This window comes from Neodiprion fabricii, chromosome 4 (assembly GCF_021155785.1).
Source record: "Neodiprion fabricii isolate iyNeoFabr1 chromosome 4, iyNeoFabr1.1, whole genome shotgun sequence".
Classification (NCBI taxonomy): Eukaryota; Metazoa; Arthropoda; class Insecta; order Hymenoptera; family Diprionidae; genus Neodiprion; species Neodiprion fabricii.
This window is the reverse complement of record NC_060242.1, coordinates 21917774-22061952: the sequence shown is the minus strand read 5'-3', so window position 1 is coordinate 22061952 and position 144179 is coordinate 21917774. Positions and strand designations below refer to the sequence as shown.

The following is a 144179-nucleotide window of genomic DNA, read 5'->3' as shown; positions in this document are numbered from 1 at the left end:
AACAATTCTTCCAATTATCGTATAACATAATGAAAACGATCAAATACAGACGCATGTTTATCGAAACACGTGTCACATGTATGCATTAACTTTAAAATGAAAAACTCTTACATCTTGAATAATTAAGTATTTCGCTGATATATCACGTGATCAACGACTGATTGGCCGGTAATAATTATTTGTAGTACGCGCTAACGATAATTGTGAAACGTAGATTGCGAATAGAGGAATTCTCTGATTCATGTATGTACGTGCAATTGTATCCTTATAATATCGCGACTAAAATTGGAGCGGTGGGAGGTGGGGGAGGAAGTAAAAACAGGGAAAGCATGTTTATTTGAAATTGCGAAGAACAGGGCCGCGGAACGAAACTCTCTCTCGGGGAGTGTTGAATCGGGGAAAATGATTCCGAACGACGCTTTGGCGGATATTTTGAAAGAAAGCGGGTGTAGGGGGCGAGTAAGGAGCGAGCAAGGTGGCGGAGGGGAGCGAACCGCGTCGCAGAAAGAGGAAGGGCGGGCGCCATTGGCGGGCATCGAAGGGGCATCGACCGCCGCTTCGCCCCGGACTGGCAGTTCCCCTCACAGTCGCACCAATACAGGCTACAGCCGGGCTCTATATCGCCGACCATTGGTCCTCAATTTGCCGACCAATCATTGGGAAAGTGCCGACGAAAATATCCAATGTAAGTCCACAAATTATCAAACATCTACCGTGATCACTTTGGCTCATGGAGCCTCGATCAATTTCGTTATTTTCGTTATGTCAGACACGTTTCATCCGTCTCCACGCTCACATACGCTGCTAGAGAAACGGCTACGGCCATGTTTGATGCAAACGATATTTCGTGGCAATGGTAATGGCGATTTTAATAACCAACGATGCCTTGCTACCGTTTCGACGCCCCGCATCCTGACCTTCTAACAAACGATTTACCTGCACCGACGGATTTACCGATTAATGCGACCGTCTGCTCGCCTATTATCGACGCCTAGCACTCTCGTATTCGCCTTTTGCGATTACTTGTTGTTACTACTTTGTTTACACCCTGGGCACATCCACGATTCCCGCTACCCGATACTAGGTTATACGCAATATCGCGTTTGCGTCAGCAGCACGGACGCTCGTAATTTTTTCCCGTCGCGTCCCCATGCGTTGCAATTCTAACCTGAAATACTCGGTTTTAGCAACCAGTATGTTTTCGCTATTCTCTGTCCAATATTACTTTCGGTTATTTTACTTTTATCGGCGTGAAACTGATCGATTTTAACATCCTGGATTTTTGTTCTATTGACAGTGAGACGTCACCATGGAGCAACTTGGCGAAGGCCAGACGGTCATGGTTGGCAGCGGAGGAGCTGTTCAGGTTGTTCAGATGGGTCAGGGCGGCCAGACGATGATGCTGCCTCAGACTATTCAGGTCGCTGCACCTAATGGACAGATTCAAGTTGTACCCGTCTCCAGCCTAGCTGGGGCTGGGCAACAAATAGTCATCCAGCAGCCACAGACCCCTCAAATTATTCAAACTCCCGATGGACAAACCTATATTTATCAGCCAGTTCAACTCGAGGGACAAGTACAGCAGGCCCAGCCAACAGGTAGGTGATGAAAATATTTTCCATGTATTTCACTCTATTCCTTTCTTGTCATACAAAAGCTTTGAAATTTTGGTTGTTACCTTTTCATTGCAGTTATCAACATCAACGGAAACCTGATGCAAATTGCTGGCACTACATCACAGACGTCAACGCCTACAGCAAACACTGCTCCTGTACAACCGCTCTCTAGTCCTACCGCAACAGCTTCACAGGCAGGGAATATTGTCATGGTGATTACTATTAGGCAAAGCCTCTTTCACTCACATAGTCAGTGTATCGAATATTATACAGACTTGTAGTGATCATAGAGCAACATTAACACTACGGCTGGCGTTGGTCCAGTAATCTAAATTATTTGCTGATTTCTTTATTTTCATCTATATCTAATATTGAACTCATTTCATTTATCATCCGCGAGTTTTCTCTCACTATTCACTCTGCGACCTTTGTACAGTAGTGTTGCCGTTTTTTAATACAACTCATCGACGCTGTAGCATGGACAGATTTGGATGGTTTTAGTATATTGTTGACTCATTCAAACTGTTGTTATTATTATAAAAAGACTTGCTATTCCTGTTCGCATGCGGAGGTTATTTTTACACTTCTGGACACCTTGACATTTGATAGTAATCGAAATGTTTAACTGTGGTCAACAGATGGTGCCCGGAAACAGTGGTCAGGCTCAATTTCAGAGAGTAGCATTACCGAATGCAGAATTTCTTGAAGAAGAACCCTTGTACGTCAATGCTAAGCAGTATCGTCGTATTTTAAAACGCCGTCAAGCCCGCGCCAAGTTAGAAGCTGAAGGAAAAATACCCAAAGAAAGACCGGTAGGTTGATCCAGGAATAAATCTATCTGCTTGCGACTTGACCTGAGACAAAACAGAGAAAATCGTGAAACCCGTTTATGTTTTTTCCCTCTGTTTACAGAAATACCTACACGAGTCACGCCACAGGCATGCGATGAATAGGATTCGTGGGGAAGGAGGTCGTTTTCATTCTGGCCAGGTAAAAAAGAGAAGGTTCGTAAATGACCTTATTTAGATTTCCTACGTATTTCATTAGATGGATAGAAAGACCGGTTAACAAACTAGGTTTCAAATGTTTAGGAATGGAATAAACCATAATTAGCGCCGATCTGAACGCCGCAATTAAAACGAATTGTTTCCTCAGTAGGGCGAATACAAATACGATGATTACCCAGCATATAACAACCACGAGTAGTACAAACACTATTCGTACAATATCGCTACCAGCGACGAGTGCGGTAGGTCAACATCACAGTAACGACAACATGACACCTGCAATTATAATTGAGGTGAGTCGATAAGGGTATCACGGATGATAAATCGAATAGCGTCGTGAATGACTCATGGCCAACTCCAAATTGCGTTTTACGCATACTTGTATATTCGACCAGTGCCGCAACTACACCAGACATCTTTCTGCACGTATCTTTTTTGTTTTCGTTTACTCTAACAGCAGTCTCTTCAGATTGTATTTTCTTTTGTTCGAAAAAAGGGAAAGAGAAATAGAGAGCTCTTATTCTTAGAGACTGAAAGCTGAAAGGCTCGAGCGCACAAGACTATACGACTATCTTTACTAAAACTGTCTCTTCAATTAATTAAACAAAACATGTTATTATCTATTTTTATTTTTTTTAAGTATACGTATAATGAATGATTAGGAAGTGAAAAGTTGAGCTGTAAAAACAGGGTTAGGGTTTTATTGATGTCCAGAGAGAAGTAAAGAGTCGCCAAAAACTAATTACGAAAAATCTCTCGTATTGTGTTTAGAAAAAAGTTGGACAGGCATATTAAAGTTTCTTACAGTATATCAGCTTTCATGGATTCACTGAGAAAATCACACAGTGTTTTTGTCCCGTAAATATCACTGTGTAGTAATTGGATTAAATTTATTTAAGTTACTACAGAAGTACCTAAATTTATAAAAATACAGCCCTGTATTATTGGACGTATTTTCAAATAGTATCAAATGCAATTTTGTTTTGTAAAACTGTTTGAAAACGGAATGGGTATTTTTGTCCTTGGTTTTTACTTTTATTATTTAAATTACTATTTCACATTCGGAATGCATGAGACTGTAAACTGTATAACTTGAAGTGTGATCTTCACTGGGAATCTGTGTCGCTCATGAATAAGGGTAAATTTTATTTGGAGTCAAGTGCAATCAATCAGTTTCTAAAAATAAGGGACTGTTAAATGTAATTTAACCATCATACTCATCAATAACCATATAATAAAAATTGATGGGATCAAGGTTATCTTTAATTATAACAAGATACTGCACTGGAACTGTAGAATATTGAAAACAATCGTGTGTTAAAGTGAACTGATTTACATTAGTCAACTTGGCCAGATGATTCATAAGTCGAAGTTATAAGTCGACCAATATGTGCACGATTCGAAGTAAAACCCGTTTTCAATGAGTCGAATATTGTTTACATCGGATTTTATGTAACTGAAAGTCAATCACATACATTAATTTACGAATAGCACATCATTGGATGAATTATCTGATCAATAAATCATCGATTGTATGATGGATTACGATTCGTGAAGTGCAAACGTGATGAGAGCAAGTGGGTTTGCAAATTTCACGAAGCAAAGATGTACATAGTTACTAATACGCTAAAACGAATCTTTTATAAATGAATGATTGGGAGAATAAGATTGAGGATTAGTGTAAGTTGTTTGAAATGAATAAACTTGAGATATCGATAATGTTCTAAGAGAATTGAACGAATGTGTGGGTGTTTGATCTTTGCGGTTTTGTGACGTTTGGTGAGACTAATTAATAAATGATTACCGCCACCAATTGTATGATTAATTGCAAATTCTGTGTACCTTGCTTTGTCGTAACGCTAGATTAATAAAGCATGTTTATTTTGTAGTTATTAAAAAATTGAGGTTCTATCGAACATTATGAAAATTCACCGAATCTATTTTTCTCTAAGTTATCCCTCCTTAATGTATATTGATTATAAATAAAGTGCACTGAATAATATTACGAAGTTCACCAATGATTTACATATTTCACGAATTTTCCCTCGAGATGAATCTAGAAGCGACAATATTGCAAACATTGTTTTACACGGTTAGTGTAAAATAATCACATTTCATACAGGTTTCTAATACTGGACCGGAATCACAACTGTGACTGTAACTTAAGAAATTACGAATCAATTTACATATTCAGATGCTGTGTCGACGTAATTTTGCGGAAGGAATCGATTGCGCTTATTGTTAGTCTTACTTCATTACACGAACAGTGTTCACAAGTTACAGTCGAAAAAGGAAGGATTTCCTTGGTAATTTATTAGCTGTTGGTCCTACAATGTTTTGATTACTTTCACTGGATTCCTTGGGGTTTAATCTGTTAAGGAAGACATCTGAATCCATTCTATGACGAAAAGTTTTTGAAACATTGAAGAAAAGGGAAGGTTACCTTTTGTATATTTTCAGTCCATTCGAACGCTATATCGACGTAATTTTGCTATAGGAAACACTTGCGCGTAATCCAAACAAGATGTTTTAGATGTTCTCGAATTTTAGCCGGTCAATAAACTGATTGATAATTTTTTGGCTCCAGAAATCACTTTGAAGAATGGCTATTTTTCCCGGGTATTTTACTTATCACATCGACACATTTTGTTTTTACCTAAAATTTGTCTGACAATATCTTAGATATTCCGACTTATTTTTTTCAGTTTACATGTTCGTTGACAAAGATACTGTCAATTCATACCCAAAAGTATAAAGTTGAAGCGTCAAAGTATTCACATCGCAAGTATCTGTAATGTTACTTCTGTTACCGTTGTTAATGTCACTTCAGAACATACATTTATTCCTGCACGTACTGATCCGCTTGAATATGATCACTATAACTAAATAATTACGTAACTTTGACGGCCAGTTTTTGTACAACTCTTCAAGAGAACAAACTCAAAAAATTTCGTCGTTAATCTATCACTACCAATTCAATAGTTATCCAGAAGATGCTGCACTTGCATCGATCTCGGACGCGAGGAATGTTTCATCATTCATCTGGACGACGGCTGGCTTATACTCAACAGCAGAGCATATTCCTAAGCCTCGTTGAAGTCCTGCAGGTGCATTATACACCAACAGGAATGCCGAAACGAATTTATCTTGCAGCCTCTCTGGTGCACAAGAAAATCATCCGCTAATGTTCACCCGACATAGTTAGAACCCAGCGCTTTACCGCTGGACTTTAGTCTGCATACTGACGCAAGTCACGAGCATCGGTTAGGCTCCTGATTCTCGAAATTTTTTGCACCCAACGCGAGGTTGAATATGAAATATGAAAATGATTGAAAGGGTGTCAAACTGAAAGTAAAACCAGAATACGTAATTTCATATTCAGAAATCTCGTTCGTTTACACGGGAGATAATTCAGAATTAAAACATTTACACGCTTGTGCCAAGGCAACCCAAACCACCCACACCAAATCTATGGGGCGTAATTCAGGTTGCTTATCCACAGGCGGTTAATCGTATTGTTTTCACGTGATTAGCCAGAGCGAATAAATTGCCGAACGAATAATATGAAGAAGTTGCAATTACGCTGCAAGACGGACGGACAATGGTTTTGTGATTCGCGTGTTAGGACGTATAAATCGTAGGGATGATATCTGGCCGTGTTGTAGAGGAAACAGGGAATAGAAGTGCATATCTTAATTACAATATTCCCTCGAGCTGAACCCGGGGCTCGAGTTCGCTTCCGCGCTGGCTCTCTTACACTCGGTAGAAATTTAATTAATTTACCGGCACACCTACGCTTCTGTACGTACATGACACAAACATATTCGTATCCTCCCGATGCCGGAGATGCCTGGCTACTTGTTACTTGTTACTTGTTTACTGACTGAAGTATTGTCCCCCGCCCCTCGTTCTCTGACTACGTTGTCAACTCAACCGATTCTCCCTAAGACACTGATAATTTTGTTTGCAGATTTTCGCATAAAGAAATTTTTACATAGCTAATTCCCAGAATGACCAAGAAGATTGAGATTATTTATTAATCGTAATCGAAGAGCGAGCTTTATGCCCAGTGTAGCTGGATTTTGTGCTCGTGCGCTCGCTGCGCTCGCTTACTCGTTATCAGTGTTTTACCAGATGATACGAGATTAATGAGACACCTTACGCCCTCACTGCTCACTACACTGAGCAGGAACTACGGAGCACTCGTCCTGGAGGTCGAAATTCACCAGGTAGAGGACCTGGAAGTCGCTATTCATTAGGTAAATCACCGGCAGCGCAGCAACTATGAGGAACTTCAGAGCGCTGGTCCTAGAGAACGAAATTCACCAGGTGAAGGACCTGGAGCGCAGGAACCACTGAGCGCTTGTTCTGGAGGTCGAATTTCACCGGGTGGAGAACCTGGAGAACCAGAAATAGGGAAAATTTTGGAGAACCTGGACAGCCAGAACTACGAAAAATTAATCCTGAAGGTCAAATGTTACCGGGTAGCGTACCTGGAGCGCAGAAACTACGGAGCACTTGTCCCTGAAGTCGAGTTTCACCAGGTAGCGGACCTGGAGCGCAGGATCCAGGAGGTAGAGAACCTGGTACTCGAAATTCGCGGAGTGCGATTCTCATCCGTCCTCTCTACTGCGCGATTGTTTCCAGACTGAGGAATTCCGCTAGCTGATTTTCGTCGTCGACGATTACTGTAGATCGATGACGTCAAGAGAAAAAAATTGTTGGGTGACGTCACTTTCTGAAAATCCGAACATCCAAGATTTGGTTTCGAACTTTAATACTATGTATGATGTATGATATGATGATTGTACTCTGTCGTTTTGTCAATAAAAAATTAGAAGATAAAAATGATGATGTGTCATTCTTCCTCTACCAACGAACCAATTCCATCACAGAACTGCTATATCACGCTATTGTTAAGTAATCGTGAAAACTGAAATACACGGAGTCACGTTAGATTGTACATTCGGGGAAGGATCGCCGATAAATTGGGAAGAATCTGAGCAGTCCAAAGAGTTCAGCGGTACACCGATACACTGGGACTGTGAAGAGGTTGAGGGGTTGATCGAGGGTTGGGCTAAGGTTCAGCAGCGGCGAGAAGGGTTGGCCGTAGGTATTTTTCCAAAGAGGTTGAAAGAGGGTATAAATTTCTTTAGGGCTCTTTGCCGCCCGGCAGCTGGGGCTGCGCAGATCCGGATTCGAATTTCCGGCTTAACTTAAGAGCTAATAGCACGGGCGAGTGCAGCGCGAACGGCCCGAATTTTTTGCCAGTAAAACAGATATATGCGTTAATACTTTCCCGCTTAGCCACTCATTAACTTTTTTCATCCTCGTTTCCTCCGAAATATTTTATGCATAAAACGCGCTCGTTGGCAAGTCGAAATTTTTAGAGCTTGACGAATATGTCGTCACATCTCGACGTATCTAGGCGAGTGTAATGCACAGGTGAATATGTATATACGGGCGATCAATAAATAGACGCAATTTCTAGGACAACCTGCCGCTCGTTATCCCCCATATGTGTACACGAACTCACTCTCTCCGATGTCCGAGAGATTTTCTCTATTTGCTACTCTGCGCATTCTGCTTGCCCCGAAAATTTGCCATTGCATGCATCGGCGCTGATTTCCGCGGTATGAAATTAGATTACTGATTTTTTTTCACCATCCTTGACGATCCTAACGAATCAGGACTGCAGAATTCGACCTCTCGAATAAGGCGTTCATGATGCCAATATATGTGTGAAAGCTGTACGTGCACGGGCGAAAAAATGTCAGAAAACTGAGGCGCTTTTCCTTCTGTAAAACGAATAAACGGTTTCAAGGTATCGTTCAAGGTGGCTGGAAGGAAACCGGTCTCGTTGTATTGTGGGTAGCGCCTTTTGTGCCCGCGCAAATTAAATTAACCAACGGCGCAGGGGTTTCAGGGAATACGTATAATGTACACAGGGAATAAGGAACAATGGTTTTTTAAAAATTATATCAAAAGACGGTCACGAAACAGTTGACTTCTGTCAGATTCCAACTCCAACAATTTAAAGGAAAATTTCACATAAAGCGTTTTTGATTCTTGCCAAAACGGAGAGGAATTTTTCAACCCGGTATTGAAGAAGTGCGCAATATTAGGAATGGGATTCGGGTGCGCTGAAGGGGTTCGCCGCATTCGAACTACCCGCATAGGATTGGAGCTCATTTTGCGGCGTAACGCTATTTTATGGAGATCGATTGTTGACGAATAAAAGGTCGATCGGCGCAGCCGGCGGTGGCTTTCTAGCCGCGACAGCTATTCGTCCGTCCATTCTAGTATATTTTTCTATTCTCCATTATTATCTGTCCTCGTTCCGAAGGAAGTGGCGGAAAGAAAATCACTCCGCCTTAACTCCTCAACTGTATCTAAATATCAAACTTTCCGATGAATATAAATTACGCCTGGACTCAGCGTCTGATCCAAGCCTTCAACGATGCGTCTTCGAGCTTTTGGGTTGGTCTGAACAAGAAAACAGTTCAATTTCATTCATCATGGAAAAACAGATCGGGACGCTAAGACGTGCAAACATTTTTTTTTTCGATCAATGCTGCTTTGTGAAGACCGTGAACCATGGACGATGGAAAAGTGTAGAAAGGACTAGTGCATTTCGGATTTGAAATTTTGAGCTTTTAGGATACCGCTGCAAGTGGAACCATAACCAAACCGCTTCTGCCATCATTTCCTCCCGGCCAAAGTAGCGCTGGATAATCCGTAGGCGCTGGAAACAGTCTTAGAGTTGAAATAAAATTTCAAGTGAGACAACAGCGGTCATTTTAAATTGATCAGAGCTCAACTTGTTTTTCACGTGACAAGAAAATAGGTGGTGAAGATTTTTTAGTCATCTATATATCAACTTCGTGCCTACGAAGTTTCTCACAAAATACCGAGGTCTGAAATAAAGATGATTGATTAAATCCTGTGACGGTGGTTGTCGACTGAGATTAGAAAAACACTTTGGTTTGCCTTTGAGTTCTTTACAGTCGGTATAATTGTTTGACGCCTGTTCACCAGTTCGTAAAGAAGACAAAGCTGGAACTGGGGAGTGAGGAAAGGCGAGGAATTGGTATTGCGAGGGAGGATCGGTAATATAAGAGAACAGGAGACAATCTCGGATGTACTGAAGGTGGGTAGTGGAGAACGGCTGGAGTGCAGAGGTGAAGAGAGCGCGGCTGTGCTCTCCGTTCGTTTGGGCGGGCGTGAAAGCAGGCGAGATACTTTGTGGAACTAGAGAGAATAGAACTGTCTCATCGGAGAGCGGCGCCTTTGTCTCAACGGTTGACAGCGCCTGGTGCGAATCCAAACTGTAAATCACGGGAATAAATCTCGAAAGCGAAAAGATTAAAACGACGGTAAAGACGAGCGAGCTGGGAGAGAGGGGGGAATAGGAACAAGGGCAAACCAGGGCAGACAAAAATACCACCGTCGCCCTCCGAACCCGCAAAGTTGGAGCGGAAAGTCGAGAAATTAGGAACTAGACTAACAAAACTTGTAATTTCTCCCCGTTGTTCGCAGATAAATCATCCGAAGAGTTTCAAAAGTTATCAAGAATTACCGAAACACGAACGCGGTGAAAAACATGTAACTTAAAATTTTCTTGAAGTGTTCATCTATCCTGAATTCGATGAAATTGCATTCGGCATTTGTTTTGGTGACTGAGAGATGGCGCGGAACGCAACGGTGGAGTGACGTCAGAAGTGCAGCGACGAATCGGTGAAACGATACGCGTTGCGCGGCAGATTTGAGAGATTTCTTTTTTGAATTTCGGTAATTGTTTCGCGGGGATATCGCGCGATTCCTGCGAACACAAATGGCGGCCGCAGTGACGTAATTCGACACTAAACTGCCAAGTGGTTGATTAATTACCTCACGTACATTCTGAATAACCTTATTTACTCGGATTTACATGTACCTCACACCCCGTTTCCGTCACCCGTTGACGGCTCTGCGGTGCAGCGGTGACGGAGGGCGGCTCGTGCCACCGCGCTGCGAGACTTTTGGTCGTTTCTAAGCCGAGCGATATCCTGGAGGCTGAGTGTGTCGGCGTGGGGAATTACCAGGGGAAGCCATTAACCGGGAGAGCGGTAACCTTTGTGCTAACTTGATAATTCGCCACCTGCTAACCGCGGGTCTCAGATGTGTCGAGGGACTCTGATTCGTTCGTATAGAATATCGCACGGAATCATCGGGGGGTATCGAGTTCAGTAAATGTCGGTATCCAACTTCGGGGATGGAGAAAAAAGAACAATCTAATTCGCTGAAACGCCTATGAATTACATTTGCATACGTGGACCGCATTCGATCGGGTATAAAATGCTCATAGAACACAGGAACGGCGCAACGATTTAGCGTCTACAGGGTGGCCGAGCGCAAACCGATCGCCAACTTGCCCAGCAGCTTGCCCGAGAAATTTCGAAGCGAAACTTATTGAGCGTGAACTTCGAGCGACGCATGATTGCCGAGTTACGTGCGATTCAAGTTTGGCCAATCAGACGGCCGTCACGTGACGCTGAGGGGGTGAGGCCGCGTCGCTGATTGGCGAAACACGATGCTCCGCAACTCGGAAACCAGACGTCGCTCAAATTTCTGGTCAAATAAACATCGCCCTAAATTTTCGCGCAGACTTCGGTTCCGAATCGAGTCACCCTCTATACGCGAATGGTATTGTATAGAGTCCCGCCGGTTTCCCAGCTCTCGTGCCGCCGCTCGTTGTCGATTGAGACGTTCGCCTGTGTGTGTTCGTGCGCTGTTTGGGGAGGGCAGGAAGCTCACGCATACCTAGTCGAGCCGAATAAACCGGGCCGCCGAGCCGCGCGGTTCAATCGGAACTCCACAATGATATCAGCGCATAGCCAAACAAAACGAAATATATTTCGTGCCCGCTCGGGCATACAACTTGGCCTCACCGCCGACGATACATTACATTAAATCAACCAATCGCCCGAAGTGCAGTTGGTACTTTCCAGCCCAAAGTTACCCCGGAATAACGGCATAATCAACCCACCCGCAAATCCCCGAATCACACTTGTTTCCACGCGCGGCAATTCTCAGATTTGATTCTTGGTTCTTCGCACAGGTCCTCGTTCTTTGTCCGTTGGCACTCCGGAGTGCTAATTTACTTCAACCCTATTGGATTCGTGATACATCTCCTCTTTTCTCTTCTCCTTTTCTTTCGTTGAGAAAACATTAAAAGGTTCACGTCGAACTGGTCGGGAAAAAAAAAAAGATAAAATCATCGCACTTACAAGTGTTGCAGATTCGCACAAAGAAGAAGGAAAATAAATACAATTTTCGACGTATGATTGGAATATCAACTTGAACACGTGCGAGGGAAGGGGGAGAAGGAGGTTGATTTTGTTGGTCAAAAGGAAAGCTGGCTAGGAGGTACCAACATCCGCTGGTTATGCTCGAAAGTTTGAATCATGGTACAGACGCCATTAACGAAATTAGAATCCCCTCGCCCCCCGGGCCTCACGAGTTTTGAGCGTAAATTTTCTTATTATCCACCGCGGGTATTCTCGATTTGAGCGTGTATTACATCCCTGTTTACACCGCATCTGGTATACATATATGTGTATGTACAATGTGTAGCCTCGTCTTACAGCTGCCTTTCCGTTCGTGAAAGGAAAGGGCCCTGCGGCACGTTTCAGGCTAATTGACACGCGGATTTCTGACGTGCATATACTTTGTGAAACTCACCCTGACTTGCAGAAAATATACCGACTTAAAAGTATATAATACAACTTTGTGGATGTATAATGTGAATTTTGTATTTATTTATATAGGTACGTAGGCGTATAACGTTATAGGAACGTCTCAATATTGGTGAAAAATAAATTAGCATTCGGAAACTTTTTACCGCCGACGACTTACCTCTGAATGCACACAGGCACATACATTTACATATGTGTATATATATATATATATATATATATATATATATATATATATATATATATATATATATAAAATACACACACACACACACATATATATATATACATACGTAGAGGTGTATAGAGACTACTCGGAGATATCTGAGTTACATTTCTCAATTTATTCCTTCTCGAGAAGAAAATTAAGAGTGTACAAGAAATTATCGGAGTTATACTTTTATCTGATATTTCTCTCTTCAACTTTTCGCCGCTCTGTATTCAGAGAAGTTGAAGAAGAAGGGAAGTTATTAAACTTGACAGCGCAGTTCTGAAATTAAGACACGATACATTTGTAACTAATGCTTCTGGTTAATTTTTTAATAACTAGTTTCCGCACCGAGAGTCGACGAGAGCCGGTTGTTTCTCCCTTCTAGGTGCCGACCCTCGTCTAAAGCTTCCTTCCTTTTCCCCCCTAAAGCGAAGCATTAAAAACCGCGTACCAGGGGTGGATTAAACAGTATTTCGTCACACTCTCTGGCGAGTTATTGTGGACTTAGTCCGAATCCTTTCCGTCGCGGAGGGGGTGAGGTAACAAGCAGCCTGGCCCTTCAATGAGCTGGGGGAGGGATGAGAGGCGGGGGAGGGTCGTTAGCGAGGAGCTCGTCAAGTGCCCGGCGTCAGAGTCGCGAGGTATTTAGCAAATCTGGGCTGCAGATCTCCTCTCGTCTCCATCTGCCGCCTCTTCGTCTTCTTCATCCCCATCTACTTCTTCTTCTTCGGCTTCTTCCTGGTATAACCTCGTGAGGAATTCAGCTCTGACCCCGAGAAGCTTGCAGTTCGAATTCCGGGCGCCGGGGGTGGCTCATCCAGTTTTTATACTCGAGTCGACATCTCTCCAGAGGGAAAGTGGGAGGGTAGGAAGAGGGAGGCGACGACGTTCCCCGGTATTATGCCAGGAGACGTCGTTCTTCTCCCCAGCTCTGCGAAGCAGCCGCGGCGCTTCAGCCTACTGCCAGGGACTTAGTAGCTCTCGGCGTGCATTAACCTTAACGACCTTTTAGCCAGTTTTTTTCCACCGATTTTTTTCCCCACGGTTTCCTGAGATTGCCGTGTCGCAAGCTCAGCGCCTCTTAATGTTCGTTTTCGCCCCCTTCCGTCGCTTTTCACGTGTGGCGGAGAGCCAGTCGTCGCCCCAACAGTTTTCGGTGCATCGGGCCCCGTTCGATTCCCTCCCTCAATTCCCGATTTTATGTATTTCTTTTCATTTTTTATCGCCCAATTCTCTGAGAACGGGAATGGCGGCAAATAAGACAGGAAGCCCGAGAATCGTTGGCTGAAACGCGTCGCTTTAAAAATCCACCCCAAACCCTCCGCCGCGTGGCAAGAAGAAGAGAGGATGAAGCGGAGGTGAAGGAAAGAAGAAAACTTTACCGTAGTTGGATTAGTTGGCTCAGTTCGCTGGGCTCATTTTCTCGGTTAAAACCTGGGCGAAAGAATTCGCGATTTTCAAAATACGAACGTCATGTTTTTCCGAAAGTTAAAAGAAAAAAAAACAGAAATATTACATTCAAGCCTGAAACGCATCTTACCTTATGAACGAAGAGCAATATGAATAAAAGTGTGGGAAGGGTAGATTCAGATTTCGCAATTAGCAAGTCTCTTGCAGCGGAAATATGCAGAGAAGTGTGAAGAGACGAAGCTGACGGTGTCTTTTATTTCACCGCAGCCGTTCTCCAGCGACGTTTTGAATGCAGATTAGGGCTCTGCGCGTCTTCTTGGATGGGTGAAAATTTAAAAAAGTATGGCCGATTTCTACGCATGTGAACTTTCCTTATACATACGAACCGCAGGTTGGTACGTGCCCAACGGCTGTTTCCCCGTCCCTCCCTCAGCTGCAAAGTTTAATAACATTTCTTCGAGTTCCTCGTCTCGTTTCATTCCGCTCTCTTTCTATTCCTCGACCTCTCGCTCCGCGATTTCTCACCTCTTGTTATGCATGGTATAGAATCCTGCAGGAAGAAAAAGGTAAAAAGAGTAAAATAAAATCGAGAATTTCGCTTATCGCACTTGTGCGAAAATATTGCGCAACGATCAATGCCGCTGTATCTTATGGCTGATTTCTCTGTCGTTGTTTCGCGGGGAAAAAAAAGTGAAAAATGAAAATTCACGATCACCGATCGAGTTTGGCGCGTGCGGATTTACCGTCTCGAGGCGATAAGACACCGAGCAATGAGTAATGGGCTACTTTTTCCCGTGGAATAAGTTCTCATTCTTGGCGAGAAGAAGCAGAAGAAGAAGAAGAAGGAGATGGAGAAGAGTCGAAGGGTGGGTCGAGAGGAGATAATGCGATTAATTTACTTCCAAGAATCGTAAAATTACGATGAAACTTTAAATTGGATATTTTATCCGGCCGAGATCTTTCGGATTATGCAGTAGTGTGTGTGTTTAACGGACAGGCGACCGTGCACAGAGATCATTGATCAAAACTTGAAGATAGGGTTCGATTCCGAGTTGAAATTAACACCGGGAAACGAGTTACGGTAATGCTCAATTTCCTGAAATCGAGAAATGCGGACGATTTGCGATTATTCGACGATTCGTTGAAATTTTCGAATCACCTTCCAACAGCGTTTTCGTGCAACGTAAACAATTTAATAACACGTTGGCCTACGTAGAAAAACAAATAAACAAATAAATAATTGAAAAGAAAGAAGGAAGCGATAATGACGGGGAAATCCCATCACTTGCAGCGCGAACATATCGCGGGATAGGTTAATTAATCCACGTCTCCTCGGCGGAACCGCGAAAGGGTGGCGCCAAGGCGGCAATAAGGGTGTCAAAGGCGTAAGCTATGGGAGCCTCGAATCCGAGGACGCGGTCAGTGAAGAGGTCCGAGGGTCGAGTGCCAGCCACTTCCGTTTGTAACCGGATCGGCTTCCGCCCCGGCCGATCCCGATCCTGCAGGATCGAGTGTTTCTGCTGCTCGAGGTCCTCGAAATGCCTTTGGCGAAAAGATTCTCTTCGGAACCGCGTTTAATTAGGTATTAATACCTTTCGATTACCCCGTTCGACTTTGTCGATCGCATATATACGTATTGCAAGTGCAGAATTTGCGGATTGCGAAAGTTTTCAATTGATGGATCTCGATTTTTTTGTATTTATTTGATGCGGGGAAGAGACGGGCTTAGGGTTGAATTTAGGAAGAGAAAAAGACGGTTCAACGAATATTCAGCTGCGTTATTGGCGTCAATTGTGGTGGACGTTAATGAAACAACATTCGTGGGATCTGATAGAAACGAGTCTGAGGAAATTTGAACGACGAAAGCTGTATAAGATGTCAACAATTTGAAAAAGGTTTCGTAGTTTAAACGTTGAAAATGATTCGACTCTGGTATTTTTTATCCGACTTCAATGTTTAGAAACTTATTTTACTCACTGACGAGTGCTTCGCAAAGTGTTTTTTAAAAAAATTGGAAAAAACAGGGTTTTAGTTTAATCACAGCGTACAAATGTAATTACTAACGAATATATTCTGTCGTACGGTACTAGTAAGAGTCTATTGTTGAAACAGATAACAAAGAGATAACATTGCTGGATATTTTTCAAAACGATTCTTCATTTCCTTTCAAATTTTGATTCATACGAATTATTCGTGTAGTGAAATTTAGAACAATGAGCAACCAGCTGAGTTTCGCAATATTTATTACATTTCGACTGTATTTCTTATTCATCGGACCATTTTTTCCGTTGTACTGTTATAAACGAACCTCCGTGATTGAGTGATTTTAAAATTTGGAAAAACGAGTCGCCCAGCGTTCAGGGAGAAACGAGGTATACTGCTGTGGGTAGAAACGCATGGATGGATTTGAAACTAGGTTGATCCGTGGTCTCTTTTGCGGGTTCGGGTCGTTTGCGTCGTGTCGTACCGTCGTCGACGGCTTTTGTTAGCGCGGCACTTTTTTCGCACGAAGTGGCGAAAGCGGGGCCATCATCATCCCCGCAAAGCGGTGGCGAACCGTCGGAGAAAAAGTGGACCCGTCTCTGTCTCTCTCACTCTTTCTCTCTTTCTCTCTTTCTCTCCTTCTCCCTCTCTAGCGGCGATAATGTGCAGCAGTCAGCCAGGCTCTCCTCTCTTCCCCTCTCACCCCCAACGATGAATATTATTATAAATTTTACATCTCGTTGAACTCGCGAAACCGTCGCCTGTATATCGCCGGGAATAAATGTATATTCTGTAAGCATCGCGAAAATCGACCGTTATATGCTGAATACAGTATATAATGTATACATGTATATTATAATAGCGCAGACTGCAGCGGTAGGTATAATAATTTTGAATCGGTTCAAAGAGGGAGCGACTCGGGGAAGGGGAGAAGCGAAATTGGCACGGGTCATCGCTTCCGAACCGTTAATAATACAATTATTGTTATTCGATAAGAAATTTTAATTAAAATTCGATTCAAATGAAGGACCCATTATATATCCTATAACGTGGGTCCGGACATATATAAAATAATGTAATTATATATCTGTAATCCGTTTTATTGAATAAATTTTTCGAATAGTAAAAAGAATAATAAGTGTACAATAATTCATATCATGTACCACGTATATTAAAAGTAGCTACATACGTACAATCATGTAGCAATTATTGCTCAGCCATTATTACACGATCCATTAAAATCTGCTGTGGAGAAATTTTGATCCTTGAAAAATTGCGATATCATATGACGTAATTGCTTTATTTGCATTTGTGTACATCTACAGATAAATTTTGCAGCGTAATTCAAAATTTCAAACACTCTCCAACGTAAAACATTGGTTACGGTATTTTTACCATTGTCATTGTCATGAAAATAAAAATAATAATAATAATTATTATTGTTGTTGTTGTTGTTCTTTTTCAACGGAAATGTACTTCGGATGAAAAGAAAAATTTTACTCAGATTCCGCAACTTTTCTAGACTGTAAACTTGAAGATTATAACAAGAACAAAGTTGAGCATCTCGTTTTGATTTTCATCTTCCTTTGATTATTCTAGTTAACTGTTAATTTAAAAAATTCGAACACCGTCATGGAATTAAATGGGATCGGAATTATTTTTAGCGGTCGAGGTCCTTTGGAATTTCGTTAGACCTCCGAGATGCCAGTAGAATTACTTTCAGATAACCGCAAGAAAATGCGGGTCCTCCACGAATGGCAATCTCTCTCTCTCTCTCTCTCTCTCTCTCTCTCTCTCTCTCTCTCTCTCTCTCTCTCTCTCTCGCTCGATAGTTTGGTTTCGGGGGATAATTACACCTGGGTATTTGCCCGCTGCATATGGTTATTAGTCAGACCTATTACCTCGGGCTGTGCAAAGTCGAGTCGAGTAGAACAGATGCGGAATCCGAAACCCTCGATCCGAAATCAGAATCGCACGTCCCGTACACCCCGATTCGCGAGCCGATATAACTGCCGCCTGCGGCTGAGTGGAAGAAAAAGATGAAGATAATAGGCGAATCATGACAAACATCGTATCCAAGAATTAATCAATATTCCATAACCCCCTTATTTGCGAAAACAAGAATTTTCGACGAGACGATTTCCGTTTGCGCAAAAAGCCCGTGATGGTTGAACCGATATTTTTGAAAAGCTGATCAGTTTTAATCAACTCGACTCTAGCAAATTTCATCTAAATCAGTTCATGCGTTTTCGAATTACCTACGACCAGAGAAAAAAATTCACATTATTGAGAACTTCTCGAAGGAGAAGAAGCCTCAATCGATTTCGCTCAAAATCCGATCCGTTTTGAGTCAGGCAGATAGAGACAAGGATTGTAAAAATCGGTTGCGGAGATCGTATCATCAGTGGTAAAAAATAAAAAGATGCGATTTCGGAATTTATTTTCGATAACCAAAGACGTCGAGATGAAACGAAAACTATACAAACGTTCAGTTTTCCGGGATATTGTGAAACAACTTTCTTTCTGTCCGAAAATGCAGAGAAACGCGGGAGGTGAGAAAGGGAGTAATAGAGAGAGAAAGAGAAAGAGAGAGAGGGAAGGGAGAAAAACGAAACTGACTGCAGGCCGCGCTGTAATATTCAGTTATTTCGCTCTCTAAATTCCCTCTGGGAATTTGCGCGACCCTTGAGTCGGGCGACCCGGACTACTAGCAACTCCACCTTTGGACTCTCCGATCTTTTGGTGTTGCTGTTGCTGTTGCTACACTCTCTGTGCGGCAAGGCTCCGGACGAGATTAGATTAGAGATTAGAGATCAGGCTAGATTAGAGTAGATTAGGTCAGGTCTGGCCGAGTTATCCCGGGCCATTCGCCTCCCTCTTTTTCTTGCGCGGTTTCCTCTTATTGAAAGCGTCGAAAAAAATCCTCCACACCTCGGCATTGATTAGTCGACAATGCGTCTTCTGCTCTTTTAATCTTATTTCATCGCCGTACTTGCTTATCGCAATTACACCTCGATTCTTCACTGAAATTTCGCTTCGAGCCTTCCGCTTACACTTCTTCAACCTTGTGGGATAGAAAAATGTGTTTGGGGGAAATCGCTTATAGAGTATGCAAGCGTAATTCCAGGGACTTATAGCCCTCTTCAGGGGTTGCGCGAATTATGTATGGCGGTAGTACATCCGTGTCTGTGTGTGTAATACATATGTGCATCGTTTTAGGGATAAATCTAAAAACCTTACCCTCCATCACGTGTGAATTCGCATGCAGAGGTGTACATAAAATATGGCGAACCACTGCAGGTGTGTCTGTGTGTAAGCCTGAGCAAACGTCAAACCCTGCACGACCTGGGGGGTGGGGGATTTGATGCGGGTATCGCGGGTAATCGGTTAAAAGTTTTTTTTCCCGTAGGTCACGGCAATTCGAGCAACGCGAGAGTAAACGATACGAAGTAGAAGATACGATAGTGCCAAAAAGACTGGAAAATTTCGCGCGTGCTTACGTGATTGAAAATTTTTATTTCGATAGACGCTGTTCCCGCATTTCATTGTCACGTAACAGAAATTGCCGATATTTTGCAAGCGGGAAATTATTTAGCAGTTTTTGCCGATGAAAGAAAACGTCCTCTTTTTTTAAATCGGCTTTTAAAAACAGAAGCTCGAGACGAGAAAGAAAGAGGGCGAAATAAATAGGGGGAAAAAAAAACTAAGAACGGCTGGAAGCTCGCACGAGTTGCCGAAAAATAAATAAGGGAAATAGAAAAGCGTCGAGTCGAGTCGAGTCGAGAGCTAAGGAAAGAAGAGGCGACCCGCCGGAATAAGAATGAGAAAACGGATAAAAATTACAAATCTCGGCCATTTATTTTACCTCGAGTTTGTCTGCCCCTGACTTCTAGCTACCACTCTCGTTATAAGTAGCCACATACGTCACACAGCCCCCGACCGCCTCTCTGCAACCCTACCCAAAATCCCTCGCAGTGTTATACCATCACCGGAAACCTCGACGCGACCCCGATACGCCAATGACTCGACAGTATTTTCGTCTTCTTTGTTTTTACAACTTGTCCCGGCCCTTTTTTCCTCCTTCTCCTTCCTTTTTTTCGAGCGCACGCGAGTGTTTAATTAATATTCCAGACATCGTTCGCAGTGACGATCAAAAATCGTCGATTCATCGAGAAAATACAAAAAAAAAATTAAATTAAACTCCGCAAGCCTTCACGCTTCGAAAAATATTCCTATGTAATGGCTCTTGCTTTTTCTTTTCGTCGGTCTATGTTATAAACATATTATGCTAATGGAAAAAATGGGGGAAAATTCTTCATTTCAGTATACCAGATAAAAATGTAATACTTAATTTGGAATTATAATTTCATGTTTCCATGTCGACAAGTTGTGTTAATTAATACTAAAGATATCCACACAATGAGTATTATCCCTGAAAATGATGTATTCAAAAGCTGTGATGATTTTTATTTATTTGTTTTATAAATGCACGAGAACAAAAAAACAAGTAATGAAATTACAAGCAAAAGCCAAAGAGGGGCGAGGAAGGGCGAATTGGCGCTGTGTACGGGGGTGAATTTTTCATAAGGGTAAACGCCGAGAAGAGGGAAAAAATCTCTTCCTGCACCCGAAGGCCGGTTAAGTCTGAGACTTATTCCAGGGGTAAAGGATACTATCTCCTGAAGGACTCGAGAATCCGTTCGCGAATTACTGAATGGTTTGGTTCTAGTCCCGTCTCGATTACCTGATTGCAGACGCGCCTCTCGCGTAGAAGTTTATGCGGATTCCTAGGGACCCGGTGGCCTCAGTTTAGCGCCTAAAAACCAGCCCCTAAATATCTAACGAGGGTTGATTTAACCCCGAAGGCAAGGCTCCCCGTTATCTCCAGCGACCTGCAATCCCCTCCCTTGTTTTTCCCGCACACTCGAGAGCCTCGGCTACATCTTTCATGGATCCAGAGATTTTATAACAGATCGACGATGTATCGGGATTAGCTTGATTTTTATATTTCAAGCGTTTATTCAATCAGGAGAATAAGACGTTTTCCAAGATTTCTTTATTTTCTTTTTCATCTATTTTCTATATCTCACGTTTGTTCGGAACACAAACACGCGAATATGCGATACAAAACAGCCGTCCCTCGGTTGCGAATCAGACACGAGATATTCCGGCGCTGGAGGAGTCTGGATGGCGCCTGCAGGACCCCGACGTCCCAGTCTGGATGGCGCCGGGTGAAACAGGATGCAGACATCACGACGCCCAGACTCGTAACCGTGGCGCCAGAAACTCTCTCGCCTCCCTCGCCATCAGTATACAGTCTTCACCGCATCCCCTTAGCCTCGCCGACGAGGGTCGAACAGATATTTAGAGAGAGAGAGAGAGAGGGAGAGAAGGAGCGAAGGATCTCAATCCAACCTCGAGTCACGTCGTGCAATTCGCAATAATTTTTTTTATCGGTCATCTTTTTCCGATTTCTTTTTCCCATTGTTATTTAATCTCGTACCACTCGCATTGATTTACGTGCTGGTAGTTTGGCGTCGAACCGGGTAATCGGCTGATCGTTTCAGGCGATTTATGCTAATATCAAAGCACGGTAAAGTTCGCGCAAGCTAGCAGGTTTTCATTACATAATGTTAAGTCGATATCGAATAGAATACACGATGAAGAACCACTTTTATAATCAAATGCGATTCACTTTGATATAGGCGAAACATTTGTCGACAGATTCCATCTTGGTTCATCGATGAGATTAAGGTGGCGGTGCAGTGAGCGGAAAATTCGTAAAAGTCGATACCTAGTCTCCACTACTTTTCTTTTTCTCTCGCGAATAAATAGGCTGTAGTTTTAATTTCGTATCGAAATTGCGCCCGTTAGTGTCTTAAATCGTGGGTGGAACGTGGCTGTTACTGTTGTACCGTCCGATTCGAGAGCAATGTCTTAAATTTCGGGCCCACTTTCCCCGTCTTATCAAGGGCCGAGGCATGAGAGGCGCGGAAGGCATTCCGAATTACGTTGCAGGAATGGAGCCAATATAGCATCGTTAAAGCTTTCTTTCTTTTTTTCTTTGTTCGTTTGTTTCTTATATGCCGCGAGGACGGGGCTGAGGAGAGGAAGAAGGACAAGCTCGCTGAGTAGTCAACCGTGAGATAAAATAAGATACAAAAGAAGAAAAAGAAAAAAAAAAACGGAGAAAACGAAACACGGGAATAAGAAAGAGATTCCTTTCAGTTCTTATTGCGCTGCATGGTAATGTGATCGGAAGATTGACGTGAAATTCTTTTAAACGGTCGTAAAAGTGTTTCAACGTCGGAGAAAGCACTGAAAGGATATTACGAAAAAACTCGCGGAAAATTTCCCGAATCCAGTACCGTGAAAAATAAACGAAAAGCTCGACGAAAATGAGTTAACTCGATTACACTCAACGGTGGTGAAATTAATCGCCGCGGGATTTTTAACATTTTAGCAACTTCATCAGCAGCTGAGAGGAGCGAAGCGTCGGCTGCATCGAGGCGATTTCCGGTTGAAGCTACTTTATTACACTTGACGCGAATCGCTCAAGAGGGGTCGGGGACGTCGCGAGCGTCACGACGCCGCCCGGCCGGAGCTTAACAAGTTCCGTGCCTCTTAGCCACACCACTTTGGGACAAACTGAGCATTTAATTACTGCCTGTACGAGGTGCTTAAGCTCGATCGGTAAAATGGCTCGTGCGCCACCCTCGCGGACTCGAACCGTAATAATTTTTGACGGAGCGAGAACAGGGGAGGAAAAAACTGACTCAGCTGGTCCGCGCAGCACCCGCGAAATTCATCATCGGGAATGTGTAACATCCCCCGCATGTGCGTCGGGTTTCTCTACAAATTTATGCTCCTTTTTCTTTTACCCAGAGTCGAATCAGCTCTTCGGCGTTGAAAGGAATGAAAAAATAAAACGTACAAACCAGCACTTCATTTACCTTATACAGCACCTGAGCACCCTTCTGTCTCTTCTCCCTTATTTTCGGCAACGGCGAAACGAGGCAGAAGTTTCTTTAGCACACGTGGGGTATGAAGATTGACAAGATTGACAGGGACGAAGCGGCATTTGTCTTGTTCCTCAAGGGCCGCGCCCGCCGGCCTCGCCTCGCTTCGCCTGTCGCGGTTCGGCGCTCGTTCAATGATCGGTTTTCTTCCTTCTTTATTTATCCTTTATTTGACGCGTGACGCCCGCTCAAGTAATAGAATAAGGGATTTTGGACCGGAGAGATACGGTCCCGAGTTTCACCGCCCCTCTTCGCACCTCACTGACACACATTCACATTTATATCGCCATTATTATTATACGTGAGCGCGCATCCGCAGCCGAGCTTTAACCCTTCGAGTACACACCTATTTTTTCGAACATCTCTTACACTCTCGCTCGATCAGACCCTGTTCACTTTTTGATCGCCCATAACTCTACAACTACCGAACCCTTTTACTTACTAAAATTCAGAGGTATACTTTCAAAATCACTCTCAGTAGTCACTCCCAATTACGAACATTTTTCAACCGCTACCCGAAGTGAAAAAATATTGGAGTTATGAATTCGACGTTATTCCGATTGTTGCGAGACGGTAGAACCGGAATCACTGTTCTTGGACCATTGCGAAATGTCCCCCGTCACCGTTCGCGTTTCCGCGGCCATCGAGACGAACACAACGAACTTTGTCCGGTCAACATTGATTGAACGGTTCGTGAGATACAGCGATTTGAAGTATCGCAAGACGCGTGCGACTTGCTACTCGCACGGTTAGCATAGAACTGACTAGCGCCGTTAGCGCACCGCTAGCTTATACCGCTCGCGCGCTATCTGTCGAATTAAAACTGCGATATCTCAAGTTCGGCTGATCCGACATGGGCAAAACTGGGCTCGTTGGAACCGTCTGAGAACAGGCTTGACTTCCGTGCGAAAAGAAGGTTGAATTTCGTAAAAATGTGATCTTCTCGTAATGTTAATATCTGGCAAGAAAGGCGATTGAATCTGTTTTCGCAATCCCGGATCTATCGAGGCGGGCGGAAGGTATCGAGGCGCGAGTAACGGAACGACCTGCCCACCCCTGAAAAAATCTGAATCTCAAGACCGCGGGGGATGAGCGGAAGCGGGACTGGCCACGCGGCGTTTTAATTGCAGGTGGTTATAGCTGGCGTTGTTGAGCGACTGTACGGGGTGTAAAATCCGCTTTGATACCGGCGGGCGGTGTGTCTCGCCCGCGAGTGTAACCGCGAGTTAACAAATCTAATTTCCCAACTTCCTCTCTTATAATTCCGAGGCGAGGTGAGTCGGCGAACGAATACACCTACCTATACAAAACTGGCGCCTATTAACCGAGTGCAAAATTTCCGAGCATTACGTTGGCATTATAAAGAAGCTGGCGATACGCGGGCGAGGTGGAGGCCGTTTGAGGGCGCAAAGACGGCTTCGGGAATAGAAGAAGAAGCGGGCGAAAGAGAGGATTCTAATGATGCGAAAGCCCCCCGGGCGAGTATTCCCGATAACAGGAAAGCTAGACAGTCCTGTTCAGGGGCGGCGGATCGGGGCGCGGGATGCGGTTTCCGCGCCGAACCCGAAGCGGAGAGTCTGAAAAGAATGAAACAGCTACATAATACGGCTTCTACCGTCATTATTATTTCTTTCACGGCTTCGCCACCGCCGCTTCGCCCACACAGACACTCTTATTTCTCATTTCTTCTTGGAATTCTTGTTTGCTTCCGCCTTTTCTCGTCTTACTTTTATTCTTAAACATCGCCGCGCGAGCTTAAAGCCTTTATATCGGACCGCCGGTGCACGCCGGTGGTGCTCATAGAACTGCACATCGGGAATCAGAGAGCGGATTATCGATTCGCTTGACTAATTTATTATCATCCGATGAGAGGTAAAAGATTCTGCCACCGGATGCACAGTCGTTATTATTTTTCGACGCCCTTCCGCCGTCTGATCATCCCGCAATTCAGATCAGCTTATTCCTTTTCTTCTTTACCCAGACAGCGCGGAAAGCTCAGCGATGAACTCATTCAGGCTTAGAAACTTTTTATAATTCATCAACTGTCTGGTGTAATGTAATGCCAATCGAGCGAGGAGTCGTCCTCGGGAATAAATTCACCGTGACAAGGTTATCTCCATTTTATAATTAACCCGTGACGGAGAAGCAGACGTGCCTCCAGACAGATCTTGACGTAACCTAATACCCCACCTCGAGTCCGACACTGATAGTACATTGTTATTGTTATAATATGATTGCCGAGATCGATTTTACGATTTTGCGCCGGTATCTCTTTCCTTTTACGCTGGATTAAACCCGCACGGGTGATTTGAGGCGTTCACTCCTGGCAAATAGCACCGCGGTACTTCCAAAACGTAGCACAACGGAGGGAAAGAAGGAAGGAAAGAAAGAAATAAAGAGGCTCGCCTAAATTGTAACGTGTGCAACGAACCTGTTCCTGCACTAGCTTCAACCGATGGCAAAACGAGCGGGAGCGACGCGGCCATGAGGGGAATATTCAGTTCGTGAAGTGGATGGATATTTCAGGTTCGAGTGTAGCCGAGTGAGTCTGCTTTTCCGGCGTATTGGTAAGCCTCTGATGTATTACTGGCTGAGCTTGCGGAGTCAGCGGCAACCCAACAAACCGGACAATCCGATTTTTTCCTACCAACCAGCAATGGAGAAGGGAAAAAGAGATACACTCTTCCGCTGGGTATGGCGGGAAGCGCGTGCTATGCACGGAATGTGAATAGGACTTCTAGAAACTGAAATTGTAATCCCTCGACTGGAATTGGATTCGAACAAAATTTTTGCGAATATAAAACGTTGCGCGCTCTGATCCACACACATGCTTTTATCCCTCCGTTCAAGCTATCCTTGCCTCCGCGAAATTCGATGAGTCTGCACTTCGCTTTCAGGGACACGTATAAAGGAAAAATCTACGCAAAATCAGTTCTTTCCAATCCGTTCATCGTAAATCCGATTTAGAAACGTTTTTCATCGTTTAAAATTACGCAATTCAATTCAACAGATTTAGCTACTAACGACTGACACTCCGTTTCGCAATTTCTCATCCAAATTTTGGCACTCTTTTGACTCGACCGTTGCACCCGACGTATCCTTAAGCTGTTCTCTTGTTAACGCTATCGAGCCGCTTCTCTTTTGGTTCAAAGTCCACGCGCGCCAAGAGGGCCTGAAAAAACCCTTCTCAGCTCTCAAAGTTTCTTGCGCTTGGTCCAAAAGCTTCAGTCCCATCTGGGATTGAACAAGGGAAGTAGGTGGAGACTTGCTCGGCGGTGGCTAGACGCTGTGGACACAGAGGTCAGAAGCTCGCAAGTAGCAGGACTCATTATGCAGTCAGACCGGAGTCGCCTCAAAGGGCGAATTGCACGTCTGTTCGACTCACTCTTGTTCACAGAGGAAGGAAGAGAGAAACAGAGAGGGAGAGAGAGCGAGAGAAGGGGGGAGGAGGAGGAGGAGAGGGGTGAACCGGAAACCAGGCTTGTCCGTCTCTCCGGTTATTGTCGGAGGTTCACAGATGAGTTGGCCGCTAGTCTGCTTTCGCGGTATTCTCTCGTGTGTTCGGTGGATCCTCGTGTCCAGTTCACGGAGGAAATTTGCTGAGTGCTGCATCTATGGACGGGAGTTGATCAAACACTGAAGAGGCTCCATATTCTCCAGTATCCGAATTCCGTTCGCCGCCATTCGTTCATTCGCATCTTCTGATAATAATCGTTCACACGACCAGACGGCCAGAGGTCTTCGAGATACACCGAGTCTCACTTTTCCACACGAGCAGAAATTTCTCCTTGCCTGGCCGACTGCTGGCGGGTCCGAATATTTCAAGAAAGGCGACGGAGCGTGTAGAGTTGCCCAGTCGAGCTTTCTCATCCTTGTCGAAATCTGATTCTTCTCCTTGAGCTTCTCGAGCTTCTTTGTGCCGCGAGTCCTTTGCTATATATTTATCAACGTACTTCCCCAGTTTGTCGAAGGAAAATATTATTCCTATGTATAATGCCTGGCCGTTAAGCGACGGGGGGCGGAAGATGAAAGGCGCTCGGCGATTTCGGCTAATTTAACCATCCTCCAACATTCAGCATAGTGTTACACGCATGCGGTGTGAGTAAGCACACGGTGGCGGGTGCTTAAAAAATGCATAAATTTCCGGCCCCGAGCTTTTCCCGTGCGTTAGCATCATCATGTTGCAGGGTCGGGTGAGCGCGGGGGATTTCCGGCTCTACGGCTAAAATTTTTGAATTATGAACACGCACACGCGTTCCGGGACCAACACAAGCGGCTTCAGCACGCCGATTTGAATTATGAACGAAGAACGCGGCTCGGACCTTGTCTCTGCCGCGGGATCTCTCTCGGATTAGGTGCCCATAGACTACTCGCAGTTCTGTTACCCTTCCCACACTCAGCGCTTTTGTGGATACAGAGAGAGAGAGAGAGAGGGGGAGGACGAGAGAGGGCTGATCCTGCCTTGAATTACAGGCTTTTTACCTCTCCCGACGCACCCAGGCAAAGACCAAGATTACCAAATTACCCGGACTGTCCGTGGGCAGCGTGACAGTGGAAAAAGTAGCTCGGTTCCTCATCAAAATCGACTACCAAGCACCGGAAGAGAGTCGAGAGTTCGGGACTGCGTCCTCTTTTCTCGCGAATGAAGAGGCCACGGTTTGAATAGAAAAAGGCACCGAGGGCTTGTCGATTCGCGGCGAGGATGGCAAGAGTTACCTGCCTACACGAGTAACGATAAGTGAGAGAAATAAGAGTGCAGGGTGAAGTTAGGTGAGAGCTGTGCTACGCGGGGCTGCGTAGAGGACGTGGTTGTAATAACGACCTATCGATTTTCACTTAGAGAAGTCGGGCTGTTTGCTTTTATATTTTATTCAAGTTATCTTAGTGTCGGGTCTTAGTTTCGGAGGAGCTCCTCCTTCTCCTCCGCCGAGTCCTGGAATCGGCCGCGAAACCGTTGGTCGTTTCCATTTCTCCGCGGTATACACAGCTAGTCTACTATCACCCAGGTCTTATCATCGGGTTATTTACGACTGACAGCCAAACGGCATTAAATTTCCATTACTTAAATATCGGCGTTTAATCGCCAGTGCGTTATTTATCACCATCACCCTTCCCAACCCCCGGCGATAATGACCCCGAGGAGAATCGAATGCGGAGTATTTATACTACAACAAAATATTTACACCTAACAGGGCGCAAAGAGTCTTGACTCCTCCTCCTATTATCAACCGAATCGGAGAGTAAGAGAAAGAAGAATAGAGTCTCATTGTGTTTGTCAATCCAGCCTAAGCTAGCCGACCGACTCTGAAAGCGACTGGAGCTCACTCAGGGTGAAAAGTTACGCTTTGTTGGCTCGGAACATTGGGACGAGTGATAAGCTCCCTGAGATTTCATGGCACGTAACCGCGAAGTCTCAACAAAAATCTCGGCGGCGGAGGGGGGGAGGGAAAGAAAAGTAGTCAGGAAGAGTGTCGGTTACACGATATTATCGATTTCATTCGTATCGCTCGATATGAAAACTGTGCAAAATAGACACTCCGTGCCTTGGCCGTTGCGCTAATAGACGCTCATTTCCATATTCAAGCGTACAATAAAAATAATTTGCATTCGCGAATGCGCGCGTTTGCATTCATTTCATACATCTGCTTATAAGGTAGATGAGATTCTGTTCGGCAGAGAGGCACGGCATAACGTGTGTGCTGTACGGTATGAACTTTTAATGTGCTTACCGTGCGGGGTGATGCGGTGAAGTGGATCGACGAGGTGGATGAGAGCTCATTGTAGGGAGGCGAGAGCGCGAATGTAACGGCTGGAAGAAGCTGGAATATAACTTTTTGATATTCGAGCTTGGGAAAATATTGCCATTCGAAATCGTTTTCATTCATCGTCTACTGGTATACGCAGGGTGCAAACGTGGGAGAGCTGGGGATCGTAATAGCGGTGAATCGGCTCAACGCTCGCACAATACGAAAGAAGCGGCGCCTTTCCAGAACCCCCCGAATCTCCAAACCCTCCACTTCTTCTTTCTCAATTCAAATGAAAATTCAAACGTTTTTATTCACCGGTCAAACTCCGCGGTCAGGTTGGCTTATGGCCTCGGAAAGGTCGTGCGAAGAGTCGAGTTTTCTGCGTTATACGGTAAGTTTAAAATTTTATTTTTTTTTCCACAATGCCGTGTTGCGTCCGTTATGGAGTACCGATGTTGTTTGGGTTCTTTTCCGCTCAAAGTCATATTTTACCATTCTATTGAGAGTAGTGATTGAATGATACGTTCGTCGTTTGTACAAGGATATCGAATGATTTATTCTCAATTATAAACGAGAGTGAACAAAGGACGAGGACCGTGTCATGAGCGGTTTAATCGATGGAAGTAGGAATCCAAGTGCGTTACAGACAAAGCGTACGAGTGCACGAAAGGTGCGAGAATTCAGAATACGGAGGAATGGAATTGGCAGAGTAATAGCGATGGAGATAAGAGGACAGGATAGAGTCTACAACGTCACTACAAGAAATGTAGGAGAGTTAGAAAGTATTGTCTTTCGGAAGAATATATTAATAAACGAGGTAAAGTCATTCCAGTTTCTTATTTTTCTCCTCCTCTTTGTTGTTTATCTCTACAGACAGAGTCGATGTAACTTCCATATTGCCGATGGGATAAGGTTGGAATTTGGGGAGGAAGTGGGCGGAGGCTTTGATGGTCATGGGAGCATCCTGAAAATAAGGGGAATCGTCCTTAAAAGTACTTTGACGAAATGTCTCCACTTCACGCATGTCGCGCGTGTATGGCTTGCGGGTTTCGAGTGCCTGCTGAAGGGCTTCCATCAATTCACCGTTTCGAAATTTTAAAGCAATTTTATTTCTCCTCTAGGTGTGCAGAAAGTTCTTCGACAATGTTGAGACCAGTCAATGTCTTCAAATATCAAGGGTTGATAGTTTGAGGCTAGTTTTTAGCCCCTGCACAGTGCATCGTCAGGGAACGAACGTCGGGTATAAATACTCCTCCATTTATATACCACCTATGTACGTACATAGATATGTACATACCTATGCGTTACAGTGTTCGACACGAATTCGCCGCCGGTGGCTGTTCGCCGTTAGACAATTTGCATAACTGTGTTAAGGAGAGCATATTCCGTTTCAACAAAAACAAAATAACAACCCTGCAGCCAGGCAGGAAGCCAAAACTGCCGTGCAGGGCCGTGGACACCCTCCGCCCTCATCTAAATAACCAGAAATATTCTAATTCTATTGAATCTAGCCATCCCGAAGTTCGCTCCTAAGGGACCACGTCTCGATTCTGGGAACCCACCCGCTTCCACCCTAGACTTGTGCTCATCATCCTTCGATTCCACCCCTCAAGACGTCACGCACATAGTAAAAACCCCGTTTTTCCAAAACTTTCACCTACTATTTGTCTCATGTGACACTCCAACTGTCAGTTATGCGGACGCGAGGGACGTACAGTCGAGTCAAAGACGCTTTCCAACAGAGGTTTAAAAAGTCGCATCGAAGCTATAGGACTCTCGTCATAACATCTAACCTAAAAAGTCTTCGTGATAGGGGAAACAGATCTTTGATACATCGAATCTTCAAACGACTTCGAAATCCTTCCAATTCATGACAGTGTTTACCCTCCCTGATATCCAGCTCGTATATATCTTCCTGGCGGTTCCATCGCGCGTATTACGTACGCAGATCGATTTTCACGGAAGGGAATGAGGTTGCAATTTTTTCGGAGTACCTACCTCTGTCAACCACGTACTTACACGGATACACGCAGACAACGGTAAACGTATCCGATCGTGGCTTCCCGATGCCACCCGAGGGATGGGCGCCATTATAAGCGAGAGATTATAAAGGACCTCGTAATATTTTTATTACCAATCATTCTATCCGATTTCTCTCCCCCCTCCGTCTTCTCCTTCTCATTCTCCTTTGCCTCATCGTCTTCGTCAGCACCGCGTATCTTTTCATAACCTCGTTATACAACCTCGTCCGTTGCATTTGTTGTAATCGGACGAACCGAACCAAACGACGCAGAAGAATCGCCGAGATATTTCACCGACTCCGGGTTACGCGCCAAGTAAACGACGCCATTTCGTGGCTCTCGTATTTAATTTTAAAAGTACTTTTTTCCCGTATTTTTTATTCGCCGTCAGATCTAGCCGACCGTAGAAAAGTCTGGTTGCTTGCACGGCATTCTCCGTCACCCGATAATCGCACAGCTTAACCGAAACGATCAGCTGATTGCTTTTTCGCCGCCATGTTGCTCGAGAGTGAGCGTAATTATATGAATATGCATAAAAATGCATCGAGTCCCGAGTAATTATGCGAGTGCTCGGTTAGACGTACAGCTTAAGTAAACATACGTATATCAAAATTTTTTATCGAGGGATACGAAAGGGTTGTACCGGAATCGAGGAACTCGAGGCTAATTAGCGGGTGGATGGAGGAATTTTTTCGTTCCCACTCGGGTTAGACTCTCCACGGACCGATCAATTTTATTTTTTCCACCTCAAAGTTTTTCCTCGCCTTTTTTTTTCTCTTTCTTCTTCTTCTTCTTCTTCGCCCCGCCATTTTCGGAACTGAGGATCGGCGAGCTTCTGATTCCTGTAATCAATCTTCATCCGACTACTCGAGTGGTCGTCCTCGCCTCTGACGAACAGTATTCGCTGCCGTCGAGAGTCGCTAGTTAAAACCCCGATGTAGCTAACAGCGTTCCGAGTTTCTGATGACATAAGTTTTTGATTGGTTTCGCCGGTATTTCGAAATTTATTGATACGCTATCGATAAACTTATCAGCTCCGCCATACCGGCTGTTGCGTGGTATTAAATCAGCCTGACGATATTTTTACCCCCATAAAAAATCGTCCCGAATCGTTTCTAGTCGCAAGTTTAATAGATACATCTTCAACTTGTGAATATCTTTTGCATGCAAAAACCTATCTTTATAAATTAATCAGAAATTATCCTTATATAAATAAACTTCCGAAATCTTTCTTCCGCCATATTCTATGCAGTATTTTGAATTCAGGCACCGGAAGGGGGAGGATTTCAATGATCGTCGATGAGGAGGTTTTCCGAGCTTGCAACATGGCGAAAGGAATAAAAAAAAAAATAATGAATAAAGAAAAGAAGAACATGATAAGAAGACCAGCGTCTCCATCAGAGTTTTGTATACGTCTGGGGGTGGAAATCGAGTCCTTGAATTTCCATAGTGAAGTGAAGTAGGAAGCAAAGGAGAGAAGTAGAGGGATGATGAGGGGAGGCAACGCGGCGCGTCGCCGTCTCGTCTGCGAGCTTTGAGCTTCGTAAGCACATATTCCGCCCCCCCCCCCCCCCCCCCCCCACTCCCCATTCCTTCTTTCCTAGCATCCCAGAACTCGCCCGCATTTTATCGCCGTACCGTTATAGCCATTACCCGGTCCTGTAATTTTTTTTCTCCTCTCCCACCCTCTTCCGCTTCTCTTTTTCCTTATTCCATCCTGTTTTTCACCCTCCCGTCAAGTTTTCATTACGAATATATTTTCACGGATACACGCGATGTTTATTAAAATTACTCGCGCTTATTACCGGCGGTCGGCGGTTATTATTATAACAAAAAGTCACACATTCTCGGAGACATGCAGCAGCTATGCATGGCCTGGTAGACTTTCCAAAAATTGTTACCCTCGCTCACTTTCATCGCGCATACTTTTTACCCCCGTCTTGTTTCACATTTACTTACTCCTGTTTTGCCGTATTACGGTCGAGTGCTCAGGCATGTGGATGTGCTCATAATGGATTCTTGATGGAAATTTAAACGCCAGGTACCCCGACCCTCCTCCTCTTCTTATTCCTCCACCCCCGCCCACTTCAAGTCTTGTAACCGGCACTACGGGTCAATACTTGCAAATTAATTACCATACTCGTCTCGTGCGTCGTTGAATAAACTTGAGCACCCGATGATGCAGCCGCGGAACATGAAGACTCGATATTTCCAACCCCCTAGAGGCACCATCGTCGGATTTTTCGCATCAATCAGAAAGAGGATCAGGTTTACAATTGAGTTGAATTTAACCACGTAAGAAAGTGAATAAGTTAATATTACAAAAGCCTTATTTATACCGTACAGTTTTTTAATTCAAAGATAAAATTAGACTCTTCATCTATTTATTTTTTTTTCTCCGAGATCAGGGCTCATTCCGTTTTCAAAAATAATAATGGGTTTAGGGATTGAATAAGTTGAATAAAACGCGCCGCGCACTGGCGAAGTTGGTTACAATATAACATTACGTTTATTATCATCATCGTAATTGTTGTTCGTTAAATCTTATTCGTTCACAATTGTTTTTTCTTCGTTATTATCGATGGTTTCGCGTAGTCCACCTTGTCTTTTTGTTTTCCTCTTTCCGCTTCTCCTTCTACTTCGGCATTTTTCGCACCCTCACGGAAAAAACTTGCCACTTGGTGGTAAATTCGTACCCCCCCAACTTATAGATAACGCTAAATTCCCATAAGAAAAAAGTTTAGGGTCCGAATTGACACCCGAGTCGAGGATCTTTTCCGCGAAGGCATCCCTCTTCCCAATTCCATATCAGAGTTTCATTTTATACAATTTTCTCTATACAAATCTTCCGTTACGCCACATACCCGCGTGGGCAATATACAAGTGTACTAAACCCATACATATATCATGCATACACCCAAGCGCGTACGTATTTACAAAAGCATTTTAATCCTCGACGCTTATAATATTATATGGCATGCATACAGTGTAACTATGCCGGAGCCCCCGTTTCACCCGAGCTTCCTCCGCATTATCACTATATTATTACATCGTTGATGATAAATTTCTCCCGCATTCTTCGATACACAGCTTTAGTTTGCTGATCCGAATCTCTATCTTCGTTTTTATAATTATACCTATATGCTTAGATAGAATTATACATGCGTTCTCCTCGCGAGGCGTCGATATACATATTTTCCTTTTTTACGCACATTACGTAAATTGTTAATTTTTCAATTTTTTCCCCCGCATTTTCGCTAGTCCAATATTTTTATTTTTTTGTTTTCCTTTTTTTTTTGGCTACAAAAGTAATTGACAGAAAACACGTCATTGGTAATCATACTTTATGTATATAATATAATATATTTGCATATGTTTATTTATATACCCTATATTTATACGCGTGTCTGTGTGTGTGTGTCTGTATCATCATCATCATCATTATCGAATTTATTACAATATGTATTGTTGTCGTATGTTTTACGTATAACTATTATACACGACACGATCGAAGAACGATGCGAAATTGACGAAGAAAAAAAGAACCGAAAGTATCAATCGACGGTCTAAGAAATGAGGAAGCGAAATAAAGTCGCGCAAATAAGAACATTAGTTTACGGCTGCACGTAATTACGCATAAGTCACTTGTTTGGAAAAAATTCGACATGAAAATAGATCAACGAAATATCCTGCGCAAATTACGAGAATAATGCTAACATGTTTTTCATCATTCATTCGCTCTCCCATCGCCGAACATGTAAAGCTCTCTCTCGATTGTTAGTTAATTTATCGTTATTACTATTATTACTATTATTAATATTATTATTATCATTATTATTATTATTGTTATTATTACTAGGTATTATTGTGTGTCGAAAAAATTTGTCATTTATGTACCATTCCCCCTACGCCCACTTTTCATCCCTCTTTCATACTATATACCAGTATAATATGTGTACAATGTATAAGTATATATTATGTATATCTACATATTACAGTATAAACAATAAATTATACTTTTGTATATAGTAATCAGTTTTAACTTGCAGTGTACGCGAAGGCCCGATTATCTTATCGTGTCTCTCCGTTTGTTGTCTCTGTCGTTCACGTTTTTCTTTTCTTTTTCCATCTCTCGCGACCTTCCTTTTTCCCTAAAGACAGTTTTGTACCATCGTCACGATCCGTGAGAAATAGAAGTTTTTCACAGAAAGAAATGCGAAGGAAAGAAAGGAAATTAATTAAATTAAGGTAAGAATAAAGAAATCATGTAATAAGAGAGAAAAAAAAGAAATAGCGCGACATTTGCATATAACGTACAGTGTACACGCATCGCGCGTCACAAATTGCAGTCAACACCATCATTATCGGATTATCGGATAATCGTTATTATAATCATCGTTACGATATCGTAGTATATCTATACGTATATAAAATTACTGTCGTTACACGACGTTGTGCGATAAGGATCCATCGTCCTGCCACTTGTTAGCTGGAAAGAAAAATTCGTCTTATTTTAAAACACTCATAAAAATTACCCGCCCCGATTTCACTTGTGGGTTTCTACGGGGTTCTTTAACGGAGCCCACGGTATCGTTACCTGTGTAATGCATGTCCTTGGCCATCGACGGGCATTTTGCGTCCGGGCGCTGCTGTGCAGAGAAAGTGAGAAAAGAGAGACGGATAAAACGGTCGTCGGTATTAAATTGCGAAAAGTGATTACCGGTATATCGGCGAATTATTATTATACCGTTAGAAACCGAGCTCACCCTGCGAAAGTCGATGTTCGTCCTGATGGTGCGATGGTGGAGTCCCTGCAAAGGCCTCGCGTTGTTCCCCAGGGGAGCTTTCGGGGTGCCGTCGGGTCCCTGCATGAGCTTCCTCAGCACGTAGAGCTTTCAGAGTTGAGAAAGATGCAAGGAATAACGAATCAGGTCATTATTTATTCAAATGTTTGACGGAGGGAGCGGGAACCGAATATCCTGCCGCTACTGATAAAAGGAGTCGGACGGACCCGGTAGGGGAAGACAAAACGAAATCATCAAAAATAAAGAGGATGCACCCCGGAAAATCGCTCCTTTCGTTCTTACTTATTCACATGTAATCTTTTCCTTAGTTTCCTTTTTTTATTTCATCCTCAATTTTATTATTCTCTGCAAAAAAAATGAATGCGGAGAAATAATAAACGAATAAACGAAAACGTGATTTTGAAACGAAAGAGAGAAAGAGAGAGAGATTGAGAGAAACGTATGACGGGTTGAAAAAGAGTAATGCAATTGCGCCCGTTTTTCGGTTTATTCCGCTGTTCTCTCACCTCCTGCGCCGTTATGTATATCGGCTTGTTGAGAATTAGCCAGACCGTGGTTTCCCAACATCCGGGATGCGTTGTGCTTCCTTCGTACGTCATATAGCCGTTCGTTTTCGGCAGCAATTCCTTCACCGACAAGTGCCTGACCTGCGCCTTGTCGCCTAAAAATTAACGAGACGAGGACTTTGAGAAGAACCGGTAATTATGATTTAACAATAACAATCGATTCAAGACTGAAGAGACGCAAGTATGAAAGAAACTGATCGAGTACCAATTTTTCCACCCCCCAAGTCCGGCGACTTTACAAGCATTTACTTTTCATTTTATTTTTCTATGTTCGATTCTATGGATTTTATCACAGATACAATTTTTCGTGAAATTTATGTGATGAATTGTTTTTTCGTCGGACTGAGGTTTGCTTGAGACAACAGGATCTTATGATCATTTCTCGATCATCCAAGGATACATTGCATTCCCACAAATAATTTTCATCATTTACTACCGCGATTTCAAATGACCTGTGAAATATTTGGTTCCATGATATTACGATACGTAAGTAAAACGAAATAACTAAGTCGATTTTGAACTGTGCTTGATTGATTTTAGTGTTAAAAAATAATCTACCAGTGAAATATGGTGTGCACCATTCATGAAATGCTAAGAAATCGTTAGATTTCATTGCAATTCTTCGAAATATTTGAATTTTTATTAAACATTTTGAGATACCGCTAAATCGTCTAGAGTCAACGAAATATTTGAAAATTCTGTAATTACATTAAATCCCACAAAATGACGAATGCAATTTCGTAAAATCGAACAAAGTCATTTAGATTCTTCAAAATCTTGAAACTTCGATAAATCATTTCGAAATTTAATAATCGAGTCTTCGAATCAAGAGCGAACAAAAAAAGCTGCCAAGTGCTGACCACCCGGTTGAAATTGGTGAGTTTTTGAATCCTTTCGTAAACCTTGGGGAGCATCTTGGTGGTGAAGACAATGAGGGGGGTGTGAAGAGGGACGGGAGTCGGTGTGCCGCGTGTGTTTCAATCAATAGGTTGTTAACACGGCAGCGGGCAGCGAACATAAATCAAAAGACAATGCAGGGTGCTCCGTTCCTCCGAAGGGCGGGGGGACGGAATGACATCAGGAATCTAAGTGTCCCATTGTCATCGTTGCCCGGAGAGATGCGAATTAATGTAATAGCTCTTCTCGGCGTGTATTCAAACCCGTCCTCCTCCCCCTCCTCGTTCTTCTCCCTCCTCCGCCCCTTTGCGCCGATGGCATCTCAAAGTTCTCGAAGCCCTGCCGAGCCCCTGGCGCCAGCTTCCACGAGATTATGTATCGCGGCGATACGAGCTTAGCTAGTTGCCATGCTTCTCGTATATATACACAGACAACAATGTTAACGTAATTTATTAGCTCGCCCCGCTGCAGATCTTTCGGGGGATGATGGAGAACGGATATCGTGGGATTCTCGTCGACCTGCGAAGGGATTTCCCTTCAACAACCTTACTCGCAACGATGATTCTCGAATTCAACGTGCCGCTATTAATCCGAATGATTCACACTTGATGATTTCAGTGTAACTGTAATACCTACGAAATTAGTCATTTTTCATCTGTTCTTCCAAAGTCAAGTTCCGTCGTCAGGTTTTCCTCGAGACGTTCGGATTTCTTACAAGCTTCATTTTTATATGGTCACCAGTTTTAGTTCCTTAACGTTGTTATGAACTCTACTTTGATCTGTGTTTTGTTCTTTTTCAAAGATTGTAAAAGCTTTGTTTTCACCCATGGTCTCGATATAAACCGAAGCTTTCTGATTAAACTTTTTGTTACATATTTTTTAAGGCTTCTTTTACATTTTATCCATAATCGGTATCGTTGCAGGTTGAAAATTAAAATCCCAAAACGAGAAATAGTAAATGATGGAATCTAATCTGCTCTTTAATTCATTCTCAACGTTATTAACACCGCGAACGTGAAAAACAGTACAAAACCTAATAGTATGGGAGAAATGTGTTTTTGTTTGCTTCGAAAATTTTTTTTTCACCCTCTTCTTCCGCGCCATGGGTTCTGAGAAGAAGAAGAAGAAGAAGAAGAAGAAGAAAAAAAAAGAAAACAACACACGCGGAACGAATAAAAAAAGAAGCAGGTAGAGAATTCGAAAAAGGAAATAGGCAAGGCGCGCGTAACGCGCCGGCGAATGAAAAAACCATTATTCAAGTTCTCCTCTCCTTGGCAAGTCCTGCCACCGAAAAAGAGGGAGAAAGAGAGAGAGAGGATGTGGAGTGAAGAAGAGCAATTTTTCACAACTTGTTTTCGGTACCACTTAGGCAGCGAGCGGCATCAGAGGACGACTAAGGCTTTGCTCTCGAATTTTCTCTCTCTCTCTCTCTCTTTCTCAGCTGAGATATCTCTCTCCCCATACACACAAGCTAGCCGTGGAATGCGTAGTGTGTTCCTCGTAGCATCCTTTCCTCGTCGCTGCTTTTTTCGCGCATTATATCTCGTCCACGATGCCACGATGCACAGGGTATACATCACCGCGGCGTTTCTTTTATTATTGAGACTGGTTGACATTGTAAAGAAGGAGAATGTCGGCCCGTCATCCGTTGGAGCTGGCTGCGCGAAGAGGAAGAAGATGAACAAGAAGAGAAGCTCGTGCTTCTGTCGCAAGGTATGAAGAACGAAGAGGACGAAGAAACGTCAAAGAAGAGGGTGGTTTTCCCATCCAGGTCGGGTAAGAGCTGCAGAAAGCACCGGGAGTCCGTTGCATAATGGGGTTAAAGCGGTTTCCTCCCATTTTCTGCCTCTGCCTCCCCCCCGCCCTTCCCTCCTTTCCTCATCCTTCGCTTCTAATTTCGGGCGGACGAGAAGGTAACGTGAAATGAAAAAAAAATACACAATCTCCGATGCTCTTATATATCGACACGTGGGTTGTACCGATTTCCCCTTGCAAGCTTCGTGCACACACACACACACACACACATATATATATATATATGTATACGATATATGTAATATGTAACGGCGGACATTTCCGGAGACGCCGGTCCGTGAAATGACAAATAATAACGCGGAGGAGGCGAGACAGAAAAATATCAACCGACCTTTCGCCGCCTTGTGTACGATATACAAACAGACACACACCCACAGACGCACACGCGCGAGCGAGCATAAAGGGCGAAAAGAAAATCCGGGGATGCTGAGGCGCGCCCAGGATATGGGTAAAAGACGGTGAAAAAATACGGGCGAATGCACGTCGAGGGGTGATTAATGAACCCGCAAACGCAACCCCCGTTTTACTTATAATAATATCTCAAAGTGTCTCGTCGTGGCGTGTTTGAATTTAAGAGAGAAAACGAAAGGAAAGAAAAAAACAAAAAAAATAAAAACTATCTTGTCTCGTGGATAAAGAGAAGAATAACGGAAGGAGCGGGGGGGGGGGGGGGGGGGGAAGAAAAAGAGAATAGGAAACTTTTGCTTAGCATGCAAAAAATAATACTTGTTCTCAAGGTTAATGACGAATCGTACGATTGTTTGCCGTGACAATCGTCTCGCGGATTCTCAAAAACTTTTTCAAAGTATTTTTTGCGAATAGGGGGGGGAAGACTAAAAGGTATACATTGTAAAACAGAGAGGGAGAAAAAAAAAAAAAAAAAAAACAAGAAGAAGAAGAATTCGCGCAACTATAATTCGTAATTAAAAAATTTCTTATCCGTATTCAAGCGATATGCTTGAAAAAGACGAAGAAGACGAAGCGCGATGATATTAAAAAAAAAAACACAGATGCGAAGAAAATCTCAGCAGATAGTGTTGGGCAGGTATATTCATTTCTCTTTTTCTCAACTCGGTGAGTGTGTTTCGGTCTTCTTTCATCCCCGAGTTCACGGTCCTATTATCCCTGCATCAGGTGTTCCTTAGGTAGGTTATCCCGAAGGCTCGAGACGCCGAGTCACGGTTAGATAACGGCCCGGAGGCGGGGTTATGTCGCGTGTGAGAGTGGCATTCATCGTCTTGCGTAATCCCCCGGTTTTGATGCCCGCTAATTGCACCCCATGCTTTCATACCCCTTTCGCCCCGGTTGCAGCGAACCGAGATACACGCCTCCCTTCCTCCTCCACCTCCACGCCTTCTCCTCCTCCTCCTGGCCACTCGGCTCTTATTTCTCTTCTCTTGCTCCGCTCGAGAATTTAACCCGAAGAAGTTCGTCCGGTGCCGGTTTTGCCAATTGAAACTCTTCCTGGCGCCTTTCATCTCACCATTCCTTACTTTGTTACTTATTTCTTTTTTTTCTTTCTTTTTTTGTTAGACACTTACTTATTTATTCTTTCTCCTTCTCCTCGAGCTTTCTCTCCGCATAAAGCTTGCATGCTTCAGTTTCTCACTCACCTTTGTACAGAACCTTGTTGAATGTGCTGGTCAGGATCCTTAATTCTGGATTCGGAGTGTCGCCCAACTGCAACAGATTAAACGAGAATCGTGGGATTAATCAAAGATTTTTTTAAAAAATGATCCCTCACGAGATGTGCGGTGTAAATGGATAGTTTTTTTTCATCTTTCCTATTTTTTTTCTTTTTTTTTTTTTCTTATTGAATAATCCGGAAGAAGGCGTGCAACTTTGATTGGCAACTGTTCTTGGATTAAAAGAATCTCCTGGTAATTTCTAAAGTGTTCTAAAGCATTGACGTCACAAGTATGAAACTAAAACTAAAACAACTTTTGTATTTTTGAGTGTTCGATGAGGAGATATGAAGAAAAAAAAATCGCTATGAAAGTTGCATATTTTATCTGTAATGGGGCATTCCATACCAATCCGATCTGGATCTGACCCTCGACCTCTTAGATTTATGTTTATTTGTATCATTCTTTTGACTCTAAATAGCGATTAGGATTAATTTCAAATTTATTAGGTTGAATCTGAGCACGTAATAAATTTTCGAATTTTTTTTTTTACACCTCGATGGCCGTGATGGAACAATCTGAAAAAATTCTCAAAAATTCTGTATTAGATACAGGGAATGTTGAACTCGATTTCATATTGTCTGCGCTTTTGCTTCAGCCTGTTCTTTTAATTTTTTTTTTTCAAAGAAAAATTTTCAAAAGTAGAAGCGGTTATCAACACACCGTGGACTGCTGCTTGATATTTCTAACGATAGAAGAGAATTTTTGAAACTTTTTTCAGATTTCAGACTTTCAGACATTATGAATTTTGGTTAAAAAAATTGTATTTCCAACACAGAATTTTTTCTAATTTTTTCTAAATTTTCCGATCACGATCGTAGATGTGTTACAAAAAGAAAAAAAAAAACTTAAGAATTCATGACGCGCTGAAATGTAATTAAAAAAATCTGAAAAAATTTTTAACCGCTATTTCGAGACAGAAGAATCATTCAAAAAAATCGCGGATCAGATCTAAGAGGTGGAGGATCAGGCCCAGGTCGAATTGGTATGGAATCCCCCCGTAGGCATTAATTTTGATGGCAAAGCATGGAATGCAGAGAAATATTTTGTGCTCGGTTAAACTCAATGATTCGGTAACTTCAGGAGTACGAGAGGAATGTTCGTTACCGACTGGGCATGTTGAAATTTCGTTTTTTTTTTCTTTTTTTTTTTTTTCTTTTTCTGCGAGCCACGCGGTGCGGGTAATTCAGACAGATTATGGGCCGCAAGGGAGGCGAAGGTGGTTGCCGTCGTCGTGCCGCGCAAAGTGACAGAGCGATGAGAGAGCGTCTCTCTCTCTCTCTCTCCCCCCGATTCCCAACCCCTGAAACCCTCGCTGTTAATATAACCGAGCTTTGGGATTCTCCCAAAACACTTAAACACGCCCCCCCCTCCCCCCCTCTCCACCCCGCCCTTCTGCAACTTTCCAGCCGTCACTCCGACCGCACCTGAAAACGCGTTCGCGGCCCTCACGCAAGGAGCTTTTCGGCGACGCAACCCCTGCTCCGAAAGCCCGTCGAGTTCGTCTTATGAATATTAAGGACTCCTACTCCACACCCCTCCACACCCCCCCGCCCCGCTTTTCCGCCGACATCCACCCCTCAAGAAACCGACTCTTGGGAACGACTGTGCGGATTAGCAGTCGCTTACCACCTTGACAGTCACCGTCGCCGCCTGTGAGAAACCGATAATTTTTTCGCCCCGTTCTCGATTTTTTTTTTTTTGCTTTTTTTTTGTTTTTTTTTTTTTTTTGGGGGGAAGTTTTTTTCGTTGTAAATCTTATCATTCGTTTCATTTCTTTCCCCCGACTGAGAAAAACGTCGACAGTCGAGGGGTTGGAAAGAATCGAACGGTCTGAATCAGAATCGCGTCTGTGACAATGAAAATTTCAGAATATTGAATCTGGCAGATAAAATAATTACGCCTGTGTAAACGATTTTGCCGAATTGTTTGTATGAATCCTGAATTATTCGTCGTTTTTTTTCAATTTTTTACCGCTCGAGTTTTTTTTTTTTTCGACAACCTTGAACATGAAATTATCTCTGTCGTGAAATCTTGAAATCTTTCATCCCCTTCCAGGAATTGAAGCGCCAATTACTGGTTTGAATTACCAGATTTAAAAATGCCCAGTGTTCCTTAGTTGAAATATTGGTAAAGAAACCTTTTCTAAATTTTGAAAAAATATGAAAAATTTTCGGGGTTGTACATTTTGCCTGCCCCTTCCCCATACATACCTGAATATATAAAATGTTGTATTATACACGATGTAATGATATTAAAAATGTTTAAGATTTCGCATTCGTTCGCGGTTCGCAGTCGGCACATTTTCTCCTGTACTTTTCCTTTTATTTTCGGCGTGAAAATCGCACGACGTAATAACTCAAACAATAAACGCATTATTCATAAGACTTGAAAAAATGACGCACTCCTGGGTCGAAGGTTTTAAACACACGACGATAGCGTTGTATCAGCGTATTACAAATATTATTCAAATATATAATCTCTCTTCCTTAATTTAATCCCCGTGGCACGGCGGGGACAGCGATATAATAAACGGGGATGAAGGTGATCTGTCATCAAACTTAAATCCTCCAGCGATTCTCGAGCCTCCGCCGAGGCTCCGGGGCTTGATTACGCCAACTTGTAAGTCTCGTTCTTCTCTTCCACCCCCTGCAGGTATGTAAAGGCTACATGCCACCGTGATCTTCATTATATCCTAGCCAATAACCTCGCGCAGGCCGCGCCGTCTCCAAGATTAGGTAAGACTAACAAATCCGATATAAATTTTCCACGTTTTTTCTCCCGCCCAGCTTGGCATATTTTCAAAGTTATAATTAAGTGATAATTTTTTTTTTTCTCCCGTGAAGGGTGGGGGGGGGGGGGGGGGAGGATTGTCGGAGAAAGTCGAAGAATCGCTAAAAGTCCGGAGCGAAGAAGAAATTTTTTTTGTTTATAATAAAAATTAGATCAAAAAGAAAAGTTTGATAAGCTCGTTTTTTAATAATTTTCTTTCCTTTCGCTTGTCAACCACGCGATATGTGTGGAGGGATTTCGACAGCGTAGAGAAGGGTGGCTTAAGATGATGCAAAGCAAGAGCGAAGAGAGCCGGCTCGGCGTTAACTGCTGACGTAATTGTCAATTTAGACGTGCCTAGGAGCTGATTAAACCCTGAGGAGGACGGCGTCCCGCAGCTTTCGCGGTTCCCGAGGGTTGTTGGTATTTTGCAGCCCCCAGATTCCCGGGAGACAAGTGCAGAACGACCGCCCAAAAGTGTTAAACTGGTTCAACTAACCGGTTCCGGCGATGCGTCACGTTTGCAAAAAAATAAATAAAATAAAAAAGCGAAAGGGATGGTGAGAGAAGAAGACCCGGGGGGTGGTGGATTATTTTTTTTTTTCTCAACTTTATCGAATCATTCACGCCGCTCGCTGGCTCGTTCAGCGCGTATAAGGTAATCTCGTGGCAAATTGCGTTAAAATCTGCTGGCTTTGTCTGGCTGACTTCCTACCGCTTCAAAATCAAATAAATCCAGATCCCCCCTCCATATCCACTCCGCTGTGGGAGAATGACGTGGATATGAAATTAGGACTGCTTGACCTTATCCTATAACCCCTCGAATTCGTTTCCGATTTCACATTTCTTTATTTTTCACGGTTTTTGTAAAGCAAATTGGATCGTATTATGGAAGCGGAAATTGGAGAATCACGTCAACGGAACTTGTCACTCGCAAATGTAGTGCAAGTAAGTTGTTTAGATGATTTGAGGTTGTTACCTGGACCATCAGAGAAACCGCAACCAGTCCCTGGCTTTTGTGCTGCGCCTCGCTCATGTTGTGATAAAGCTCAGCGTTGAAGCCGTAGATTTGGATCTGAAAACATACGAGAAGAAGACAAGTTTAGTGTCGATCTTTCTCCGAAAATTGTTACCGTTTACATCGAGAGAGATGTGATGTTACATCGTTTGAAGTCACTTCAAGTCCAACCAAATTCGAATACCTCAGGTACTCGAAGTTCGTTGAACTCGTCTGAAGTAATCAGAAATAAAAACTCTCGAACAAACTTGTTCAAACGAACTTTAGAAGCCGGTAAAAATTCGGTGAACAGTTCAAAGTCCTTTTGGGGTAATCTAAGAATCGTTCAAAGTTGTTTCAGCCTGTTCAAAGTATATATATGAGAAAAATACACAGAGACGATTTTTTAATCACTCAAAGTCTGCGTCGGTTGAAGAAAGGAAAGAAAAATTATCTTCAACGTGACAAAGTTAAAGTTCAATGAAATCATACAGAGTAGAATTATGTTCGCGAAATTGCAATTCATGAATTCAGCCCGATCCCAAGCCGACAGGTGTAAATCAAGGTGATTTTTGTGTGATCTGTGGAAAGGAATAGGCGATTCCGGAATTGGTTCGAGCTTCCGTAAACCGTCCGACGGCTCAGGATAATCTGAGACGGCTTTAATTGCGGGGTAAGTAGGATCGATAGAGTGCGGTTAACCCGTTTCAATGCGGGGTGAGGCGTGCGTGATGCAGTCCGTTTCGAATTGCAGAAATTGACAGAGCTCCGGCGCACGTAGCGGTGTAAATAATTAATCCATTCGCTGCATCGTTAGAGCCGCGTGAGTCTGGTTGGGAGATAGAATTGGGGAAGGAATACTTCCGGTTCCGTTGGGCGACATCTGCAGGCCTCGGAAAACCGAGGGTAACGACTTACTCTCGAGAGGTTTTCATCCCCCTCTGGATGCGGCTCTCGCACACATACTAAGAGAGGGGGAGAGAGAGAGAACAAGGCGCAAAGCGTTTTGGCGATTATGCAATACCGGAATTATTTAGGTGGAACAATTACATTCCCAGTCGCGAGTCGCGCTCTAATTGCGATGTCCATGCCTCGAGTGCCTCCGGGTTTTCATTACCGACCATTAGCGGAAACCGCCCACCACCTACCTCTCGAAATCCTTTCTCCCGACGATTTCCCATTCCTCCGTTTCCACGCAGTTCGATAATGATCTGCACGGGCCTATCGGGCTGATACGGTATCAGCAAAAAGTGTCGAAACAGGGGGAACGTATAACGAAACAAAGCTTCCTGAGAAGCTCCGAGTCGAGCCGATTTCTCCCACAATCAAATCCAACTTAATATACTTGGATGGTTTCACTTTTCAAGACCTGATGTAACCTTTATCTCGATTTGGTTAGAGAAAACGCGATAGCAGACAGGTTTCAAAGGTTTCACTGCCAGGACAATTTATACGGTATACATACACTTCGAATTTGACTGGTTATCTCTGTTTGTTCAGAGAGATAATTGCTCGCGTGACGTGAGATTACTGATTTGTATGTATATTCAAGAGAATTGATGAAACGTGAGAGTAACGATGCTTCTGTATAAGTTATTTAGAAAAGACCGATACATCAGCTATGGACCGAGAGATTAGTTCCAATTGATATTCATAATGTTAATAGACGAAAATGATTTTTTTTCTAGCAGATAATTTAAAAACAATGACAAACTGATTAAAAACTATTCCAAACTGTTGCAAACTTATTTCGAATGAATTTAAATTGGTTTTTACCAGTTCTTAACGAGTTATAAATGGTTTCCAACCGGTTCCAAGATATTTCCAAGTGGTGAAAAAAATGTCCAAGCGGTTCCAAGCGATATCTAATCAATGTGAATCAAAAGTGGTCTGCGATTTTTACGAGTCGATATAATCTCTCATCGTTTTCATCAGATTCGACTCGATCGGCTTCAGTATCGCACTCTCAACTCAAGTCTCTGTTTTTCACATTTCTGACCGGACTGTACGTTCCGCAGACTTTAAATCGAGGGAAAAGGCGGCCGTGCATGCGTGCCGGATGTTTCCGGGGGTGTTTTTCGCCTCCGTGGGGCGGGAACAGTTGAATGTCGATACACCTCGCGTCGAGGGAGCGTAATCCTATTACCCACCCCCGGCACTTGACCCCCTCGTCCACACTGTCGGACGGAGAAAGAGCGGCCGAGGAGAGACGGACTGTTTTGAGCGAGGCTTGGAAAGTGGAAGCAGGTGAGAAGGCGCCGCCTTCACGCCGGAGGAATAAAATAGAAGAAGGCTTCGAGTTCGAACTCGCTTTAAACGACCGTCCCGCGCTTTGAGACTTATTCCTGATGATCCGCTGACGCGGCGCGCGATTATGCAGTACGACTGAAGAGCCTTCCTCGAGGATCGTTCAACTATAAACGACCACTACAATTATCACTCCGTTGAACCAGACGCTGCGAAGGACGAGGGGGGCTGCAGCGTCGCTGATAATTAAGCAAATTTGCATTGCTTCTCGGGAGATCAAGAGATAGATAGATAGAGAGAGAGAGAGAGGGAATGGGGGGCTCAATATTTTCCCCGAGCTTTTTCCACCCCATTTTTCGCACGAACATAGACGACGACTAGAAACCAATCTTCGTACAGCTTATTTATTCCAATGCTAATTTATCCCGAGTTCATTGTAGTTCGTCAAAGACGTTAACTCTGAGCACGGAACCCAGGATTACGGTACATATTCGGAACTAGCAGAATCGATCTATGAATCCGAAGTTAAATCGCTGCCTTGATAGGTTCGTATAACGCTTTACACACGGACACAGAAACGCACAGAGGTAGTTACATCGAAGTCGAGTCAAGCACGCATGGAACTCGTGTTGCGTGTCATTCCCGGGAGTTTAAAATAGCCGGCTTGTCGAACGGAACGTGAAATGATTGATTGGCCAATTAGCTTTTAGAGGGAAAAAAGAGAAGGTTAACCGTAAAAGGATAAAAGGATATACTAATTTACGAACACATTTTCCAATAATCGTTGATGTCACACAAGCACAATGTATTTTCAATATCGAGGCATAAATTTAAAGTGAGATCACGACCGGTATGGAATTCTTATTAATTCATGAGACTCTTCGGCGATGCGCTGACGTGTCGAGTGCACGGTGAACAGAAATTGAGCATCTCCAGTTCCCGGTCACAGAGGATCCTGCAGCCCACGTATGCAACCGACGCGTTACCAATACGGCTGCGAATCTGCACTCGGCATACTCAAGACCCGGGACAATACTCCATTCTCGTCTTCGAGTGATAGATAGACGGACGGGCAAGTCGGATATATATCTATGCAGAGTCTCTATGACACAAGCGGAATCTAATACGAGGCACCTTCTTCCGGTTATTCGATTCGCCGTGTCCTCCTTTGCCATTTCCACGATACGCTGAGCTACTCGATGCTCAATTAACTTGGGAAGTGGAGAAGAACATAGACTCTGCAAAGCTAAATTCAGCTGCGAAGAAAATACCATCGGCACTGAAAAAGGGATCGGGAATTGCGAGCTTAGCGTGGATCTCAACGTCACAACGTGGCTCGGATTTTTTGATCGTATAAATTCTCGCTCGGAGCATAAGATCGGTAAATCGTCAAATAGTAAGCGGGAATCGGTCGGTCCGGCGTATCGCTTTGGGACGGATATCTCTTCTCTTTGATCAGAAATTCTGACGAACGAACAGAGAGAGAGAGAGGGGGGGGGGGGGAGAGGGGGGGAGAGAGAGAGAGAGAAGAGAGAGAGAGAGAGAGAGAGAGAGAGAGAACAATTGTTTGACTCTGGAGCGATACTCCCTAAGGGCCACAGGCAAATTACAGAGCATACATGTATATCATAAAATAATCATATAAATGTAAACTATAAATATAAAATGTTAGTATAAAATGTGTCTGTAAGCTATATGCACGATTAAAATAATAAAAAATAACATAAATAAAAATAGTTAAAATTGGATTAAACTTCAAACTAAGGTTAAAATTGGGATTAAAAGTAGATTACAGACTGGTAAGTCACCCGGACATCCCAGCCTCACGCTCCTCCTCGGACAGCAGATACTTAATACGAACGAGATGGCGAAAAGTTGAAAGTGTGGAAGCAGAAGTGATTTCTGGCGGCAAGGAGTTCCAGAATTGGATTCCAGCAACCAGAAAAGATCTCTGGAAAGTGGGGACATAAAGCGTGGCGGTCCGGGTCAAGTCACGGCGTCTCACCAGGTCAGACCTAAGTCGAAGCTGGTCACCGAGGAGTCCCGGCTCACCCAGACACAGCGTTCTAAAAAATATACATAGAGAGAGAGAGACAGAGAGAGGTGGTGATGCAGTGATGAGGCCCGCATTTCGATCACACTGCACATCGTCTGAAAATTTAACAAGTCGCTCGGCTGGTTTTGATCAGAGCTTTTTCAACCGTCGTGCGATATAGGTAATACCCGGATTCACGATTGTCACGAAGGTATTTTTACCACCTTGTCTGTTTCAGCCCCCATAAAACTGAGCTGTTTGCCAGCTCGTTTGCTTGTCCACACATCGTTGATCGATATAGATTGTCCACATCGGCGATAAGGAGCTTCTCCGTTTACCTCAACGCGACGGTTCCTCCGAACGACAGGATTCCTCAGTTTTTCATTGTTAAACGAATTGACGAGAGGTGAATACGGACGGCGGACAGATTTCCGCAATCTCAAGGACACCGTCAAGGTTTATTCTTGCAACATTTCGAGATTCGGATATATAAATACGGACGGTGCATCGGACCATTTCCGTAAAAAGCCGTCAAACACCTACGTCACCGGGCTACTTTCGATACCCAGAGAGAATCACGTAATCCGTCTAGCCTTGAGGTGAACCGGACCGGGTACATAATACGACGGTAAAAAAGAGCGGTTAAAGCGATCTCGAAAAACATTCCTTAAAAATTAAATACCGCGAGGATGATAAAAACAGTCGGTGACGAGAGTGTTTAACACATTGTATAACGAAGATTGCCGAGGTCAACAGGTTGCCGAATATGAAGAAATCTAAAAGCCAATCTCCCGGAGCCGACGAGTCGTTCCAACTTTTTCTCCGTCTCCGTTACGCGGAAGCGACTGGTCGATCGGACACTGATGATAACCGTGTTTGACCATTAGTAGCGCGCATATCTGCATGGCCTAGGAATCGGCTCCCGTTTGAGAGGCGGTACTAGCAGGCAGAGCCGAGGTCCTCCGGCGTGATTCGGGCCATTACCAGATCGCGTTTGAGCGACAGTTTCCCCGGTTTGCAAGCCCCTCCATCCACCATGAACCAGCACCAGCACCGCCCGACCCTCGTCCGCACTTATCGACCACGTGATCGAGTGCTGTCCCTCAGTACCCTCACCTAGCCAGCCAAAGCCTCCACTACATCACTCGGCCTCTCTCCGAGCGTCGGGAGCAGTCCCGAACCTCCGGGAACCTGGTCCCTACTGATCCGAAAGCCGGAAGCGTCTGCTGCCAGCTCGTTATCGTAAACACTTCCGGAATTTTAAACCATATTGTTAAGGGAGGATCTGTCCATGCGAGAATTAACATTTGGTCTTCGATAAAGTTTGGCGATTCGGTAGATTTGTGTGATTCAATCACCGGATTAAAATTTATAAACATATATTGGATAGTTGCGGAGGAATCGACGAGAATTGAAGACATCGATTAAATTTGCGATGAAGTGACGTTGAAATTTCGTGGAAATTATTTTTGGCAGTAGAAGCAAGTCTAATAATAATTGATAAAGATATTTTGCAATTATTCACCACTTCCGTCATAGTGGACAAAATTATTTGAAATAATGTATATATGTCTGCGGTTGTATCCAGCTGAGCAGGCCGTAACACGCAGTAACGTGGCAACGGCGCATCGCATGCGTAAAACATGAAATTGCTGTATCAGAGTTACTTTTCGGTTATAAATAAAAATATAAATTTTATGCACGACGGATCTTGGAATCTTGGATCTTATATAAAGTGAATGAACAAAGCTTTGCCAATAACATGACGCGACGTTGCCAAACTCTGAAAAACCCAATACGCTAGTCTAAGCTAAAACTTGCTCAAGCTATTTTTGATCAGAACACGACAGTGCTGTTAGAAGAATTTTGGCGTAGACACTTCTACAGACCATAATCCAGCGTCCGTTTAACTCTGTCCGATGTTAAATTTCCGTATTGACCGTGATAATTGACCCACAGCATTCCACACCGGCAAACTTATCAACGCTTGCCAGTATCTTCGCCCAAACATTTGCTCATAATTGACACTGATCCGGGTCATTGACTACGCGATTTTTCATGACGGTCAACCGATCTTCTCGCGTGTTTGAATAACAATAATAATATTAACAATGATAATAACCATCCCGAATACCCGTCATACCCGATTTCGAATATCTGAGTGAGCAGTTTGACTTGTACGGGGCAATGGAGGGGATCAATTACTGCCCATCATTATGCGTCTGCGATCGTTTTAATGTGTGTTCAATAAAAACACCAGCATTGGCGCACGGGATAAGGAAAACTTCGTAAAGCTTGCCCAGGTGTAACCTCGTAAGAGCGAGTCTAAGCCTCAGCTTGCCGATTTGGCATCCAAACGACGCGATCCGTCTTACCATTTTTGCGAGTGTCGCTCAGGTCCTTGTCCCCCATCGACGTGCTAAGTTAATTTGAACCCAAGTCCTCCTGTTCCAGAGTTTTAGGTCGCAGCTACGGTCAGTTAATAAACGGTGCCAGTTTATCCGCGAAAACTTGGTCGAAACTGAAACGAGTTTAACGTGAATTCCAATTCGAACGGCATGTGGTTTTTTTTTCCCCCTACTTCATACCGAAGAGTGACGTTCACGTTTGTTTTTTTTTTTCTATTCCTTTTTGTTTTTATTTTTCTTTCGCAGCGAATACCGTCCGTCTTGCTGCAACGTGATACCCACCGGTTTTCACACAGCCGATCAAGTAATGCAAATTCTTCAAAACGTCGCGACGGAGAAATAACGCATGTATTGCAGAAATTCAATATCAACTAATTCTAGGACACGGAGTAAGAGGTAAGAAGTTGAATGTTCGGAGGAAGAGACGGCGCGAGCTGCACGGATATCGCGATTCCAGGGAACCGGAAAGGGGTTCTGCTGAGAAAGCGATCCTACGAAGGTTGATGGAGGACCCTGGAGAAGGAAGGTACAGAGAGGCTTTGATGCGGCTGAGGCTGGTCCGAAACGTTCCTTGGGGGATGAATCCGGGAAAAGGAGAGGGTGCGATTCATCTCCTATCAGGGTACTTCGGAAATTATTGGTTAAATTCATTGGGGTCATCCTCGAATTCGGTGCTCAAAGCTCAAGGCCTTGTACGGTAGTTACGGGTTTGAAAAAAATTCAATTACAATATGGATAAATGCATAGGTTGAAAAATAAGCCCAAATAGCAAAATAAGTTGAATAAACCGAACCGCGGCTTGTTTCTTCAGCGATTGACTTTGATATTAATACACGTGTGCAGAGGATTTCGGTATTGAAAATCGAGAAAAGATATGGTTGAAAAAAAGCAAATGAAACTGAATAAATTTCAAATCCTCGCTTTAAAACATGCAGAATAAAATTTATAGACACGTGAAGCAAGATTGTGTACGAATACTTAGTAAACGTGTTTCTTCGATATTCTATGTATTGCTAAAAAATCGCTTACCTCCGTCTTACTTACGTCACACGGTATTATACGTTAATCGCTACTTAAGCTGGATTTTTTCTAATTTAATCACCGACTATTAAGCGAATATGAACAATTTGTATTCAATGTAAAAGATTGAATAACGAAAAGAGGGAAAAAAGAAGAATCGAAAGGAAAAAAATTGTTATTACGATCGGAGACAAAGGTAATAATTACGCATCGTTAAAAAAAAGTGTTTCGCTATTAAGATTCGTTCGTTCGACACGGTCAAGTTGGTTTTTATTTTTCACCTTTTTCTACGTTTCTTCTTCTCGTTGCTGATCACTGATTAATCGTCCGACTACTTTGTACATTTATTATCTTATGAATTTTTTTTTTTTATTTGATTTTTCAACGAATTGACTTATCGATATAACAATATTAACGATAGCAATCATACGCATCATTCTCACGTTCTGTTGGAATAACAGCTTAACGCCCTTCACATTCCTGTATTTCTTACACGTAAGACGACCACGCGTTGTTAAAAAAACGTCATTCAACAGTACCCAAACTTCTCACCAAATTTAAAAAAAAAAAAAAAAAAAAGAAACATCCATCATCCATGCAATATGTTCACAAATTATAGGTGAATAAAAATGAAGAAAATAAAGAATAAAAATAAATTTGCCGACACTCATGTACACCAAGGTCAACGATCTTACAACTCAGTCACAAAGTTTTTTTTTTTTTTACTACATTCTCCGCTTCTCAAACTGCGAAAATATGGTTGGATCACAAATATTCGTAATAGGTATAGAAAATAAATTATACAATAGCACCACTACGCGCACTGGTAAATGACAGTTTTCAACAGGGTTGTGAGAGTCTCCTCTTAAGAGCAAAGCATGACAAAATACGAATAACGAAAAAGTTTACAAGGAGAACACCGACGTTTGTCCAATATCGAGAATCGTCCATGCACAATTCGCTCATGATCTTTCTCGGGTAACTAAGGTGACAGTAATCGACACCGGCGGGACAAGGCAGCTTCTCGCGTCCGAAACCGTAAACGGCCACTGTCATACCTTCGAGGGAGTATCGAAGGAAGCTGAGGTAGCTGATGTTGTACATGAAGGCCGACATGTGTTGGAACAGCGGTACGATCCCGGCGAGTGATATCATCACGGCGAGGGTTGCTGCTCCAAAGAAGGTCCCGTTAACGGGGTTGAACAGGGTCCCGAAAAGCAGACCGATCGACTCGGCCGTGAGCGCGGTACAAACGCCGATGAGGTAGAACATCAGGAACCTCATCAGCTCCATGGGCTGACCCGTAAGCACGAAGCTTATACCGCAGTAGATTAGGGAGAGGCCAACCTGGTAGGGTATGCCGACGAAGTTGACCGCGGCAAAGTAGGTCCTAAGGTGATACCAGTTGTTGAAGTGCTCCTTCTGAAGAACCTGCAGCTCGAGCGGGAACCGCAAGACGGCCGGCATGAGCGTCGTGTAGCTGAGAACGACGCAGGAGCATATCATGAACCTGATATTGTCGAAGCTCTTCGAGGCGTTATTACCGGAGTCGCGAAACATGACGCCCAGTACAATCCCGAGTAGAATGCTCACCCCAATTTTCATCTGAACGTCGCTCCATTGTCTGATAAGCTGAAGAACACACCGTTTCAAGAGTACGATGAACTTGTGAAACTCGAATACGAACAATCTGGTGCGTTCTGCAGCGGCCGGCCGCCGTTCGACCCACGCCGAATCGACCTTGTCGACCGACTCCTCGACGAATTCGGGCTCCTCGATGAACTCGAGCTTGTTGCTTATGACCTCGGTGACGTAGTCGGCGGGGTTGTGGTAGAGTGGACAGCATAGTCCGAGTTCCCTGAAGTAGGAAACGGTCTCTCCCGGCGGACCTTGATAGACGCACTTTCCGTCGGCGAGGAAATACACCTTGTCGAAGGCCTCGAAGATGGCAGCGCTTGGCTGATGGATGACGCAGACAACGGTTCGCTGGTCGGCCGCTAGGGTCTTCAGGGTGGCGATACACTCGGTGGACAGCAACGAGTCGAGTCCCGTGGTGGGCTCGTCGAGGAAAACGACCCCCGGATTGTCGACGAGTTCCACGGCGATGCAGAGCCGCTTCTGCTGCCCCCCGCTGAGCAGGTCACAACGCACATCCCGCACCCTGGTCATGTTGAAGGTCTTCAGCGTGTCCTCGATTATCCTGCATTTGTCGGCTGCCGAAACGTGTACCCCGAGCTTGAGCTCGGCAGCTATGCGCATCGCCTCGATTACCGTGAAGCTTGGATAGAGTTTGTCCTCCTGCTGGATGTAACGCAGGGCCTTTCGGTACTCCTCGAAGTCGACGGACCCGTCGGTCCCCAGGTACCGCACCTCTCCGGTGACGTTGGCGCGGTGAAATCCCGTGAGGATGTGAAAAAGCGAGGTCTTCCCGGCCCCCGAAGGTCCAAGGATCGCGGTGAGCTCACCGGATCGAAAGCGGCCCGAAACTCCCTTCAGGATCTGCTTCATGCCCTGCTTCCGTGACCTGTGAGGCGTCGCGTACGTCAGCTTGACGAACTCGATGTCGATGGGTCGCGGTTTCGCCCAGTTTACGGACATTGCGATTGGGTATCGTACCGAGGAGCCTACCTCTCTTCGTCACGACGTTCGGCGCGACACTGATCACACTGGATCGGTTCTTTCCACTCGGACGGTAAAAACCGTTCTCCAAAAGTCCTCCGCCACAATAACGCGCCGCGATCAAGGTGAGACGATTTTTGTCGATCTTGCGTTACTGCCAGAGGAAAGGGGACAGGGAGTTTGGCCGGATTTGACGAGGCAGTTCACCATTGACTCCACCGTCACTTCACGTATCATACCTATCCCTGTTCTTTCCGTAGTGTGATCGGTCATTTGACCGGACCTGTTTGTACGACTAGCGTTAACGACTCTTATCTGTTCGAAGATCGGATCTACTGTTTCCGCGACTCATCGATGCCGACAATGAGTCCCCTCTCTTGATCCGGCCACGTGCCTGTGCGGACTGAATGCACGTAGCTGATTCGAGGTTCGACTAATAATACAGCGACTCGACTTACCTCGGCAGGAAAAGCGTAGTTGTTGACGCGATGCTCGGAGCCGTGGTTATTGTCGAGTGCGTAGTGAATATAAATCTCCTCGAATTGATAATGATACGCCAGCGGTCCCCCCGTTATGTTAACTCGGACCTTCGCCTCACGGTCGGCTCTGAACACCAGCGACTGACCCGTGTTGTGCAGGTGACCGGAAACCTGCGAACAGAAACAATGCGACAAGTCGTTTAACAGTGTTATTAATCCCAACACGTCGTCATCGGTGGCTATTATTTTCCTCACTGTGGAACGACAGTCAGGAATTTATTTGGCAAGGAAGGAGAAACTTTTCCTTACTTTACAGATCTAGATGAGAGTCATCGTTCGAAGATGGTGAATGTAGATCGGATCTTCTGTACCTAGTGGATTTTTTAATATTTACCTTCTTTTCATCCAAGGTTAGAATTCTTCCACAGACTTATTGTGTGAATACGTTAATTTTCTAAACGTTTAATGTGCGACAGCGTTTGGTAATCAAGCTAACAAAAAGTATTAATTACCAATTCACCAAGCTTCTGAAATCTGACCAGTATAATAATACGTGATCAGTGTTCTTTCTCTCTCCCCCCCCCCCCCCCCCCCCTATTACCGGTACTTTATGACTCCAACAAAAATGATAAAACCCTCATTTTTCGGACAACATTCTGCAAATCACACGTCACTACTACAACGTATCAACACCTCGAAATGAGCCAAAAATTACAAAAATAAAAAAATCACGACGATGTAATAACTTAAGATTCGATTAATGCCTTTTTACTATCTGCAAAAAGAAAAAACCGTTTACAGAAGAAGAGTGTGGATAAAAATGGCTAGAGAGAAAAAAAAAGAAAAAAAAGAAAAAAATGGTGTGTCTATCCGGAGTGACGAGGAAGAAGGAAACAAAGAGCGAGAGATAAAAAAAAAAGAAAATGCCGGTCTTCCAAGATCCGTGTTGTAATAATTCAGCTGTGATAACGAGACGTCGCTAATTTGTCTTACATGACGGGAATTAGGTGACAGCGACGTTGACGTATTCGGAACAATCATCAGGCCCCGATTTACAGAGATGGCGGCAGATGTAAGGTGAGGGGGATTAATTGGTCTGCAAGTGTGACTTGCTTACAGTTAATGACTGTTCACCGTCCAGATGAAATAACGAGTGATGATCGGTTCCCGGTCGCGCAGATAGAGTGAGAACATTTATATGCTATTCATTTCTACCGGTGAGGCGTGTTAGCTAGTTGGCTTTATTACCGTACCGTAAAAAGATGCAGATGCCAATGATAGACTTCGGATGCCAGAGGTCAGACCATACACGTTTTCATTGAAACTATAATTCGATTCTTTTATTGCAGTTCCGAATCACTTTTCTTTCACTCATGCAATCCTTTTACCATATTTTTATTTGCGTATTATTTTCGTTACACATATTACAGCGCAGCGGCTGAATTCCGTTCCGGTAAAATCATGCCGATCGTAAAACTGCACTTTTTTATTACCTTCGCGTTTTCGAACATTGGAATTATTCTGACGGTATTTATTTTTTGTGCAATTCAAGATTTTTTTCCTCTTCTTTATGTTTGTCGTGAAAACTGTGTTCCCTGATTGCTTGTTTACTCCACGAATTAACTTTTTTTTTTTTTTTTTTTTTTACCAATATGCACATCGACAAATGGCTTGCAACGAAGGATGAATAAAAACAATAAAATACGAAAGTCTGAAGAGTCAAGATGGAAATATTATCATATACGTATACGTTATACGATTAAGAGTTTCAACTTAACGATGAATTGAAAATCAATAAATAGCAAATGTCAGCAATATATTATGTATATCCGTATGCACGTATAAAAATTATTAGAATTGACTATGACGGTTTGACAGTTATTATCGAATTCAATATTCAAATGGCAAGGCAATGAAATAAAATACGATGTGGTAAGAAAAAAATATATAAATTATACGTATAATATAAACAAACGTCATCCGTTCTCTGGTGATTAAAAATATCGAATGATTATATTGAACTTCGCTTCAAGTACGTACGATTTATACTGTTTTATATCGGCACAAACTGCAAATCATATCGAGAGTTGGTTTTTACGTCATATTTTTCTCTGTGTCTGTACTTTTTACACAATACGAATCTGTTATTATTTTTAATCCTTTTTTATTATAACTTATCATACATGTATATTGTATATCTACCTATGTTGTAAATTACTATTGAACACGGATGTGGACATAACCGTTAAAAAAAATTATGAAAATATTGGTATCTTATGTGAAATATTCTCACCTATCCGAATATGTTATTCATTTCTGGATAACTGTTCGCAATCAATCTTAAAAACACGTTTTTCGGCAGAAAAAGAAACCGGTGTTTTCAGGGGCCACTAAAATTTATCTTACTTTGGATTTTCTCAGCGAGGAACTCAAATTTTCAGAGTGGAATGGCCGTAGAATTTCACGTGAGCTACGTTCAACTGATAAAGGTCTGTAAATAATACATAGTCTCTTTTTGGAATTCGTTTTTTTTTTACTTCTTTGAATTCTGGACCATTAGATGCATTTACCGGCAGTTCACGAGTCGACTGCATATATTCGGAACTACGCGAACATATTCGGAAAGGTGAGAATTTTTTACACAAGATACCAATTTTTTCCTCATTTTTTTTTTATCCCGATAACGATACGAAAACAATTCGAGTTTAAACCACAATTAGGTAGAAACGATAGTTTGACACGGCATTTCTCGCGAACGGTAAGACCTAGAAGGTTCGAACTTGGTCAACTTTTCAATCTCAGTACAAATTACAGAGGTAAAAATTTCAGACAAATCGATTTTTTCACGTCTCGTTCACGTGTTGATAATTGGTGGACTTCCCACATGCAGTTATCATTCAAGTATTCTCTTTTTCTACGATGAATAAGAATCGTAACTTCAGATATTTTCATAATTATATGTATGACATAATGAAATGCTAATCGAGTCGCGATTTCTTCGCCTTGTCTTATCTTATTATTATTATTATTATTATTGTTGTTGTTATTATTATTACTACATTTTTCTTTAAATGGCTCGTGAGTATAGTCTTAAAATTCTTCCCACTTCTGACATTTATATAATTAGAGGTTACATAGTCGACTTCAAGGTGCGCGGTTTAATGATATTATACTCATTAGATATACGGCTAGTCATTCGTATAGATTATACATTATAGATACATGCAAACGTATATAGATTTTTATTATACACTCTCTCCGGAATCCCGAAGAATGCAAAGAAAAAAATAAATAAATAAGAAAAAAAAAAACAATCAAAATATAACAACTATTCGTAGGACCGATGCCGCGACGCCACAATTAACATAAATGAATAAACATGCGACGTTTTTTCTTGGCTGTTTTAATTTTTTTTTTTTTTCACCTGTGTCTGTTCACCGACAGAAGGCTAAACTGTCGACGCCTTTAACGGTCATTAGAGACGGTCGTATGAATCAAAATATCAATTACAATTAATAGTGTTCGTTGTGACGGAAAAAAGACAAAGAGACTATCGAATGAAAAAAGATCGTGATTATCTTTACGAGCGGCATTTGTCCAGTTCATTTATCAAAACAGTGTTGCAATACTTTTTTTTTTGCGTTTGCGTTTGTAACAACTTCTGGTTTTTTTTCTTGTTAACTACTCATTTTTTGCTTCAATGGCTTTGTAATTGTTGCGTAAATCGTAAAGCCGCGCGGATCTTGCATAAATTTAACAGAAAAAAATCTCAGTCATATGATTAATTAATTAGGCATACAAGACGCGCGTTGTAGGTATAATAATTTCCAATATGCATCATCGACATGAGAAAACGCGGCGAGCGCAAAAGTTCTTATCTTGTTCGATGTAAACTTCGTACATTTTTTACAGTTTTTTGGCTCAGACTTCTTTACCCGGGACAAAGAACAAGATGAAGATTGAAAAAAAAAAAAAAACTTTCTAGTTTACATGCTTCGCGTATGGGGAAAAAAAAGTGCAGAAGAAGAAGAAGGGAAAGAATTGAGAAAAAGAGAGCGACAGAGCGAGAGAGAGAGAGAGGGATTAAATTTGTTATGGGTGGCTATGTATACACGGAAATGGCAAAAGTTCTGAAACTACATTGAAGGTAAAAGAAAAAGTGGGGAAAAAAATATGAAAAAAAAAAAAAAATAGCGTGAATATAAAGAGACGAAATAAAAAATTAAATAATGTGCGTATAGACGGAAATGGAACGAAGAAAATCTGCACACGGCTTATGTACAGAGAGTTTGGCACGGATTGCGATGGCTTTATCCCTCCTCCTCTTCCTCCTCTTCCTCCTCTTCCTTCTCCTCCTTCTACTCCAGCCCCAGCTGACATTATAACAGCGTGACATTTTTTCATTCCCGGAACGGGGCTGAATATTATCAGGCGTGGTGCCGCACACGCGACTCCAATTTACGGGCGACAAACGCTATTCGGATACTCTGGTGTATACATTCCATACATACGATACAGGTATATACATATATTACACTGTACATTATTGTCAAGTAATCCGTGGTGCGAAAAACATTCAATTTTCATCGATTCTCACTTTACACAAGCGCTGCTGTTCGGCATTATATTATTCGAATCGAAAAAGGTTATAAAGATTGACGATTAATTTTTAAATTTTCTCAAAATCAGGATTCAATTTTTTAAGAACTGTAATACAGGCAAAGGTTAGATTTTAAATAATTCTTCGAGGAAATCAATCCCGTTTACGAATGTTAGACTTTTGATTTACGTAAATTTTCGGATCACTCTGGACTTGTGATCGAATTTTTTAAAACTTTTCTAAAGATCGAAAATTGATTTTTCAAATAATCCAGCTCAAAATATACAATCTTCTCAGTTTCTTCCCACGTCATATGTACGTGAAATAAATTTCAAACAATCTGTGCTCTGTTTAATAATTTTCACACTGCAATTGGCTCAAAATTAATCTTCACGGCAGATAAATCAAATCTTCTTAATCCCCCATTCGCCCGACAAATTTCGAGTTTTCGTATATATATTTCCCTCTAAATTCCTATTCTTTGTCTTTTTCGAAATGTACTCCTCCGCAGGGAGTGAAGAGAACCGGCGGTATATAGAAGGTCGAACAGGAACACGGTTAAAGGGAAAAGGGAAAAGGGAAAAGGGGGCGAGCAGCTCGAGGGGCGAAAGACATACGTTCGACTCGTTCTATTGTTTAATTTAAGTGCCAAAGTTTTCAACCGGGTTAAATGGCGTATAAATTCGCAAAATGATCGGGGGATAAAGCCGAAGGTACTGTATATCCAGAGGGTGGCGTGATGACGTCAGCCTAGACCTCAGAGAGTCCACTCGTAATAACAACCCACCCCCGAAGAAAAAACCAAAAGGAAGCTGAAGAAGAAACGTTTTTTCCTCGCCTTGAAACCAATGATATCACACAAATATTCACACCGGAAATTTCCTTCGAAACTCGCCGTCCGACGCATTTTTAATCGCTGTACGTATTCAGAACGCATCTTCGTTTGCCTGTCTTTTGGCGATGTGTGATGAGTTTCACAGAAAACTCCCGGTATTTAATATCATTACGTACGTTCGATTGGTTAATAGAGGTATGCAACGATTTTAGAAATCAATTGTGTTCGCGTGTGTGTGTCTGTTAAAATTTTCATCCTCTGTATGTATAAGTTTTACATGTATACGTATAAGTTGTATTATTATATTACAATCTTAAAAATCTGTTGCACCCAAGCGGCTTCGACGCGAAGCGGAGCGGCGGAAAGTTCGCTAATTCGATAACGAAGTTATTAATTATGAGACCGCCTATTTAGCGTCTAATGTACATATATACCGTATATATGTACGTCTATATACGCATATATATGTATAATCTATATATACATATACAACTATATATGGGTATATATGTATATATACACACACTCTTCGCTGAACACTAATTTTCCATTATGGAAACATTTATTCATCACCTTAAACCGCGTGGCGGGCTGGCTTGCAGCTGACTTCAACCACTTCTTCTTCTTCTTCTTCTTCTTCTTCTTCTTCTTAGCGAAACGTGTATATATAACTTATAAACGGTACAGTTTATATACCTGTATATAAAGTTAAAAACGTGTCCATCTTGAGTGAAGAATTTCCCAGACTGAGAGATCAGAGTTATTTCAACCTGAATTCGATTTTTCGTAATTGTTTCTATTTGTTTTTATTATGTCAATCCTATTTTCTAGATCACAGGGGCAGTTTCGTAAACTAGGCAAGAAAAAAAGAATAAAAGAAGTCGAAGAAACGAGGCTGATGGTGTAATCGACGAATGTATCAGAAATTCCATGTCAAATATACCATGCTAAGATCAATGTGTGTACCTATGCATATGCGCGTAATGATGTATTTTGTATATTGTTACGTACATGATATGCGTTTGTAGGGAGGAAGGGGGAAAACTTTCTGTTAGGGCAGAGCAAGTTGTAGGTGAATTCGAGAGACCGAAAAGCCTCGTTGAAATTCTATTGTCAACGGTTTATCACCCTGCAACCCCCTGCCGCGAGTTAACAGGGATCCATCCACTCCGCTTCCCCTTCTTCTTCCCATACTCCACCACCAACGACTCTGCATCTTCCCCCATTCAACGTTTACACGTTTAACGTGTTATAATATTATACCTATACGCATTGTTCGTTATCGCCGAAGCAGCAGCAACAACAACATCAATTCCCATCCCAGAAACTCAGGGGAAACTCATCACGTAAAAGTTTTCATAGCTTGTGCTGCAGTGTTTTTTACACGCGAATCACGTATTATCGATCAATGTAAATTTTTACGGTGAGAGTCGTTTTTTTTTTTTTTTTGTCTTTCTCCTCATATTTTCCGTAATTCGGAAAATCATCGAGATTACGGGATAAAAATTACGAATGCAGTATGTTGGGTTGCCTACCACTGAAGGGAACAAATATCGGTAATACAGAGCTACCGAGTTATCGATAGGTTCTTGCGAGTGAGCTGGAACTGCCCATGCTTCTAAGTTGTGTGGATTTGGCCAAGCTGTTGCTACGTTGTTTATAACACGTGCTGAAGAGTTCAGTGATCGCGTCCCAGAGTCACGTTAAAGCGATAAAATGACCTGACTTGACTATGTCTCAGTAGATCTGTTTTACCGATATTTGTTCCCCTTAGGGGTGGGCAATCCAAAATTAGAGCGTTGTATACTTGGAAACAATCGATATACGGGCGTAATTTATTGTTTCTTCCGTTTTAATTTTTTTTTTTTTTAATCAAAATCCGTATAAGTGTCGTTGTATGATAGTGTGTGCACGCGCGCGCGTGCGCGTGTGTGTGTGTGTGTATTTTTACCCGTACTAGTATACGAAAATCGGCAAAAATTTCGTAGGTGAAATGATTGCGAGAAAAAAAAAACATCATTGTGTACACATGATAACTCCGGTGAACATTTCGATAACATTCGTATACATTTTTTTGTCCTTTTCTTCCAATGCGTAAGTCATCGATCGAGAAAAAATAACAAAAAAAAAAAAACGAAAGAGATGTTGTAATTTTCTTTTTTTCGATTGTGTTATGAAAATTCGAATAATGACCTTCGAAATTATGCATTTTTGTCGAAATTCATCTTTTTTTGTTACAATGGATGTTGGGTTTTCTACAGAACCGAACCGAGAGTAAATGTTCGCAACCATTCGGCGAAAAAAAGAGCCAAAAAACTACAAAAAGGGAAAAAACACTAAACCAAATACCGATCCAATTTAAAATTGGCAGGAGGAAGAGGAAGAAGAAGAAGAAAAAAAAAGGTAAATTTTCAGCGCGCGCCTCCACTCTTAAAAATGAGAAAGAACGACGAGAGTAGAGAAGAAAAGAAAAAGAGATAGAGAAGAGAAAACGAAGAAATTGACTTGGAAACAAGATGGAAGCAAAACGGCGATGGAAAAGAAGTATAAAAGCGAAGAAGTAACGACGATCGGGGGAAAGATAACAGGGGTTGGGGGGGGGGGGGGGTAGGGGTGGAGGTATAAGGCAGCCGCGAATCTTTCACCCCGAAAGGAGCCTAGGGGTGTATTCGGTCAGGGTTCGAACTGGCTTATATAGCGGCGATCGATTCGCTTTATTTAATCAGGTCCAAAGGGAGGAAGGAAGGAAGAACGGACGGCGGGCAGAAAGGCGGGGGTCGGATTCCGGTGTGGGCTTGCAGATCGATCTAGGAGCGACGTGTCGCGCCGCGAGGACGAAGAGAAGGAGGAGGAGGAGGAGGAGAAGGGAGAAGAGGGAGTCGGTCAGGCCAGGACGAAGGATAAATGAAAGGTAGAGCTATAATTTCCGGGCTCACCTTGTGCTTGTCAACGTGCAACGGACGCAGGTGAGGGTCGAACAGCAATTTGTCCGGCTCCACGTTTATCGGGCTCTGCCTTCGCCCTTTGCTGCACAGCGACCATTGCGGGTTTATCAGGCCCCAGAACGACGGACCTGAAACAGTCAAGTGCACCCTTAGCTCAAAGCAGCCCTTTTTACCGGTGGCCGTATACATTTGCGGGGAAAACCGAAAAGTTTGCTTTCAAATCGACAGAATTTATCAACGTACGCTTTTTTTTTTTTTTTTTAAGAACAATACTGTACAGTATAGAATCAAATTCTTATTCATCTTAAGAAACGTAATATCTTGTTTACACTCTTATTCATAATTTAACATAAATAAATCGGTTTTACCTTTCAATGTTATACATAATATTTACGCCTTATCAACCGTTACATTTTGTATTTTAAAATTAAATGTTGATTGTTTTGGAGGACAATCTATATGCACGATAGATATCTTCATTAAATCTTGAATATGGTTTTTTTTTTGTTTTATTATTCTGATGACATCTGTGATGAAAATGCTTTTATCAAACGAAAGGAACAGGCTGTTTTTCCTGCGTCGAAAACATTTTCGCTTCAGATTGAACAAAGGGATTCGAAAAAGGTGCATATTACTATTGTAATAAATAAGACATAGTTTTTTCTTGTGAGTGGAAGTTCTTATTTTTGGGGAACAACGTGTCGAGTGACAATATCGAATTCCGTACTCAAAACATCCTCTCAAATCATCTACTTGTTCAAGTGGTATTTGACAATTTTGAAATTCAAGAAAATAGAAAAGTCGAAGTAACAAAATGCTATGTAATTATTCTTACGATTCTACACAACGACTTTCGGAATTTTCAAAATCTACAAACTGTATTTTATTGTTTTCGAAAATTCGTCAAAGATGTGTAATAATTCTACTCTTTCACCGCATTTTTTAATTTCTTTTTCCAAAGATACACAATTCACGTTAAGAGGGGAAAAAAAAGAAGAATCGATCGATTGCATTACTGATGCGTAATTTTTTCAATTTCGAAACTTTTCTTACCTCCCGCTTTCTTTACCATCAAATTGAGAAAATATTCTCTCAATAAAGTTCGGTTAGATCAACCTAACTATTATCTTTGCACATTATCAACTCAGCGGTTTCATCTTACCAACTTTGCAATCAATTATATTATCTTCTCTCAATACGCACTTTAACATACTTCATACAAGAACTGGGGCCTGAATATAGAATGCAGAAAATAAAGAAATTGAGGAAAAAAAGTTATGATAATAATCTTTCTGTCGCTCCCCCGATTCTCGGTTCCCGCGGTTTGATTCCCTAAGGAACCGAGCATACACGGGTATGAATAACGGTGGAGAAACTTTTCGAAATCCACATACATACATACATATTATATACATGTATACATATGTGTGCGTATGTATATGTTCGGGATTTGTACAAGGGTATACATCAAATATCAGTTTTGCCCGGCGAAACCGCGGCTGGAATGTGAAATTTTTATAATCCAGCACGCGAGTCGAACTCTCGAAACTCTGGCAAAAATATAAAGGAACCTTGTGGAAAAAAGGAAAGAAGAAAAGAAAGAAATAAGGGAAGAAAAAATACACTTTTCACTTTTCGCGAAGGCTAATTCCCTCCTCGGACACACCTGGGGGACCTGGTTCCCTTTCTTCGGCGTCTAGTTCCCGCTGCCACGGTCTCGTAATGTTTTAATCAGATTTCGGGGGAAGAAAAACATCGAAAGGGCGAGCGGTTGATTCTTCAGTTCAGCCCAGGAAAAGTTCTCTGCATTCACTTCGTTCGCCGAGCAACGCGCGGCATATAAGAACGAGGCTATGGATTATTGCCGAGGCAATCTTCCCGGATCCTTATTCTATAGTATACATATACCCACGGTTATACCCGGTCCGTTCATTTATTCACTCGTTCACTTATTGATAAATATTATACTTTACACTCGGGAATCGAACCGAATTATGAGAGTGCGGGAAAAAAAAAAATAGAACCAAATATAAGAAACAAGGTATATACATACAGAGCGAATTGCTAACGACAGAATGGTCAGTCATCTGCTACACTTTAATGCGCATGCGCTATAATCCGAGAGCAGTTGTTTGCCAGGGTGACCAACCGTCATAAATTTAGACGACAGTTCGCCGCGATATCTGTAACCTAAAAAATATTGACAGCTGTCTGTGTTGAGCGCAACTGCCAGCGACAATTGTCAAAAGTTTCGAGGTTACGTTCATGACGGTTGGTCACCCTGACAAAACAACTGCTCTTGGATTGTAGCGCGCGTGCGCATTTAACTGTAAAGGAAGAGGATCCCCGTTCTATCGTTAGCAATTCATTCTGTATATAATGAGTATGCGCGAAAAATTGGCACGATTTTATACGTCGCCGAGATTTGAAAAGGCTGACATTAATTTGTAGAATATTATATATGACGGAAAAGGGATGCGAAAAGATTGCGCAAGATGGATGTCAGGGGTTAATTTCATTGGAGCTGAGAAGCGAGTTTTCAGACGAGAGTGGGATTTGATTATTTTGCACTACGGGTGGCAGAGAAGGGGGAAAATCTCTTTCCGACTTTTTTCTATTATTTCCCCATCATTTGTCGCTATCAATCGATTAGCCATCCCGAGGCGAATAAGAATCTCGACGTTTTCACCCGGCTCGGCGTCATCAATATCCTCATTCATTATTGTCTTGACAGGGCGGCGAGGGTCCGTCACTCCCGTTTTCACTCTACTCTCTTCTTCTTCTTCTTCTTCTTCTTCTTACTTTTTTTTATTCTTCTTCTACTCTCGGCGTCCCGTTATAAATTTCTCCCTATCGTTGTAAAGATTCACAGGAATTTTCTATAACATATCCGATAAAATGCGTTTTTTTTTTTTACCTTCATGTATACATCCTCGAACATTTGTATGGACACAAAATATCCAAAGAGGAAATGACGATATTCCGGAATTGGGACGCGGAATTTTGTAATGCGTATCGAGCAGAGAAATCAAAAGCGATTGTATGATATCCTTTCTTCTGTTGAATTAAAATTAAAATATTAGACACAAATACGACAGGCTTAAAACTACAACAACGTGACCTGATACGTACTTATACATTACAAAACCTTTAAAATTCAATTCCTCGTAACATTTGCATATATCTTTTGTGGATGATACATAAAAAATGTTAACTAATTATTTTGCGTTTCTTTATGTTAGACACATATTAAACAAAAATTCTAAATGGACAGACCGAATTTTGACAGCGTGACGATATGAACGAATCATGTAATTCTTAAAGGAGGTTGGTTACCGAATATGGCTACTATGTTTTATCGATTTTATTACAATATGTGACGTCCCATTAATTTGAGCACTTATCAAATAATATAAAATAACAGATCCGTAAATCGAGACCTCATGTCAAATCACTTGAAAATTATCAAAAAAGTCTAGAATATAATTCGTCCGATTTCACTCAAAGATGGCTAATTCGATGTTTCCATTTGCCGATGATAACCAATTCGTTTCAATATTACGAAATTAAATAACCACTGATACCAAGACAATGGAAAAAAGTGTTCACGTAAGTTTGTAGAAAACAATAACCTGACCAAAACGTATCATCGCAGAGTGAAATCGACGAATCAACTTTACTAAATTTCTAAAACAATTTCAAAGCGTTTCGAACGAGAAGCTTTCGTTTATAATTCTAGTATTTTATACTTCCATATTTTCAAATAGATCCTCGCAGTCTACGAATGAAACAAATTAATAAACGGCAAGAAGCAATCTTTTCAAATAAAATCACACTGCAAATGTGCTCGCAAATTTCTTCAACACAGTAAAGAGAGAAACACTTGTTCTGCAGAGCTTTCACTCCCATCTTTCGCACCCTCGACTTTCGACTCTCGACTCGAGTCTTCAGTTTACTTCATCTCTGATCCGTGATTAGAATCAGTGCCAACATCACCGTCGTCGTCGTCGTCGTCGTCGACTTTTCTTGCGGTGTTGACGAGACTCGACGAGACTTTGGGGTCGCGATGGGGGCGAGAGAGCCGAACAAGGGAGGAAAGAGGAACTCTCGTGGCTTTTACCGCGTCCCAACCAGTTGAGCTAAGTGGCGAAAAGCACCCCCGACGTTTTATCCACCCCGCGACACGCGCCTCTGCTTTTGCTATTGCTTTCGCTTTCGCTTCTCTTCGTCTCCCGGCAAATTACAGTTCCGCATACGGACGGACAGGCAAAAATATATATCCGTAACTGGATATCATGTACACTCAAAATTTTCGTGTCTCCACCTGTACAATGTCGGAGGTTTTACTTTTACGTTCGCAGTCGATAATTTCACCGTTTTTGGTTTTTGTTTCTCATTAATTGTAGAAAAAAAGATACATCGAAAGGTGTCGCTGATGCTGATTTAACGTTGAACTTAATTAAAAAAGTCTCTGCGCATACTGGAAATTTTTTTAAATACACAGAACTCAAACCCTGAATGACAAATTTCAACGAATTAACAATATCAGAGAAATCACATTATCCCAGATTTTTTTTTTTTTTTTTAATTAAAATATCTTCATTACTTGACCAATTATGATAAACAATGGCTTGTTTAATTTGTAAAGAAATTCCCCGCAAATGATCTAGGTTAGATTTAGTTAAACAATAACAACAGCGATGTTATCTTTTAGAATCGTCAGCTTGTTAGAAATTGTAAATTATTACAACGATTTCAAACACTCGGATCCGATTTTTATTTAAAAATATGACAAGCTAAAAATAAAAAAATGTATCTGAGAGAAGATTAGTAGGAAATTTATTCGCGTTCGGAACAAGCAGTTTTTCACTAAAATCTTAAGAATGTTAGGAATTTTTCGGTAAAAAAAAAAAAAAAAAAATAGTAAAACGTGTTCAAGTACGGTTGAAAAGTAGCATTTTAAAATTGTTTTCCTGTAACACGAATATTTTTTTGATTCGATACCTTAATCCGATTAGTTTCAGCTCCGTTTATCGAACTTATAAATTGTCTAATATTTACGCTGGCCTAGTTTCGCGAAAATCATCTTTCGGTCATTTTAGTTTTCTCGGTAATAATAATTTGTCTTTCACCCTGAGACTTACTAATCCAGAAAGTTGGTTCAGACATATCATTTATTTTTTCTACGCCTGATAATTAATTATTGGTTGCGGAAATGTCTCGTAAACTTTGGTAGAAAAATGTGACACGCGTTATCTTGACTTCACAGAGACACGCTGGCCGGAAATTTTCCACCCCTAGGCGTGTAGCCATCCTATGCACGTGCCCGCAAAATGTATTAATGTATGCATATGAATTCCGAACGGCGAACGCGACGAAAGAAAGAAGGTATACATAAATATAGAGGGGATGCTTTTAAACTGGAGAAAACCCGGCGCACGAACCTCGGTGAAAAACATCTTAATTGGACTGAGCGCCCTGCGGTTCTCCCTCAGAGTGAACGAAGCTCGCCACCCTTGAGCATTCGTCATTAGAACCGAGTCTATTCGCATCGAATGGCGCCTCGGTCGCCAAAAAATGTTCCACGTGATGCAGATGCAAGTGCAGATAATGCTTCAGGGCGAACAACGGATTGCAACAATTATCAACAAAAAACACAGCGAGTATCTCTTTTTCACTTTTGCTTGCCCGTATGCGAGGGGTGAATTTCCCAGCTTCCGTATGCACGAATGCTCCGCGCGACTCGTGTAATCGAGATAGAAGTATGAAGAGTGGGGGATTTTCATTACGAATCGGAAACTGCACAATAGGGATCAGATTCTCATTTCAGGTGGGTATAGAATTTTCCAAGTTCGAAACACTCGATTCGGTTCGAATAAACGGAAGGACTACGTATAACTATGTGCACAAATTTCTCCAGGCTAATTAGTAAATTGTCGGTAAGTATTTGAGACATGTCGAAGATTAATGAGAGATACACAGAGAGAGAGAGAGAGAGAGAGAGAGAGAGAGAGAGAGACGAGGCGGAGAAACAGGGATAAGTTGGGATCTGGAGGTGTGAAATAGGTAATAATCAGACCGTCTTCGGTCGTACGGAGGATATGTAGAACAGAGAGATCGCGATGATGGTTGGCGGAGTAATTGAAGCAGGTGTCGAATGAACTTTGCAGCGAGGAAGGAACGGGCGGAGAGGGAGGAAAGGTAGAAAAGGGGAGGGTAAGGTTTGGCGAGGAGCTTGTTAGCCTTAGCCTCCCGCCGCACTTAATCACTTTTGCTAATTGCAGAATGATTGCTCGCGGGGCTTGAAGTTTCAATAATAGGGTTGTTTCCTTCCTTCCACCGCACCGACAACTTGCCGGGGGTTTGGCCTCCGCCTCCCGCCTCCAGCTGCAAGCTCGGGCACGTGATAAATGTGATAATGGTCTTCCTCTCCCTGCCGTGATAAGAAAGTAATCACTACTCCTCCGCGTGGTATCCAATTCCCAACCCCTCGACACTCCCGATAACCTCGCCTCGCTCCTTCAAACTCACATCGCGGGGTCGCCGTCCAAGTATTAATCCGATTTTTTCATTATAATACAGAAAAGTCAAAAAGTGGTCGGACTTTAACTTTTTTCTGACGTAGGTACTTTTGGTCTTGCGAGATTTGGGAAAAATCAATGTTTATGTCGATGGTTTGGGCTTCCTAACCTAACCTAACCCAACCTAACCTACCCATAGTAAGTATCGTGACCTGAGTTCGTTCAACCTGAGTCATCCTGACCCAAGTTCGTCTGACTCATGTTCGTCTAACCTAAGTTATCTTAATCCACCAGTAGGTTTTTGATCAGTTCAGAGTCATCCAACACGTCTAAATAACTTGTCTCTGGAGATCCGATTTTTAGGAAAAATTCACTGGATTACGAAAAAAACATCTACATGTGAGCGTAAAAAATCCTCATTACGAACAATTCCAGTTGAGTTTTGACGATCGAGAGATATTTTCTCGCGGATAATGCTTTCGGCACGATATACCTTTAATAAAAAGCTCGTCTTTCATACAACGTTCGCATGACCGACTGACTGACCCTAATTACACCCGCAAACACCGGCAGGCACTCTCCAAAGTTTGACAAAATATCACGGCACACACCCGGAACGGCAGTGGTTCGAATAATCGTTAGCCCCGTCAGAATGGAATTTAGATTCCTCTGTGTTTTACCCTTCTGACTTTCCTGCCCCCATTTTAGGGCCACAATTATTTGGGAGTCAACGTATCCGGGTCTAAAAATCGTGGACTAATATCCACGTTATACACTTTTTTGATCTTCTTTTTCAAAAATTTTCATTAATACAAATCAGCATTATATTTTCTCATATTCGAAATCAGTTTTGATTTGACCGTGAAAAAAAAAGCCATCCAAGTAAAATTATTTGTTTATTAAAATCCAGGTATTATTTTAATATAGTTCTGTCGCAGTTCGGCAAACTTTTACGAACGGAACGAAAGGATTGTAAAAAAAAAAAACAGAAAATAATTTATGCTGAAAAATGGTAGACGGGGTGAAATTAATACCACATATGCAGAAATAGTAATCTGGAGAACACGAGACGACGGTTTTTGCCTAGCTCATGCTGAGGGTGAAATTTGCACCCCTGTTAAGTTCATTTATCTCGGTCCGCCGCAGCTATATGTTATACACAATATATATATATATATATATATATATATATATATATATATATATTGTATAGATGTACAACGCGAGTAGGTGTAGATGCTCGTTCTATTCGCGAACCACCCCTGCGTGTTGACCGTACGAATTGAAATAAATGAGATTATTTAAATGGCGTAATTTACGGTGCAGAGGATGACTGTGCATCGCATATATACATATATATATATTACATGTATATGACCGGATAGAAGATATGTACAGAAGAAAAGGAAATGTATAAAAGAATAAAGATACGCCAAAAATTGATGTACGATTTATTTTAAAAGAGAAGAAGAAAAGAAAAGTGTCATACCCTCGATGCTTGATGTCCCTGAATATTAGACTTATTTTGCATCATCTGCTACATTTCATGGATTGATATATCGTTTAGCGACTCTTTTTATGTACGTATAAATATTTAACAAAGTTTATAATTCCATTTCAATTCGTTCTTATATTTCACTCCAAATATTTTATTATCTCTTACCCGTTTTTGGGAAACGCTCATTCTTGTTTGCGTCAACCCTATAATTGAATAATATCAAGGGAAGACTTAACCCAAACAGGTTTACGTGCACGTGCCTACCAGAAGGACCACACCATAGAACGAGTGGTACACGGAGAGACAAATTGTTTCCAAAAAGTCCTATAATTGCTGACATCTTAGGGACATATCGACATTTCTCGTAATATTTCTTACGGTATAAAGAAAAGTCGTTATTTGAATACTACGTTTTATTAGTTCACCAGAGCAAAAAGTAATAAATGCTCATCGCTGGTTATAATCCGCAAGTAGTAAAAATGAAAGTAGTGAAGGCTACTAAAGAAATAGGAATAACGAACTAGCGAATTAATATTTCTTCCATCAAAATACTGATGTAAGTTCCCTATAACGAACAGGAGTGTAGAGTGGATGTGATACATCTTGGGCTAACTGTATCGAAATACAACACAAGTCGAGAAATTGTATTACAAAGATTCCCACCGGGAATAGTAAATTCATCGACGAAAATTTTCGACTAAATTCGATACTCACCGAGCTTCGTAGTTTAAATTCCATGCTGACCATTGATTTTTCACGAGATTTGAGTTTGGCAGGGTTAACTTCGCCTGCGCTCATTATTATATATGGCTGCACACAGATACGTAGATTCTCGCTAGCGCTGCAAATTATCATCATGTAGTGCATAACGAACCGCGTTTATAACATGAATATGTAACTGGAATTCGTCCGGACTACCGAGCGTATAGCTAAGAGTAACAAGCAAGGTATTCCAGGTCGATATTTCCGATTTGATTTCTTTTGTAATATGTTACAGTAGACTGAAAACCAAGTGACACGAATTTTTTTTTTATCTGCCATTAAACACTTTAAGGGGGTAAAACTACCCTCGGAAGTGAGTCATGTCAAGGGGCGATTTAGCGGTTTCACCCGCAAGAACATAATATTTTTCAACCGATCCAACTGGAAAAGTTTTCTCATAACGAGAAATGAAAAATGTAATTTTCTCAATAAGAATAAAAAAAAATAAAAAATAAAAAAACCCGCCAAATCGCTCCTTGACATGCTTACCTTACTTTCGAGGGTTGTTTCACCCCTTTAAAGTGTTTAATGGTAGGTAAAAAATACCTGTCGCTCAGTTTTTGGTCTACTATAACATATTGTTACAAAAGAAATGAATTCGGAGATATCGACCTGGGACAATTTCCTTGTAAGATAGGTTAGATCGAAGCTAAGTTAAGGTTAAGCTTAGATAGACGAAGAAGTGAATACGTAATACTAATTGTCACATTCAATGTAAATATAATATCTGCCGTCCATTCCCCATATGTATACCATACATACGGTTAGTAAAAAATGGATTCAGTAAATTGATGCGACTAGCAGACGCTGTAAAATCTCTTCGAATTAATGCTGTACAATTCTTCCAAGATTTACTGGTAAAACTTGCAAAAATAACGTCACATTTTCCAAGGCACGATGACAAATCGCTTGGCGCTGCGATTTTCCCATAGCAACTTGGAGTCACCACTGCTAATTGTCACATGTTTTACCATCGTTTTTATTGTTCTTAACTTCTCACAAGAAGTTTGTACCGTTGTCTACGACTGAATAGTTATAAAGGGGTTTCTGATTTCAACATGCTTGCCTAGGCAGCTCGTACACACTCTGGAAGTATGTCCAGATTTAATATAAATGTATACAAGGCAAGTACCGAAATTCTTACCTGCATCCGTGGGAAAGGTGGATGCAACGAACCTGACACGCTAGTCCCAGAGGACAGGGGTAGTTCAGGGTGAATAAGAAGGCCCAGAATATTATCTCTACATATGTGAGAATCTTCCGTATTGGTTCAACTTCCATAAAAATGGAAGGAACCAATTAGGAAGCACGTTAGAAAACAACACGCTGACGAACGAATTTCTTAAAAGCGTTCCGTTGATTAGAATCAGGGCAGTTCGAAAGCGTCATCTGATTATAGCGGTTCTTCGAAAACCTTCGATCAGAGCGGTTCGTAAAATATCCTAAATCAAGGCAAGTCCTCTAAAATAAGCCTGATGAAATTTCGTACTTGTCTCCTTATCGAATAATACCATTTTCACAATAATATTCAATAATTGTGACTTTGATTCAGTTGGATTTGAATAAACCTCGTCATTGTGTTTAATTTACATTGTGAATTAACCTAATTAATTACCTTCAACGTGAATAAACCAGACTTGCAAACCTATTAAACTGTCTCCGTACCAATTTTTTATTATATCCACTGGCGCCCTATTTGGCATTGGTGAATTATACTTTTTTCTTTTGAAACCTCTCCATAAATCCACACTGTAAATAACAGGTTGAAAGTGTGGAAATAAACACAATTATTAGAAGAAATTTCATTCATTTAGCCAGAGACAATAATTCAGCTATCGCAGCCAGAGCAATCGTGCGTAAATTTTGTCAGACAATCTATTTAAACTCCGTACTTTTAGAAAAAGTACGAACAACGTAGCAGTTTATACCATATCCAGTCACCGCCGGACACGCAGAGCCGCCCGCATCGCGAATTATCAAGATCAACGAAACGTAAATGGCACCTTTTTCATCCAGCAGCTGATTCCCTCTCAACACGAGAGCATCACCAAGAGAGAAAAACTCATCGTTCATTTCAGGCGAATCGTATTTAAAAACCTTGTCTTAAAACGAGTGTTAAATTATTGTGGCGATTTGATTCTTCCGTGAACAAACAATAATCAAACTCAACCGGTCACAAAAGAAACCTGTGAGACGGAAGAAAAAAAAATTCTGTCAAACGGAAATTCTTCAAAATGCATTTATATTATGAGACGGACAATGTTTTAAGATTCTGCGATACGTCCATTTTGTATCCTTCCTCCGTTTCCAATCAATTTTAATAGTTTTCCGAAAAGACAAATTCGTATTAATACAAATCTAAACGGAAAAAAAAGTCTAGATAGCGAAATTTCTTTCCATCATACAGTGATTGGGTACGTATAATAATGCTTCGAAAAATTTATTCGCTCGTGGCTATTTCAAAATTATTATAATGTTTGGAGGTGAGAAAGATAGAAAGAAAACCGAACCATCGTTTATATTCCGTATCAGCCTTCGCTCGACGCCATGTATACATCTGTCTGTGTGTCTATACGTACACCTACGTATGCATGTAACGTAGTTACGCGACAGGGTGGATGGCAGGTGTTGAACGGTGGTCACCGTCTCTCCTTCTACCTCCTCCTCGTTTTGGTATGCATGTATGCATGGAATATGTTCTCTCTCTCTCTCTCTCTCTCTCTCTGTCTTTCTCTCTTTCCCCCTCTCTTCGTCTTTTCATCCCCCTCTACATGTATATCCAGGGATGCGAACGAATCTCCCCCTTCCGTTCCCCGGAATCCGCCCCGCAAACACGTTGGACGGGAATTCCCGTCCGCAAGTTTAGGGGTACACCACATCGGCATCGATATGCTGCGAATTTCCTTCCCCTTCCTCGCCGTTCTTACCACCAAAATCGACACCTGGACATCCCCGCGTGCCGATCGTATACTGCAGTGACCACCGGACAAATCCGCCTACTGCACCACCGGCTGAAGCTCCGATTCCACGTACCCTTTAACACCCCCAAATTCGACCGCGAATATCGCATTGCCCGAATTCGACCCCTGGCGAATTATGGCGTGGCGGGGAGGGAGGGTGAAAGCAGAAGTCACGATATATCGCGACGGGGTATAAGCGCGTCTGAACATAAAAATCGGGCTCGTCGTTATTTTGGAATTCGTCGGAATTCGACCGGGACATTCTCCAGATTGGTTCCAAATAAACGAAAGAAATCTCTCCAAAAGAGAGCTGCGGTGGCTAAGTAGGACCAAGCAGTTACAACGGGACTAATAACCAAATAAAACCAAACATTAACGAGACAAGATCACGCGCTGGTGACGATGGCCAGAAAACTACCATTCGCGATGCAAACATTCCCTAGCTGCGATCGCAAAACCCACTAAAAACAATACACTTAACAACAACGCAAGCAGAAGATGAGAGACAAGGCGAGAAATATTCAACGAGCCAGTTCAACAACAACAATGTTGCGAACACCGCAGCACCGCCTACACAGTGGAATAACAACAGTGAGTCCCAAAAGGTGACTAACACCAAGAAGCGACTCGAAAGCCCAAAGGATGACAACGGAAAATTCGAACAACCAAGGGTGAACGCGACTACTATGGCTGAGTAATACTACTGTGGAAACAAATAATAGCTTACTTTCAAAATCCACCCCATATAGACGACATAGAAACCGATTGGCAGAACGAAAACGAGCCAAAACCATCCCCGATTAATGTAACGGGTGTAACAGAACTACTAGATCAAATAGCTAAAGACGACTGCACGCTAAAAGCCATGAACGGGGAACAGGTCAAGATCCAAGCAAAGGTAAAAAAAAAAAAAAAATTACCTATGATCTGCATGGATCTAGAACCCCGAGAAAACAACAAAGAAATTTATAACATCAAACTACTTATGCACACCGTGGTAGTGATCGAATTACCCCGAGTCAAGAGGAAAATCCCACAATGCACAAAACGTCAAAGGTATGGGCTTACCAAAAATTACTGTAACCAGACACCAAAATGCATCGAGTGTGCGAGAAGCCAACGTACCGAAAAATGCTTCCTTTCGACATTTTTATAATGATACCGAAAGTCGATATTTTTGTTTTTAAATTTTGTATGTATTTAAAATAGTCTGAGAGTTTTGGATTATAAAAAATAATTTGTTTCTTTTTTTTTTTTTAAATAGTCAAGAAGAAAGATGTGCTATCGACTTGAATTTCAATGTCATGTCATTTTCAATTCTTGTTTACTGAAATCCTTCGATATCTGTATTACAGTGCAGTGAAAAAGTAATATTTTGAAAGAAATAATGTATAGTTCTTTGCTTCGTATTCTTCTATCTTTCTGTATATTAAACTAGTTGTGAAAATGTATATTATATTATTATCATTATAATACCGATTAGGTACGTGCACCTTGAATTAATTTTTTATTCATCAACCTTTGAATAAGATGTTGCGAATAATTCATTTCCTCGGCTTCACACCCAATGTTTATAATAGCATACAGATAAGCATTATAAGCAACTAGAAATAAAGACGAATAAATAAAAGCTGGGTATCATAATGTATAGTAAAATACGGGAAATATAAGTGTCACGTTATCGAATTTGCGTGCATGCGAAACATTTGCTTTACAGACTTTTTGGAATGCAGAAAATTGAGACGTTACAGAAAAGAGTTCTGCTATACTCTTATTCATTAAATTCCGACGAATATTTCAGCTTTCAGCTTTTCCATTTCTAAATTTTCTGCACATAAAAATACACCTATAAATTTTTAACAATTTCGGGTTCTTTCAAAATTCCATATTCCCACTCTTGCATTTTCTGAACTTTCGATATTTTTACCACCACCCTTATTTAAAAAAAAGAGTCAAACAAAATTTACCGAAATGTAGACGAGCTTCGTTAATCCTTTGATCGGACTCGAAGTCAGTTCGTAACCGTTGCTGCTGCTAAAACCGGCAAACCTTTCTCTCAGCCCGTCGAGTCGCGTCGCGTCGGTTGTAACAGCGTGTTTATACTGTCCGGGATTGGGTGTATTACGAGCAACACGAGCAATTATCTTAGTTAATTAACAAATTTACAACCATGAAGTTGTTGTAGGTACCCGCGCAACGGTTGCCGCAGCCTCCCTCCACTCCGTTTTCTCCTAACTGGGGCTAGTTCGCACCGCAATTTTCTAAAAGTACCGCAACTACGGTCTGACGGTTCAATTATTCTCTATTTCGTCTATTTCATTTATTTTACCATCCTTTTTTCTTTCTATCCCCCTTTACTTCTATACAAAGTGAATTCCTAACGACTGCGCGGTCCGTCGTCTGCTAAAATTTAATGCGCACGCTCTACAATCCGAGAACGGCTGTTTACCAGGGCAACCAACCGTCGTCAAAGTAACCTCAAAAATTTTGACAGTTCTCGCTGGGAGTTTTGCTCGACACGATCGACTGTAAAAATTTTTCAGCTCAAATTCATGACGGTTAGTCATTGGTCATCCTGGCAAGCAGCCAGGATTGGGAATGGTCATAGTGGTGGAGCTGGAAAAGCATGGCTGAATATTACGTGCACCGAAATGTTCATCAGTTTATTTACAATCAGTGCTCACTTGTTTAACTTCCATGGTATTGAGAAGAAATTTTATCTGCCTTTCCATTTTATCTAAATGACTTTTGTGCTTTAATAATTTATTTCAATTCTAACTAAAACTGGTTACTTTTTCGGCCACCAGATGTCACAACCAAAGTGATCAGTTGGCAATTATGTATGTGCATATAGGTATGTATGTACGCATGTGTTTGATTAATTTTTTTGTCCGACGATATCTTGAGAGGGAGTTTTCGATTTTCAATAATTTCAGCCTCAGCCGTCGCGAATTTTTTAAACTTGGAACTGATTGGATTTTGGCTTTGACCTGTTCAATACTATTCAAATTATTTACATAACAAAATTCCAAAAAATAAAAGAAAAATAATAAATTCTAGAGAACAGATGAATGAATTCGGATAAAAATTGGTACAGTTAAATTTTTTGGGTCGCTAATCACGAATCTAAAGTTAGATTTGAGAAATTTAAATTCGACGTATTCAATATACTGAAAAAGCTAAAAACATTTGAATTTTGATGAAAAATTCTTACTCGAAAGTTTGATAAACGGCCGATCACGAATCTAAGATCAGATTTGCGAAATTCAATATGGTGGAAAATAAATCTGAAATTATTCGAATTTTGGCATAAATTAGTATGTGGAGGTTTTTTGGGTCACCGATGGCAATTCCAAGGTCAGACTTGCAAAATTTGTAAAGATGGATCCGTAATAGTAATTGAATACAGAAAAAATCATCATATTTTCATGTAATATGGTACGTGAGGACTTTTAAATCGTTAATCACGAATCTAAATTTGTAGTTCGAAATTCGAATTTGATATTCAGGTTTTTTTTCTTCGAACTCGGAGGTCACGGCCAGCCTAAAGCCGCTGGTTTCTTATATTTCTCGCAAACCGGGCATATAATATTTTCAAATCTATTTATTAGAAAATATTGGAAACTCATTTCTTTCGTTTCTCTTAATATTCGTTTGCCCACCCTCTGAAAATCTCGAAAGTCTGTTTTCCGACGGATTAAATTCAGCCAATCCCCGCATGAACTAACAACAATAGTTATATTATCATAGTTGTAGCGACGATGCGTGCGCCTCGTTCATGGCACGTATAATAATTCGCGAGACTTCGTGATTCGAGGAAAGTCAAGAAGTCAAGTGGCTCTGTACGGTAAGGCTTAATATGTACCTACGTAAGGTAATATAAAGGCAGCCGACGAGGCCAGGCCGAATATAAACATGCAAATGCGTCGAACCGTGCAGCCCTCGGTTTCTCTAACTGTGCACTTTTATGCCATGAAAGTTAGAGGCGGTGTAACCTCTGATCTCCAGCCTAGAGGGCATCCGACACTGCAAGCAACGTCAAACGAGAAACAGCAAAAATACTAACAACGAAAAAATCACATTACCGTTACTGCTGTTCAATTAACAAAGAAAAGAAAATTGAACCAAAAAGTCTTCGTCGTTCCAGTTTCAACGAGGAAGTGAAAAATCAAAGATCAAAAATGGTTAGCGATTAATTACGATAAATAAATATTCCCAAAGTCAAATTTTTGTTTCAATTTTTTCTTTTATCAAGGATTGTTTTCGTACGTTTGCTTCATTTCGCAAAAAAATCCCGTATCACGGCAATTTTCTTACGATTATACGAATGTATGCGTGTAAAAAAAGTTTTAAAAAATAGCAAAAAAAAAAAAAAACTCGTCCGTACGACGCGTGACGACGAATCACTTTCAGCTCACGCGCGACCCCGTTGCATAAGGCAACGCGAATATATCAATCTGCTTCCTGGCTCTGCAGACCTTTGAGTAACTCGCAATGAATACGATTATCTACATATAACTTTGCGCGTGTGCGTGAATATGTAGACATATGTTACATATTTCAAGATATATCCGGTTCGATTCTACGGAAATCAGTTCCACAAAGCAAATGTTCTAGAGGATAATATTTTCTGTATAATAGACTCGTTTCTACAGAAAATTTTTTTGCACAAAGGAATTCGAGATTCGCATCAGAATAATTCTGCATGATTTATTATACACGAGAATTGTTCTGCGGGAAGATTCTTCTACAAAATATTTTTCTACAGAATATTTTTCTATATAAATTTTTCTAAACAATATTTTCCTACAGGTTGTGTATAACAACGCACATGAAGAGCAATCATCGAATTGTCAAAATCATAAAATCTAAAGCTCGCTCGGGATCGGATGCCCAGTGTAGCTGGATTTTGTGCTCGTGCGCTCGCTTACTCGTTATCAGTGTTTTACCAGATGATACGAGATTAATGAGACACCCTTACGCCCTCGCTGCTCACAAAAAAAAGAAAAAAAAAAATTAAAATTCGAAGAAGAAAAGAATGCGCAAACCGGGATTTATATACCCAGTGAATTTTGTTTGCCCTCGCTTCTGACACACACTATACATGTAGGTACATGCATTAATTATTTCTTCAACACACAATTCTTCGCCATATTTTCCCCTCCTCCTAAATACCTGTAACATGATGATACTTGTACAATAATACAATTGCTTTATACATATGTGTCTTATGGAAAAAAAATAATTAAAAAAAAAAAAAACTGAGGGGCCAATCAGTTGCAATGGCGAGGTAAAACTTTGTGGCATATAAAACTACAACGGCAGTGAGAAAGTAGAAGGAAATAATCAATGACACGTGAGATTGTAACGTGTTTTGGACCATAAGAAGAATCGAGTAGCATAATAACGTTGCACAAACATACGAACATGTACGCGTACGCACGTATACATGTGTATTGCACTTGCTTGAGTATACGGGGCATTTCACGCGAAATCGACCAGGATCTGACCCTCGACCTTTTGGATTTGTTACCCAATTTTTTGTATCGTTGTTCCAGCTCAAAAGAGTACGAAAATATTTTTCCAACTTTTTCAAGTAACTTTGTTTTACCGAAAACCAACACGTCTTTGGACGTAATTCAAAAATATGAAAAAAAATTCTGAAAAATCTTGTGGCAGTTATCAAAATTTTAAACCTGTACCCATAATCAGCTAGCATTCGCTTCTACTTTTTTTGAGCTTTTGAATGTAGAAAAAAATGAAATAAAAAAATTAGATTAATTAGGTTGCCGTTCAAACATATTCATACTTAGCCCAAGGTTTGAAGTCATTTCTATTAGCGTGTTGTTTTCAATTGTTTTTCCTTAAAAAGCTGAAAAAAAAGACTTGAAGCGAACGCCGGCCCACTCTGGGTCTAAGCTTAATAATTTCGATAACTGAAACAAGATTTTTGATTTCCTTATCGATTTCCAAATCACGTCCAAAGACACTTTGACGTTTCTAAAATCCCAAGTGAAACAAGAAATAAACTCAAGAAAATTTTGGAAAAAAAAAAATCCAGTACTTTTTAGAGTTGCGATAAAAATATAAAAAATCACTGTCAAAATCCACGAGGTCGAGGATCAGACGCTGGTCGATTCGTCGTGGAATGCCCCGTACGAATACAAGCAGGAAAGACATAACGTTGAACGCATAATAAGTTACGACCGATCCGCGGCGATCGGGCTCGGGGTGAAAAAGGCGGGAGAGCGGCGGTAGTTTTCCGCAACCTTCCGTGTAGGTATTTTTTACGACGTAGTCAGGAGGGCGGAGGGTGGCAGGGCAGGGAGTTTGGCCTGGGTGAACCGAAACTGACTGCGGAGCTGATATATATATGTATATATATATTTATATATACATATGTATATATGTATACACAGCGACCAGCCGGCCGACACAACTTCTGCTTTTTAAGGTTACGAGGTACGTATAGTAGGTACGTAGGTAGGTAGGTACGTGCATGTATATTGCACATACACGCCGCATATCATGTATAATCCGCGCCGGCGGAAGAGAACGAGTGCAGGCGGCGCCAGCCGTTACACCCCCTAACTCAAAATTCACCCCCGACGATCCGCTGCCTACTTCTTCCCGAAGGAACGCGTTTCGCGCCTGACGAGGCAGGGTTCCACACCCCACCCTCCTCCCAGTTTTAATAAACCAAGGGAGGAAAATGAGGGAGCCGCGGAGAGGAGGGGACGATCGGGTAAGATGGTCAAAATATATCTATACGTACATGCGAATGTGTATATACATATAGGTATGCATGTATACGGAAGGAAGGAAGAAGCAGAAAGAAGAAGAAGAAGAAGAAGAAGAAGAAGAAGAAGAAGGTAGAAACAAAAGAGAAGAAAACACCGAGAGAGAGAAAGGAACATTTGTACATGACGGAGATTAAAAAATTCTCCGGTACATGTGTATGTATATGTATATGTATACATTATATATGTACAATATACGAGTAGGACGATGTGGGGGAGGATCGTAAGTTTAAATTAAGAAAATTAAGAAATTTTCGACGGAAAAATGTTGCCCCTCTCCTCCCCCTTTCTATTCTTTTCACTTTTTCCTCATTCGGCAATGTAATAAACGCGCGTGGTAATGTAATAGTACTTTGTGTGTATGTATCATGTATACATTTATACACGTGTATACATATACAGCCACCCTTTGCAGGGTTGAAAAATTCTTTCTTTCAATTTCAGTTGTTGCTTTTTGTTTGGGTTGCTCGCATTTTTTTTTTTTTTTCTTTTTAATGATATTGTTCGCGTTTCCGTTCCGGTTTTTTTTTTTTTATTGTTCTACCATGACATACCTGATATTCCGTCGTAGGTCCACCATTCTTCCCAGCTGGCTTGGGACTCTGAAATCAGATAAATATGTGATTCTCATTAATGAATGTCGCGTGAAATTGTAAAAATCTCATAAATGTAGTTAGAAAATTTGTTCTTTATATTCATGTATATACCATTGCTTTATATTTCGAACAATAGTAGATATTACGGTTTGCTGCGGTTAAAATAATTTATTTAACACTATACGGGTCACTCAAAACTAATCAAAGTATCGTGACATTTTTTTTCTTTTCAATTCACGATGTGAAATTTTTACTTTTTTTACATACTGCACAACTGACGATATACCGAAGGAATTGAAAGACAAAAAAATTTCGTTTGAATATGAATCTAAATTACTTGGCTTAAGCAAGAAAATTTTCTTTCAATCCGATAAATTTTTGTTTCGAGCTGGGAAAACATTCCAACACGTTCATATATTGAAATTATAAAAGACATTTTTTTCTGGTTGTATTAGCGTGATTTTTTGCACACCGTTTTAATAGTTGAGAAGAAGAAAAAAGAAAATCTGCAATCGATATGAGGGTATAAAACGAAAAGCGAAAATGGTGCGGCGAAAAAAGTGGATGGGAATAAGATTGGCAGTTTGAACCGATAGGAGCGTGTACCTATGAAGCACCATGGGCGCATAACTTAAGTTTTCATCTTGGCTCAAGAAGAGCAGCAGCAGCCGGAGCTGCAGGAAAAACATGCGATTTAAGCTGAATTATCAATTTCTTTTTCACCCTATACCTAGATATAAAACCGGCCGTCTCGCTGGCTGCGCGATAATACAATTTTACAAGAATACAGCTGAGGGAAAAATGGTTGAAACGATAAAGAAGAAGAGGCGAAATACCTCCGGAGCTATGGGAATGAGGAGGAAAACAGGGCGAGGAAAAGGAGGGGAGGGATAGCATAATGAGAGTTAAGGCGATAAATAAACAGCTTTTAATAATTCAACTGCGATACATAATTCAGCCAGCCCTATCGTCGAGGGGGATGGTTGGAGGAAAAAAGAGGGGCTGAAAGAGAAAGAGAGAAAGAGAGAGAGGGAGAGAAAGCAGGCTGCTCTCGGTCTCGCTGGAAAATTACAATATTTTTATGGCCTTCAATCTGTTACGACCACTGGCTGCCGAGAAGACGAGGAGGAGAAAACCTGCGGTAAGAAAATGAGAATGGGAACGAGAACGAGGAATAAGAAGCCGGCTGAACAGGGCCGCATTATGCGAACGCATAGAGCGGAGAAAGGGGCGGGTGGAAGATCGAGAGGGAGAGGGAGGGGGGGGGGGGGGAGAAAGAGAGAGAGAGAGAGAGAGAAATAGGAAAAAATTGATATATTGATATATGATGATATATTTCATTTTGTGAGTGGGGGTAAATATATAGAAGCATCAGTTGGTTAGTAAAAGAGTCACAGTGTCGAATTTTCAAAGACGCGAAAATATATGCAACAGAATTTTTTCAATGTCGAAAAGTCCAAGTGTAGAAAACTCAATATGCAGAAAGATGAATTATATAAAACCAGAATATAAAATGGTTGAAATTCGGATATATTCTTACATTCATTCTGACAATTTTGTATTTTGGTCTTTCTACGTCCTGACTTTTCGATTTTGCGGCCTTTCCATACTTGAAAAATTGTATAAAATATAATTTCACATTTCTAAAAATCGATATTGTGAAAATATTTTTTCTCATTTCTCGGTATCTCCACCAAAATCTTTTTTTTTTTGCTATCCTGTGAAAAAGCTCTCGACAAGTTTCAAGCCTGGCTAAAGAACAATAACACCGCCGCAGGGTTTTTGATGAGATAACGTAAGTAATAAAAAAATTGTTTTTTCTTTCGTTCTGTTTTCTCCTTCGTTAATGAGGAGGAGAAATTTGAGGTGGAAAAAATAAAACGTTTTATAAAGGAAGCGGAGGTTGCGGTGCGGCCCGTCCCTGCGGCATGCGGATAGCGGAAAGCTCTGCCCTCGTTCGCTGAATAAATTTACGTACGTTTTATGAAAATTACCGCCGTTGTACAACCGCGCAATACCTGACGTATTGAGAGAGACGAAAAAACGAGAACGCGGGGAGAGAGAGAGAGAAAGAGATACGTATACGGTTACCAATCACGCCACACGAGGTGAAAATTTCTGGCTCAGTGCCGTAGTTGGCGCGCTTTTTTTTTTTTTTATTTTTGTTTCAAGATTTCGTAAATTTTGATATTTTCTCGAATATTTTTCAAATCTTCAAAAACCGGTAATTACACGTGTATATTTAATTTAACAAGTTATACATAACTCGATTAATTGATTTCCATGTATAATACATATATTTACAGAAATCAATTGATCACATTCGATATGAGTTTATTTCAAGTATGAAAAATTAAATCCATTATACAATTTCTAATCGATTTTTAAGCGAATGAAACGAAAAAATAAAATAGTACTACACTAAAAACACATTATTTAAAAAAAGTAGACTTTTCTTACTCTGTTGTAGCAAGAAAACGGATTATCTTATCGCGCGCAATTTATAAAGTCCATACATAATTTTCAGAATTCAACAATGTTCACCTCTGCCGAAAACCTGAATTTATATTTTGAATTATTCTAACGGTTCGGAAAGTTAGAAAATCGTGAAAAACTTGATAGAGGAGAAGACAGTTTTTTTTTTTCTTTCTAAACACATCATGTCAGTTTATTCAAGTTGTGAAATTTTTTTGAACTTATATAACATGATCACCGACTTGAAAAATGGTGAAAATGAATTTTTTAAAGTGTTTTAATTTTTTTTTTATACATCACACAATTGTTTTAATCAGAATAAATAATTATCTATATCAGTAAAAAATGGTGACAATAGTTTTTTGACAGCGCTTCAATTGTTCTAGACCCGTTTTTCTCATAGTCAGTAATCGTTCGTCTTAATTAAGGTGAAAAAAAAAAACATAAAATAAAAAAACACAACAACAATTGGTTAAAATTGCTTTTTTCACAGCGTTTCGATTGTTTCCAAATTTTGTTTCCCATTTTCATAGTTGCGTTAATCATTGATCCGAAGAAATCTCATGTCATCGTCAACTTGAGAAAGAGAGAGACAGATAGAGTGAGAGAAATCTCCGGAGGAAATGATTACACATGGTAAATAATACCGTGCATGGAAATGTGAGTATAACTATATCATGTGTGATTGGAGGGTGCAGTGGATATGGATATATTCGTTTGGAGCAGGGTTCGCGGGTAAATGGGCGAGGTGAAAGGAAACGGTTTTCCGCCCCACTCGACGCCCGCGTATAACGCGACCTTACCCTCGACCCTCGAGTGCGGCCTACCTGCCCTAAGCACGCGTAACACGTGTGTTACACGCGTGCAACGCGGACACGGCTACGCAAGCTTAAGTGGCCGAGTGTCGTCAAGTGCTGCACAACGAGTTCCTAGCACCCTCGAAACTCTCTGTTTACACTACATTGGAATATATTATACGCTGATATACGCGGATAAACATGCGTGAAAATAAAAAGAAAAATCGAAAAAACTTTAGGCCACAACCGATACTTCCAAAAACAAAAAATCAAAAATCATCGGGGATGAAAGCTCGATCAAGTTGATTAATCGTCAGTTTCTTTGAACGGAAGCTAAACTTTCCCGTGAGACTTGCTCGAGCGGACATTCGAATTTTTATTTTTGGAGTAATGGCGTGTTAAAGTTGGAAGAAAAAAAAAATAAAAAAAAAAAAAATAAAGGTAAAACGTTAAGGGGTTACACCACCCTGAAACTTTCTGGAAATCGATTTTTTTTTTTACATTTTTTTTATCAAAGTTTCAACCCTGAGGACAATTTTCTGCTGAATGCGAAGTCTGTGCGTATGAGAATATTAACGAAGATGTTAATTTTTTTTCTACCGCACTGTGCGGCGCTCGCTCGCTGCAGGTGTTAAATACTGTAATTATGTGGGTGACGGGTTGTTTAAAACCTTCAGGGCAGTAATAGACTTCAAACCGTGTGGTAACGATTTGGAACTAAAAAAAAAAAAGGGGGAAAAGACTCCGCAAGGTGAAAAAAGATGATAATAAACTAAATAGGCGGTAGAGGTAAACTTACAGGAAAGTTAATAGACGAATTGAGCGTTTACTGTAGATTTTCGATAAGAAGCAATTGTAATTCCGTAGAAGATATGAGAAACGCGATCTGGTCGACGTTTTATCCTAAATCTTCGACCAACGAACAACCTGAACGCGAATTTTGTCTGCCCGGTGAAACGAGTTGGCGTACTTGGCGAAAAGCGGAAGTACAAGCAAACTTTCACTAATATCAGCATAAATCTGCGCTTCGTAAAGATGTACAAAAAGCAATTCGCCCTGTTTACGAATCTCTCACTGACACAGAGCATCTGCTCGAACGGTGTTTAGGACAATATAATAAAAACTGTAACGAAAGCATATAAACGCTGCGATATGAAAAATCGTACGGAAAATAAATGTCATGTACGAAAGTAGTTGAAATAGCTGCTTACATCGCTACTTGTATTTACAAGTGTTGCTATAGTAATATTTTATTAATATTATACGTATTAAACACAACCATTGGAGCTAATTGTTATGATTGTAATGCTATGCATTTAACCTAAGTTAACAAAATATTTTCATTCTTTTATGTTTCGAGCGAACCGTGAGGCCGTTAAGAATTCCGTAGATTGGCGATGGAAAAAAAATTGATGCGCACGGAGGTGTGTATAAATATTTTTAAATTAAAAAAAATACATTTAAAAAGCTGAAAACCTCTACTAAAAATGTGTAAAGATGGAAATAAAAAATATGCATTAGTTAAGCTACAAAATATTCATGAATACCGAATCTCATTTCAGCCTCTCAGGATGATGCAACCCCTTAAGTGATTGCAATTGTTAGACCAGAATTTTCATTTTCGTTAAATGTTGAATCGACGAAACGACGATAATCAGTGTCTACGACAGGGTGAAATTTTTTTTTTAGCAACAAAGTGATAAATTTCAATTTTAAAAATGTACCGCACGATGTTATTATACACCTGAGTCAGAGCGACGAGGGTTGCAGGTTTAAATACACTTTTCGCGTGTTTTTCATTTCATCCGAATATATGTAAGAGGGAGAGAAGAGGAGGAGTTTCGACCCCTCGCGTGCGTTCCCGTAATCAGTTAATTCTTCATTGGATCGTTATAATTTAAATTTATTCCCTCGAACCATTACCAAGAAAAAATATCCTCCTTCTCTTCGTCTTCTTCTTATCCTTCTTATTTTCTGCAATATTCCAATGACGCTGCTGGAGCTCAGAAAACAAAAATTCGTAACAATATTTTCAACTTCTTCCCTCAGTTCGTAATAATTCCTAACCCACTCTTGAAAATTCAAATGGATGAAACAATCGTGTTGCGTAGGATAGTTGTACTATATTTGACCATCAATTGATCCAATTTGTGGCCACACTCATTGCATGTATAAATAAAGGCCTGATCACGAATCTCATAAGAGTATTTGATCGGCTTTGACCGTCGTAAAAAAGAATTATGAAAAGAATTTATTGGTCTAAAGTTGCACCGATATTTACTTGAAAGATGGCTTCAGTGAATAAATCAACAATCGAATGGGTTTCCAGTACCAGAAACAACGGAACCGTCTTTTATGTCTGACCAAAAATGGCTGCCTGGTCTGCACAATGTACAAACGTCGTTTCTAGCCTCAAGATAATTTACACCTGCAGAGGGTGTAAGAAAGGTTCGATTTACTCCCGAATATATTGCATGTTCCGTCATATTGGTCCGTTTCTTTTCATTCGCTTCCCTCGGAGCAATTCGCAGCAGAGATTTGACGAAAGAAGGGTGGAAGGGATTAAGAACTACCCCTGACCACTGCGCAGTTATAGACAGAGTGGGATTTTCTCTGGATGAGAAACGTGGAGAAGAGGGAGGCGGAATCCTGCAACGACGTCGAGGTGAATAAGGGAAAATTAGAGAAGAGAGAGAGAGAGAGAGAGAAAGAGAACGAGGAAGAAGAAGAAGAAGAAGAAGAAGAAGAAGAAGAAGAAGAAGAAGAAGTGGTTCACCGAAGTCAAATAAGACGGCGACTCTACATGCGGGCGGAATTGTAAACCGACCGTGGAAACTTTTCCGAGGTGGTTGGCAGCCCTGGTGGGGATGGAATGGGAGAATAAAGTAGTAGAAAAGAAAAAGCGAGAGCCCGCCGGTTCTTCTTTAAATTACATTTGGCCACTCGTTGGCGACCCTGCCACGTCAGAGTGACAACTCGTTTACCCAAGCCGGTGACCCTATTTTCGGTCCCACGTTAATTTTAAACGCACGTTCCTCAACGTATCCACGCCGCCGCTCCGATCTTTTCGTCCCACCGCTGTCACCTTTTTTTCTCTTACGGCTGATGCAAGCCGGTTCGGTGCCTCAAAATTCGCTTCCAAACAGCCAAAACCTGTGCTTTGATTGTCGCGTTTTTTGACATTTGAGAGACGATTGATCACGAAACAAACTGACGAATGAAAAAAAAAAAATTAGTAAATAAACAAACTGTCCGTAAATTTAACGACGTATGTAAATCAACGAACGATTAATTTCAATCGATTTCGTAATTTTTCTCTTCATCTTCTTTATCCCTATTAAATTCACTGTAAAGAAAGTGACAAATAAAAAATGGGTTAGTCGTTTGAATTTTTAGAAATCAAAGTTTTCGTTGGTTCTTTCCTTTCAAGCTTCGTGATGTCATTTTTTTTTTTTTTTGTTTTTTTTAAGCACATTTTCACAATTGTATCCGCGGAACAGACAGAAGAGGATCAAGATCCTGCTTTGGGAGGAAGTTTTTGATTCCCCGCAAAATTGTCGTGGAGTCAAATTTCTGAGAGAAACCTTTTTGTCGATATATTATAAGAGAGCACGTTTTTTCTCCTGTTCTTCTTTACCTTCTTATTCCACGTTTCGCGTCTCTTTCTCTTTCAATCTCTAACTCTCTCTGTCTCTCTCTCTCAACGTGTTCGTCTTTTTCTCCCTCTCGAGGTCTCAATCATCCCCTAATTCTCTCTCCTGCAGGCTACCGAGGGGTGAAAAACGAGGTATTGCAGCGGCGGGGATTCCCGGGCGTCGAGCGAACCCTCAAGTAAACAAGGGGAATAGGGTAAATAAAAAGCAACCACACGGGGCTCGCGAGGAGAAAGGGGTCGAAGGGGGATGAAGGGGGGGTGACGGTATGGGGGTTTGCTCGCCTCCCGAGGCAGTAATCCGAGCCACCGGCTTTATAGTTTTGTTTATTTCAAACTACTCGCTCAAGTTCCTTCCTTCGCGGCTAATTCACCCCCGAATGAAGAATCCCTTTTTGATCCCTTATCGCGTTGTTCTTTCTCTTTGTGTCTGGAGATTTTATAATTTTCCATTGTTCTCGTAAGAATCAAAAATAACCAGGAAATGTGAAGGGAAGCAGAATTGATATTATGCAGAATTGTATCATTTGTCTTCACTATCACAGGCGTAAAAAAAGTTGCACACTTACTTTTTCCATCTTCTTTTCACAACTTTTGATTCGTGCCGATTCATCCTCAACCGCATCAAGATGTAAAAATTATTATGAATATCTTTTTATTCTCATCTGTTTCAACAATATAATTCCCTTGCTTTATCCCCCTCCCTTTCATTTCCTTCCGTGAATTTGAACAAAAACGGGCAATTAATTTGTCAGGTCAAGGTTAATCACCCCTCTCGGAGCAATTCATCAGCAGCGGCAAGAACAACGACACAACAACAACAACAACAACAACAACGGCAACACCCAATGACGAGGTGGTTAGATAAAATCGGCACGGTGGTCGGGCTTTTTTTTTTTATTTCTTTTTTTGTTCCTTTTATATTCTCACTCGGAGAGTGTAAAGAAGGTAGACAAGAAGGTAGGGAATGAATTTTTGAGTCGGCTCTCCAAGGCTCGAAGCCTGGGATTCAGGATTCGCCGGACTCCGCAGGACTTTTAATTGGATCGCAATCTCATTTTGGCCGAGCAGACCTTTTTATCTCTCCACGGCGCGGATGCATCCTTCCATCCGTCGTAAGTCCTTAAGTCCTTTCCTTCTTTATTTCCTACCGCCTCCAAAGTCTTGGGAAGGGATTTTCTGCACGCGCCTGATCAACGAGCTAATCAAGACTCGGACTGATTACTCATTATCAACACGAGAAATACGATTTTCCGGATCAGTAAAGAAGAAGAAGAAGAAGAAGAAGAAAGTTGAGAAAGAATAATTCATTTCATGCCGATAAAATTTAATCGCAGATCATCCCAACTTGTAACTCAAACTTCTTTGAACAGAATAACAATCAATCCTTCGATCACGTAATAATCGTTGCGACAAAACTCGGTTGAGTAGATCAAGAAAAAAAAAAAAAAAAAACAGAGAGAAAGCAGAAATTTACCGCACTGTTGATTAAAATTTCCCATTTCGATTGGTATAACGTTTCGTAATTTGCAAAAGCAGGAATTACATCCGAAAACGGTTCAATGGAAGAAAAAGAGAAAAAAAAAAAGAAAAAGAAAAACCTTCGATATAATTTCCTGCGTCATAAAGGCAGTTGTAAACTCTGCGGACGCTTGAATAAATTATTTTACATTCGCGTATATTCAGGAGTGAAAATAAAAAGAAAACTGCTGGGTGGAAAAAAAATTGCAGTAAAAATCGGAATTCCTTAAATACCGGATATCCCCCTTCGTTGAAACATTATATACAAAGTTACATGCCTAGTTTATGGTAACGTGCATATACGTATGCGTGTAAACGGTGTATTATATCCCGCATCCGACCAAACGTGGAGTGTAAAAACGGAGTTGAGGTCAGGCTAGGAATCTTTGGAATACGCGGTTTAAAATGCAAAACCGTGAAGCAGCAGCACCGGTGCGGAGTGGCGAGTTATTATACAGGCTACAGCGGATAAAACCGCGGTTATTTCACAACGTCGCATTTTTTTTTTCTTTTTTCTTTTTTTTCTTTTTTAATTTCTATAAATTTGCCGTAGAACGAACGTTTGGTGCACGCGTATAACCATTCGCAGTGGATACAAAACGAAAGGTGGAAGAGAAACGCGAAACAAAAACGAAATCGGAAAAAAAAACGGAAATCTGTTTTCCGCAATTTTTGTTTTAGTTAAACCCGCCCCCACATTTTTTTATTTCATGTCAAAAAAATGTTGCCTCTGTTTACTATACTCGCCCTTTTTTCCCCTCCTCTCCGGCGTATTTCATGTCCGTACGTGTTGTAACAACGCAACGCTGCGCGTATAACATACTGGAAAAGGAAATACGATGCATGATGTGGTTTTAACACGCTCGCACGAATCTTCTCTCTACCTTTTTCGATGGAGTTTTGTGCATATATTATGTGTAATAATTACACGTATTACAATATACATATATTATATATATATATTAGGAAGGTTCAGAAATGAATTTTTATTTAGATTTCCCTCTCCGCCGAGATTCTGGCAATCTTTCACTAAAAAAAAACTCACGCGAAAGGGTTGAGCGGAAAAAAAATTTTTTTCCTCTGCTCAAAAACTTTGAAATTTCGAAAAAAGAGTGTTTTCGGGAATTTTCAAATCCTTTGGTGGGTATATTTTGTACCACGAAGCAAAAGTTTTTGTCAAATTTTCGAGGTGTGCGATTTTTTTTTTAGTACGGAAAAATCTATGTTGAAATTCATGAAACTAAGTTTTTCAACTTTCGAATATTAACATTTGAATAAGTTGAACAATATTAGATTAAAAAAATTTATGTTGAAATCCGTAATAGTGATTTTTTGAACTTTTAAATATTAATATTTGTCGAAACGACTCGCTCGCCACTTATTGTAAAATGGTTGTACTAATTCAGCAAGCTTCGCGGGTATGCGCACAACAATTCACCAACGTTTCGTCGCGATCGGACGATTTGTACATAGAAAGGCGTATGGAACGAACAAACGAACAAACAAAGAAACATTCAGATTTCAATATTATACATACACCTATTGTAACGCGATTTTAACAGTCTGTTCTGCCGTTGGGTGGCTACGATGCCAGGGGAAAATACAGGCCGAAAATTGTTGGCAAAACTATTTTGGAATGTTTAGGAAACTATGTCACACGTAACGACGCGACGACAAGGAGAATTTAAGGAGGACGAGAAGGAGGAGGAGGAGAAACAGGGCTGCTTCGTAACCTCGGGGAGAAATAGGGGATGGTTGGGTAAGCGTACGGCTACAGGGTGCGGAAGGTGCTCTCTCTCTCTCTCTCTCTCTCTCTCTTTCTATTCCCCTCCCTCCTTCTCCCGCTACTCGATCCGTAATGAGCGGCTAATTATCAGAACCACCTGAAAACTAATTTCAACCATGCCGCACATGCAACATCTAGAGGGATAAATTTCCTCGATAGAATAATTATAATATAACCGCTGCATGAGTCACGTTTGAATACATAATTTTCGGTGTATTCTTTTTTCTATACTCACTCTATCAATCTTCTATTCTCGATATTATTTTTGATCATATATGTATTTAATAAAAATTCAAAAGAACTTGGAATATAGAAGGTTTGCGGTAGAGAAATTTCAAAATTGCGAATTTACGATTTCTAGAATTATATGATGTATGTATACTGTGGATAGTTGGTATGTTAAAATATACAGAACATTTGGAAGATTCCGTATTTTCATTTCATTCTAGATCTCGGAATTCTGTATGTAAAATAAATTTTCGCGTATTCGAAAATTCGACACCGTTACATCCTTTTATTTTTTAATCATCCCACGTTTTTGCTTTGACGATGTATGAAATAAGAATATACGTACAAAGAATTTCATTCGGAATAATTCTTTTCTCTCTGAAATAAAATTAAAATCTTTCGATTCGACAATTTCTTTATAACATTGCGCAACTTTATCCACATTTTCACGAATGTATAAAACACCAACTTCCGAATTTGTTCGTATAACAAAAGAATACGATTATTTTTCAACAACGACTTCGAATCAAACGATAAAACTCTGTTTGATCCGATGAAAATTAATTCCAATCCGATAAATTTTCATTTCATGCCATAAAATTGGAACTAAAAAAAAAAAAAAAAATCCGCGTCTGAAAAAATCTTTTTTCTGAGCGAAGGATTAAAGTCGAAGTAAAATCCGGACGGCACTGCGAGTAGGGGGGTGTTTTCGGTGGCCAGACCGAGGATGTGGATCCCGGTATCCTGCAGGAGCAGCAGCAGCAGCGACCAAAGTCGGCCAGAAGCGTGCTGTTTGAGTATTTATGCGACGCATCAGCATATTAAATTGCTTCGCGTTAAAACCGACTCCTCGATCCCCCGCCTCGCCGGCGGCATCAGTGCATGCAGAGAAGGCTACTCCTAAAACGGCGGAAAGCTTTTACACAATATTAAATTTTCGGCCCGCGCAGGAAGAGAACCCCCGGCAACCCCGGCAACCCCGGCAACCCCACCTGATACACCCTTCGACCCCCGCCCCGGGACTTTTCAGACATGCACATGACAGACAGAGGCCGCATGTCACTGTTCGGATTTTCGGACAAGATTTTAAGGGTGGAGTCCCATATTTGGCTTCCGAGACTACAATTCCTTGGGGATTTAAATGAAATTAAACTGTGCGGTCAATAACTTCCGAATCCGGGTATATTTATTGACAATTTAGGTGTTGAAAAAAAAAGAAATAAATAAAAATAACCAAAATTTATTGAACGATAGCTACATGCGTACGAACTGAAATGTTGTTGTTGTTTTTTTTTTTTTATTTTTCAGGCTACCAAAAGTGAAGTGAAGAAATTCTTGATACCAGTGGTTACGCTCAGGCCGAATTTTTCATAAAGATAATTGCATTTTTAAAAATTTTTTTTTCTTAATACCTAACTTGTACACAACAATAAATATACGCTAAAAATTTGGAGGTAATTAATTAGTCGTTTTCGTTTTTTTTTTTTTAAGTCCCAATCAAACTCTCGTTTTAACGGACAAATATGGGACTCCGCTTTTAAGAGGGAATTTTTTATTTTAATTTTTTTTTTTTTTGCCTAGAAGCTCACTTATCGAAAGGAACGTTCTTTTTTTTTTTTTTTTTTTTGAAACAAATTAAAATAAAAGTTTTGGCCAAGAACAGAAATACTCTTTTTAAAAGGCAGATTGGAATTAAAAAAAAAAGAAAAACATAAAGCAAATCATTAATCCAGTTTTTAAATTTTGTTCCATTGCGCGTTTATACTTCTCGCATTTCGTCTTGTGTGTACAATTGATGAAAGTTCAAGAAACGTTGATGAAAAAAAATTTTTAGAATTTGTCACGTTCACGTATGACTTATAAACGGACTGCGGAATAATTTTTCCAAGGAAGGACAACGGTTGTTATATTGTATCAGGTTTTGTTTTCAGTTTTAGTTTATCATAGGAATTTTTATCCCCAGCTTTAGTCTAGAATTTCCAAAGAATACCCACAATTTTTCAACCTTAACTATCCTAGAAAAAAATGTAAAAAATGTAAAAATGAAACAACAACCAAACCCCAATGTGACATCATTGTTACGTATAAGGTTTAAGAATTGTAAAATCGAACAAGCCGTTAAGAACCAAGAAAATTGCAAATAGAAGCTTAACATCAAACTTCGGGACTGATTATATCGCCTATTCCCTCCCCATCCGAATAAAAAGAAATTCGGTAAGACAGTTGAAAATCCAGGTAATATGAACGATTTTTTCAATCCTTTCTCAAACCGCATCGCCGACGATTCAGTGATAAATCAGCGGTTGGGTATCTCGCCTTAATCATGCAAGGGAATGGCGTATAAAAGAACAGTGAAAGCGCAGCACGTGAGGCATTCCCGGCAATGGCACTGAATTTAATTAGTCACCCTTACGTGTCCCGTGGTATTTCGGTATATATTTCGTATACGGTTATAGTGTAAGGAGAGAAGAGGGGCGGAGGGATCGAGGGGTGGAAGGATGTAAGGATGGGATATAATATCCCGTGCGGGTTGTCGCAGCGTCACGAGGAGGAGCCGGGGGCATGGAATATTATTAAATTGTCAAATGGTGCTCAGGGTGTTGTTCCTCGCATGTTTTGGCCTCAAACACAAGCTAGTCTCTCGCCTATGGATTACGCACACACACACACACACATATATGTATAAATATACACATGTATGTATACATATGTCACGTAAATGCAACACCTAGTCGTCGTGCCTAGTTATAGGCACAGTTCGCCACCGTTATATATACGGCCAGACTTGTAATTAGGTCGGTCATTCGCAAAACTTTCGTTATACGTGCGTGCGGGGGCTTATACGGTGTAACACAAATACGCGCAATGTTAAACCCGAATTTGAAATTAATTAACATGTAATCAAAGCTCGCTTCTCCGCTCTTCTTCGTTTTCTTTTTCCTTTTTTTTTTTTTTTTTTTTATATACGTCGTTTAATCTGACGAATTTTTTCTATCTCTCAATCTCTCGCCGTTATCTCATCGATATATCACTTGTTAAACGTCAACGTTAAATTTTCATAGATTTGATTTCATCGCTGTATGTTGTGTAGTTGACAATGATAGCTATCGGAAAACTGTACCAAGCCTTTTGTTTTTTCTTCGTTTTCTTCGCAGAGTATTGTAACGTAAACGAGTCTGAAATGAAGCAAATTTCACAAATGCACAAACACGTACAATGAAAAAGAGATGATCAATAGTGTAGGAATCAATTTTGTTTGTGTTTTAATCTTCTATCGTATTAATTTTATCAAATTAATTAAAATTAATGACGGTATTTTTTTTTATTTTCTTTTTTTGCAGAACATCGCGAGACGAATAAGGACGGAACGGAAAGAAAAAGAAAGAAAAAAACAAGAAACATTTCAATTTTCGTGAGCTATTCCCATTTTTTGTAAATTTTTTTTTCGTTACCGACTTCTCTCCGTTTGCCGTTCCGTTTACCTTCACTCCTTGATTTTTTCTTCTTCGTCTTCTTATTTATCACCCCCTCCCCTCTTCCCCAAATATACCAAAGTACGAAATCTTCCTGACTCGTAGTCGCTGTCGCCGCACGCGCAGCATCCGAATGTTTTAATCTGCTAAGTGAATCGTGAGACCGCAAAAGAAAACATAAAATAAATTCATTTATACGGTCACTGCGGTATGTATAAACTTATATATACACATAAAACACCCTCGCAGTTGTCCGTCATCTGAAGCACATATTTTTGAACCTACGAGTATGAGACGAAAAATGAATACAAGTGTTTAAGTAAACAACAATAATAACTGATTGAGAAAATTTGAATGAAGAATATCGAGAGACATTATTTACGTTTATTGCAACGTCTCACTTTTTAAACAATATCCACGTGACTTCTCGCTGCCTGTCATTTTCCGTTCCAACTTTTCTGCGCCGAGATTTTTTTGTCGCGAAATTCAAGCGTCGGGGATCGAAGGTTTCCGGTTTTTCGAGAGGGGGAATTAGTTTACCGCGATAATAGTAGTAGCGTAACATCGGTGGTTGGTGAAATTAAGTAACGGTCGTACGTATACGTAAAGTCGCACCGAAAACCCTCGCAAGTGTAACAACAGTGAAGAACTAAGTAAAACGGAGCGAATGTAGAAGAACGTAAAAGGACAAAGTGAAAGAAAAAGAGTAAGGAGAATTGAAAGGAAGAACGGAAGCTGAGAAATAACAGAGTGGAAAGAAAGAATAAAAAGTATCCCGATCCATCTGCGGTGATTTTGTAGAGAAATAAAGCTTCGTCGAATTTATCGTCACGCCCGCTGCCTTTTTATTTCAAGAACTTCCTTTTGTCCCCGATTATCGTGCGTATAATATCAATGAAATGCCGGTGAAACGTAGGCGTCGTCATCGTCGTCACGATGGTTAATTTTCGACTTCCCGAAAGTGAAAATTTTACACCCTCTGCAATGAATCGCAGGTCTGCGAAGAATTGGAGATGAAATTGAAAGTGTGAAGAATGCGAGGGAAAAGAAAAAAAATGGGGGAACGGAAGGAGGGGAGAATTTTATATTCTATGAAAATTATTAGGATCCAAAATTCTCCGGCTTCTTAAGACTCCGTTCGGTAATTTTGTTTTTTTTTTTTTATTCAATCCGCTTCGTCGAGATTAACCTGTTGATTTAAAAACTTACAAGTTATCGAACATTGCGTGCATATGTATAATACGTTCTTTTTAATCACGCCGAAATATTTTATTTCTTAATAAAAAAATAAAATGAATATATGGGATTCATATAACACGCGCCGTCAGGAAATTCCTTCTTCTTTCTTATTTTGACAAAGGCAACAGCCGCTGTGGTTAGCGAGGCATAACAACCGGGGTCAAGGATGTATCAGATGTACAGTCAGGTGAAAAAAAAATATCGGAATAGAAAAATTGTGATGCAAAAGCGACGAATGAGTGGCTGGATAGAAAAGTACCCCCTTGGCAGGGTAAAAAAACAAAAAATGTTACATATACGAATTTTTATCGAAACAGTTGATCAATCGAGATGAAGTACGTTATGTGTATGTGATCTGTGTTTATTTTACGTAAATTGTTTATCCCGCGATTATAACTGACGAGCTGATTAAAAATTTACCTTCGGGCAATGTCTGTAAATAATTCATTGACAGGATGAGGGGGAAAAAAAAAATTACCTTACGATTTATAGAAATCGATTAAGCGGTACGGTGTGTTTTTTTTCATCATTCGAAAAATTCAGAGTTCAAAAGGAAATACCGTTCTTGTTTTGTCGTGTTTTTTTCTCATTGTATCGGTCAAATAAAATTAGTTTTTAGCTTTCCGAGCTGCCAAATTTTGGAGTGCAAATAAATGCGATTATCACGTACGCGTAGGAAAATATAATTTTTTCCGGGGGTTGTTTTCCGCCTCGACTGTATGCCTGATAGATCCTTAACAAATTGACGTGGATAGTTTACGAGGCTGTTTGATTTGATTGAGCGGGTCGACAAGGAAGAGACAACCATACATAGCATCGCAGCCTTCGCACGTACACGGATCGGTATATATCCTATCTATTTAATGTTACAGGGCGCAGAATAAGGGGCACGGCGGCGATGACGCAATCCGGCTCGTTTATATTCCTTAAAATACCGTTGGGGGTGGGGGGCGAGGGTTGAGATTACGGGCATACGCTGCTCGAAGCCCAGGGGTCGAGGGAATTTTTGATTCCCAACGCCGGAAGTTTCAGACCCGGAAACAGGAAGCCAAACGAATGATTCAAAGCTCCTGATTTATATTCGTTACACCTGCTGTTTCCTCCTTTCAACCCCCAAAACCTTCCGAATTTATCATCAGCCTCAAGCTCCCGCGTTTTCCTTTGATCTGCGCGTATATTTTTGAAGCACAGATTTTCATGTATTATATATATATATATATGTGTATATGTATACATATTAGGGTGTTTCAAAAAAAGACGAATTTTTTTTTTTTCTTATGGTGTCCAAAAATTGATAGTATATCTAAAAACAAAAATTTTGGCGCTAATATGAGCTCTTAATATCAATAAGAAGGTTTGCCTCTATCCATTTCTTTATTTTCCATTTAAATTACGTGGGAAATTTTTTTTTCATTTTTGAATTTTTATTACTTTGGAACGGTTCCTTGTAACAACAATCTGAAAAAAGAGGTTCGTAGGAAATTTCACGCTCTACAAAAAACGTCTAAAGATCAAAGTTCCTCAGATCAATCGTTTCAAAGATATCAGCGATCAAAAATAACACTAATCAAAAATTTCAAATATTTTCCAATAAAACTATGTGAGTTAAGTATTGAATTAATTACTTTGTGAGTTAAGTATTGAATTAATTGGCAAAAAAAAAGTTTACAGTCTCAGGTTAACAGAATTAAAGTAATTTTACACAAAAAATAATATAAATATGGCATATGATATTTTTTGTACCTTTTGATGACATGATTTTATGGTGATTAAAATGCTTCACAGCTTCACAAAAGTAAACCACAATATTTTGTGATAAGTCTGGTATTTTCGCTAATATATAATCTCGAAAAAAGTGACTTATTACATGATTTTAACTTTAACCTTGAATCCGAGCTTTTCATCTTCTTTCCTTCTTCAAACCTTTTGTCTAAAACATTTTTCACTCGCACCTTTGATTTTCGAGATATTCGACTGGATTGTTTAAAATAAGACACCCTGTACATATAATACTGTATATATAAATGTATAGTGGAATGGAATTACTACTTCGGACACATGATGAATAATGTGTTGACCGATCGGCGGAGATATATATATATATATATATGTATGTGTATATGTAACAGCCTGAAATAGATTTCAGCCAATAAAGGGCAAAAAGCGAACGCGACTGCAAAGGACAATTCTTTTCGCTGGGGTTGTGCAATTTTCATTGCGTAACACACTCGGCAAGAGGCTTTACCGTAAATAATACAGATATACGTTATACGTACGTATAACTGTATAGTATATAAAACGTGATAAACAATTTGGGCGGTAACGGTTTGCTCCCACGCATATCGCGTATGCATTATATGTGCGGCATGCATGGTACATGCGACTCTAATTACGGCGGCTAACCGTCGGCGAGAGAGTGAGAGAGAGAAGCGGATAAAATAGAAGTTCGGAGTAGAAGCAGACAAAGAAAAAAAAAAAAAAAACGGCTTCGAAAAAAGTAAGTAATCAAACAAGCAAACAAACAAACAAACAAACAAACAACAGATCATGATCGTTAAGGCAAAAAGCGAGGCGGGTGAGTAAAAAATTACTATGCATTAACAATACGCGTGTGTTTCTAGGAATATATATATACATCCGTATCTACATGATAACCGTATGCATGGATTGTAAATATGCGTGTATGTAAATGAGCGAGGAGTTAATATCGTCGGGTGATAGCACGGAGTGGAAAATCGATCCATCAATTTCGATAATGCAGCTCAAGTATCTAATTCCGATAATACAATACCATACAATATACCATGTATATAATTTGATGTACGTACATGCGTGTGCGTTTGTGGGCGAAGAATGAACGCACGTAAGGTCTTCTACATAGGCATAAATGTATGTAACTGTATTATAAACGCACGCGTAATGTACATTATATATATATATATATATATATATATATGTATATAATACGTTACATAATACATTACATAATACGGAAGAGCCGTTCGCTTAGGGCGTGTCTGGATTTGAAATATGAATGTTGGTTTTTCTCTTTTTTTATACCATTTTTCTTTTTCTTTTTATTTCCCACGTTTTCGTTACTACCTTTTGGCATGTCCAAAAGTCTTTATATGCACGTTATACGCGTATATAACATGTAAACACGCAGGAATAAAAACTACTTTCTCCTTAATGTAATTAGGCCGGTAAACAAGAAGTGAGAGAAATAGTTAAAAACAAAAAAGAAAAATGACCGAACCGACGAAAGAAAGATAGGAAAAAACCTCAACAATAATTATCGTTATTATATATCTAACAAAAAATGGATAGAATAAAATTGAGATGAATCGTTTCGGACCGCTCAGTTATTACAATAATATTCGAGTGTACAGAATCCAAAATTTTTTATTCACCAGTTTACTCGTCCATGTTTCTTTTTCTTAAAATGATAGAGAAGAGAATTTAAAAAAAAAAAAAAAAAAACAATCTGAAAACAAAATAAACTAATAAAGAAACGTAAGAAATTAAGAAAGAAATTGAATATTGAAATAAATCGACACGTGCAAAATTTTCAGCAAAGGGTGTTTCAAAGCGTACGTGCAATTAATTTCGCCGGAACGTGAAGGCTTGAAATTTATTGTCCAATTATAAACAGCTCGGACCTGTATAGGTACATATAAAACACGTATGGGTTGTACGAACGAAAGGGTTTTTCCTGAAACAATTCTCAGGGCGTCGTTACGTAGGAACGTCCGTACGAACGAGTTTAAAGGGAAAATTGGGGATGAGTTTCCGCAGGGTTTTCGAGGTTTCCGTTTCGGTTCGGATCACCGGCTGTGACACTCGCGGCGGTTCGCCGGATCCTTGTTTCAACCCCCCGCAAACGACGGATATATATATATACATGCATGCCATCCGTACGAAAGGGTTGATCACTGAGCGAACAAGCTAACGTCAAATTGGCGAGAAAAAAACCCCAAACGATGATAATTCAATTGTCTTCATATTCATTACCAAGACCATGTTCAACGATAATTGAAAGCTCGAACAGATTGGTCGGAACTCGTTGAAATATTTCAAAATGTAATCAAAATTAACGCGGCCAAGTTTGAACCAAGTGGCGAATTTATCTGTTTCTTTTTTTGTTTTTTTATGAAACAATATTTCGGCATGCGATGTATACGATTCATTACATAAGACATCGGCATAATGTATTGAAATATTTCTACGCAGTTTCATTTATTCATTTATTTCTTTCTTCTTCCGTTCGCTAAACAATGTTTTTATTAAATAATTTGCGTTGTAATGTATATGTATGATTCACACCCGTTGAACCCCTATATTCGCATAAATAAATAACCGCGATTATTATGTATATGTATATGTATAAATTTTGTATACATATATAGTTAATTAACTACAGGCTCGAGTGATACGTTAATTAAAGTCGGCCTCGCGAGTTTCAACGAGCACGAATTTCCGGAAATAACAACAGGGCCGTGGATCTCCTAGATTCATTTCCAAACTGCAATTAAAACCGACAGTTGAGTACATAGTAAAGTGTGTATATATACATACCTATGTATATACACATATATAATGCACACGCGTATGTTTATGTAACGAAAACGGTGCTTCAGCTTCGACGCGGACGAAATTTATATTTTTTCGCCTGCACTGTTATTTGTCTCCGTTCCTATGACTGAGTTTTTTTTTTTTTTTTTTTGTTTAGCACGCACTACGATACAATATTTTTTTTCATTACAATTACATTACAAAAGTGTCAGTCAAGGAGACAGACTAGTAATTGAAAATTCACAAAAAAAAAAAAAAAATTACTTGCCATTAACACCCACAGTTTTTGTTTAACCGGTTATGTACATTTTATCAATTTCTAAATTTTATCATACAATGCCGTTTGAACGAGCTGCAACAGATTACAACGATCAAAATATATATAGTCGGTGAATAATTTGATAAATTTAAAAGATTGCCCGAATAGTTGCATCGATTTTTTGTTTCTTTTTTTTTATTCTTCTAAATTTCCAAATCCTTTCACTGTGCTCCAAATCGCAAAAATCTCCGTTACGATCAGAGTTGTGAATTAATTTTTGCGCGTGCGTACAGGCGACGAAAAAATTTCCTCCGGACGGTGTAGAAACTACGATGTTAGGCAAGCAATATCGCGGATGTTCGACGGGGTGTGATAAGGGTGGAACAGTCGAGATTAGGGCGGTAAGGTGGGCGAACAACGAGGGGTGTATATAACGACGCGTTTATACATACGTACATCCATAAAATACACAAAATACACAAAATACAAGAGAGAACTACGCGTGTGCAGATCGCGCTCGTCTCTTTATGGGGATGATGAAAATGCGATAAAGGGATAAATTGCAAGAGGAATCACCATCTCTCTCTCTCTCTCTCTCTCCCGCATATCTCTCTCGAGCCGTTCTCGTGGGGAGAGCGATGAACAATCTTTCGCCCTCGTCACAGCGGATAGTGATTTTCCATTAACCCATTCAGTGCCAGCCAAACACCTTCAGCCCCCCTTAGGCAGCCACGTTACGCCAACGAGAAACCCTCTCTCATACCTCGGTTGCTGTCACTTTTCTTCTCTCGAGGTGTGCCATTTTTTTTTTTTACCTCTCTTTGCTTTCCCCGTCTTCACACGCTTTCTTTTCACTCTACGCTGCACGCGTCAATGTCAACGGCTTGATGTTTTTCAGCATAATAGCGAGATATTTTTAATCCGAACAATTGAAACTATTCGCTCTGTAGGTGGATTGATATATTTAACACTGTATAAATGTGTAGGTATATTGAAGGTTTTTACAATACAGGATGAGATTGTATTTTCTTGTTAGTAATGATAGAAGTAGGAACAATGGTGGAAATAGTTCAAGGAATAGTGGCAATAGTAGAAATAGTGAGTGGAGCGGTGATCGAGGGAATGATGGCAATAGTGGGAATAGTGCAAGGAATGGTAGCAATGGTGGAAATAGTGCAAGGAATAGTGGGAATAGTAAGAACAGCGGTACACGAATAAATTCACTATATATTGATATCCGATTGGATTCCATCCAATTTATATTCATGCCTACGAGAGCTGATCGCGATTTTCGTATGAAAATTAAACCTTACAGAGAAAACTCTAAAACGTCACGAAGAAAATTATTTGTATTATATCTAACCTATAAAAAAAAAAATAAATAAATAAATAAAACTAGAAAAAGCAAGAAGGCAAACAATTTGCACGAATTCTACCGACGACGCAGATTTTTGGAGAACGTGCGAAAACACCTAGAGGGACAGAGAGGGCGGCATGAAGGAGAATCGAGGGAGAGACCGAGAGACAGAAGGAGGGTGGAAGGGAGAAAAATGAGGAAAAATGTATACGGCCTCTGACTCCTGACTCCGCTAAGCCCCAGACGCTCGGTTCGTGTGTCAAGCCGGCGCCCGAAGCAACAAGTGAGGGTTATGGAGTAAAGAAATTTCAAACGAGCCAACCCCCGATCATCGCCGCCGCGTTCTCTCGAGTGAAAGCGACGTTTCTTGTGTACTCGGTGTTTGTTTATTCTCTTATTTTATTACTTGTTTTGTTTTTTTATTTATTTTTCTTCTTCAATTTTTAACTGTCATCTGAGCCAAGGTGGGAAATTTTCTCATTCCTCACAATCTCATTTTTCGTTATTTCTATTTCATTTTATACAAAGATGTGATTCAAGTTTCGTGATTCCATTTTTCGTTCGAAATTGTTCTACGTAAATATGGTTTTAATTTTTTTTCTTTTATTTCACTTCGCGTCTTTTGATGAGTAATTTGTTGTTTTTTTTTTCTCACTCTCATTTTACAGGAATAGATATAATTCTTTAAAATCTTGATCATTACCTCGCTGCTTCGGATATTCCGTAGGAGGCGATAATCCCGGATATTAGCCGGATGTTATAAAGTGTATTTTGGAGTGGAATCGCGACGATTTCGAAGCTAGAGAATTAGATATATACATATATATATATATATATTTATGTATTTAAGGGTGCAATGTAATAATTGCTGAGCCTTGTTCCCAAATTGTCCAAGTAAGAATGATCCCACGGGAATTAGGAAAATTCGGCAAACTCCCGTTAAAGTGCTTTAACGTGGTGTGGGATGGCTGCTTCAACATCGTTCATAATCTCCACCATTTTTATTGGCAAAAAGAGCACATAACAAATGAAAATTTCTGTAGCACAACACCAAGAGAAGAGAAAAGAAATACTTGTCAGTTTACTTTCGGTTCGACAACGAAGATGAAGAGAAAAGTTGACACACCTGCTCGGGGATCGAGAGAACACGTATTATTCAACCGGAATTATAATCTGTTTATCCAACTTTTGCGCATCATGCAATGCGAGTTATACGTATTCATGTACAACAACGTACATCTGTAACATAATATGTGTAATACCAGCACTTTGTATAACTGCACGTATACACCTACAAATATACCTATCAGAGGGCGAATTGTTTTCCGATATATGGACATTACGTGTGTATGATGTGTAAATATGTGTGTATGTATACGGGGTATTCCACGACAATTCGTGGATTTGGTCCGAGATTTTTTAAATCGCTTTTCCGACCCTAAATATCATTAAGATCTTTATTTCAAATTTTTACAACTTTTACCACGACGTACACAGAGCACCTCGAATGACGATATTTTGACAGTGATTGCGACATTTTTGAAAATTATGAAGAAATTGCATAAATTCTGTGGCCAAAACCGAAAATATTGCAATCAAAATTGAAGTGGATAGGTAAAACGGTAATTTTTTACACATTTTTCAACTAATCATTAATTTTTTTTCAGTCATTTTGGTTTTTTTTTCATATTTAGGGTTCAATGCATCAAATTTATTATACATAAGAATGCACGTTACAAAAGTATTGCATTGACTTAAAAAAAAAATCTATCTTCTCTAATACAACAACAATCGCTAAATTTCAATTGAAATTCAAAGAAGAGTTCAAAATTAAAAATCATTCTTGCAAATTACTTTCATCTTTTCGTTTTGAATTTCAATAAACATTTTACAGATTGTTGTTGTATCAGGGCAACTATATCGAACCCTGGAGATTATAACAACAAACCTAAGCACTATAAAAATTATTTATTGGTTAAGAATTTATAAAAAAATCACTGTTTTGCCTGCCCACTTCAATTGGAATTGGAAAATTTTTAGTTTTGGTCACAGAGTTCATGTAATTATTGATCATAATTTTAAAAAATGTGACAATCACCGTCAAAACATTATCATTGAAGTTAAATCAAGAAGATAAGGGTCGGACCCTAGTCGAATTGAAGTTGAATGCCCCATACAGACATCATCACACCAGGAACGTCGGTGTCGGCGTCGAAAACAGTTGCACCGAGAACTCAGACGGCATTAGCGACTAGCGAAGGATTTGCGTGGTTCAAAAATAAAAAGCGGGAAACCGGCAAATCCGATAAGTTGAAAAAAACACTTACGGATCTCAAAATCATCTTACCGTTGTTATTTCAATTACCAGAGTACAATATAATTTTAATCCTTACTTGAGTTTCCTTGAAAAGAATTTTTACCAAGCCCAATTTCTTCCTTTCGTATACCACCAGGGAATTAGAAAGAGGTGAGAAAAAAAATAATAATAATTGTCCGGTTGTTAATAACCATCTCAAACCAAAGCATAACTTCAAAATAACCTTTCTGCGTTGGTTCATAGCCGTCGCTTGTAACACTCGCTGCAGGTTGGATAGTATGGCTTACGGTTTTCTCTCTCTCTCTCTCTCTCTCTCTCTCTCTCTCTCTCTCTCTCTCTCTCACACACACACCAGTAAAGGGGCCAGCTATTTAGGAGCTTATCACCTCGAGAGTGGTCGAGAGTTGGTGGAGGGAGGATGGAAGGGAGGGTGGCGTTAGGCGTTAGGCGTTAGGCGCTGCAACCACTGTGTCACCTTTATCACCTTTATCACCTGCTGCAAATTGGCCCCATTTGAATGCTAAGCCCTGTTCTCTCGGTCCCGTTGAACGCTTGCTGTTTGCGCCCCGCGATCCGTCGGGAGTGGGAAAATGGGGGGGGGGGGGTTGAAAAGGGGGGACGACGCGACGTCCAGAGGCGTAAATGGATTATCAGACAATTTTAGCTAACGGGTCACACCGGCCACTTCTCCACATCCGAATGAGCAGTAGCAGCATGCAGTGGTTCAGCGACTTGCATTGTTCAACTACCGCCATTGTTATTACGATTTTCCAGCTTGCGCAGTGAGAACTTCTTTGGAACAAGGTTCAGGCTCGGGATTGGGATCAGTCAAGCACTGGTTCTCTGGCTCAAAGTGAAAAAAACCTCTCTTCGCTTTCTCCGGCAATTTTTTGATGTTCCAATTTTTCTTTTTTTTTTTAGGTGTACCTTCCGATACCGACAATGTGAGGTAAGAAAGCAGAATAATTCACTTTGAGGGTTTAAGAAAGAAAATGAGACAACGAGGAGAAGGTACTGTATGTCATATTATAACTGTTTGGATTTTAAGTTTCAGACGAGAAAGGATTCGAGACATCGAAAACAAACGAGAAATCTTCAACGATCGGTTGTCGAGGTAATTGACAAACCTTGGATAACAATGTTGATACGGGATGCTGTTTAGAAAAACGAACAAGTTTGGATTGTGTTTCGAGTTCATAAAATATGAACAAGTAAGATCCTGTGTTTGTTTTCGATTTTGCTGTCCGAATAATGCGAAAAATACCCGATCAATAAACATCAACTTTGTCCTTCAATAAATACCCATTCAAACACCAGCGAGAAAATCAACCAGTGCAACACGATCAAACCGATCCGATAGATCGATTTTTCCAAAAAAAAAAAAAGAGAGAGAGAGAGAGAGAGAGAGAGAAGGTGCATTGAAGGATGTCCCCTGCATCACGTGGATTTAGGTGGCAGGAAGAGGTTCCAGCGAGAGAAGTTGATGGTCTCTACTTCCGGCTGGAAGGCGATATAACTCACATAGTGAATTTCCGGAAGTGGGTGCTATTTGCTCGTGAGAAGTCGAAGAGAGCTGGGTTTCAGCAGAAATAAACTGCACGACGACGTTTCGTTCTTCCGACAAAAGTCTCTCCGTAGTCTCAACGCGATCCCCAGCAGCTTTTACGAAACCCGCAAAGAGGATCATCGCTTTGAGTATCAGGCCTCAAGTGAGGTTCGTTCATTCGTCACCGAAGAAGAACAAGGAGGTAAAAAGCCGGGCGAACTTGTCACCAAGCCGACGTTTCGAGTGGTGCGCAGGATGGACGATTTTCGCAGGATCATCGCGCGACGAGAAACGAGGGTTCGATATTCAACGGGCATCATGAATTGAAAGGGAAATAAAGGGGGAACCTTCGCCAAGAGCGATGCGCGGCTTGATCGTTACGACAATGATGAATGAAAGCCAACTGCTGTCGTTTGACTTTCCAGTCTTTTCTCACTAAGTAAAGTGCCCGAGTTGCTTCTCACCGATTTTTCTCATATCACGATACCTTGTAGCACATGAAAAAAAACATCGAACACGCACCTTTTGTCACGTGTCAATTCCGTCGCTCTGGAGATAAAAACAACCCCCGTATTTCAAGGGATGCAACCCCTCAGGGTGAAAACACTGTGCATATTGTCGTCTGCCGATATCGAACAAACTCGATCTATTTTTTAGAAAAAATTTACATCATTATCGAGAAACTCTAACAATAATTGAATTTTTCGGGGTAAACTTTGAGACCAGTTTTTACCCCTTAATCAACCGAATTGGCATGTAAAAAAAAAATACGTGTCAAATGTTTTTTCACGTACTAGATTTCGGGTACTTTCGCTTGTCAGCTACTCGCTTCGGAGATTAATAATGGCAATGAAGTTGTCGCTCCTATAAACTTTCTTTTCAATTTTGAAACTATTCGCTCGGCGGTTTTCCCCAGGAATCTTTCACCCTCTGGCCGATTGTCCCGCTCTACGAAGAGCTCCTAAGCCGCTCCTGTAAGGGCACTTTCACCACCCTCTGGGGGATTTTAACTGCCCTGCATAACAGGGCGGGTCGGACCGCGTTTGTGGTTAGGGCTAAAGCCAGGCCCGGGATTAGGCCGAGGGTCCAAACTCGACCCAAAAATTTTCAAATTACGCAATCCGATCCCCCGCCATTCGGCTATATCCCGTTCTACCTGACGCTACTCGTGACGGTATCCGGATGAACCGAAGTTGAGGAAATCGGAAGGCCGAGGATCGACGAGACAAATTTCTAGTCGAGTCATCTTTACCGTAAATTCCTTAACTATTTTCATTTTTTCCGGGTACAAAATAAAAAAGAGATTTTTTGCGCCGAACGTAAAATCTGTAGTATAAGATACTACATTTTTTTTCGATCACGGTCATTTGTAGGTACTACACTTTCTTCTAACTATTGCGATAGTTGAACGCCTCATTTAATAGATAAATATATAGTAATGAGAACAATAAATTTATACTAAATATGATTACTTGCGTGACAAGTTTTTTTTTTTGTAATTCGAATAACATTTGAAAAACGAAAACTATAGGAAAATAGAAATTGAATCAGTGAAGATATAACTTCTCTTCGTTAAACGCACTGTGTGGTTCAATTGTATATTACCGTTGATAAAAATACCGGGATAGTAGCGCGTTGCGATATCAGTCCTGAAACGCGAAGATTATGCGGTGTATAATATACATATATATATATCTACATCAGATCTGTACCTGCGCGAGAATAATAAATATGAAATAAATCGTTTTACACAAATTCCGAGATAAACGGGCAGGGAGCCCATTGTGCGGATTCAGCACAGCGAGAATTTTACATGTGGGCGTCGTATGTATAATACAAAGCTTCGATTTCAATCTGCGCTTACTCTCGGCATTGTCAGTTTGACGTATGCGTATGTGTGTATATATATATACACACACACACATATATATATATATATCGTCGTTGCGTGTACCTGGTAAAGGGTATAAAAACAGTGGGAGAATCTGGCGGAGAGACGAGAGAAGAGAAGCCAAACAACAAATAGAAGAAAGAACAAGAGGGGATGAATAAAACAATGGCAGACAAGAGTGAAAAGAAGAAAGGCGAGGTATAGATAAACAAACAAAATGACAAGACAAAAAGACAAACGTAAAGAAAAAAAAAAAAAAAAAAAAGAAGTGGGCAGCTTTGTACGGGGTTTTAAACAATTTGGCGTCGGTGATGCGGGCGGTGAAAAGGGGGCGAAAGCGGGTGGTCCGAATTGTCAACGCTGCATGCAGTGGGAAAACGGATAACGAGAGCTAACTCTCGCGTGAATGCTTTCACCGCATTTACTTGCTGCCTCAGAGACTCGGATTGATCATGATCGTCGCGCGTTGCGGAAGGCGGAGGAAATGAGTGAAAGAGTCGAAAAAGAATGAAAAACGAAAACAAAGAGCGGTGGTTTCGATCAGAAAAGGCAGCAAAAAAAAAAAAAAAAAACCGAAAACAAAGAATCATTTGCATGCGTGTGATAACGACGTTACATGATCGGTTGAATGCGAATTTTTTGCAAGGCTTGAAAGTTTTGAAAATATGAAGAAAAAAAAGAAAAAATTAAACACTTTTCAATTACAAACGACCGATTATCCGAAATACATAATTATAACAATATTAATGATAATCCTTGTCAAAGTCGGGCTTTCGGAAATCACTGGGAAATTTTCCTCACACGTGAATTCTCGCAATTTTTCGTATCGCAATGCTTACAAATCTTACGTACATATCGCAACGCCAACGAATGAAAGAATGATGAAAAAAGTATAATAAAACAGGGAACGGAAATTAAATACTGGCGGGTTCTTCTGCATTCGTTGTGTGTGAGTGGGTGTGCACACTATGTATCTATGTGTACATGTACGTGTATGTATACATATAGGTATATACCTACATGAGAGCGGCGGCACGGCGCCGAGCACAGCCACCCCTCCAGTCGAGTGACACTTTCGGGTTGGAGGGTGAATTAGCAAATGTACCGCGGAATAAAGTGTATTTTTCAACAAACTCCGTAAATCAAGTACCAACTCGGCCAAGAGAGAGAGAGAGAGAGAGAGAGAGAGAGAGAGAGAGAGAGAGATAAAAGAGAGGGGAGAAAGAGCAGCCCGCCACCTTCGCCCAAACAAGATATTCCAATTACATTTCCATCCCCCAGCAGAATTTTTCCTACACAAACACAGCGGAAAACCAAGTTGCGTTTACAATAATCCGCGAGTCATAATAGGAGAATAAAGAGTGAAAAAAAAAATTTCTCATAGGTACAATTTTCCGTTTTTAGGATTCCGTAGCTCGAAAAAAATAAAAAAAATAAATAAACAATGGAACTCTTATAGGATCACTTCGCTGTCCGTCCGTCTGTCAAGAACCTTTTTCTCAGGAACGGGTAGAGCCATCAAGTTCAAATTAACGTCAAATACTAAGGTCTAAGGTTCTTTGGAGGTGTAAAAAATTCAAGCTTCTAAGTCAACGCAATAAAAAGATACGGCCATTTATGTCAATTGTCAAAATCTATAGGTCGCTATTCGCATAAACTAGACTAAAATCATGAAATTCAGAGATAAGCAAGCAGGGTCTCACAGCACAATTAAAGGACAAAGTCTGAAAATAGTAAATTTGTATAATACGACATAAAAAAAAAAAAAAAAATCAAGTTTGTAGGGAATTCTCAGGGTGCGAGTCAGGACTCGTGGTTGTTGCGGTTTGTTTTTTTTTTGTTTTTTTTTTTATTAGCGTCTCGTTGATTTTTTTTTTATCCACTTTCTGTCTCGTCTCTGCTTAAAAAGTTGCGAAGAATAAGTGTATTTTGACGACAGAGGAGTCCGCTTAGTAAAAACGAAAAGCTATGTCAGAAAACAATACGAAAACAGACAAAGAAAATGCAGTGACAAGTCGGATCGAATTGTTCAGTATTGCGAATAAAAGCATTTTTTTTCACACCAACCTTCGCTTCTGCAAGGCTCAAGTTTCGGAATCGGGTGGCGGAGTTGTGCAGACAAAACAGGTACGAGAGACGGGCTTTAGTGACTGACCGAAAGTAAAAACGATAAGAAAAAAAAAAAAAATACCCAAATAAAATACAAAATAACTATTACCTCTCAAGAGATAGACGATCCGTTTGCAAAAAAGAAAGATCGTATTTCAGTTACGACTGATATTTGGAAAAGAAAAACAATGCTGGAAAGGAGACGAAAACAATATTGAAAAAAAATTAACTGATATCATCCTCTTTTGGAGAACAAAAAAAAATAAATAAATAAAGAAGGAAACAAAACCTCAATTTGGGGTAATTCAAGTGATAATTTTGTGTATCAAGTTAAGCGCGAGTGTAATCGACTCAAAGATTAATTGGTCCTTAAAATAAAAAAAAAAAAAAAAAAAAAAATTGCGTAAAGGGAACAAAAAAAAATCGGATTCATTTTTATCGTATTGCAGGGATGTTATTCATTATATTCTTCTCAGCTCTAATCTATGGGTTAAATAAAATTGTCGGAGATGTTCCGCGGATGCTTTTCTTTTTTTTTTTTCTTCATTCTTTTCTCCCAACTTTTGGTTCGGTCGCGTTTTATCCAGTTCTTAATTCTCGAACCTGACTTCTGGTAAATATTTGACCAACTTTTGAGCTTATTTTCTTTTTCTCTTCTTTCTTCGACTTTCGAGCGTCGGAGGAGGACGACAACCCCTCGGGTGGCAATCACGACTCCCGTATAGACGAATATAACCTGCACCCGACATACCTGCACGCTTCTCCTTCTCCACATTTTCGTGGTTTGGAGGGAGGCGAAGAGCGAACGTAGCCAATCCAAAGTTTGGCAAAAGCAATTCGGCCAGTTTCAAACGCCTAATTCAGCTCACGTATCCCCCACACTCAACTCGATCCCGCAACCCTCCTCCTCCTCCTCATCCTCGTCCTCATCCTCCACCACCGCCACCCTCTCCGCAGACCCGATGGCTCGTTACTTCGATATTCCCGGGTCATTATCACCGCAGTACACGTCACTATTGAACCGGGGTGTAGAGTCGGGTGTTCGCGTCGCTCGATTTCATTCCGAAGATTAAGGATGGATCGGGTGTACAGTCCGATGAAAAAACTGTCCAAGCCGATGGATTGAGATGCAGAGAATCGGGGTTAATTAATTACTGATTCGAGTTGCGGTGGGTATTTGTGTAAAAGAGTACAGACTTGGGGTATAAGTGTAGAAGGATTGGGAAATTCATGGGTTGCAATACCGAATTCTGTTTCAGAGAACTCTCGAAACGTTTAAACGTCAGCGTACAGAAATTCACCGTACAGAATCGTCGATACGAATTATAATATAGCAGAATTACGACGATTCTACACTGTAGTATTCTATGCTTTATCTTTCTACAGTCGAAAAATTCTGTGAGGCAGATATTCGTATTCCAGAAAGTTCGACGTCGTGATCCTTAAATACATTTTTTTACCCAAAACCAACTCAAAGTAATAAATGATTAAAAACCATGAATTTTGATCGAGGTAATTTTAGAAATAACAACCTAAGACTGGTTCCATGAATTCGTCTAGTTTCTCCAATTTCAATCGATTAATCATAGCTCATTTCATTACCATGAATTAAGTATTCTGAAAAAAACATTAGTTTATTCCATGCAACTTGCAATGTATTGATTTTACATTATTCGTCTTTTGAGTTTGTACAGTTCGAGTTTTAAGTAAAAAATCCGACTTCGGGTGACTCGTAGATAATTGTTCAATCACAAACTAAATTCATTACGATTTGTCAAAATTGTACATACGTACGGTGAAGGTTTTTTTAATTGTGAATAGTGTCTATAAATAATTGTCGTTTCACGGAGATTTTTGGTACAAATCGGTTGATTCTATCTCGCCTTTCTGATTCCTCCACATTCTGCTAATTGAATTAAACTTGTGATCCAGTCTTTGTTTTGTAATTACTTAATTAAGAGATAATTTTTGAACAGGACTGTACACCTGACAGATGGGTCTTTACAACTCAGACGTATTGGAAATGGAGTGGTAGAACAATGAGAAAAAAAAAAACAACTAATCGCCGATCTTATTTACACGAATAGCGAATCACGCTTATAATGATCATCGCGTCATTCTCTCACAGCCTACCACTGACATCGACGGGAAGTGAAATACGACCTCGTTTCCTCTGATAATTCAACACCCATTCATACCTTCCTTCCTTCCTGCCATCGTTCATTCATTCATTCATTCATTCATTAATTCATCCATTCATTCATTTTCCAACCCTGCGCCTCACGGTGTACAGAAAGGAACAAAAAGAGTCAGACAGCCTCCGTCGCTAGCATTGACTTTGGATGAAAATTTTGTTTCAGGGTATAATAATAACACGTGCACAATGAAAAGTTTCACCTTATCACTGATACTTTACACAAGCTCTCTCCCTCTTTTGCTCTTTTTGTTTCTCTCTGAGTGCGTAGATGAATTTCGCGTCATGGACGCGGTATTGAATTTTGGAGAATATAGAGAGAGAGTGAGAGAGAGAGTGAGAGAGAGTGAGAGAGAGAGAGAAGGAAAAAACGAGAAGAAGGTGGAAGGGGGCGATGTGTACAGGTATTTAAGGACCTTGTTCTTTAAAGAACTCCTGCGCTCTCCCTCGGGCGAAGCATCTTCTTCTTCTTATCATCTATCGTCTCCCTCCTGTCTTCTCCTTCTCCTTCTTTTTCTCTTTCGGCTGCCGCGGAAAACACACCGAGCGTCGATATCAACAACCCCTAAGAAGAGCCAGACGCAGACACCACCCCCCTATATCGGCTAGCCCCCTTATCTACACACACACACACACATATATATGCACGCCTACCCACGCCCATCGAGTTTGTAGTGCCAAGACTTTTCTCCAAACTCTTACACTTGTCCTTCTTTCTCTTATTCTTAACCCTTATTCTCCTTTCTCCATTTCCCCCCAGCATATAAAATCAAACCGATGTCTCTATAACCTCAATTATCTGATCGACGAGGATTGTTTGAGGACGTAAAGGCTGTACAGTCAGATTGAAAATGTGTTGAAACCAAAACATGATTAAACAGAGCTTTGCACAGTCTTACAGAAGCTAATCCAGTTATATTCAGCTACAAAAGTTCGTCAGATGAAAAAGAAAATGTTTAAACACTGGAGTACAATTACAAACACCTCGTTCTCCCAACTGCGCCGTAAAAGTTTCAGTATTCTTCTATTTTTTTTTTTTACCGACAGATCCGTATTACTTGTCCGATTCTAATGAGCGATAGCTGATTTCATTTGTAAACGAATTTTTCATAGTTCGTCCAAGTCGAATTGTGACAGACGACAACGTATTTCTTGTTGGATCACAAGTTTGAAATGTGATAATTATTACGGTTGCACTCATCGGACTCTTCATTTGCCAACTGACGAACTCAAGAAAGATTCTGATTCATACAATTTGTAGGGGATTATTTTATACACATGATGAGCTATTTTTCAACACAATCAAACGATCTATACGGATTTTTGGGTGAAAAAGTTGTGGAATAATATGATGTCTCTGACGTTGTTGATGACAAGGTGCTCATAATTGAAATTCAGTGTTCAAACATTATCATCTGAATCACAGAGATTTTTTTTTACACATTTTTGACATGACTATACACCTCGTACATCTTTAATAAGCGCGACAAAATTTGTTTTGTTTTCTATTTTGTATACAGCAAAAAACATCCTAAGAATGTATAATATTCTACATAATTTTTTTCTGCCACCCGATAAATCATTCTTATTATTATTATCATAATTTATGATTTACGTTTCTTGTTTATTCGTGTTTAAGAAATCGAATTACGGGACGAAGGAAAGATGCATCATTTTTTTTCCACCCCTCGCGCCGAATTGCAACAAAAGTACACCATCATTTTTGTTCATTTCTCGTTTCATTCTAGTTCTTCAATTTTTCTACACACGTATATTTCAGTTAATTTTGTTTCCTTTTTTTTTCATGCTTCTCCCTTACCGTCGCAGGGTAAAATCTTAGAATAAGTTTAAATTATTACTACGGCGTATAATGAAAGAGTGAACGGATGCGAGTTAGACGGGCCACTGTGTGCAGCAGCAGCAGCAGCAGCAGGTGTATGTATCATATGTATATATATGTGTGTGTGTGTGTGTGTGTGTGTATAAACGGCATGATGCTGCCACGCCGCTGAGAAAGTTCCTCGTTATAACATCGAGGTTCCTTGCGTCTTTTGTAGAATATTATGCTATTATACGAGAAGCAAACTCGCTCACCCCTCGACTTTCAGTTCCACTTCCACTTCCATCCCCGTGTCGTCTTGGACAGACCGTTACTGACGCCTGGCGTGGTGAAAAAGAAGGAAGGAAGAGAGGAGGGGAAAAAAGTAAACTGAAATTAGAAGGAGAATGCCGGATCATGACGGAGAGGAGAGAGGAGAGGTGAGAGTGAGAGATGGACAGAAAGTAAAACGGAAGAACGCGCGCTTCTGTAATTATAATGATAAGCAGGAAGGTGAAATGAAAAGATATTAAATTCATTTCGCATGAATAAGCGATATATTATTAATTTAATTGCACTTCATACCCTGGCATTTCGTAATAATAGATACTTCGTCACGTATCGTTCTGCAGTGATTATTAATTTTAGCGTCATGTAATAACGCTACTGATTGTCGATCGATAGAATTGAGATTTGAAAAAAAAAAAAAAAATACTCGACTTTTCACTTGCTTTCTTCTATTTCACACGCAAAATACTTATTCCTTCCGATGATAAAAGAAACCAGGTGTACGTAAGACCCGAAATAACCGGATTCACAGATAACGACGAGCTGAAACGAGAAACCTGAACGAACCGAAGATCAGAATTCGCACGCATTGACATTGCAAGGATTGTGTACCGAACTTAAATCTGAATCAAGCATCGAATCGAAGATCTCTTACAGCATTTTTCCTAGAACGTAACAGGCGCATGCATAAGCGTTCATAACTACAGAAGGTTAACAGTTCTTGTCGCCACACACTCGGCTATATTAGCTGAACTGCATGATTTTTTTTTTACATATTCGACGACAGTTTTAGCCTGCAACTTTTTCTACCATGTGTGTGTCACAAACATTTAAGTAGGCATATGAATCTGGTTTGTCTTAGGATAGATAAGGCAAATAAGTTAGATAAGGTAGTAAGAAGCGAGTACAATCGAGACTGATTAACCCCTCGATGCTGGTTCTGAATACAGGTTCCCATACCACCATTTACTGTCACTTATCCAAGATACAAACCTTTCTCTACAATGTTCGAGACGGTGGGGGATATCACCCTTTTGATTGGCTTGAATTTTCGAAAAAGGTTTGTGTCTTGGCTAACTGTTAGTAAATGTCGGTAAGGAAATCTGTATTGAGAATCAGCCTGATGAATGTATTCATTTGGCTTAGGAAATAATTGACTCATGCATCGTAACCAAATTCAGGAATTTCTCTCGGCAGATTAATTCAGTTAATTTTCGAATAAACCTTGAATAAAAAAATTCTTTCAGATCCTATTCTCGCCGATGATTTTATAGAGATACGGCATCCGGATGAAAGAGGGTGTTTGAAGTACCTCGGCGCGGGTGATAATGTTATTCAAGCATCCGGTATTAACGAGCGAAAAGCTCCAGACTTAGAGACCCGATTTTCATTTCCGGCGCCCCTCGACATCTCGCTCGCTGCAGCGGTGTCAACACGGCAGTATTATTCTTTATCGACTGAGTCGAGTTCTCCCTTCCCACTATCAACCAACTCCACAAAGGCACTCCGAAGTTACTTGAAGAGTAATTTTCAATTCTTTTTGTCACCGAAGACAACCCCAACATTTCATTTTCTCCCTACCTCGAACTTGAAAACCCTGCTTCTCACCCTTAAGTAACTCGAAATTCACTCGTGTATACGGAGACTTTGGGTAACTTTTGAAATGACCGGGAATTAGGTACCCTAAGTGAATTGAAACAATACGATGGTTGAAAGTGATTTCGAATGATTTTCCGTAGCTCAAATTTCGTCACTTCAAAATCAACTTAAGTGGGTGTTCAAGAGACTATTCTCATTCTCAGACTACATTCGGCGGGTGTATGCTGCGTAAGATTTTGAGTATTACTAACTCCTCATTGTCTTTTTACTCTTATTTTTTTATTCTGGTTTTTCAAGTATCTATGTACCGTTACTTATGGAATGTCAGAATAAATAAATTATCACGTAAATACTACAAAAGCGAAGCTGAGGTTAATCAATTTAAATTTGGTTCAACTACGCGAGTTTGACATTTATAAAACGTGTTATATAATTTAACGAGTCTCGAACTATCAATCACTCAATTATTTTGATAAATATTTACTGTTTGGAATCACTGATTCTTTATACTATGGAAATAGTTTTCTCCTAAAATCCACATTGAATCGTAATTCAGTCATTCATTTTACGCCTTTGTTTATCAATTATTGTCCGTCTTTATTTCGGTAATTCGGCTGTGTCCTAATTATAGGATTCCGAATAAGCTGATAGAATTCAAAACTAAAAAAGCAGCCGCATTTGTATCCTGCAGTGATTAGCGTAGCAATCTGTGCACCTTGAGACAACGGAATGATAATTAGTTTCACAGTTGATTAACATATAAAAACTCGGTAAACTGATTCCTTTGGATATTTGCTAACAGTCTGAACCAGTTGTTGATAGTTTATGAATTCAAACGAATATTGAAAAGAGATTCGTTCCCCTTGTTTGTACTTCACCCCCAGGTAATTATAACCTGTGATTTGAAAACGAGGCTGCAGCAGAAGAGAGACACTGTATATATTTATATCTCCGATAGCCTTGACCCTCGATAATGACTTTTAATTAAGGCGGATATCAGTTATCGGTCGGTCGATGTATTATCGAAAAAAAAGGTAAGATTAAGCGGGGATTAAAGGCTCACCGCGGTTCTTGGTGAGGGAAGAAATTCGATATCCGGTTTATCACTCGAGTTTCCCATTGGTCATTCCCCCTCTAGCCAAGAATACTTCAGACCGAGGAGTTCGGCTGTAATCCTCGGATATTTTCATACAGCCGCGAAGTGATCGTTTAATCTTTACGTCAAAACCGCCACGACGAGACGTGATCATTAAACGATATTGATGAGAAATTGGGGATCGAAAATCTCCCTCTGAACCAATTCGAGACTTCGGATGCGACTTTATCTCTCCACCCTCAGTTTCGGGGCACAAAGTAATTCGACAAATCTGATTTCACTGTAATTTTTCTAATTTAGAATTTACGAGTAGGCGAGAAAGTTTTTACAACTCAATAAACACATTTTTGGATTATACATAGGTATAATGGAATTTGTATATACATAGTAATTGAGTTTCTTCGCCGGAATAATTTCTGATAATTACAAATAAAATTTACTCATCAATTGAAAAGTAATTCACAATCATTATGTTTGTGTAAAATATAAATATCGTTGTCTGAATTGTTTCTTTGGGACAAATGTTCGTATAATGCATTTATTAAATAAGCGGATAGAGAAAAAGGATAGATGATCCTTACATGGGTATGAAAAAGGATAATACAATGGACAATATTTTTTCCTCTTCCTTTCATTGCAGACTGTGAAAATAGAACTGAAAACAGATTTTAAAAATATGCGAGTCTCTTTTTTTCTTGTTTTTGCAAAAACCGAGGAAAATACCCTCTCTTAACAAATTGCGGTGAAGATCGCGTACATTATAATCTTCTTCGGGTAAAAACGGAACGAAACGAAACCAACCAGCAGCCTTTATCGTGCATCCAAAAGCTGGAGAAGCTTCGGAAGATGAGCAGAAACGCTCGGCGCCTTTTCAACGAGCAACTACCTGCACCCTTCACAGCAATATTTAAAAATCCACCCTAATATCTCGCTCGTTTTATTACCTAGACTCGATTTCTTTGTTCGCGAATTTTATTTTTCTTCTCTTTCTTTCGTTCAAAGAACTCGTAAAACTATACAATAAGAGATAAAATCACTGGGGCAAGAAGCTCAAAGCGCTGGGGAAAAAAAACAGGATCAAAAATATAAAACAAATCGATAAGTAAAAAATAAAGTCTCTCCAAAGTCTTTTGTCTTCTACATTGCATTGGTAAATGTATAGTATAATAAATAACAATATATAATAACGTGAAATGAAATGATTTAAAATTTGATAGCGAAAACTGAAAAGAGGGGGGATGGGAGAAGTAGATTTCCTGCCGATCAGGACCAAGCTGTTTTATTTTATTTGTTTATTTATTTTTCAAATAATTTCTCCACTTTTTCGTAGTTCTTTTTATTTTCTCCATGTTTCCCTCTACCTGTCTATTTTTCTCTCGTTCTCCAATTCCGCGCAACGTGGGACTCTATCAAATCAGGCATCGCGTACCTACCCTCCCTCTCTCCCTTCCGCCCTGCCATCCCGGCTACGTCAGCACGTTTTGTCGGGTTTCTATCACGAATTTGTGAGCTCGAAGCGAGAACGAATTCGTCCCACATTCACACGTTACTCATGAACGCTGAAACCATACGTATCTGTGCTCATATATACACGTATATAGTTTAGGGTGTTTCAAAAAAAGACGATTTTTTTTTCTTATAGTGTCCAAAAATTGACAGTATACCTAAAAACAAAATTTTTGGCGCTAATATGAGCTCGTAATATCAATAGTAAGGTTTGCCTCTGTCCATTTCTTTATTTTTCATTTAAATAACACGGGAAAATTTTTTTTTTTTTTTTCAATTTTTATTACTTTAGAACGGTTCATCGTAACAACAATCTGTAAAAGAGATTTGTAGGAAATTTCACGCTCTACAAAAAACGTCTGAAGATCAAAGTTCCTCAGATCAACCGTTTCAAAGATATCAGCGATCAAAAATAACACTAATCAAAAATTTCAAATATTTTCCAATAAAAGTACAAAAAAATATCATATGCCATATTTATATTATTTTTCATGTAAGATTACTTCAATTCTGTTAACTTGAGATTGTAAACTTTTTTTTTGCTAATTAATTCAATACTTAACTCACAAAAAGCACCAATACATAAATATAAAGGTTAAAAATATCACATAAATGATTTTTGGTTCTCTTTTATAGCAAATCAATTTTTTTTTTTTTACTAAATACTAAGAAATTTTATTGAACAATTAATTCTTTACAACAAAAAACAATATTAACAACTTGTTATAAAAATTTTTCAACTGTCAAAAATAAAAAACAAATTTCCCCGTGTTATTTAAATGGAAAATAAAGAAATGGATAGGGGCAAACCTTCTTATTGATATTAAGAGCTCATATTGGCGGCAAAATTTTTATTTTTAGGTATACTATCAATTGTTGGACACCATGAGAAAAAAAAAAAAATTCGTCTTTTTTTGAAACACCCTAGCTATATATATATGTATATTCTAACCTTCATATTGTATACTATAATCATGTACATGAAATATCAAACAATATTATCTATTTCATTCAAAATTCGTACCTTGAAAATTTGAGCAAAATACAACGACAAAAAAGAAAATAAAAAAATCTGCAGCAAATACGTCCCTCAATTTTTCAATACCACAAATTAAAGAGTTTTGGATTAATTTGTTTCAATTCGTTGTATCTTAAGTTTGTTTTTCTTTCTAATTTTCAATTAATTTTGTGTACGCGTGTGAAATACTAGACGTCGGTAGGTATTTTTTTTTTAATTATTTTGAAGAAAATAATTTTCGGAACCAACTTTTCCCCCATGACTAATTCTTGCCTATGCACACGTGTGTATAATGTGTATATATGTATATAGAAATTGCAAATTCGAATATTTCAGGTGACTTGAAAAATTAACGACGGAGCCAGGAATATGTATACATGTATATAGGTATATACCTATGTATAGGTAAAATTATGTAACGCGTGCAGTTGTAATAAGGCATGCGTGTCAAAGAAGAAGGGCTGTAAAATATGAGTATAAGATAGGGTTCTTTTAACGGGTGTGGCTCAATTTTCTTACGTATACACTATACGTTTACGTGCACACACACACACACACACACAAACACGCGCATATATATATATATATAAATTGGTGCATATGCATAGGTACACGCCTAAATTTGCCGTTCCATTTTCCTGGTTAATTTATATAGCTTCATTCGCTATAATTAGATATAGGCTTGGGTATGATAATAATAATAATAATAATAATAATAGTAGTCGCAATAATAATATACATTATACCGCATCATCGAAGAAAGTGGAAGAAATTTGAGAACGATAAGATAATAGGGATGAAAAAATAGGTCGAGGTAAAATATCAAACCAGAATACGGAATTATTACTATTATTAACGTGATTTTTATCATTACCATCGGATTTGTTCACGATAATTATCGATAATGTAACGTAGGTATAATAAACTTCACTCACCGATAATAACGCTGGCAAAAACGCTGAGGAGACAGAAAAACCGCCTGCACCGCAGATGTAACATTTTCGTACGATATTAGAAGTGATTATATTATACTCGGGACTAATTAATTTTCTTTTTTTTGTATTTCTAATAATGCCCGTCCATGTATTAATTGCATTTGTGATTATTTTATAAATTTCCACCACCTCCGTTTCCTTCACTACGTTCACTTTCACACGTTTTGACTATTATCTTCTCTGATCTTCATTCACGATATTTAAAAAGAATTTATCCTCGTTTTAGTTTTGTATTTTCTTTAACCCTCGAGAATTTTCGTCGACGATCTATCAGCGCTCAATGCCGATATTCAAATCCATGGATCTGCGATCGTAGTTTCAACGACGCATTTATATAATGCTACGACGTTAGATTTTTCGTTTCTTTTTCTCGTCCTTGTTTCGCTATCGCTATCATTCCGTATAGCTAACAGCTACGCTTTATTGATCATTGTTTTTCTCATCTTTGTTCTTGAAACTGTGTTTATCGTTCCTGAGCTGCGTTAAAAATTTTCATATTACGCATCGTACCCTCGGTTATATTTACTGCATCTGCTTGCGCAACTCGATACCGTAGGGTTATCTCATCTTAAACAATTTATTTACTTCGGTATATATATATATATTATGTATATTATATATTTTTTATAAATACATGATGAAATATCATATCACGAGGATGAACTGTGCATTCATCACGATTTTCATATTACGCGTAAACTTGGTTATTTATTGGGAGTTGAAAAATTATCTCTCGTTGGATCAATCTTGGAGATCATTTTTTTTTCTTCGTACCTTTTTTGTATTCCCGTATTCCAAAGGATCTCACATCATTTATAGACAGTCGCGAAGAACATTGAAATCAAAGAGCAAGAGAGAGAGAGAGAGAGAGAGAGAAATGAAGATGACGAATGAACGAGAGAGAAATCACCAACCAAGGATAACGAAGAATAAATTAAAAGTAAAAGTTTCAAAAAAAGTTTCTTGAAATTTGATTTCGTCGTTCGTTTGATCGGTTCGACCGACAATGACGACGATAGTAATAATAATAATAATTATTATAACAACAACAACAACGAGGATAGCACTGCATAACGATTTAAAAATACTTCAACGATAAACCGTTGTTACAAAAAAACCGACGATCGTATCATGGAAAAAGTTTCTCTTTCATCTCGAGATGAGAAGTTCGACTAAAAATCATCGTCTCGTTTGTATTAATTTTTGTAAGATGTGAAGTGATAAAATAAATGAACAATCAAAACACGGTATTAGTCGAAAAAGTAAATTATAGAAATATAATTTGAGTATTCCAATCGATAACCGCGCGAGTTTTATTCCTGGGTAAAAACTCAATTATTTCGCAAATTATATTTGCGTCAGTCTTTCGACAATTCTCGTCTTTTCCAGAGTATGAATCGGGCCTTCGGACGCGAGGCGACCGTCTCTCCCGGAGTTTTCGACGGGCACTGACAGCCGGCGGGCGTCGCGACGCTCTCGACCACGTTTCGTGCCCCCACCACCGTGAAACAAACGCGTCGTCGTATCGCCACCACTTTGGGGAACATGCGCGTGACGGCGAAGCCGGGCGTCGCGGCGCCGTTTTCGGCATTCGCCGGGATTCCGGCGTCGCGACGCCTCGCTGATCCCGAATTAAACTAATGCGGCTGCTGCAGGTGCACTCGGAAATTGTTCGAGCTGAGAGATGGTCGATGCAATGAATTATTTCGTCGGCCAAGTGACAGGCGAGAGCGGACGATTTGCTTTTTCGGAATTACGTTAGGCCTGAGATACTTTTTAACCTCCCGTTTCTCTATTTTCATAGGGTGAGGAAGTTATCGTAATCGTCCCGAAAATGAAAAGTTGAGCTTTCGCTAGATATCGACGTTTCAAAATTAGATCTGAAGAATCAATTGTGTGTGTGATGAATTTTTTTGTCCGACTATATCTCGAGAACGCGAGTTACCGGATTTCGATGATCTTGGTATCAATCGAGACGGCATTTTCAAATTTCTAACCGATTAGATTTTGGCTTTGATCGGTGCAGTACTTTATCAACTATTTAAGTAACGAAATTTCAAAAAATCAAATGAAAATTATGATATCTTGAGAATGGACGAATGGATTTGAATGAAATTTGATAACGTGAGGTTTTTGAGTCGCTAATCACGAATCTGAGGTCGGATGTGCAGAATTTAAATTTGGCGCATTCAATAAGCCGAAAATAAAAACATTTGGATTTTGATGAAAACTGATACTCGTCGATCTTTTGGGTGACCGATCACGAATCTGAGGCCAAACTTTTGAAATCCAAAATGACGAATCCAATGTGGTAGAAAATACTCCAATAATAGTAGATATTCCAACTTTAACAGAGATTGGTAAGCGGAGACTTTTTGGGTCATCGATGACGAATCCAAGCTCAGACTTCCAAAATTTGTAACGGTGACTTTTGACCCTACGTCAACTAATTCTGCTATAAAATCCCGTAGAGCACTACGTTCTGAAACGTATTCTGAACCGAAATACTTTCAGTAACGAAAAAATCCAGACGCAGGAAAATTACGCCATCCGTATTTCCGCAAGTCCACCTTGAAAAGCCCTCTCTACCGAAAATTATCAACATGAAAGATTTCAAATCATACATCGACTCATTTTTGCTCTAGTGTTTGCCGTTATCGAATCCTGAATTGCTTCGGATAATGAATTATAATATCATGCATACCTCTCGTATATGAAATTAGTGAAATATTTCACAAATACTGCTTTTTGATTCTGATGATTTTACTGTCGGAAATAGTTTTAATTTTTTTCTTTTTCCAAAACTTGAATGAAAACCTCATATTCGATTGGGAATGATTATTTTCACGAGACATTCTCACAAACAGATGTCAATTAACGTGTTCAATGAAATTGAACAAAACTGAGAAATTCCAATCAAACCATCCAAAAAACTGACCAAAAGTTGAGACAAAGAAGTTTTCATCCAGAGACTTTTGACTATTGGAATAGTTGTAGTGGTACATTCAGTATGTATTGCGATCATTAACTTCGAATACACGTAGAATAGTAAAGAGTTGACCGATTTTGATTTACAAAATGGATTCGTGTGTTAAATATCGACAATATTTCAAATGGTAAATTAATCACGAAGGTGGTCGTATTTTTTTTTTTTTTTGTTCCCGTTCTAAAAAGTCAACAAGAAATTACAAGAGTTACAAGAAATTGTAGAATTAAATAAAAATAAATTTTCACTATCATTTTAATAGTGATTAATTACTTTATTTCAATCCTCATCTTCCCCAATCCTCGTATCTAAAACATTATGAAATTTTTCAGGTAATTTATTCATAATCACCATTTTGAAACGCATTTTACTGTAATTTGGCTTCATATTCATCATCAGCATCTAGCAACCGTGAAAAATCCTAAACACTGAATTCCGTGCCAATCCAATGAACTTTTCACAAAGTAATCGTCTATGAGTTCGCTGTTTTGTTTCTGAAAATATTTTTCTGATTCGTAATCAGAGACCTCAGAAATATCCATGCAGAAAATTTAAAAAAATGTACACGATTATTCATTATGCCAGAACCATTTTTGTGCCATTTTAGAGCTGTTGTTTTGTTTTTTCTAAATCTGACTTTGGATTCCTAAATAGTGATCTCGAAAATCTATATTTATGGATTTGTATAAACATTAATGAACGCTTGCTACTTTTGATCGCGTCTTCGGGATTTGGATCCTTAGTGAGAAGAACCAAACGGAACAGTTGAAAGACCGAATCAGAGATTCGTGTGAAAATCGTTCGATCAACTTTCAGTAATTTGGTGTGCACAAGTCCGCCAGAGTTTTGTTACCGTTACCATTGTCCTTCTTTATTTTTCTCCACCTTTGTATAATGATACCAGGACCAAACGATGCAAAAACAATAACTCAGATAAAAATGGTCGCACGTCTATTGAACTCGAGAGAAAATAACTTGGACAAAATAATCTCAAAAAGATAACTCGCAACACAAATATCCCAGTCCGAAGTAACTCTGAGGGCACAGACATCGGCAGCGTAGTTCGTACCTCTTGTGTGCGTTGTTATTCCGGATAAAAAGATATAACAAAGACGAATTTAACGAAAGCGACATCTCATTGAGTTCCAAATGTATACAACACGTAGATGTTGAGTATTAACGTCGCACTTTCACCACGTCGGGCGCTCACTCAATTTAATCAAGAACAAGATCACATTGTATTAAATACGCACGAGTTAGTTCACGCTGGGATATTTGTGTTCGAGTTATTTTGTCACGAGTCGAACAGACGTGTCACCACAAAAATAACACATCTGAAGTTCAATTTAATTTGATGTAATTTAATGTTTTATCTGTTCTTCGTCATTAAATATTTTCAACTTGGGTTATATTTGTGCGGATTATTTTTGTGTGCGTTATTTTTATCTTGGTTTATTTATAACTGGTCGTGATTTTTTTTTTTTCCATTATGATTCATTCTTGCCTTGGGTTATTTTTTTGTCAATTATTTTCGTCTTGGGTTATATTTGTGCAGGTTATTTTTGGCTTGGTTATTTTTTTTTTCCGTGGTCAATTTTCTGTCACTTGTATTTGTCGTGGCTTATTTTTCTGTGGTTTTTATCATCGTGTGTTATTTTGTGTTCTGGATTATATTAGTCACGAGTTATTTTCACGCGAGTTATTTTTGTCTTCGATTACTTTTTGCTAGGCTATTTTTCTCCCTCCAGGTTAATGTCGTGTCAGTTTTGTTATTTATTTGTTTATTTTCGTTTGGTTTATTTACGACACGTTATTTTTGTTTCCGGTAATTTTTACACGGGTTATTAAATTCTTTCACCCCGTACAGTAACGCCGGCATATAATTTCGATTTTCGTCACTTGTCGTTAATTTAGCCTCATGTGAGGTAAATTTCCCCATCCCCCTTTTTTCACCCTTCCTCTTTCCCGTCCTCGCGTAATACAATTTCGCATCGCAATATAACGAATAAGGTGATAAGAGAACTCCGCACCCCTAATTTGAATATCTGCAGCCGTAAGAGCGCGACGTCTGAATCAGGGAAGTTGGTTTGGGGGATGAAAACAGAGTCGGAGAGAAGAGTTTTACTTCCGTTCGCGAACGAGTCCCTTCCTCCCTACCAACCGACGATTATGACCCTTTCAATAGTAGCTTTGAATAATCCTGCACAGCGGTGATAGAGATGCAGCGGAGTGCCTAAGTATTCGCGAAATGCTCGCCCTGAGCGCCATCATCGTTTGCCCGCAGATATAACGCTGAGGGAAAACGCTGAAGCGCCTCTCGATTCGCTCAACTTTGCTTCAGCAGGATCGGTTTTGTGCCGAGATGATCGTCCTTTGCAGGAGTATAATATACAAGCATGGAAGCGTAATTTGAGAGCGGTGGGTAAATGGTAACAACTTTATCCTCGTTCCTGGAACTCCGAAAACGAGCGAAATTCAACCGCGCTTTTTTGCTTTCTCGTGCTTTTTCTTTCTTTTTCACAATCCTCGTTTTACTCTTCTGATCGACTTCCTTCCGCGTCAACGCTTTGAATTCTCACCCCATGTTCATCTGCTGCCTTTCGCATGTGTATGTACCAAAATTTTTGCACAATTTTATAGGAGAATATTTTTTACTCGACTTATGATTGCCGTGAAATACAGCAGAATTCGGCCAGTAATTTGTTTCATGTTTTGGATTTATAAAATTAAAACAATATCGTTAGATCTTTCTTTCGTTTTCCATATTTTCCACATTGCGACAATTAGTAGTCGGAGAAAAGCTCGATGAATCAAAACAAAATTTATTCGAATGATTCAAATTTTTATCAGTGTAATATGGTTTAGCAAAATCCTATTTAATTTGAGACAATGCCTCGTTCGGTTATTTTTATTTACTATATGTAAATCGGTTTTTTGGCTAAGCAAAACGTCTTATCAAACCATATTACGCAAAAAGTTGTTCTTCGAATCAACCAAGATACTTTTTTTTAAAAAAAAAACAAGAACTGTTTTACCGCATTTTGTTGGGTCAAATAGAACTTTGTTAACTTTCATATAAAAAAAAGCGTTACCTCCAGATCGAACAAAGGGATGATAAAAAAAAAAAAAAACTTTTTTGTTTTTTTATTACCAAGTGTAGCTGTTTATCTAAAAATTTCCCGCCCATATTCGTCGTCGTTTACGCAGTTCCTCCCGCGGGTTATCGCGTCTCGGAATGGGGAAAGGGGGCGGGAATCTGTTCCCAGAGATGGGGTGAAATTCGAGAATAAACCGCAGGCTCGGAGGGGGCGGCGCCATAAAGGTGCCTAATCTCTGCGCGGACACAGGAGGAGCAGCAGCAGCCGGAGTGCCGCCAAAAAGACGTGTGCACGCGTGTATCACGCGTCACGTACACACAAGCACGCAACGGGATCCGCGATTCCACCGCTTACACGCAGCCAAACGGCCCCGATAAGGAACCCATAGATTTATGGCCAAGGGTGCGGACGCAACCCGAATCCGCGCCTCTCCCGCCTCAAATGCTTCCAAAATTGTCAAAAAGCCCGATAGCGCGAAGCGATTTACTAGCCGCGCTCTCGAAATCGGTTATAATTTCGATCTTGCACTTTCCGCCCTTCGTTAAGGCTCGAATTTCGGTAAAATTTTCACGGGCACGATGTTTTTCTTCTTCGAAATTGCCGAACAAGATTGTGAAAAAAAAGTTCTTCTCGCAAAATTGGTCGTTTCTTTTTTTTTTTGCATAAAAACGACCGAAAATATTTTACTTTCGCATGAACGAGCCATAATTTTTCCCTAATCAAAATTCGAATCAACAACATTTTCAATTCAATAGTGGGAAAAATTTCATTTGTTATAGTAACTAGAAAAATTCAGTAAAACAGGTATCGTTAAAAAAAAACCTGTTTGAATATTGTTGGTATTACGAAAAATGAGATACGCGTTACTATTTTGCACTATTGTCGATCCTTTTTTGCTAATTGCAATGCAAAATCAGTTTGTTTGGTTTACTCTACTTTTTCAGTTAAATAAGTCTTCAACGTCAATTTATTGTTGCACAAGCATTAAATTTTCGCAACAGTTACAAGAAAATCTAGTCACAGTGATCGTAATGAGAAAGAATAGTAACGGATACTAGACTTTCCGGTAACAGCTAGAAGCCTAATTTTCATTTTGTACCTAGAACTATATTTTTCGATTGTGGTAAAAAATGAAAATAGTTAAGGACTGAGCGGTAACCGGAACTAAAAATTTCTCTCAGTCATATATCTAATATAAGTAACAAATCTCCGAATCAATAGGTATTTAAAAACACGGTTACGATCTATCAAAATCTATTCAGTTTCTTTGAACGGTGTTAAAAATTTTAACCATATCAGTAACAGTTTCGTATAAAACAAATGTCTTTCAGCCTGTTTGGATTGATTGTTTAATTTACGAAGTATTAAGATCCGAATTTTCCACAGTTGTACATGAACCTAATCAAAAAATTTCAGTCCTACGCCGTACAAACAATCAAAACTAATTTACATGTGAATCTTTTTCATTCCACTGTACAAATTGACGAGTAAAAATTTTTCCAACCAGAATTATCTTGTTATTACGTACCTTCACGCAAATTGGGGGATCGTGTAGGTATACACGTCTGAAATCAAATCGCTACGACAGTATTTAATTTTTTTAGGTACGTATTGTAAGGTACTAGAACCAAAAAACCCACAAATAATATACTACTACCCCTTCCCCCCCCCCCCCCCCCCCAAAAAAAACAACCCATGTGAAATTCAATTCGTTTTAGTATAATTCAATTTTTAGTCAATTCATTGTCATGGGTTGGTATTGTTTCGATTATTTATGAGAGGTTATTTTTTGATGGGTTATTTTCAGATAAGTCACCGTCACACCGTAATGCGAATAAATTTCATCTAATTCTGAAAAAAACAAAAAAATTGACGTTTCTATTGTTTTCTCGAGCCCTCCGAATTTCCCGTCAACCCTCGAGACAGCTTCACCCCGAAATGACGTTTCCCTGTTTATAATTGCCCGCAGAGGCATGGCATGGCGCAAGCACACAAGTAGGTTATATAACTCGCGATTAGGTTCGTTCTCTCGGTTCGTTGCAGCCGTTCTGAAGCCGGTCGAGAGGTCCGGCGAACGAGAGGAAATTCGAGGCGAAAGGAGACTCGTTCTCTCATTCGAGACGGCATGGCATGGCGTGGCACGACTCTCTTTCGGTTCGCAGCGTTGATTTTGGCTAAACGAAATTAGGCGGGTATTTCAGGCAGGCGTACAACTCGGGCAGAATTTACGGCGGGGCTAAATTATGAATGAAATTCAACCCCGGCCTCGACGACGTCGCTCTTAATTGGACGGTTGTAGTGCGGTTGAAAATCGATTGTAATTTTTTGCCGATATTTTTCCCCTTTCATTCTTCTTCTTCTTCTTCTTCTTCAAAAAGATAGTGAAATTATGATCGACAGTTGTTTTTTATATCAATATTTCGTTTCAATCTGGTTGATCGATATAATTCGTTTGGAAAACTGTTCGTTATATGTATAAAAAAAAAAAAAAAAAAGAAAATAAACTGCACCGCAAGATAATATCTTTCTCTCTCAATAGTCAATTCGATACTGCTACGATGATATATTTCTTTATAAAAATCGATAAGGCTGTGCAATCTTGAAGAATTAGAATTCTAACCATGCAAACGTTATAACAAAAATAATATGTATATTTTTCTTCGTTGTCCGAGTGATATTACAGAGAATTGTCTTTTGAATACAATCAAATCGTGGCAGAGTGAAATCGAATAAATATATCAGGGATTTTTTTCACCGTTTTTAAGCGTTTCGATATGAAAAATCGTCACCCGTGCTTTTGTTCAGGATTTTTTTAGTTGTTTTATTTTTGTATACTCATGAGAATCATCGAATCATATTATGAATCAATTAATTTGATAAACACTCGACGTACGGTCGTATCGCAATAAGATGATCAAAAAGTGTTGACGTTGAATTGATAGACTTGCCTAATCACGCGGATTTTTTGTATTTCGTACAATTGTCTATGTCAAAAATGTGCTCAAAGTATAAAGAATCTCTTTTCCCTTAGTGCATGCAATTGAAGTAAAGAAAAAGATCCAATAATACAGTTTTTTTTTTTAATAAAAACTTTGATACATCGATCAAATTCTAAAAAAATTAATTTTACAGGTGTAAAGTAACTCGCCGATTTATAACACATAATTCTGTGTAACGAACGACGATTCCACACTTAAAAAAGGACCAAACTTCCTTTAGATTTTCTTGAAACAAGAGGATTTTATTTAAACACGATTCAGCCACTTGGGTAATTCGAAATTTACTTAAACTCGATAGACTTTACTTATCGTGCGAGCAAATTTTCTTTTTTCTAGATACAGAATTAATTATTTCGCGAGTACAATTTACTCTGTAAAATACTTGTGACACTGTCCCGATTTGAAACAGTTTAATTCTAATCTACGTATCCCGACGATTTACTATCAAGGAAATTCCGCGTGACTCTTCTTCCGCAAATGTGAGCGTCATAGCATTTCGTACTTATACCTTGAGACGCATAATCCTGGAATTAGCGGGTGTATAATATGCGAGTCGCGTGCGCAATTATCTCCGTCGGGTCGGAGGCTTGGCACGGAAGCTGTGGGGGGTGAAAGAAATGCCGCGCAGAGGGGGTGAAAAAGTGGTTATTCCTCGATTCGAAGGAAATAATTGAATGCCAACCAATGTCCCGGGTTTCGTTCTTGTTATCGGTATTTCATTCATTCTGCAGGAGACTTGACGATCCGGATAAAAAAGAGGAAACGAGGAGAAGAATCGCTTGGCGAAGTGCGAATCGTGAAGGAGAAGGAAAAAAGAATCTGATTTTTCGGAAAATGGAACGATATGTGTATCGAACCTTTGATTTACAATTCGTCATCATTTTTGTGGATTTGATTACCTAGACCGAGGGAAAAAATTTTTTTATGCGTTGCTGTCGTACAGTCCTTGACTGTTTTCGTTTTTTCACCATAAGCAAAAAAAAATTATCACAGTTTTGGGTTCAAAATGAAAATCAGTTTTGCAGCTGCGATTCGAGCGACTTTCAAAAAAATTACACATTGTCCAAAAATGATCTCTGTCTTGACGGAATTACGTTTGCACACGAAAAAAAAAAAATCAAAACAGGAGATTTTATCGTTATTTTTTTCAGACAAATAATTCTCGTCGTGTGAATTTTAACAAAATTATTTGCAAATTGAATTTTTTTTTTGTTGTTTGTAAAAAAAAAAAACATGTAACTACACACGTGATTTTTGTTTTCACATTCCTACGTTCACAAGGTCAGGACCAATTCAGGGGAGGGTATAAGAGACCGAACGAATGAATTGAATCAACGACGTGAAAAAATACCCTCGAAGAAAAGTGGAAAAAAACGAAAATCGAACATCAAAGAAAAAAGAATGAACGTTAATTTTTCAATTAGGATTTCTCTACTGGTTTCCTCAAAGTGTAAAGTATATTTGAAACGTTTTCTACAATTTAGCGGCCGATGAAAAAAAAAATAAAAAATCGTTACACAACTATTAATACAAGCTGTCGTTTACTGTTCTTCCTGCATTTCATACCAATACGAAATTAGGATGATCTTCAAAATTCATTTGCAAAATGTTCTCAAACCACGCCTGTAATGCAAACGCGTGATCGAGTGACCAAAAAACGTCCAAATTCTTACCTCTCTTCCTCGCCTTCGCAATTTCGGAAATAAGGAGAATGCAGCAAGGCTCGAGTAACCCGATCCTCGGCGTCTTCGGCTCCCCTACACATAGAAACATCACTGTTATACACACGCTATCCGATCCTGGGTGGAAGTCGGCGGTACTTAGCCAGCCCCGTTAAACTCGGGGTGGGGGTTGAGGGTTGGGGGTTGGGGGTTGGGGGTCGTGTATAGGGTTTCGTCCACGTCCCACCCGCGCGGTTGGACGTGGGTGCAAACAAACTTTTCACTTAGCCCCCCGACTCACCCCCGAAAAAAAAGGAGGGAAAAGAAAAGGAGAAACAACCTCCCCCGCCACGAACGCAATTCGACGAGTTACGCTATTCTTACAACGACACGCCTTAATTTCGCGTTTTTATTATCACGCACGCTGATGTAGGGACAAATTTCATTTGTTGTACCGAGTGAATTCTTAACAAGCGAACACTCCGTCGTACGATGGAATTCAAGCCATTGGGATAAGGATTTGATTCAAAAAAATGCCTCGATTTTCAACATTTTTTTTTCTACCAGAGTATTAGAAGGACTAGGTTGGATTTTTACACGTAATTGGTATAAGGTTTCGTGAAGTTTCGGTTTGTTTTTTTTTTTATTTCTCTCATATCGAAAACTAAGTCTGGATTCCCATACACTTTTTTTCTTTTGCTTTTTTTTTTCCTCGAAACTATGTTTTTTTCAAAATCTTTTCCACCGACTGACTTGAGATTTGACAAGATCCTTGATTATTTGATTACAACATTTTCTATTCAAATTTTCGATGGTTGGTCACCCTCACGAACAACCGATCTCCGTTTATAACGCATAAATCGCGTAAAAAATACCTTTATTTCATGCCAAGATTTTCTGTTACCATAAAAAGATTTTTTTTTGTTCTTTTTTTTTTTTTACACCCAAATAACAGAACTGCGTACTAAATAATAGATTCGAAATAAATTCTATACATACAGATTTTTCAATATTTCAAACATTCGGGGGATCGATAATAATAAAAATCCTGGTAATAGTAACAATGCGATAACGAGATTAAAAACCGCAAACGGATTAAGAAGCGCAGCCCGATACGTATATTGACGTTTTGCGGTAGTCGAGTCGATTTGCATTCAACTTTACAATATTCCACCCCTTCGAGTGTTTCGCTTTTTTAATTTACTCTTTCCATTTGAAAAAGAAAAAAAAACAAAATAAATTTATTTTGTTTCCGTTTTATTTTCAAATCCTTTTATTCTTGTCCTACTTGTCCATTCTCCGTTATTACCTTCGTTAGTTTAACTACGTGGGTACTATAGAGGATTATTTTGATTGGTCACCGCAGGGCGCAGGTGGAAAATGAGGAGGGGGGAGGGTAGTCGAGTCGCTCAAGTGCTCGAGTCGTTTTAATTGTTCGTCCGTTGAATCGACGTCGTTGTCGACGTCGATCGACCCGCACGACACTTGGAAAAGTAACGCCGCGATATTCGTATTGTTTGCACGGCATCGTTATACACATCGGATGTATGTACTTGAATGTACAACACGCGTGCTTGTATCTACACATGTAGGTAATATGCGTATAAATTTACTGCAATTACACCGACGAAAATTTTTTTTTCTTGTTTGTAACGTTTTTTATACACGTGTATTCAGAAATAATGATTGATCTCAAAAAAAAGAAATACAATTTCGATTTTCCAAAATGGCACCTTTGGAAAAGTTTGTTTAGGTTGAAAAAAAAGTTCTAAGAAAAGATGAGCGTTCTACGTTGCGTGAAAAATCGTCCTCGTTTGATTTCTTACTTTCCTCAGCGTTTTATCGAATCCATGAATCAGAGGCATATTGTAGCACCTCAATTATTATTGCCTTCCTGAAATTTACATTCAACAGAAAGATCACCGATCTGTAACACGAAGATACATCGAACGGGAATCTTACTTTCCTAAACTAAAAGTTCATATTAAATTAGAATTTTTTTACGCGATCGAATGAATAATGAAAAATTCTTCAAGCCCACATCTCAAATATCAAACGGAGAATTAGAATTAACGTCACAAGTGTGGGTCTTCTTTACGATGTAAGACGATATTTAGATCGATGTAAGCGATAAAAAAATTATGTTTTCATTATTCTTCGTAGACTAAAAAAAAAATGTAAAAAGTGAAAACTCAAATGAGGACGGTCTTCCACATATCGTACAACGCTCGTATTTCCCCAAAATCTTTCTTCTAACCTAAACAAACTTTTGAGGGTGTGCCACGTGGTAAAATCGCAAATTATTTCTTTCCGAAACACCGTAGTATATATATATATATATATATATATATATATATATATGTATATACACACACACCATATAATATACCTCATATCCCGTTTGTTTTCGGCATATTTCATTGTGAATTTTTGTTTTTTTTTTTTTTCTTTTTTTCAGTTTCCTTTCTTTGTTTTTTCCGTTTCACCGCTCGCAGAGCTTTCACATCTCAGTTACGTGCGTACATGTGTATGTATAATACACGTTGTATATAAATCCGTCCTTGTTAAAATATTCTGTATTAGGACGATACATACAATATACATGTATATACGAGTATGTATATCTATAGTATAAGGTAGGGGCGAGCTGCTGAACGAGACGAAACGAAACGAAACGGAAGGAGAAAGAAGCCAGACAGAGAAAGAGAGAGAGAGAGAGAAAGAGAGGGAGAGGGAGAGAGAGAGAGAGAGAGAGAGAGAGAGAGAGAGAGAGAGAGAGAGAGAAGGAGAGTCCAAAGAAGGATATGAAAGATCCGGTGGCAGGAAAATGGCTCGAGATAGGTAGTCGTTCGCGGCTTATACCCACCCACGTGTATATATGAAGGTGTAGGTGTAGGTGCACGTGTAGGAGGTACACACACTGTAAACCCCCTTGGCAAAAGATTTAGGAGATTATATTCGTTGCAGGATGGTTCTGCAGATAAGGAAGGCGAGATGAGCCTCCCCCATTCCCACTCCCTCTCTCTCTCTCTCTATCCTCTTTCATTTTTTATTACTTATACCCTGCACAGGATCTCCGCAAGAGTGTGAAAAAAAAAAACTTTCAAAAAGGCAATACGATACTTCCTCAATTTTTTTTTTTATATACAACAAATCTTTTCGATCATCGTACTTGTAGGAATTTGAAAAAAGAATTTGATAGGAAAAATTGAACGCCATGGGGTAGAAAATCTTACACGACGATAGACGATAGAAAGAATTAGAAAAATTTTGTTTCATGGTCGTTTTTGCAATTATAACGTTTTGGTTCAACTAATTTTGTTCATTCATGTATACATTAAGATTTTATACAATTAGCCAAATGGAAAATTTTTAATATTCAATTCGTAATAAAACAATTTCGAAATTAGGTTCGAATTTACATATCGTAACGTAAAAATTGTGCGATGGCAAACATATATACATATATATATATATATATATATACATATGTATAACATATATACACATACACACATATATATATATATATATATATATATATATATATATATATATATATCATTGCTTTTCGGAAAAAATGAATTTTGATTTTTATTAAATTTATGATGCATAAATTCTGAATAATCTAGTATATTATATACATAAGAATGCCAAGAGAGGGAGAGAGAAGAAACAAGGAAAAAATAGTGGAATAAAAGTACGAAAAACAAAAACCGTGAAAACAGACTAATAGAAAAAAATAAAGTGAGAAAAATCATGTGAAATACTTTCGTCGCAACGAGTCGAAGGAGAATTCAGTGGCTCGCACGTCCGAGACGAGATCTAAAAGTTTTGATTAGAAAGAATAAGGAAAGCCGAACGGGTTGCAGATGTGCCAGTGTGGGAAATAAATAAGAGATAAGCAAAAGTATGCGAATGAATCATCGATCTTAAATCTCTGTCTCTGTCTCTATATTGAGAAAGTCTCGGAGAGGGGGCTAAAAAAAATATGTTAATAGTCAGGGTGTCAGGTGTAATAAGGTATGATAGATATATCATAAGTACCAAAAAAAATTCTTTCCCCAATTTTTTAAGTTTTATCGATATATTTTTATTTTTTATTTACATGTCACGTCTCGTTTTTTAATTACGTTTCTCAATATTTGTTTTTTCTTGTGCCAACCAATTCCTCCATCACCGTGAAAGGTCATTTTTTTTTTTCACAGAAATGTTGTAATCATCTTTGAGTATTTTGGTTCTATATAAAAAAAAAAACTGATCTTTCGTTTATTGTAATTATTATTACGATCCTCGTCATTTGCTGTAGGGGACGTCGAATGAAGCGCGTGTGCAACTGCACGCAATGATACGCTACTCTATATGTATGAATATATCGCGTGATACACAGAGATACCTACGTATGTATTTTAAATGTGGATGATTGGTGGGAAAATCCGCTGATTAACGCGGCGGCAGCATCGGAATATCAAAGGATTAATCACTGCGCATTTTTAATTACCGAGTACCTAATATAAGTTCTATATGCGTATAGAAGTTGATCGGACGACGATTATCTAAATGAATAAAAAACGAGTATTTATAGTTGCAGATGTATATAATTACGTATATATATTTATATATATATATATATATATATATATATATATATATATATATATATATATATATATATATATATTGGGCCGGAATTAAGAGGAAAAAATTTTCTTCGTCTTACGTACCCTTCGCAAAGTCAGTTTTTTTGCCTCAAACGAGAGGCCTCGTGAAACCGGAACTCGGCAGTACAATTCTGAAAGGTGATACATCGGGTTTCAATTTTTCAAACACTCTAACCGAAACATCTTGAAAACTACACAATTTGGGAAGCTGCATTTGGTTACATTTTGTAGATAATCAAAATTTCTATAAAAACGGTCGAGACTGCCGTACATGTCGATGACGATTAGTAAAAAGAAGAAAAAAAGAAAGTTAAAAAAACCGCCCTAATATACGTATATGTATAATACATATACATACTAACTATAGGCATAACGAAACGTGGATTTATTTTGTCACTTTTCAGTGAAATATTCATCAAAATTTTCGAATGAAAGAAAAAAAGTAATTGACAAGTCTAGCACATCCTTTTCGCTGGGTTTGAAAATTTACCGATAATAATAATTACCCTATCAATAATTGTATCTGTTTTATAATCGAAAATTTCGTTCGGAAAACCGATATTTGCGACAAATCTGATGAAAGTAAAAAAATTCGATACAGCGTGGTAGAAAATTGTAAAAATGAAGCGCGGCTAGCTAAGAAGAAAACGAATGAAAAGCGAACTTTCCGATCATAATTTAAAAGTATCTAAAAAAAAAATAGGGCACGAAGTGTAAAAACACGAGGGTTCATTATGAACGTATATAAAAATGAAAAACCTTTTTCCAACATTAATTACTTACGCGGAACACGTGTTTAAAACGCGTCGCTCCGTAGTTGTATACCTGTATTATGCACATGTGTATAAATGTGCAGAATGCCGGCCGGTGGCATGAGCCAAAGAGACACATCCGGGGAGGGGGCTAAATTGAAAAAGTAGTAGTCAACAATGTTATAACGAATGAATGTATTGTACTGTTGAAGTGTTGTATAATGAAAGAAAAAGTATTATTGTGAAGAAAAGCAAAAATATAAATAGAGCAGTCAGCGACGAAGAAAAAGTTCATTATCCAGACAGGAAAGAATTGAGTCAAATGATTCGGGTTAGTGACTTCTGAAATATCGATTTCAGAGCAATTTCGCCAAATCCCCCGCGTTTTCCACTTTCAACAATATACGAATTATACGTAAAAGTTACCGTTCGTTAAGTGACTGCGAGAAGAAGTAATCGAGTAAGTGAAACGATTAAAATTAATCCGAGAGGGAAATAACTTGAATCGGCGTGTTAATGGCATGTGAATTATTGTAAATTAATACGAATTAACATCGATTAAATAGAATTGAATCGCATAAGGTAAATTGATTAATTCGAATTGATTGGAATTAGAAAAAATTATTTGATATCGACGGAATCAGTCCGAAATAATTTAAATTAACCAGAATTTACGGAAATTTCTGTACGAATCAATCTAAATTAACCTGGATTTGTGTAACAAAAAAAAAAAAAAATACTGTTCATTTTAGAAGCAATTCCTGCGTCGATTTCATTTGACATGTTTCGATTAATACTTTGTCTGCTAACTGATTTACGAGAATGCATAAATTGACGTGTGACGATGAAGGGGGCGGTGATAATAAGGCGGTTCATGGCGTCCCTGTGCCATTAGAGCCGGTGCTGTAAATGCGTACTATACATGTTGAATTTCAATGATTAAACACACGTGCCTGTGTATTACAGGATCCTATTAAACGCATGTGTGTAATAAACGTTTTGCTGTGTATAAGGAAGAACGGCGATGAACCCGCGCCGGTTTCGCACACCTGAGGGATCATCGGTATTATTACGAGCCTTGCTTCTACGCATGCACGTGTATTATACATACACGTGAATTATGAGTACATATGTAAATTCTCTATCCGGATCTCTGCTGCGGGACGCGGTCTCTCTCTCTCTCTCTCTTTCACTAACCCTTGCGCGTTAATTATTACATATCGAAAACTGGATTCTCCCTCCTGAGGGTGCGAATGAGAGAGTGAGAGAGGAAGAGAGAGAGAGACTCGTTGTCCGGTCCGGTCGAAAGGTTCTTCATTCAAAAATTAAAACATTTCTACCAAAATTTTGCCCTCGCTGACATTTTCGAGGCACCGGGCAGTGAGGACACAACAAACCGAAAACTGGAAGTACAACCGGATATGCCCACGTTTCGACCCAACAACGACCGATTTTCAAATTCTACGTGGCTATTTCACGGCGGTTGTTTTTTTTTAATTTTTCTTCCACTCTACAATTCTTTTATAAAACACCTTTTACTTTTGACTTATTATTATACGTACACTGATTCGATCGTCAAGTGCAATTTCAACAAAGAGAAAACTTTAAAGAATAATAATTAAACAAATATATCGTTTTTAATGGATGAAAAACAGAAATCCAATCAAACCTCTGCTATTTTTTTCTTTTATCATTTTTTTACCTTTCTCTATCACGGTATAACAAACAAATGTAACGCGGTAAAGAATCGTCGATTTTCAACTCACCAGCCGTCTAAAAGACCGAGAAACTAAAAACAAAAAAATGAAACAACAAACACAATACCATCCTCTGAACTTTATTTCACCCTTACCAACAAAATTATATCAATCTTATGTAACACCGACTGCAAAAAAAGAACTATATTTTCCGCCTTGACGAGCAACAACAATAATAATAACCTACAGGGTTTCTGATATCGAGTTGATAATGATAATAATTATTCAAGGTACGCGCGTGTTAGTCTGTATAAGGTAGTACGTATTTAGTATACATATATATATTCGTATCAAACCCAAGTAAAAAGCGCAGCTTGGCGGTAGCATCGTCGGTTTTTGCTCGAAAATAATTTGTCGAACAATTTTGTATACCCGTATAATCATTTGTATGCTCGATCATTCTGCGACGATACATATGTAATGGTTCTGTATAAGTATACATATGTATAATGTATAATAGCCGGTACCCGAACGGTACATATTGCATATCCTTCGTCAATTTTTTACAACTTGCCAACTTCACCGTGAATCGAGATAAAATCGCCACGACTTCAGAGAAAGAAGACCAAAGGAAGAAGAGAAAGAGATTAAAAATCGAATAGACGTCGTTTTGTTTCCTACATTTTGCGACGTTTCTTCAACGAGAGATCAAACAATTTTTGACAATACAACGAGAAACTAATTTCACGCGTATAATGACAATGTACGAAAGGACTGGAGGGAGAGAAGAGAGACAAATGTCATAACTGAAACTAGAAACGAGGGGAAAAAAATTAATTCCTTACTCTCGACTGGCTTAAAAATTTGAAAAACGGGATGAAAATGTGATTTGACGAAATGAAAATTAGGAAAAATCGAAATAAAAATGGAGCTATTATACGTCTTTACGTCTAACTAGACAGGAAAAAAACGAGGAAAATTAGCAAGTGCTGATGAGGAATTTGAAATAAATTATCATAAGTTTAAAACCCTTTCACGATTTTCCCTCACTTTGTCGAGGGATAATCTCTAGTGAATTGGCGACTATTTCCCCGAAGTCTCGAGCCCCTCTCGTTTTCTGAATGCAGCAGCAGCAGCAGCGGCGGCAGCTTCTCCGTCTATCCAAGGTACGTATAACGACGATACATATGTATGCATATACATAGGAAGTGTATATATGTATACATCACAGCAAAGAGAGAGAGAGAGAGAGAGAGAGCGTTGGGGGGGTGGGGGGAGAAAAAAAGACAGGAAGAGAGAAAGAGAGATGGCTGGTTTCGAGGCGCGGATAGCTATTGCGCGTTAAAACAAAGTTAAAGTCTACTTTGCATAAAATTATTTTAAAACTCCTTACCCTTCCTTTTTCCCCGCCACTCCGTTCCCTCATCCAAAATTTCCAGCTGTTACTGACGGTAACTTATTCCAAATTATTTCATTCATGGTCTGACGGTAAATGCGTGCGGGCATTTTTTTCCTGGATATTTTTTTTTTTTTTTTTTCTTCTCTTTATTGTGAAAAAAATTACACGCTTCACAGTAATTCGGTTTATCAAAAGTGATGAAAAAAATTAACGGATTTCAAGGGTAATTGTGTCGCGGAATTATTCTACGTTTTTGTCAATTTCTTTTTTTTTTTTTTTTTTATTAATGTATTGTACAATAAAAGTCAAAGAAACATCGAAACTGACTGCAAAACTGCTTATTAAAAATGATCGTTAAAAAGCAGGCTGGAAAGTAAACGACAAAAGATCCGTAACATCGCGACAAACTTTTCAAGGCACACGTATGTACGTTAGGGTGATTCAAAGTTCAATAAAATTTCGAATTTCCTACCGGCGTGTACGAAAAACGCTTCCTTCTAGTCTAAAAAGAAGTTTCGAAAACTGAGCGTTGCAGCACCAGTTTTAGGGTCTGCGAAAATGATTTTTCTAAACAATAAAATAAGTATAATATTGATATAAGCATCCCTTTAATATGTATCGTCATTTTTATATTTCATGAAAAATATGCATCAGAGATGGAAAAAGATTATTTCTGATCTATAAAATAAAAATCCGAATCTTAGAAATCTGAGAGCAGTGATCCCCTGCCCAAAGTATACAACGCGTTTGGTTTTTCCTCTCTGTGAAAATCTCACGAACGTAGATTATATATTGCGGATTAATTTACAGGGCACGGTCTCACGTTTATTGACAAAGGAGAAAAGTCGCTTCGGCATTTTAATAACGGGTTTTTGTACCGCGCAAAACGAAACAGTAATTTGAATTTGGACGAGGTTCGTTCATCGTAGTTTTTCTAAGGCTTCCCGGTGAAAAGTAGCTTTTATATAACGCAAGCGTGTTCTACGCGTTTTTCCATGCATGATTTACGTGCGCAAAGTACCTGTTTACATGACCGTAAAACGAGTCTGCGAATGCGCATGCGCGGAGTATGGAAAATATCACTTCGAAGTCCTAGGAATTCTCTAGTCGAAAATTATATTCATCGAAGAAAAACGAAAGATTTGTTTACCTCGTTTATGTAAGTATGTAACAACGCAGATTACAGATCTGCTATTACGCAGAGTTCGATATGCACGATCGAAATTTCTTAATGTTGTCGAATTAATCGAGTCGGAATTTAAATTTAAGATTGCAATTTTTAATACCACCATTTTCTTTTTTTAATCGTTGGAGGAAGTCTTCGCTTTTCCAAATCCATAATTTCCACCAGATTCTAGAGTGGCTGCCATCTTCAGCTGCCACTTTGAATTTGTGTAGGAATTTGTTTTCGTCAGATAACTCTGCCATTTCCAACTTTTGACTAAAAATGGTCGTAACTAAATCTGTATCAAATTCAATTCCCCACAATTTTGACGCATAACAATTTTTTGTCTACCAACGATATATTCCAACTGAAACCATAAATTCAAGACGGTAATCGAAGCTGCTGCAGAATCTGGTCGAAATTGTCTGTCATTCGATTTAAAAAAATACTTTGTGCAATTTCGAACCCAACGACTTTATATTGTACTGTATATATATTTTATAATTCCGTTAGTTTTAAATATACATATATTATTGATTCGAATTGAATTATGATTATCAAATATCTGAAATATAGCAATAAAATACCGTCTTTCAATTCTCTGGCCAATTTCGCCGTAAAAAATCCATCGATAACAATATTTCAGCCTGTAAATTTTGACTAACTTTCGACGTGCGATTGCTTTAAAAAATCGTACCGAGTAAATAACGCGCTGTAAAAACGGGTGGGGGGGGAAGAAAGTAAATAAAATAAACGAACGGACCGATACGAAAATGACTTCCAAAAAGAAGGGTGAAGCAAAAGTATGAGTCACCGGAAGCGATCGTTCCTCTTGATCGTACGTGCGCATCGTGCATCCACCACTTCCGGCGAAGTAAGGTGAAGGGTGAGGCGGAAATGCGGCGGGGCGAGGAGCTGACTAAACATATTTCTTGTTCGCCCCGGCGTTTTTCCTTCTGACCAAGCGCTCCCTCAACCCCCGGCGAATATCATCCCGCCCTTATACAGCCAGGGATAAAACTACCCCCCGCAGATCTATGGATGTTACACCCCGCTTATGAATGATAACCGCGGAATGATCTTCTATCTTTAATCCGTACGTGTGCACGGACTCTCTCCCTCTCTCCCTCCCTCCCTCCCTCCCTCTCTCTCTCTCTCTCTCTTTTTGTGTGTGTGCGCCACGTGCCCCTATGCTCGGTATTAATATCCGCCCCTGCGCCTTCGCCCCTGGCTAGTCGTATAACGGGTGGCTTCGGATTGCCCGATTTTCTACACGCGGACCGAATTCTCGGTTCAATAATCGTTCGGATAAATACAAATTCACGTATTTTTACATTTGCGAATCTTATCCGAATCGCAAGGTTATGTATATAGTTTATTTATAACCACTGGAAAGCTCTCGGTCGTTGTT

The 144179-nt window shown here is 39.9% G+C and overlaps 4 protein-coding genes across 9 annotated transcripts in view; 2 read left to right on the top strand and 2 right to left on the bottom strand.

Annotated features, from left to right (window-relative positions):
• LOC124179745 (zinc finger protein 271-like) overlaps positions 1 to 1538 on the top strand; it is a 7116-nt gene extending 5578 nt beyond the window's left edge. Inside the window, exons 14-15 of the mRNA XM_046564443.1 lie at positions 453 to 685; positions 1298 to 1538. Coding sequence (XP_046420399.1) covers positions 453 to 685; positions 1298 to 1400 — 336 coding nt within the window. The 3' untranslated portion in view covers positions 1401 to 1538. The remainder of the gene's footprint in view (positions 1 to 452; positions 686 to 1297) is intronic.
• On the top strand, positions 1400 to 2718 carry LOC124180692 (nuclear transcription factor Y subunit alpha). The gene is made up of 5 exons (XM_046566438.1): positions 1400 to 1598; positions 1692 to 1828; positions 2255 to 2428; positions 2529 to 2620; positions 2664 to 2718. Exons 1-5 carry the CDS (start codon positions 1400 to 1402, stop codon positions 2716 to 2718), a joined length of 657 nt encoding a protein of 218 aa, XP_046422394.1.
• A 30650-nt stretch (positions 2719 to 33368) lies between these two features.
• On the bottom strand, positions 33369 to 123792 carry LOC124179503 (carbonic anhydrase-related protein 10). 6 transcript variants are annotated; one of them, XM_046563955.1, is made up of 11 exons: positions 123682 to 123792; positions 122291 to 122827; positions 82572 to 82619; positions 63468 to 63604; positions 55076 to 55267; positions 44271 to 44366; positions 40448 to 40514; positions 36063 to 36217; positions 35518 to 35643; positions 35349 to 35400; positions 33369 to 35258 (listed from the first exon to the last, which is right to left on the bottom strand). In XM_046563955.1, exons 2-11 carry the CDS (start codon positions 122352 to 122354, stop codon positions 35194 to 35196), a joined length of 1002 nt encoding a protein of 333 aa, XP_046419911.1. In that variant the 5' UTR covers positions 122355 to 122827; positions 123682 to 123792; the 3' UTR covers positions 33369 to 35193. The 6 variants fall into 6 exon arrangements, with proteins under 6 accessions (XP_046419911.1, XP_046419910.1, XP_046419914.1 ...); XM_046563954.1 differs by having other exon boundaries at positions 123125 to 123774; XM_046563958.1 differs by having other exon boundaries at positions 33369 to 35240; positions 122291 to 123774.
• Positions 52303 to 54906, bottom strand: LOC124179502 (ATP-binding cassette sub-family G member 1-like). The gene has a single exon (XM_046563953.1). It carries the CDS (start codon positions 54594 to 54596, stop codon positions 52839 to 52841), a length of 1758 nt encoding a protein of 585 aa, XP_046419909.1. The 5' UTR covers positions 54597 to 54906; the 3' UTR covers positions 52303 to 52838.
• Positions 123793 to 144179: the final 20387 nt, after the last annotated feature.

Bases quoted from the DNA above. Each gene is read 5' to 3' on its own strand.
- LOC124179503 (XM_046563955.1), bottom strand. From the start codon at position 122,354: ATGTTACATCTGCGGTGCAGGCGGTTTTTCTGTCTCCTCAGCGTTTTT. The intron at 55,268-63,467 runs GTGAGCCCGGAA...TTCTGTTCGCAG, and splicing joins TGCACGTTGACAAGCACAAG to GTTTCCGGTCACCTGCACAA. The intron at 35,401-35,517 runs GTGAGCTCGGTT...TTCTCTGCACAG, and splicing joins CGAACATCGACTTTCGCAGG to CAGCGCCCGGACGCAAAATG.
- LOC124179502 (XM_046563953.1), bottom strand. From the start codon at position 54,596: ATGTCCGTAAACTGGGCGAAACCGCGACCCATCGACATCGAGTTCGTC.
- LOC124180692 (XM_046566438.1), top strand. From the start codon at position 1,400: ATGCTGCCTCAGACTATTCAGGTCGCTGCACCTAATGGACAGATTCAA. The intron at 2,429-2,528 runs GTAGGTTGATCC...CTCTGTTTACAG, and splicing joins AAATACCCAAAGAAAGACCG to AAATACCTACACGAGTCACG. The intron at 2,621-2,663 runs GTTCGTAAATGA...GTATTTCATTAG, and splicing joins GGCCAGGTAAAAAAGAGAAG to ATGGATAGAAAGACCGGTTA.